This window comes from Ornithodoros turicata, chromosome 6 (genome assembly GCF_037126465.1).
Source record: "Ornithodoros turicata isolate Travis chromosome 6, ASM3712646v1, whole genome shotgun sequence".
NCBI classification, from domain to species: Eukaryota; Metazoa; Arthropoda; class Arachnida; order Ixodida; family Argasidae; genus Ornithodoros; species Ornithodoros turicata.
The window spans coordinates 24,373,894-24,518,072 of record NC_088206.1 but is presented as its reverse complement, the minus strand read 5'-3'; the positions used below and the strand labels follow the sequence as shown (position 1 = coordinate 24,518,072).

Here is a 144,179-nt window from a genome sequence, read left to right as displayed (position 1 = left end):
ACATATATACGCACAACAGTGCGCATTTATTGATGAGTTTTACCCAAAGTCGATCAGCTCTGAATCATCCACTAATTTCCACTGGCATCGTTGTTGTGGCAAAGGGTCAGCAGCGTAAGGCTAATCGATGTTCCCGTAATTCAATTGGTCGGAGCTGATGAACTCATCTTCACCGCTCAGTGACAGGAACCCGTCGACACTACGACGCTAAATTCGCTGTCAGACATTACGACGTCGCGCATGACACTTTCCAACCGCAAACAACTGTTTCGTTCTTCGGTCGCCCAATGGGAGACCTTCCACCATAAAGCCACGTGATAAAACCCATAACCATGTCACGCGTGACGTTGCATGAGAGGGAGCGAATCCAGCAGCAACTTCCGTCGTCTGCTAGTATGGCATATTTCTGTAAATTTCTCGAGAACCACTTCGTTGTTTTGGATGAAACTTTCGCGACTGTGTTTCTGTAGCACTCATGAATATAGTTTCAGCTAAGCTTCGGAATCGCCCGATCTGTACGAGACCGTCCCTTTAAAAATATATCTATCACTTTTTCCGAGATGAAATCAATTGCAATATAGCATATGCTGAAGGGCACTCCCTAGGAAGGCATTAGCAGACTCCTAAGGCCATGTCTTAATTAACTTTCAATAATTAGCTTTTTAATTCTAAAAGCTACGAAGTTGTTCCAATGAGAACATCTGATCTGTTCGGTGACCAGATACCAAAGCCGTTTTCAGAACAAAAATCCGTTTGATAGATCGTCCGCAAAAAATTCGTGAATGAACACCATTTTTTTCTTTATTTTGTTCATTGCGCATCTTCGACGACGCGTCTTTCCTTCACCCCCAATACGAGAGGATGAAAGAGCACACTATCACCTCTTGAGTCCTGGAACAAGATGAAAAGAAAACAGAGTTGAGTTTGAGTTTGATTATAGAAAAAGAAAACAGAAAATGCAGCCCAAGATACGGGCAGTTGCGATAGAGTCACTCGATACATTTGTTTTTGTTTTGTTTCAAGCTAATCTTCAACGCATGAGGCGGCACTGTTCTCTTTCACTCTCTCACGTTGGGGATGAAGGAAAGACCCGTCTTCGAAGATGCGCAATGAACAAAATAAAGAAAAAACTGGTGTTCCTTCACGATTTTTTTGCGAACGGATTTTTGTTCTGAAAACGGCTTTGGTATCTAGTGACCGAAGAGATCAGATGTTCTCATTGGAACAACTTCGTAGTTAATTATTGAAAGTTAATTAAGTAATTGCCTTAGGAGTCTGCTAATGCCCTCCTAGGGAGTGCCCTTCAGCATATGTTATATTCTAATTGATTTCATCTCGGAAAAAGTGATAGATATATTTAAAGGTACTGTAAAGCAGCACCGATCAAATGTCATTTAGTGTGGCTATTCGATAGTCCAAGCCACCAGGACAAAAACTGTGCAAGTTTCATTCCAATCGACGGTGCAGTTCATTAGAAAATTACAATTAAAGATTACGGGCAACACTGTACTAGGTATTCGAAATGAATCCGTACTTCTGACACGTACGGCGGCAACCACATTGCATGCGTATAACACTGGGCCCGACATAAGAATCCACCACAATCCACCATAAAATCCGCCCCTGCAATCCACACAACGATCCACATCTGAGGATAAACGGATAAGCGAACTGAAATGAAATACTGAGCCGTTGAAAAAAATGTGTCAGACGTTCAAGAAGCCAGACAGCGTCGGGACTTGTTTGTTCACAGAGAGAGTTTGTTCGTTCGAAAGAGGCCGCGAACAAAAGGAGCGCGCAGGCGCAGCAGAGAAGTAGGGAGAGCCCTCATCGAACAGCGGCCAGCACTGGGTTAATTCGCAAAAACAGGGGTTAACAGGTTAAACTGTTAACAGGGGTTTCAGAATGCATAGGTAAACAGGAAAACTAATAATATGGTTACTAAAATAACGAAGTTCCGATGTCATAGTGTGTAATACCAATTTTCAGTGTTGCCCGCTGTACAGGGGGTTGTTTGACACCAGGCGTCGCACCGCTCCACTACGCCGCAGAGCTACGCCGCATCTTTCATGGCAAATTAAAAATATTTATAGCGCGTTGTCGGTCGTATGGTTCCGCATATGGTATTTAGAAGCAACGAAGTCTCTAGTCATATCACCGGCATATAATGCTTGTCTACTGCTTTACAGTACCTTTAAAAAAATACGGTTATATTTATCAGGGACACCCTGTATACATATACAGGGTGTCCACGCTAAGTGTGAACAGATTTTTAAAAAAATATATATAACACTTTTTCCAAGATGAAATCAATTGCAATATAGCATATGCTAAAGGGCACTCCTTAGCAGGGCATTAGCAAAGTCCAAAGGCACTTTCATTAATTAACTTTTTAATTATAAAAGCTACAAAGTTGTCCCAATGAGAACATCTGTTCCTTTCGGTCACCTGATATCGTAGCCGTTTTCAGAACAAAAATCCGTTCGATAGATCGCCCGCAAAAAATTCGTGATGGAACGCCATTTTATTCTTTATTTTGTTCATTGCGCTTCTTAGAAGACGCGTCTTTCTTTCACCCCCAATGTGAGAGGGAGAAAGAGCACACTATCGCCTCTCGCGTCCTGGAAAAAGATTAAAAGGAAACAGAAAATGCAACCCAAGATAAGGCCAGTTCAGATAGAGTCACCCGATACATTTGTTTTTGTTTTGTTTCCGCAAGTTAAAGCTCATCTTCGACGCATGAGGCGGCCCTGTGCTCCTTCCCCCTCTCCCGTTGGGGATGAAGGAAATACGCGTCTTCTAAGAAGCGCAATGAACAAAATAAAGAAAAAAATGGCGTTCCTTCACGAATTTTTTGCGGGCGATCTATCGAACGGATTTTTGTTCTGAAAACGGCTACGATATCAGGTGACCGAAAGGAACAGATGTTCTCATTGGGACAACTTTGTAGCTTTTATAATAAAAAAGTTAATTAATGAAAGTTAATTAAGACATTGCCTTTGGACTTTGCTAATGCCCTGCTAGGGAGTGCCCTTCAGCATATGCTATATTGCAATTGTTTTCATCTTGGAAAAAGTGTTATATATATTTTTAAAAAATCTGTTCTCACTTAGCGTGGACACCCTGTATATACACATATACATACATACATATATATATATATATATATATATATTATATATATACCCACATTATAGTTGTAGGCGAACAAATGAGTCAAACAGAACAACCGCAACGTGCAGACCGCACAACGCCAAATTGCCTCTCGATCTAATCTACCGCTTACATTTGCAACATGCAGTTGCCTCCGGCTACATGACATTGCTCTCCGCGCCCCACTACGCGAAAGAGTAACGCGTTCCAAACACTTTCCCTCTCTGCGTCCGCCGATACATAACGAGGGGGGAGGAGGAAGTCCGCCAGGCATCTGCAGTGTCAGGCCCATAAGCCCACACCAGACACGAAACGCGAAGCGTTTATGTTCGCTCGGTGCACTCCAATACACATTTGCCATTCACTCCGCACGCGTTCGCACAAGTAACAGTCACGACACGTGAACGTCAGACATCGACTGAACATTGACGGCTTCGGTGGTGGTGGTGGTGGTGATGGCGAAAGGGCTTGCCGTTGTCGGCCTCACGTATGTGGGCAACGTCACGACTGACGCCCTGGGGAAATGTGCGTCCTGGGCCGACTTCTAGGGGAACTGTGCCGACATATGTCTGAAAGCGTCTGAGGAAAACCCAGGAAAAACCCCAGACAGCACAGCCGGCACCGGGATTCGAACCCGGGTATCTCCCATTGTCGGCTTCAAAACCTATTATGAAGGCTCCGAAACCTACCCGTCATCTTCAAAATCCATCGCACAGACTTTAACTTCAAAACCCATCACGCGGACTTCAACTTCAAATCCCATCACACAGACTTCAACTTCAAATCCCATCACACAGACTTCAACTTCAAATCCCATCATAGCCCTTCATTCAACTATGGCGGGCCCGCCATAATTCAACTTCAACTTCAACTTTACATCACATCATAGCCCTTCATGCAACTTCAACTTCACTTCACATCATGCCGGTAGTCACAAAACGCCGCAAGATATCGTTTGAAACAGCAGGAGTCCCCCGAAGTCCATTCACGACATGTATCATAAGAATATGTCATAGGATGTCATTATGGCAGGCGGTAGTCATAAAACACCGCAAGCTACCGTTTGAAACGGCCGTAGTTCCCCAAAGTTCATTCATGACATGTATCACGAGAACATAAGATGCCATAATGGCAGGCGGTATTAATAATATACCACAAGATACCGTCAGCAGTAGTCTCGTGAAGTCCATTCATGACATGTACCATGATAATAAGTCATAAAATGTCATAATGGCAGGCGGTAGTCATAAAACACGGCAAGATACCGTTTGAAACAGCAGTAGTCCCCCGAAGTTCTGTAGCAGCCCGCATCGCCATCGTTAAGCCGCGGCCTGCACGCTGCACGTTTTCCCACTTTCGTTTTTGGGTGGCAACCGCCACTGGAATAAACCCTCAGTTCTTTCCCGCAAATTGTGGTGTGAACACCTCGTTTACTTCGCTCCACAATTTCTGGTGACCCGGAGAAGAACACCGCTGCTATGAACCCTGCTGGCGACCAGCAACACCCTCCGCCTGGCGCAACCGCCCCCGCTGCTGCTGCGATGCCTCCCATGTCCCACGTCGCTGTTCGATTGCCGCCATTTAAGCATCGAGGACCCCACATCTGGTTCCAGCAGGTCGAAGCCCAGTTCCTGCTCGCTGGAATTACTTCCCAACTCACCAAGTACCGGCACATCGTCTCTTCCCTACCACCAGAGATAGCCATGGACGTTGCCGACTTAATAGCAAGCCCTCCACCTCAGGCGCCCTACGACCAGTTGCGCACTGCTGTTCTCCAGCGGACTATGATGTCAGAGCGGAAGTGCCTGCAGCAGCTCTTGAATGCCGAAGAACTCGGTGACCGACGACCTTCGCAGCTACTTCGCGCCATGCAGGCTCTCCTGGCGGATCGCTCAGCCTCTTTCGACGAAGCACTGCTTCGCGAGCTATTTTTGCAACGGCTACCCCCAACCGTACAGATGGTTCTCACTACAGCCGCCAGCTTGCCACTTTGTGACTTGGCCGGCCTTGCCGACAAGGTCATGGAGGTCGCTTCCCCTGCAGCAAGCATAAGCGCCGTCGGCCATAACCACCCTACTTCCTCTTCAGGCCTTCTGCAGCAGGGCACGGTGCCGCCGCTTTCACCTGCCGCCTTTGCGAGTACGAGCGACATGGCTGCCGTGAGAGCGGATATCCAACGCCTCTCCGAGACTGTCGCTGCCCTGCGCTACCCCGATAGCCGTCGCCGGTCTCCCAGAAGATCCAGCCGCTCCCGTCGTTTCCGCCACTCTCCGCGAAGACAAGACGGCCGAAGCCAGTCTCCGTTCGACGACTCCAACCCACCACCTTGTTGGTACCATGAGCGCTTCGGCGACGCCGCTCAGCGATGTACGCGCCCTTGCGGCTGGCCGGGAAACTCACCCGGGAACCGTTGATGGTGGCCGGCGTTTCCCCCCCTCAAACTGCAAGTCGCCTATTCTTCGTTGTCGACCGTTCCACCAAAACTAGGTTCCTTGTCGACACCGGGGCCGCTGTTAGCGTCTTGCCCGCATCCCTTAATGAGCGGCGTCGTGAGCCGCTGTTTCACTTGATGGCCGTTAATAACACTACCATACCTGTCTACAAAGAACAGCTCCTCAACGTTAACCTCGGTTTACGAAGAGTCTTCCCCTGGGTGTTTCTCGTCGCTAGCGTCTCTCAGCCGATACTCGGCGCGGATTTTCTTCATCACTTCGGCCTTTCTGTGAACGTTTCCCGCCACCTTCTCGTCGATGACAACACCCACCTTCACGTCCACGCCATATCTGCCGCACAACCTTGTCGCGACCTCTGCGGAACATCCCTTCCCAAACAGAACAAAACCTCCCGAGGTGTTCCTGTGGATATCCCTTCACGGAAATTCGGATCTCCCTGGGAGACAGACGTTTTTCCTACGGACGTCCCCCACATCTCCGAGTGGCCACGGTTCGGACTTCCCACATATATCCGTCGTTTGTCCTCACAGGATGTTACATGGAGATTGCACGGATCTACTTATGTACATGCACACGTTGTGTGGATATACAAACATCAGTAGAGGAGATAGACATTTAACCTCAGCTTTTGTAGAAATCAGCATTTTTCTGCATGCCATATTTTTTTAATCCCCGCCTATGCACTTTTTAATTTCTGTTGCTCCTCTTTGTTTCTCGTGCATGCCGTGACGGAGAATGCACGCAGCGTTTTAATCAGAAAAAAAATATATAGAAAAGCTCCGACAGGACCACCCAGTCCCAGAAGCTCACTTTGAAAGGCAGTGCCACTTCCTTCCAAAGAAAGAACAGATATACCATATACTGCTTGTCTTGCAAGGATCCCCATATTCCAGATACCTTCTCGGCTGTGAATCAAAATGATGGGTGAGTTGTCCAAGCTTAATTCAATTACGCACGCATACAACAACAAAGTGAGCAATTGCTCGGTGTATTAACTCGCTATCAAGACAACGTCCGTGTTTCCTACTGGTTTTGGTTAGAGACATTCAGCTGGTACATCGAAAGTCAGTCTTTCCAGTGCTACATTGCCACCCTTTTCTCTCTCTCCCGCAATAAATGATCCGTGTAACATCCCGACAGGGGCCTAACTCGGACAATTCTTGAATCAGCCGCGACCGGACATCCTGTGGATACAGATCCTGGGACGTCCATGTATGCGGCTCCCAGTGATATCCGACGGATATAGATTTCCGGAGATGGACCTTGGGATCGGTTTCGGACGTCCACAGGAGAAAGTGTTCTGTCTGGGTTCCAGCCGTTCCTGCTCCCTATGCTGCACTTCTCCGCGAGTACCGATCGCTCACGCAGTCTCCGGACTGGACGAAGCCCGTGAGCCACGAGGTTGTGCACCACATAGTGACGAACGGCCCACCAGTGTTCTCTCGACCACGCCCCTTGGCACCTGAGAAAATGAAAATTGCCAGGGCCGAGTTTCAGCACATGCTGGAGATCGGCATCGCTCGCCCTTCTTCCGCCAACTGGTCCTCGGCTCTCCATATGGTCCCCAAAAAGACCGGGGACTAGAGGCCTTGTGGTGACTATCGCGCCCTAAACCTAGTTACCATTCCTGACCGCTATCCCCTCCCGCGTCTTCAAGACTTCACCGGCAACCTCCACGGCATGAGAACCTTTTCGAAAATTGACCTTACGAAGCCTACCATCAGATACCCGTCGCCGCCGAAGACGTGCCGAAAACGGCCATTACCACCCCGTTCGGCCTTTTCGAATTCGTCCGCATGCCGTTCGGCCTTCGGAACGCCGCCCAAACATTTCAAAGGTTCATAGACACCGTTACCAGAGGCCTGCCGTTCGTCTTCGCGTACATAGACGATATCCTTGTCGCCAGTCGAGACCCTGCCGAGCACATCGAACACTCCTTTTCGAAGACTCCTTTTCTCACGGCTTGCTGCACACGGGATCATCGTCAACGTCGCGAAGTGCGAGTTCGGAGTACCATCTCTAGAGTTCCTCGGTCACACTGTCTCTGCCGAGGGCATATCTCCGCTTCCGCAGAAGATCGCCACCATCCTCGATTTTCCTCAACCTCAGTCCGTGCGCCAGCTCCGGCGTTTCTTAGGACTCGTCAACTTTTATCGGCGATTCGTCCCACACTGTGCCCACACGCTGCGCCCCCTCGAAGAAATGCTGTCCCAAGACCACGTTTCCCGCGGTCGCAAGAGCCGCAAGCGGAAGTCCCGGGACACTTCCTTTCCGCTCTCTTGGACCGACGCTGCTTCTGACGCCTTCACGTCCATCAAGTCGCTGCTGTCATCGGTAACCCTTCTGGCCCATCCCACGCCCGATGCAGCCACCGCACTTATGGTAGACGCCTCCGCAACAGCTGTCGGCGCCGTGCTGCAGCAGCACGTCGGAACAGGCTGGCGACCTCTCGCTTTCTTCTCAAAGGCCCTGAAGCCCGCGGAGACGCGGTATAGCACTTTCGGCAGGGAGCTCTTAGCCGCTTACCTCGCAGTCAAGCACTTCCGGTACTTCCTGGAAGGCCGGGATTTCACCATTCTAACTGATCATAAGCCGTTGACATACGCCCTGCGATCGGCCAGCAGCCGCTATTCTCCTCGTGAGACGCGCCACCTCGCTTTTCTAGCCGAATTTACCTCTCGCATTGAGCACGTCTCCGGATCGGAAAATGGTCCAGCAGACGCCCTGAGTCGCGTAGCCACCGTCCAGACGCTATCGTCAGAAGCTCTAGCCCGCGCCCAGCACAATGACCCCGAGCTTGAGGCCCTGCGTAGCTCGACAACATCTCTGCGTCTTGGCGACTTTTCCGTTCCCGGCACAGACCTTCTACTCTCCTGTGACACCAGCACCACTCCACCTCGTCCTTACGTGCCACCCGACCTCCGCCGCGCAGTTTTCGACTCACTACATGGCCTATCGCACCCAGGAGCGCGCCCAACACAGCGACTGATTGCTACCCGCTTTGTATGGCCGAAGATGCGCGCAGATATCCGATCTTGGGTAGCCGCCTGTTCCGCGTGTCAAAGGTCAAAGATCACGCGGCACACGTCTGCACCACTGGGACGTTTCCTGCCCCCGGACTCCCGCTTCGAACATGTCCACATTGACATAGTCGGACCCCTCCCCATCTCTGCTGGACATCGATACCTCCTAACTGCCGTCGATCGTTTTACCAGATGGCCAGAAGCGGCCCCCATGTCCGACGCCACCGCCGCCACTGTCGCCTCGACCTTCCTTTCGACCCGGGTTGCCCGTTTCGGAGCCCCAGCTGTCGTCACCACGGACCGTGGCGCCCAGTTCGAAGCGAGGCTTTTTGCCGCTTTCCTCCAACTCCTGGGCACGCGACGGATTCGCACCACATCCTACCATCCGGCCTCTAACGGTATGGTAGAACGCCTGCATCGCCAGTTAAAGGGTGCCATCATGGCCCACGAGGACACCGCCCACTGGTCATCTGTCTTGCCCGTCGTCCTCCTCGGCATCCGCGCATCCGTCAAGGCCGACCTCGGCTGCAGCGCGGCCGAACTGGTGTACGGCACTACCCTCAAGCTCCCGGCTGACTTCTTTGACGTAACAGAGGTCTCCACTCCCCCCGGAACTTACGTCGACACGCTTCGTCGCACTTTCGCAAACGTCCGTCCTGCCTCACCTCGTGTTCCCTCGCCCAGATCCTCCTTTGTCCCCCAGCAGCTGTCTTCTGCCTCGCATGTTTTCATGCGCCGTGACAGGATCCGCCGCCCGCTTGAGCAACCTTACACCGGCCCTCACCCCGTTCTCCGGCGTTCGGACAAGTTTTTTACCATCTCGGTTGATGGCAAAACAGAAACCGTGAGCCTGGACAGACTCAAGCCAGCCTTTGTGGAGCCACCCGAGCCCCCAGTAGCCCTCCCGCCTCCCTTCCCCACTCAGCCTTCTCTGAGCGCCACCAGACATGTCACTTGGGCTGACCGCTCCTCTCGGAGTCTGGGGGGGGGAGGCAGTGTAGCAGCCCGCATCGCCATCGTTAAGCCGCGGCCTGCACGCTTTCACGTTTTCCCACTTTCGTTTTTGGGTGGCAACCGCCACTGGAATAAACCCTCAGTTCTTTCCCGCAAATTGTGGTGTGAACACCTCGTTTACTTCGCTCCACAGTTCATTCATGACATGTATCATGAGAATAAGTCACAAGATGTCATGATGGCAGGCGGAAGTCAAAAACACCGTAACATACCGTTTGAAACAGCAGTAGTCCCACGAAGTTCATTCATGACATGTAACATGAGAATAAGTCATAAGATGTCATGATTGCAGGCGGTAGTCATAAAACACCACAAGATGCCGTTTGAAATGGCACTAGTCCCCGAAGTCCATTCATGACATGTATGATGAGAATAGGTCACCAGATGTCATAATGGCAGGCGGTAGTCATAAAATACCACAAGATATCATTTGAAACTGCCGTAGTGTCCCAAAAAGTCAATTCATGACATGTATCATATTAATAAGTCATAAGATGTCATGATGGCAGGCGGAAGTCAAAAACACCGTAACATACCGTTTGAAACAGCAGTAGTCCTACGAAGTTCATTCATGACATGTATCATGAGAATAAGTAATAAGATGTAATAATGGCAGGCGGTAGTAATAAAATTCCACAAGATACCGTCAGCAGTAGTCCCCTGAAGTCCATTCATGACATGTATCATGATAATAAGTCATAAAATGTCATAATGGCAGGCGGTAGTCATAAAACACCGCAAGAAACCGTTTGAAACGGCAGAAGTCCCCCAAAGTCCATTCATGACATGTATCATAATAATAAGCCACAAAATGTCATAATGGCAGGCGGTAGTCATAAAACACCGCAAGATACCGTTTGAAACAGCAGTAGACCCCCGAAGTCCATTCATGACATGTATCATGAGAATAAGTCACCAGATGTCATGATGGCAGGCGGCAGTCATAAAATAGCAGAAGATACCGTTTGAAACGGCAGTAGTCTCTCGAACTCCGTTCATGACATGTATCATGATAATATGTCATAAAATGTCATAATGGGAGGCGGTAGTCATAAAACACCACAAGACACCGTTTGAAATGGCAGTAGTCCCAGGAAGTCGGTTCACGGCATGTATCATGAGAATAAGTCATAAGATGTCATGATTGCAGGCAGGAGTATACCGTTTGAAAAGGCAGTAGTCGTCAGAAGTCTATTCTTGACATGTATCATGAGAATAAGTCATAAGATGTCAAGATGGTGGGCGGTAGTCATAAAACACTGCAAGATACCGTTTGAAGAAGCAGCAGTCCCCGAAGTCCATTCATTACAGGTATCACGAGAATAACTCATAAGGCGTCATAATGGCAGACGGCAGTCAAAAAACACCCGAAGATACCGTTTGAAACGGCAGTAGTCCCCGATGTCCATTCATGACGTGTATCACGATAATAAGTCATAAAATGTCATAATGGGAGGCGGTAGCCATAAAACACCGCAAGATACCGTTTGAAACGGCAGTAGGCCCCCTAAGTCCATGCATGACATGTATCACGATAATAAGTCCTAAGATGTCATAATAGCAGGCGGTAGTTATAAAACACCGCAAGATACCGTTTGAAACGGCAGTAGGCCCCCTAAGTCCATGCATGACATGTATCACGATAATAAGTCCTAGGATGTCATAATAGCAGGCGGTAATCATAAAACACCGCAAGATACCGTTTCAAACGGCAGTAGTCCCCGGAAGTCCATTCATAACATGTATCATGATAATAAGTCATAAAACACCACAAGACACCGTTTGAAATGGCAGTAGTCCCACGAAGTCCGTTCACGACATGTATCATGAGAATAAGTCATAAGATGTCATGATGGCAGGCAGGAGTATACCGTTTGAAAAGGCAATAGTCCCCTTAAGTCTATTCTTGACATGTATCATGAGAACAACTCACCAGACGTCATAATGTCAAGCGGTAGTGATAAAACACCGCAACATACCGTTTGAAAAGGCAATAGTCCCCAGAAGTCTATTCCTGACATGTATCATGAGAACAACTCACCAGACGTCATAATGGCAGGCGGTAGTGATAAAACACCGCAACATATCGTTTGAAAAGCCACTAGTCCCCCGTAGTCCATTCTTGACATGTATCATGAGAATAAGTCACCAGACGTCATAATGGCTGGCGTAGTCATAAAATACAACAAGATACGGTTTGAAACTGCAGGAGTCCCCCGAAGTCCATTCGTGACATGTATCATGATAATAATGTCATAAAATGTCATAGTGGCAGGCGGTAGTCATAAAACGCCACAAGATACAGTTTGAAACGGCAGTAATCCCCAGAAGTCCATTCATGACAGGTATCACGATAATAAGTCCTAAGATGTGATAATGGCAGGCGGTAGTCATAAAACACCACAAGATTCCGTTTGAAAAGGCACTAGTCCCCCGAAGTCCATTCTTGACATGTATCATGAGAATAAGTCACCAGATGTCATAATGGCAGGCGGTAGTCATAAAATATCAGAAGATACCATTTGAAACGGCTGTAGTCTCCCGAAGTCTGTTCGTGGCAGCTGTCATGAGAATAAGTCATAAAATGCCATAATGGCAGGGGGTAGTCATAAAACACCGCGAGATACCGTTTGAAAGAGCAGTAGTCCCCCGAAGTCCATTCATGACATGTATCCGTGGGCGCTGTTAAGGGGGACACGTGCCACTCCGCATCCCCCCTGGCTCAGACTTTTTTTTTTTCGTGACTTTGCCAGAACCCCTTAACGACGTTGTCAAGGCTGCACATCTCTGAAAGTTCCCGCCGTATTGCTTGTACTTTTCTTTTTCGTTTCGTCGCCCGCAAACAGCACACGACCTGTCCGTGTGCTGCAGTGTCCAAGCAATGAAAGCTCGTTGCGTTACCTTTAATTAATTGAAGAGAATATAATCCATGCTCTGCCTCCGCCTATGTGCATGCCGTAGCCAGTCTAAGCTATTGGTTCTTTCGAAGTAGGCATTCTTCCCCATTTTTTTCCTTCCTGCTCTTCATGTTCACTATTGCTTACGGTGCTTCAACGCGAGCGGTCCGTTGCTTTTAGTCTCCAAGTGCAACACATGCATACAAACCAGGATTGCTTAGATTTAATCCACATGGATTTTATCCGGTGGATTTTTTGGATTTTACCCACAGAATTTTATCCGGATTTTTCAGGGTTTTCTCCAGATGTGATGTGAAAGACAATCTGAATTCAACGTCAGCACACGGAAAACTCAAGGTTAATTTTCTTGTAGTGTTGGCTAGCTGTTTGCAAAAGCCCAGGTACGCGCACCATTAGCTTTTAACTTTTTTTTAAAATTTTGTAACTTTTTAACTTTTTCCCGCTTTCTTCTACTTCTGCCCATTCAGGAAGAGACTTTCTTTCGCTTCCTGGAGGCACTGTAACTGAAGTGCGCCGAAACACGACAGCTAATCCAAGCGTGAAGAATCCACACCATTCAACCACGCGTGCATGACTCTCCACATTTTGGGAAAACAATAGAAACTGATACAGTTTTGCTGGGACAGGCAGTTCTGTAAACAGAAACTATGAGAGGTCACACGAAATCAAGAACAGCAAAGCACAGTTGTTTTGACTCTGTGTCACATTTATAGCCTTGTACATACTGTATTCTCCAAAAGCAAACCAAAGTATCCGGGTTTTATCCAAAAACGCCCACTTGAGAGGATCTCTTTAAAAATATCCAGATTTTTTTCAACCGTGATACAAACGAAGAAGAGGAGGAGACAAATAAAAAGAGGTGGAGTCAAGCAGTGGCATTGCATTTCCTTTGTGGCTGAAGAAGAAGAAGAAGAAGCAGTGCCGAATGTGTGGAATGAGTTGGTGATGTGTGGTAGAAGAAGAAGAACAGTTAATGGTTTGTTGAAATTATTGAAATTGGGCAAAACTAGTGTCGTGTTTTCGGTGGTGCATCAAGAACATATTGCGAACCATAAGAGCGTGGAACGTAAAAGCAATAAAAGTCAGCGAAGTCCCGTTGTCATCATTTGGTGTCCCACTGCAAGCCCACTGTCTAACACATTCGGAGTTCACCGTTTTGACTTCCAAAGGGGAGCCATAGCAAAGAAATCAAGTAAGTACAGGGTGTGTGCAGAAAAACATGACCCGCATTTTGGCACATAGCTTGTTGCCTACCTAACTAACGAACTTCCGGTGGCGCACGATGGCGCATTTATGCGTGCGAAATCTGTAGAAAAATTGTGGAAGCCATACCCAGCTTAAAAAAATAAACGGAACAACGAAAACGTCGGCTTCCGTGCATCAGAATAGGGCAGAATAAGGCAACATGGTGGGCAACAGGGTGTATGTGAAAGGGCAACATGGGGACGTAGGAGAGTTGTGTTCAAGTACCGCTAGGGGAGCTATCGGTGCATAAATCGAAACGATGTCCCACATGGATGCTCATCGGCAGTGCCCCTAGCGGTGCCTGCACATAACTCTTATGAGACCGAAATACACTACCATGCAGTGTCATGACCGCCCTATTCTAATGCATGGAAGCCCATGTTTTCGCGCTTTGTTTATTTTTTTACATTGAGTATGGCTTCCAGGATTTTTTTGTAGCTTTCGCACGCATAAATACGCCGTCGTGCGCCACCGGAAGTTCCTCGGCTAAGTAGACAACGCGTTACATGTAAAAATGCGGGTCATGTTTTTCTGCACACACCCTGTACTTTGCGAGAGCATTTTCAGAAGAATTTTTTTCTATGCTTGAATCGAGAACGCTCCTTGATTAGTTTACTGAACAACAGCGGTGCTATCTGCTACAGTACTGCAGCGTATACTGGATAAATGCTGAATATTTTCATGTGAGCTTCCTAAAGTCTTCAGGATCCAAACAAATGTCCCCGAAGGAAAAAAAAAATGTCCAGAAGATTGGTCCCTAGAAGCAATGTCCTCGGGGGAGGCTGTGTCGCGAAAACCTGCCGGAAAAATAATTTCCCTGGCCCTGTACGCATCTTACGTGCCATCAAAGCTTACCGCAGAGATGCAGTTACAAAACGATGAATATAGCAGGAGCAGGCAAGCTAGATGGTGTTGAATTGATACTAACATTGCCTTGAGTTTGAGGGGGAAAACACAGGACGAACACAGGACGAGATGAACAGATAGACTCACGAACCAGCAATGAAGCTTTAATACAGAAAAGGCAAGGGAGACAGGGTAAAAAGAAAGTGTACACTCCGGCGTAGGTGAATATGAGGCGCGTAATACGAACCTCTTAACGGTCGGTGGTAGCATCAATACCTGCACAAGGGAACGTGTGTGATTGCAAAGAATGGAAAGGTATTCCAAAGCAGTACAGACTGCAAAAAGGACGATAAAAAGTAAAAATATTGGTAACAGTAACAGTAAAATATGACAGAATGATGTCAGTGTCCGGTGGTTAGATGCAGGTTTGTTTTGGTTCGATTCGGTTAGGTTAGGTCCGAGATCTTGCCCCTCCCTTAAAAATTGCCTAGCGGCGCCCCTGCATGTATCATGAGAATAAGTTATACATGTCATAATGGCAGGCGGTAGTCATAGAACACCGCAACATACCGCTTGAAACGGGTAGTCTCCCGAAGTCAATTTTTGACATGTAACATGAGAATACGTAATAAGATGTCTTAATGGCAGGCGGTATAGTTATAAAACACCGCAACCTAACGTTTGAAACGGCTGAAGTTTGAAACTGGCTGGTTTCTGACGTTTGAAATGGGAGTAGTACCCCTTCGCCATTCCTTAGATGCTTCAATGGGTAGGTCAAACAAGCCGTGGCCATACGCCTCAGAAACCAAAAAGCTTTGAATATGGGTTGCTGTGCATTATGCATTCAGTGTTCATGCAGAATATTACGTGTCACATGAAAGGGGTCGTTTGCTTCATCTCAGCCTCTCAAGAGATCTCACTCGTTTCTGCAAATTTCACCTGTACATCTCAAGGTGTCGTAATGGCCAGTTTTTTTATGTGTGACCATAATATACGTCCTTTCAACGCCTTTCTTTTTTTCTCATCAGTGAAGGCACCGACTATGAAGACGTGATTATGACGTATTAAGCACGTGACGATACCTTATTCCTCACCTTCAGTCCGTCTGCCGTTCAACAGCTGTGATAAGCGAGGCTCCTGAGGGATACGCATTACATGTAATGGGGTGGATCACTCGTCACAAGAGCGGAAGTCATTCTCCAAAGCCACCGTTTCCCAAGAGAGAGAGAGATTACATTGTGAAAAGAAAAACATGGACTGGCTACTGGTACTCAGAGGGGGGGAATAAATGTGAACAGTAAACCCTAGAGGGGGGGCAAAAGAGAAAACGACAGAGATAATACAAAAAATAAAAAAGATAACTAAATGGAGGGATCGAGAACTCAAAAGGGAAAGAAAGGACCGAGACGATATAAACTAAGGAATGGGGGCGGATTAAGTGTAAGACAACCGTCGAGGTAGAGATGAGGTCGGATGACGGGTTGGAAACGAAGATAAAGGATAGCCAGTGTTGACGGTGATAGGAATTTCTATACAATGCGAACGAGGGGGTCGATAACTTAGAAAGCAGTATGAAAGGGGCTTTGTGTCACAAGGCCTCTGATGTCAACTGGTCTGCCATTTCTGGAGCCGCAAAGCATTTCTCCCGCGCCGGTGTCTGCAGTTTGTTTCACCCATCATTGCATAGTTGCAAGTTGGTGAATGCGATACCTGTTCGCAGTCTATGGGAAGTTCGAGCATGTGATTTGCGTGACGTCTCCGATCCAAGGACGTTGGATCAACTTGGACCAGATCGTTAGAACGATATCTATCGGCAGGTCTACTTTGAGGGGGCTTTTGTGAAGGTCACGGTGGTGGTGCTGGTGAAAGTGCTCGCCGTTGGCGGCCTCACAGTACTGCACTGACGCCCTAGGGGAACGTGCGTCCTAGGCCGACTTCTAAGGGAACTGTGCCGACATATGTCTGAAAGCGTCTGACGAAAACGCAAGAAAAACGCCAGTCAGCACAGCCGGCACCGAGATTCAAACCCGGGTACCTCCCAGTCCCGACGTGACATGGCCAACACGCTAACCACTGTGCCACGCGAGCTGGTAATGTGACGGTCATGACACGCCATTGGTTGGCGCAGCAGCAAATCGGAGAGCAGACGAAAAAAAACCAGGCAGGGATCTCTCGGGGTACGATGTATCCATGGATGTATGGATGTATCGGTGTCGCCTTCGCTCGCTATGTCTATCAGCTCTGGTGCAGCGGGAGTAGAGGTGCTCGCGCCGGCCGTCGTGCACCGCGCGCGAAGCTTCAACTTTGCGACGCTCTCGATACCGTCTCCCTCGCTCGGCGCCGGACATTGGAGTACAAGTGTGTGACGCAGAGCCGCCTCTTTCCAACGATATGCGGCCCTGAACTTCCTGAATCTGAACTTCCGGCTGGCCCTTGCGCGGACTGCGGCCGGCATTTTGAATTTTTTAAAAATTTGCACATTTATTTCAAGATTTTCACGAATAAATATGGTCCAAACTCCGCTTACTATTATACTTAAGTCGATTGATTTCGACAAGCTTCCCGAAGACTCCCGAATCAAAGACTCCCGAATCACCCCGCTACCACGTCTGAGTCGCGAGTTGCACTGAACGGAATGTTCCGCGAGCGCCGGTTTTGATTGGTATTTAACGCTGCACGGCGCCGCCGCTCGGCAGCGATGCCAACATATACACTGTGGAACAACACCTTCGATGTTACTAGTTACGGAGCTATAGACATTTTCGATACGATCCAAATTACGATCCGGGTACCCGCATGCTTCGGCCTGACTTTAAAGACGTTCCACGTCAAAAGAAAAAAAAAGGAAAAGAAAAAGAAAAGCGACAGCCGTGCGGGGGTGCCAGCGCCGTCAGTGTATCAGACGCTATGGGGCGGCCACACACAGAGATCGAGAGCGAGAGTGCGTGCGCGCCGCTGCAACACGCGAACGGCGCAGTACATCGAGCGAACAAGCAGCCCAACGCGCAGTGGCTGCACGAAGACAACAGAGAGTTTTAGTACATCGAACGCAAAGGCGATAGCGTACGTAACAGATAGCGTTGGTGGTTCTGCGCACTGCGCGAAGCTCTCATTCTGTTATGGGCGTGCGGCGAACCATCAATGCTATCCCTTGCGCACGCAAAGGCGATAGCGTACGATGTACTAAAACTCTCTATTATGACCCAACAGTGAGGGAACGCAAAACGTTTGCGATGAGACGCGAAGCCGAGAAGATCCGAAAGTTGGGCAACGCGAAGCCGAGGCGAAGAGACTCCCAACGGTACGCGCATTAACCTTGTCCTCACCAAGAACATTACCACCCCGTTTCGGTGCCTCACCTTCCCAACGTACTTTACTGACCATATAAAAGGTGCGTTGTCCCTCCTTGAATAAAGCAATACATACGAAAAACAAAAAGCTATCTACATGTGCGTGCTGGAATGTTTTCGTTTCCAGCACATGCATGGGGTGGAATCCATTGAAGGGAAGTCGTGCGATGTCGTGGGTGAAGGGAAGGGTGGTCGAAATTATCCGCAGTCCTACCCTGCGGCACGTGCAACATGTCGCCACACTGCGTAGACAAACCTTACGTGTAACATCATGGCACCATTATTATTATTCCACCGGTTATAATGGTGGGCACAATATCCTTGATGCAACGCACTAAAAAGCTGTCGCTTTCACAGAATGTGTTCACAACTTTCTTGGAATGCGCTTCAAGTGTGCCTGAGAGTAACGGCCTTACATATGCCAGGGGCTCAGCAGTTGTTGAGCATACGCCAGATCGTGTTGTCTTGCCAAGCCACGTTATTCGATGGAGCATAGTAAACTGAAACCGAAACAAATATCGGTTCGATTACGGCTACGGTTCACTTCAAGAACTCTGCAAAGGGTTCGGTTCGTTCCGGTTACGGGTTTTCTCGATTTTATCGGTTACGGTTAACGAAAACCAAAGTAGGAAAGTCGGTTTATTTTCGCTGCAAGCAATTGAAAATTCTGGCATCCGATGCTGATCTGTACCGTTGGTTATGGATGTGTTAATGGCTTACAACCTTGTCTACGAAGCAGGGCACAGGCTGGTTCTCCAGTGGGTTCCAGCCCATTGCGGTGTCGAAGGAAATGGACAGGCCGACAACGCCGCAGAAGCAACTCTCTCGTCTCGGAGAGGGACGCGTATTGCGCTGCTGAGAGGAGATCGTAGTTCAGTACTTCGACGCCTCATGACTCAACTGCTTCCCGCCAATGGACCGCTGACGTTCTCCCCCGAGTTATGCTAAGCAGAGTTGATCTAGCACTCACTTTCCGCATGCCTCGACATACCTCTCGTCAAGATGCTGCATTAGTTCATCGAATGCGCCTCGATGTGGCTCTTACAGCGCAGTGGCGTTACCGCTTGAGACAAGTTTACTCTCCCCATTGCTGTCACTGCGGTGCTGTAGAAAATATAGAGCACATTCTTCTCCACTGCCCACACTACCAACCTTCCAGAACCGTACTCTCCGGATCCCTTAACGAGCTGGACACTCGCCCCTTCTCTCTCAGAAAATCGCTTGGTCCCTGGCCACATCCAGCCCACCAACGCTCTGTTGGACTATTCCTTTCGCGTCAGCGCAAATCCGCAACTTGTTTTTTCTTTTTCTTCCTTACTGTTTATCGTCTTAAGAATTAAATGGTTCAGGCAGCACGAGGTAAGCTAGGACGAGCACGGTCCTCGCGCACTTCTCTTGCTGGACGAACCAAAGGTCAGTTGACTGCTGTCTTGTTCCTCCGGTTCTGTCTTGGAACGACACGTCGCGGTTGCCGCACAATAATAACCCCAACACGCTCTGCCCTCAAAGCTCTCTTGACCTTTCTGGATACCAAGGACTTGGATCCTTATTGTGAAGGGGCTCATTATTTCATTCCCCGCATCACCACTAGCAATTGGGTAGAGTATCGCCCCTGGCGATGAAACTCCCCATTCATCATCTCACAATAAAGTTGTTGTTGCCGGTTTATTTTCAGTTCCTGCCGCGAGCATGTTTCCGTGTGACGTTTCCACGCCATTTCCACGCCATTCCACGCCGTTTCCACGTGACGGCTCTGAAGTGCATGTCGTGAAGGAAGAATGGATTTTGCAAGTTATTTTAGCAGTAGCACGCTGCAGCGGTGGTGAGGAACAATGCACTTCTAGGGCATAGAGGGGATGAGGGTTGTGACACTTTGATAGATGTGGTTCATTATATTATGCACGCATTGTACTACACTCCAGAGTACTGAGGAAAAAAGAATTAATATTCTACTTGTCGTGCTTAGTACACACACACACACACACACACACACACACATAAATGGGATAATGATGCGGTGGGTCATTCACCGCCGTTATGGCGGTACACTGCCCCATTGCGCTTGTGGAAGGGATGAGAAAGTGATGATGATGGAAAGGTGATCTTTTAGAGTTCGTTCATTAGTAGAGTGCTGGAGAGGAACTCAGCAACAACTCGTAGACCTTGCATCTGATATCAGGGGTACGACCATGGCCCGAGAATTTTGGCCAAGTCGCTGCAGAGCAGTTTCCATGAGGGCGCGCTCGCGCTCGTACTGTCCGCAGTCCAGGGGCTCAATCTTGATCTGCACATAGCGATCGTTATAGCTCTTTTTCAAAATTTGCGCGCACATTCCGTCACGCGCATTGGCCGTCAACCGGGGAGCACGAGCGTTTAGCAAGCGTTACGGGATAGCGAAAAGTTCAAAATCTAGCCCCAGGAGGATGTGATAGAGGTCACCGCGCACCCCACACATGGAACAGAGGCTGGATGCGCCGACACCGAGGAGGTGTTTGAAAGCCGATGTAAAAGCCACATCAAGTCACATGCGGTGGAAGACTTCGGTAAAGGAACGTGGCATTCGGCGGAGGAGAGTAAGGGACAATGTTGGGTCAACGGAGTAAAGCAGAGAGTGGGAGGTGATGTCATGTTGCCATTGAGAGTGCATCTTGGGGCCAGTGAGGCTTGAGACGAGGGAACGGCGATCCTCCCGAGACAAGATGATGGGGACACGCCGGGTGTACTGATGCGCGCCTGCGTCTGTTCGATCAGCATCCTCGTTTCCGCTGATGCCCACATGGCCTGGGATACACTGGAAGACGATAGAGTGGCCCCGTGCGCTTGCTTTCTTATATACTTGCAAAATTTCAATGACCACAGGGCTGAGGGAGCCGCGAAGTCCCATAGTTGCCACATACTGCAGCGCAGATCTGGAATCCGTAAAAACGACCCAGGAGCGAACGGGGCTGTCAGTAATTTTCCGCAGGGCGAAAAGAATAGCATAAAGCTCAGCGCATGTTGACGATGTTTTATGTGAGAGATGATGGCCATCTGAAATTGACTCGGAAGGAAGGCGGACGACGAACTTACCCTCGTGCTTGAGCCGTCCGTGAAGGTGGAAGTCTCATAACATGAGCTCATCATAGCTGCTGCTTCGCCACGCATGCAGCAACGTCGCCTATCTTCCATGTTAGCCCAGGCACAGACAGGAAGATGCCGGGTGCCGGAAAAGTCCAAGGAGGAGTGCTGGAGCTATGGGTGTGACGACAAAGTCAGGTATACTAGTCTTCAGTTGAGAGACACATGGGTGTACTTAGTAAGATGGCAGTGAACAAAAGAAATAGTACAGTGAACACTGTAGTAAGATACAAACCCTCGAATACGCCCGAGTAAAGCGCAGACGTCAGAGGCCTCAGAGCTCCCATTGGTAGCCGTACGCACGAGACCGCCCTCGCGCTGCCTCACTGGTGGACAACGCGCGCTATGATGTCAGAGCCGGGTGAGTTTCGGTATTCGCGGTTCCAATTTTCTAGGCTTCTGTGAATGCAGGCACACAGCAGTGCAAAGTGTTACCGTTGATATACCTGCTATAACGAATAGGGGAACATATCACAAGACATGCAGAAAGGACGTTGATTTTCACTGATGCATCCACCAATACCACAGGACCTTCTTGTGCGTTCGTCATCCTGGGCTCCAGTGTCCACCATGCTGTGCGCTTATCGCACCTGACGTCTTCTACGGCTGCAGAGCTGTACGCTGTTCTCAATGCGGTCCAGTACATTGCCAACCAAGCAACACCTGGTGACAGGTCAATCCTTTCCGATTCCAAGAGAGGACTTCAAGCATTACGCGCACCTGTGGTTTCCAGTGGCCTTGTGGTCATAGTGTACGACATCACCTTACCGTAGAATGCCGCTGTGGCAAAAGGGCACACAATCGAGCTCCAGTGGACCCCGGTCACATCAGCATTGCTGGGAATGATACTGCTGACAGAGAAGCACGTGATGCTCACCAACGCAGTCTCACGCATAAGATTTTCACTTCTGAGGATGCAAAACGTATGTTGTGCGTCGTTCAGCGTTGTTCAGTTCGGAGCCAGTGGTCGAGTTCCGCGGAGCCGACGTCGCTGCTGCGCAGAATTGACGCGAGCCTGTTTGACCGAATTCCCTCCCCTCACCCCCGGATATCCCGGCCGCTCGAAACTTTGCTTCACAGACTTCGACTCAGTGACCCATTAGCCAACGCATTTCTGTTCAGGATAGGCGCTCGACCTTCTTCGTTGTGTTCAACATATGGCGTGCGTGAAGCTTCGGAATTATTCTTCTCGAATGTGCGCGGTTTCACACTGCCCGTTCGCAACTTCAGAGATCCCTGGACCGTCTTGATAGCCGACCATTTGACGTCGTGAAAGCCCTGGGCGAATGGCCTGCGATTCATCGTTAAGGTGCACAGGGCTCACTCATCACCTTAGTAAGTCTATGTTTTATTTTTTTATGCGCTGAAGAGAGGCCAGATCTATGCGCCTTGTTTGTTTGTTTGTAAGAAAAAAATTGGGCACGTCTCTGGAAGATTGTTTGGGAAAATTTCCCACAGTCTTACACCACACCTCTCATCACTAAAAATTAAGCAAAGTTGACCAGCCTAAGCCCATTCTGTGTTAAAATCCTGGATCACCCCCCGATGGATGTGCCTCTGCGAGCTCAAGCTGCATCAACCTGGTAGCAAGGAACTCATTACACATGGCCGACATTCAGTGTAGCACTGGGCAAGGCATATTCCGATGAGTTTCACAACGACCATGCTACAGAGCTTAGTTTACAAAGTTTGACAAAGTTTAGGCTACTGTCGACGCGCTGAAATGAAGCGTACATAACCAACGATTTTCTACAATATTCCAGTATCACTTACATGATGATCTGTCGATGTCAACGTTCGTACCCCTAACATTGCGGAGCCAGATGATAACCTGATGCACGGTGTTGGGGTTATGACGCTCAACTGTCACCACACACAACACTTCGTCGACCCGGCCTCAAAATACAATTAACCGTTCACTTGAACTGCTTTTCCCCAACTCCCCCGTTGACCCCGCGGTCTTTCTCCACTTCCCTAGTTTCTCGCGTTTTTTTTATTCTTGGAATCATTGACATAAGCATATGCCGTTTACCCAGAAAATAAAGTGGCCAAAAAATAATTAACGCGCGCGCTCAACTACACTCTGCGGTTACAGCTACACTCCCGTTTGCCCATTGCCCGGCTCTCAACAAAGACCAGTGCCATAGACATACACTGCTCGTAAAAAAACTAACAAAGAAAAATTTACTTGCCCGAATTCTAAGTACCCGTGGTCCTTCTCTTTTCCCCCACACATGATGAGCTTCTGACATTCAGACTACTGTTACGGTACATGTCAAAGCCGTACTCCGGAGCAAATGGCAGGATTCAGATTTCACCTGAGTGGTGTGGACAGGCTACTTATGCTTCGTGGACCATGCTACAAAGTGCAAAAAAATTTCAGTGGCGATTTAGCGGTAAATGCGACAGAAATGCGTTAGCATTAAGCGCCTTTTCCGGTCTATACTTGACTTCCGGCTGTTCAATTACGATCTAACCCGGCTTCCGGTTGCCCACTTCCCCTCTATACTTGACTTCCGGTGTCCACTTCCGATTTAGCTCGACTTCCGGTTGTCCACTTCCAGCCTAACCTGACTTCAGGTCGTCCACCTCCGGTCTATACTTGACTTCCGGTTCGATACTTTCAATTACTATATGTAAGTCCATTTAATTAACCGTTAATTAGCCTCACTTACTTTCAATTACCCTTTAATTACCTCAGGTAACCCCAGGTTACATGAGGTACATTCGCGCGTTTTAAAGGGCTCTGTTGCCGCCCTTTCCGAATTTTGCGGCCGCCTCTATTACAATCCCAGCATAAGGGCATAGCGCAGGTCTTTCACGATATTTCTTTAGAACCATATGATACAGGGGGTTTCGTCCATTTTAAAGGGCTCTGCTGCCGCCCTTTCCGAATTTTGCGGCCGCCTCTATTACAATCCCAGCAGAAAGGCTTAGCGCAGGTCTTTCACGATATTTCTTTAGAGCCATATGATACAGGGGGTTTCGCCCTATTTAAAGGGCTCTGCTGCCGCCCTTTCCGAATTTTGCGGCCGCCTCTATTACAATCCCAGCATAAGGGCATAGCGCAGGTCTTTCACGATATTTCTTTAGAACCATATGATACAGGGGGTTTCGTCCATTTTAAAGGGCTCTGCTGCCGCCCTTTCCGAATTTTGCGGCCGCCTCTATTACAATCCCAGCAGAAAGGCTTAGCGCAGGTCTTTCACGATATTTCTTTAGAGCCATATGATACAGGGGGTTTCGCCCATTTTAAAGGGCTCTGCTGCCGCCCTTTCCGAATTTTGCGGCCGCCTCTATTACAATCCCAGCAGAAAGGCTTAGCGCAGGTCTTTCACGATATTTCTTTAGAGCCATATGATACAGGGGGTTTCGCCCATTTTAAAGGGCTCTGCTGCCGCCCTTTCCGAATTTTGCGGCCGCCTCTATTACAATCCCAGCAGAAAGGCTTAGCGCAGGTCTTTCACGATATTTCTTTAGAGCCATATGATACAGGGGGTTTCGCCCATTTTACAGGGCTCTGCTGCCGCCCTTTCCGAATTTTGCGGCCGACTCTATTACAATCCCAGCAGAAAGGCTTAGCGTAGGTCTTTCACGATATTTCTTTAGAGCCACATGATACAGGGGGTTTCGTCCATTTTAAAGGGCTCTGCTGCCGCCCTTTCCGAATTTTGCGGCCGACTCTATTACAATCCCAGCAGAAAGGCTTAGCGCAGGTCTTTCACGATATTTCTTTAGAGCCATATGATACAGGGGGTTTCGCCCATTTTAAAGGGCTCTGCTGCCGCCCTTTCCGAATTTTGCGGCCGCCTCTATTACAATCCCAGCATAAGGGCATAGCGCAGGTCTTTCACGATATTTCTTTAGAACCATATGATACAGGGGGTTTCGTCCATTTTAAAGGGCTCTGCTGCCGCCCTTTCCGAATTTTGCGGCCGCCTCTATTACAATCCCAGCAGAAAGGCTTAGCGCAGGTCTTTCACGATATTTCTTTAGAACCATATGATACAGGGGGTTTCGTCCATTTTAAAGGGCTCTGCTGCCGCCCTTTCCGAATTTTGCGGCCGACTCTATTACAATCCCAGCAGAAAGGCTTAGCGCAGGTCTTTCACGATATTTCTTTAGAACCATATGATACAGGGGGTTTCGTCCATTTTAACGGGCTCTGCTGCCGCCCTTTCCGAATTTTGCGGCCGCCTCTATTACAATCCCAGCAGAAAGGCTTAGCGCAGGTCTTTCACGATATTTCTTTAGAGCCACATGATACAGGGGGTTTCGCTCATTTTAAAGGGCTCTGCTGCCGCCCTTTCCGAATTTTGCGGCCGCCTCTATTACAATCCCAGCAGAAAGGCTTAGCGCAGGTCTTTCACGATATTTCTTTAGAGCCATATGATACAGGGGGTTTCGCCCATTTTAAAGGGCTCTGCTGCCGCCCTTTCCGAATTTTGCGGCCGCCTCTATTACAATCCCAGCAGAAAGGCTTAGCGCAGGTCTTTCACGATATTTCTTTAGAGCCATATGATACAGGGGGTTTCGCCCATTTTACAGGGCTCTGCTGCCGCCCTTTCCGAATTTTGCGGCCGCCTCTATTACAATCCCAGCAGAAAGGCTTAGCGCAGGTCTTTCACGATATTTCTTTAGAGCCATATGATACAGGGGGTTTCGCCCATTTTAAAGGGCTCTGCTGCCGCCCTTTCCGAATTTTGCGGCCGACTCTATTACAATCCCAGCAGAAAGGCTTAGCGCAGGTCTTTCACGATATTTCTTTAGAGCCACATGATACAGGGGGTTTCGTCCATTTTAAAGGGCTCTGCTGCCGCCCTTTACGAAATTTTGCGGCCGACTCTATTACAATCCCAGCAGAAAGGCTTAGCGCAGGTCTTTCACGATATTTCTTTAGAGCCACATGATACAGGGGGTTTCGCCCATTTTAAAGGGCTCTGCTGCCGCCCTTTCCGAATTTTGCGGCCGCCTCTATTACAATCCCAGCATAAGGGCATAGCGCAGGTCTTTCACGATATTTCTTTAGAACCATATGATACAGGGGGTTTCGTCCATTTTAAAGGGCTCTGCTGCCGCCCTTTCCGAATTTTGCGGCCGCCTCTATTACAATCCCAGCAGAAAGGCTTAGCGCAGGTCTTTCACGATATTTCTTTAGAGCCATATGATACAGGGGGTTTCGCCCTATTTAAAGGGCTCTGCTGCCGCCCTTTCCGAATTTTGCGGCCGCCTCTATTACAATCCCAGCATAAGGGCATAGCGCAGGTCTTTCACGATATTTCTTTAGAACCATATGATACAGGGGGTTTCGTCCATTTTAAAGGGCTCTGCTGCCGCCCTTTCCGAATTTTGCGGCCGCCTCTATTACAATCCCAGCAGAAAGGCTTAGCGCAGGTCTTTCACGATATTTCTTTAGAGCCATATGATACAGGGGGTTTCGCCCATTTTAAAGGGCTCTGCTGCCGCCCTTTCCGAATTTTGCGGCCGCCTCTATTACAATCCCAGCAGAAAGGCTTAGCGCAGGTCTTTCACGATATTTCTTTAGAGCCATATGATACAGGGGGTTTCGCCCATTTTACAGGGCTCTGCTGCCGCCCTTTCCGAATTTTGCGGCCGACTCTATTACAATCCCAGCAGAAAGGCTTAGCGCAGGTCTTTCACGATATTTCTTTAGAGCCACATGATACAGGGGGTTTCGTCCATTTTAAAGGGCTCTGCTGCCGCCCTTTCCGAATTTTGCGGCCGACTCTATTACAATCCCAGCAGAAAGGCTTAGCGCAGGTCTTTCACGATATTTCTTTAGAGCCATATGATACAGGGGGTTTCGCCCATTTTAAAGGGCTCTGCTGCCGCCCTTTCCGAATTTTGCGGCCGCCTCTATTACAATCCCAGCATAAGGGCATAGCGCAGGTCTTTCACGATATTTCTTTAGAACCATATGATACAGGGGGTTTCGTCCATTTTAAAGGGCTCTGCTGCCGCCCTTTCCGAATTTTGCGGCCGCCTCTATTACAATCCCAGCAGAAAGGCTTAGCGCAGGTCTTTCACGATATTTCTTTAGAACCATATGATACAGGGGGTTTCGTCCATTTTAAAGGGCTCTGCTGCTGCCCTTTCCGAATTTTGCGGCCGCCTCTATTACAATCCCAGCAGAAAGGCTTAGCGCAGGTCTTTCACGATATTTCTTTAGAGCCATATGATACAGGGGGTTTCGCCCATTTTAAAGGGCTGTGCTGCCGCCCTTTCCGAATTTTGCGGCCGCCTCTATTACAATCCCAGCATAAGGGCATAGCGCAGGTCTTTCACGATATTTCTTTAGAGCCATATGATACAGGGGGTTTCGTCCATTTTAAAGGGCTCTGCTGCCGCCCTTTCCGAATTTTGCGGCCGACTCTATTACAATCCCAGCAGAAAGGCTTAGCGCAGGTCTTTCACGATATTTCTTTAGAACCATATGATACAGGGGGTTTCGTCCATTTTAACGGGCTCTGCTGCCGCCCTTTCCGAATTTTGCGGCCGCCTCTATTACAATCCCAGCAGAAAGGCTTAGCGCAGGTCTTTCACGATATTTCTTTAGAGCCACATGATACAGGGGGTTTCGCTCATTTTAAAGGGCTCTGCTGCCGCCCTTTCCGAATTTTGCGGCCGCCTCTATTACAATCCCAGCAGAAAGGCTTAGCGCAGGTCTTTCACGATATTTCTTTAGAGCCATATGATACAGGGGGTTTCGCCCATTTTAAAGGGCTCTGCTGCCGCCCTTTCCGAATTTTGCGGCCGCCTCTATTACAATCCCAGCAGAAAGGCTTAGCGCAGGTCTTTCACGATATTTCTTTAGAGCCATATGATACAGGGGGTTTCGCCCATTTTACAGGGCTCTGCTGCCGCCCTTTCCGAATTTTGCGGCCGCCTCTATTACAATCCCAGCAGAAAGGCTTAGCGCAGGTCTTTCACGATATTTCTTTAGAGCCATATGATACAGGGGGTTTCGCCCATTTTAAAGGGCTCTGCTGCCGCCCTTTCCGAATTTTGCGGCCGACTCTATTACAATCCCAGCAGAAAGGCTTAGCGCAGGTCTTTCACGATATTTCTTTAGAGCCACATGATACAGGGGGTTTCGTCCATTTTAAAGGGCTCTGCTGCCGCCCTTTCCGAATTTTGCGGCCGACTCACGATATTTCTTTAGAGCCACATGATACAGGGGGTTTCGCCCATTTTAAAGGGCTCTGCTGCCGCCCTTTCCGAATTTTGCGGCCGCCTCTATTACAATCCCAGCATAAGGGCATAGCGCAGGTCTTTCACGATATTTCTTTAGAACCATATGATACAGGGGGTTTCGTCCATTTTAAAGGGCTCTGCTGCCGCCCTTTCCGAATTTTGCGGCCGCCTCTATTACAATCCCAGCAGAAAGGCTTAGCGCAGGTCTTTCACGATATTTCTTTAGAACCATATGATACAGGGGGTTTCGTCCATTTTAAAGGGCTCTGCTGCTGCCCTTTCCGAATTTTGCGGCCGCCTCTATTACAATCCCAGCAGAAAGGCTTAGCGCAGGTCTTTCACGATATTTCTTTAGAGCCATATGATACAGGGGGTTTCGCCCATTTTAAAGGGCTGTGCTGCCGCCCTTTCCGAATTTTGCGGCCGCCTCTATTACAATCCCAGCATAAGGGCATAGCGCAGGTCTTTCACGATATTTCTTTAGAGCCATATGATACAGGGGGTTTCGCCCATTTTAAAGGGCTCTGCTGCCGCCCTTTCCGAATTTTGCGGCCGACTCTATTACAATCCCAGCAGAAAGGCTTAGCGCAGGTCTTTCACGATATTTCTTTAGAACCATATGATACAGGGGGTTTCGTCCATTTTAAAGGGCTCTGCTGCCGCCCTTTCCGAATTTTGCGGCCGCCTCTATTACAATCCCAGCAGAAAGGCTTAGCGCAGGTCTTTCACGATATTTCTTTAGAGCCATATGATACAGGGGGTTTCGTCCATTTTAAAGGGCTCAGCTGCTGCCCTTTCCGAATTTTGCGGCCGACTCTATTACAATCCCAGCAGAAAGGCTTAGCGCAGGTCTTTCACGATATTTCTTTAGAACCATATGATACAGGGGGTTTCGTCCATTTTAACGGGCTCTGCTGCCGCCCTTTCCGAATTTTGCGGCCGCCTCTATTACAATCCCAGCAGAAAGGCTTAGCGCAGGTCTTTCACGATATTTCTTTAGAGCCACATGATACAGGGGGTTTCGCTCATTTTAAAGGGCTCTGCTGCCGCCCTTTCCGAATTTTGCGGCCGCCTCTATTACAATCCCAGCAGAAAGGCTTAGCGCAGGTCTTTCACGATATTTCTTTAGAGCCATATGATACAGGGGGTTTCGCCCATTTTAAAGGGCTCTGCTGCCGCCCTTTCCGAATTTTGCGGCCGCCTCTATTACAATCCCAGCAGAAAGGCTTAGCGCAGGTCTTTCACGATATTTCTTTAGAGCCATATGATACAGGGGGTTTCGCCCATTTTACAGGGCTCTGCTGCCGCCCTTTCCGAATTTTGCGGCCGACTCTATTACAATCCCAGCAGAAAGGCTTAGCGCAGGTCTTTCACGATATTTCTTTAGAGCCATATGATACAGGGGGTTTCGCCCATTTTAAAGGGCTCTGCTGCCGCCCTTTCCGAATTTTGCGGCCGACTCTATTACAATCCCAGCAGAAAGGCTTAGCGCAGGTCTTTCACGATATTTCTTTAGAGCCATATGATACAGGGGGTTTCGCCCATTTTAAAGGGCTCTGCTGCCGCCCTTTCCGAATTTTGCGGCCGACTCTATTACAATCCCAGCAGAAAGGCTTAGCGCAGGTCTTTCACGATATTTCTTTAGAGCCATATGATACAGGGGGTTTCGCCCATTTTAAAGGGCTCTGCTGCCGCCCTTTCCGAATTTTGCGGCCGACTCTATTACAATCCCAGCAGAAAGGCTTAGCGCAGGTCTTTCACGATATTTCTTTAGAGCCATATGATACAGGGGGGTTCGCCCATTTTAAAGGGCTCTGCTGCCGCCCTTTCCGAATTTTGCGGCCGACTCTATTACAATCCCAGCAGAAAGGCTTAGCGCAGGTCTTTCACGATATTTCTTTAGAGCCACATGATACAGGGGGTTTCGTCCATTTTAAAGGGCTCTGCTGCCGCCCTTTCCGAATTTTGCGGCCGACTCTATTACAATCCCAGCAGAAAGGCTTAGCGCAGGTCTTTCACGATATTTCTTTAGAGCCACATGATACAGGGGGTTTCGCCCATTTTAAAGGGCTCTGCTGCCGCCCTTTCCGAATTTTGCGGCCGCCTCTATTACAATCCCAGCATAAGGGCATAGCGCAGGTCTTTCACGATATTTCTTTAGAACCATATGATACAGGGGGTTTCGTCCATTTTAAAGGGCTCTGCTGCCGCCCTTTCCGAATTTTGCGGCCGCCTCTATTACAATCCCAGCAGAAAGGCTTAGCGCAGGTCTTTCACGATATTTCTTTAGAACCATATGATACAGGGGGTTTCGTCCATTTTAAAGGGCTCTGCTGCTGCCCTTTCCGAATTTTGCGGCCGCCTCTATTACAATCCCAGCAGAAAGGCTTAGCGCAGGTCTTTCACGATATTTCTTTAGAGCCATATGATACAGGGGGTTTCGCCCATTTTAAAGGGCTGTGCTGCCGCCCTTTCCGAATTTTGCGGCCGCCTCTATTACAATCCCAGCATAAGGGCATAGCGCAGGTCTTTCACGATATTTCTTTAGAGCCATATGATACAGGGGGTTTCGCCCATTTTAAAGGGCTCTGCTGCCGCCCTTTCCGAATTTTGCGGCCGACTCTATTACAATCCCAGCAGAAAGGCTTAGCGCAGGTCTTTCACGATATTTCTTTAGAACCATATGATACAGGGGGTTTCGTCCATTTTAAAGGGCTCTGCTGCCGCCCTTTCCGAATTTTGCGGCCGCCTCTATTACAATCCCAGCAGAAAGGCTTAGCGCAGGTCTTTCACGATATTTCTTTAGAGCCATATGATACAGGGGGTTTCGTCCATTTTAAAGGGCTCTGCTGCTGCCCTTTCCGAATTTTGCGGCCGCCTCTATTACAATCCCAGCAGAAAGGCTTAGCGCAGGTCTTTCACGATATTTCTTTAGAGCCATATGATACAGGGGGTTTCGCCCATTTTAAAGGGCTGTGCTGCCGCCCTTTCCGAATTTTGCGGCCGCCTCTATTACAATCCCAGCATAAGGGCATAGCGCAGGTCTTTCACGATATTTCTTTAGAGCCATATGATACAGGGGGTTTCGCCCATTTTAATGGGCTGTGCTGCCGCCCTTTCCGAATTTTGCGGACGACTCTATTACAATCCCAGCAGAAAGGCTTAGCGCAGGTCTTTCACGATATTTCTTTAGAACCATATGATACAGGGGGTTTCGTCCATTTTAAAGGGCTATGCTGCCGCCCTTTCCGAATTTTGCGGCCGCCTCTATTACAATCCCAGCAGAAAGGCTTAGCGCAGGTCTTTCACGATATTTCTTTAGAGCCATATGATACAGGGGGTTTCGTCCATTTTAAAGGGCTCTGCTGCTGCCCTTTCCGAATTTTGCGGCCGCCTCTATTACAATCCCAGCAGAAAGGCTTAGCGCAGGTCTTTCACGATATTTCTTTAGAGCCATATGATACAGGGGGTTTCGCCCATTTTAAAGGGCTGTGCTGCCGCCCTTTCCGAATTTTGCGGCCGCCTCTATTACAATCCCAGCATAAGGGCATAGCGCAGGTCTTTCACGATATTTCTTTAGAGCCATATGATACAGGGGGTTTCGCCCATTTTAATGGGCTGTGCTGCCGCCCTTTCCGAATTTTGCGGACGACTCTATTACAATCCCAGCAGAAAGGCTTAGCGCAGGTCTTTCACGATATTTCTTTAGAACCATATGATACAGGGGGTTTCGTCCATTTTAAAGGGCTATGCTGCCGCCCTTTCCGAATTTTGCGGCCGCCTCTATTACAATCCCAGCATAAGGGCATAGCGCAGGTCTTTCACGATATTTCTTTAGAGCCATATGATACAGGGGGTTTCGCCCATTTTAAAGGGCTGTGCTGCCGCCCTTTCCGAATTTTGCGGCCGACTCTATTACAATCCCAGCAGAACACTCTTAAACCCGTACCTTTTATTGTAACTTTTAGAAACATGTAACTTCTATATAGACGTAGATTTCGAGATTTCTTATTGGTTACACCACTGTAACGTATATTTAGAGGTTAAAAGCGACCAAAGTCATGTCTTTACAATACGAATAGAAGTTACATCTCGGAAAAAACAAAAACAGCTTGTTGTAACTTATAAATGTACCCTCTACTGCGACACTGTAACTTCTAAGCGAAATCTCCAACGATAATTTCTTTGTTTGTTTCTTATCGTTTGTTTTCCTTCTGTTTTTCAGCATAATGCCGCGTTTCAGCCTCCCATTCGAGACGACAGTTGCGAATCTACGCTGTTATTTTTTATCTGTTTCAGCGTCATTTATACGTCGACTACATGTTATCAATGCTGTATGAACACAAATTATAAGTTCGCAGTCTGGAATACTGATAGTATGTTTCTTTCTAAAGGTGGAAAACCATTGTCAATGCCGCAACCACCAAGATTTCCGATTTCGCTGCGTAGCCGAGCCTGGTCTAGGTCTATCCCAGACTTGTGCCCGTTACTCGAAAAAAGTAATTGATTACCGTTACCAATTACAGGACTTCAAATGTAATTGAGTAACGCGTAGAAAAGTAACGCGTTACTCCGGTCGTTACTCTGCATTCACGCAAATTATGCCCGTCTTTGTGTACCTCAGCAAAAAAAAAGAGAGAGAGAGAAAGAAAAGTGCAACAGTGGAACAGCTGAAATAACTCAAAAATATGTACGTCTACTGTAGTTATCGCCCGGGAAGACGTTAGGGTTGCCACCTTTCGTAGTGAAAAATACCGACTGGGGGAGAGGAGGTGGAATAGAGGGAAAGGAGGAAAGGCTCCTAGAAAAGGGAAAGTGGGTGATGGGTGGACGAGACACACACATAGAGAGGGAGAGTGCTCGCTCAAGCTAATACGAGGAAACATATGTTCCTGTGTTTGGCTGTATCATTGATGCTAGAAATAACAATGATAATTATAATAACACGTGATAATAACAATGAATAACTAAGAAAACGACTGGTGACTGCGGAACAGGGTCTGTGTTCCATATTTATTCAAGCTGTAGTGGAATGTTGAAGGGAAAATCCCGTAAAAGCCCTTATGAAAGGTCTTGAGCCACAAATACCGGCAAAAGGCTGCCGGTATCACCTTCCTACGGGCAACCGGCAGAGCGCCCAAATAACCGGCCGTGCCGGTATAATACCGGCCTGGTGGCAACCCTAGAAGACGTTGACCCGATTGTGGAAGATCGTGCGTGGAACTTCCCCATGATTCACTAAACCTCCAAAGCTACCACCAAGGGAACCACAACACTGGTGTAGGAAGAGATCAGGGAGAGAAACTCTGAAATTCCAGAACAAAGGCTGATGGCACGAAGATCTTGACTTGGGGCAGAACATCTAAAAGATGAGTTTGTCTCTGCCGGGACAGTAATCAATTACTCAGTAATCGATTACTCAGAAAAGTAATTGATTACTCGAAAAATTACTTTGACTTTAAAGTAACTGATTACTCGAAAAATTACTCAAAAAAGTAATTGATTACAAGTAACGCAATTACTAGTAACGCGTTACGCACAAGTCTGGATCCACACTGAGAGCGGTTTCCTTGAAACGCTTAACGCTCGTCGTCCGTCCGTTAACAAGTGTAATCTGTTTTAATCAGTGGTTTTCTTCGCGTTTATCATAGTATAGTCAGGAACAACCAAAAACCTAGATGTCGCTAGCAAACAAGGATATTTTCAGTGTTCTCAGGGGAAAGTGTAGTGAGTGCGAAGATTGCAAAGAATATATAACCGAAAACGAACGTCACCACCGCAGCCCTAATTCACACACTTCATACACTGGGTAAGTGTACATTTTGTGCTAGGTACGTGCGTTATTTTGATAGCAAGAGCTCTTAGCGCATGTTTGTTGTGATTATGGCAAGCGTTTTGCGGTCCTGCATATGAACGCCACTTACGCTTGCTACTTTTCTGCTCTTACTTGGTCGCCAAGTCAATACACCGGCGTGCATTTTCCGAGCTGCGGATATATGCATCGAGATATATAATTCGCAGCTTCCTACTTGTTGTATTCTTACGATATTCTAAGACTCAATCGCGGAGTGAACGCCTTCCCGCATTTATGCTGCTTTGTACCTTGTGCTTTGTACGGATTTGAATGGTTCCGTAAATGTTACTCTCATTGCAAAAACTTTTGTTCCCAGGATCCCACATGCAGGTTCACATACCGTCACCAGCGCAATGCAGTACCTCACAAACTCGTCCCAGAGCGCCTCCAACGCTGATAACGCAGTAATGTATGTCTCCTGCGTTACTGTACACTCATATTCCTCAAGGTTGTGTGCGTTTTATGTAATACTGTATTGCCATTTGCGCTCGCCTCTGCAACACGAATGTGGAATAAATTTTTTTCTGCTGCAATTCTCCATTTCGTTGGGTCTGTTCAGCTTAGCAAACATAGGTCAGTTGTTTTGACTCGCTGGCTTCCTCGCACTTTTATGCATTGCTTCTCATTTAGAAGATAGTTCTTTTTTCCACATACATGGTAAAGCGACCATGGTTTGTCCTCACATCAGAATCGCACTTGTGCACAATGTGTCACCTCTCGACAGACTTCTGTTTTTGTAATATACATATATGCAAGATCTCCTTTTCTGCTGGTTCATTTTGGTACCTTGGTGTGTTCTGTAAATGTCTGTCCATATCCCACGCACAGGGTGTTTGTTTTTATTCGCATCACACCAGCGCTCATTTGACAGGTGGGTTATGTTAATTTTCGCAAATTAACCCATCCGTAGTTACAAACATTTCCGACATTTCCTGACGCATGTGTTTGTAACTACGGATCGATTAATTAGCAAAAATTCACATAACCCACCTGCCAAATGAGCGCTACTCTGTTGTTAATAAAAATGAACATCCTGTATAAAAAGCCGCACGTTGGCGTAACCTTTACGGGCAGGTGCTGGATTGAAGGCCGTAACCTCTAATTAGTGGGTTTCCTTGTAACTTTTATAAAAGGTACTGCTCAGAGGGTACCTGGTAGCTTCTGAAATAGAGGGTAAAATATTGCGATTTTTAGCCCTTTACTAAAGGGTACCGAGTTAAGAGTGAAGGGCATAGCGTAGGTCTTTCACGATATTTCTTTACAACCATATGATACAGGGGGTTTCACCCATTTTAAAGGGCTCTGCTGCCGCCCTTTCCGAATTTTGCGGCCGCCTCTATTACAATCCCAGCAAAAGGGCATACCGCAGGTATTTCACGATATTTCTTCAGTACCTATGATACAGGGGGTTTCGTCCATTTTAAAGGGCTCCCAGCAGAAGGGCATAGCGCAGGTCTTTCACGATATTTCTTTAGAACCATATGATACAGGGGGTTTCGCCCATTTTAAAGGGCTCTGCTGCCGCCCTTTCCGAATTTTGCGGCCGCCTCTATTACAATCCCAGCAGAAGGGCAGTGTGCAGGTCTTTCACGATATTTCTTTAGAACCATATGATACAGGGGGTTTCGCCCATTTTAAAGTGCTCTGCTGCGGCCCTTTCTGAATTTTGCGGCCGCCTCTATTACAATCCCAGTAGAAGGGCGTAGCAGAAGTATCTCATAATATATCTTTTGAACCATGGTACAAGGGGCTGCGCCTGTTTTAAAGGGCTCTGCTGCCGCCATTTCCGAATTTAGTAGTCGCCTCTGTTACAATCCCAGCAGAAGAGCATCGCACGTCTTTCATAATATATCCTTAAAACCATGATACAGGGGGTTTCGCCCATTTTAAAGTAGCACAGAAGTCATTTTTAACACCCAGTTTTCTTCTTATAAAACTGTTAAGTTTGCCAGTAAGATGCACCATGCAAAGTAATTTACACCACAGAGTCATAATCATCGCAGAAACTGAATTTAAAATATGCCGCAAAAAGCGACCGTGCGCAACGGTGGTGAAGAGCAGTACCAGCCTGTGATCTGCCTGAAACCTCGCGCTGACGCTATAAGGACTCACTCGCTGATTGGCCTAGAAAAATGTTGTCTGCTACTCCGCTGTCGTCTGCTACTCGGCTGTTCGGGGTTCTGATAAAGCCTTTCTCCTTGCTCGGTAAAGCTTCGGGCGCTCCTCGTATCCCCAATTCTCCGGGAAAACTGGCAAAACAGGTTTACGGCGGCAAAGGAACAATGCGCTGACCAGCACTGATCGGCAATCCAGAACGAGTCTCCTTATGCCGTCATCGGTGACGTGCCATCATACCTCCTCATCCTCGTTATAGCTGGAGTGGCGAGTTAAGGGTGAAGGCGCGGAGCTATGTTTATGTCAGTTTTTTTCTGGGAAACAAATTGCACACATCAAAACCTTTCGCGCTATTCGGTATAATGACACACACACTTTCATCAGATGCCTTAATCTGAAATTTTTTTGGATGGCCCTCTGTACTCCTTTAAAGGACTCTCCTGCCGGCCTTTCCGAATTTGGACTCTGTCGCCTCAGTTATAATCCCAGCAGAAGGCCATAGCACAAGTCTTTCATGACATCTCTTTAGAACAATATGATACAAAGGGTTTCGCATGTTTTAAAAGGTCTCTTCTGCCGCCCTTTCGGAATTTTGCGATCGCCTCTGTTGTAATCCCAGCAGAAGGACATCCCATAAGAATTTCATAATATCTCTTTAGAACCATGATACAAACGGTTTCGCCCGTTTTAAAAGGCTCTGCTGCCGCCCTTTCCAAATTTTGCGGTCGCACTGTTACAATCCCAGCAGAAGGACGTCGCACAAGAATTTCATATCTCTTTAGAGCCATGATACAAAGGGTTTTGCCCGTCTTAAAGGGCTCTGCTGCCGCCCTTTCCGAATTTTGCGGTCGCTCTGTTGTAATCCCAGCAGAAGGACATAGCACATGTCTTTCATGACAACTCTTTAGAGCCCTGATACAAGGGGTTTTGCCCGTTTTAAAGGGCTCTGCTGCCGCCCTTCCGAAATTTTGCGGTCGCTCTGTTGTAATCCCAGCAGAAGGACATAGCACATGTCTTTCGTGACATCTCTTTAGAGCCCTGATACAAGGGGTTTTGCCCGTTTTAAAGGGCTCTGCTGCCGCCCTTTCCGAATTTTGCGGTCGCTCTGTTGTAATCCCAGCAAAAGGACATAGCACGTGTCTTTCATGACATCTCTTTAGAACCCTGATACAAGGGGTTTTGCCCGTTTTAAAGGGCTCTGCTGCCGCCCTTTCGAAATTTTGCAGTCGCTCTGTTGTAATCCCAGCAGAAGGACATAGCACATGTCTTTCATGACATCTCTTTAGAACCCTGATACAAGGGGTTTTGCCCGTTTTAAAGGGCTCTGCTGCCGCCCTTTCCGAATTTTGCGGTCGCTCTGTTGTAATCCCAGCAAAAGGACATAGCACGTGTCTTTCATGACATCTCTTTAGAACCCTGATACAAGGGGTTTTGCCCGTTTTAAAGGGCTCTGCTGCCGCCCTTTCGAAATTTTGCAGTCGCTCTGTTGTAATCCCAGCAGGAGGACATAGCACATGTCTTTCGTGACATCTCTTTAGAGCCCTGATACAAGGGGTTTTGCCCGTTTTAAAGGGCTCTGCTGCCGCCCTTTCCGAATTTTGCGGTCGCTCTGTTGTAATCCCAGCAAAAGGACATAGCACGTGTCTTTCATGACATCTCTTTAGAACCCTGATACAAGGGGTTTTGCCCGTTTTAAAGGGCTCTGCTGCCGCCCTTTCGAAATTTTGCAGTCGCTCTGTTGTAATCCCAGCAGAAGGACATAGCACATGTCTTTCATGACATCTCTTTAGAACCCTGATACAAGGGGTTTTGCCCGTTTTAAAGGGCTCTGCTGCCGCCCTTTCCGAATTTTGCGGTCGCTCTGTTGTAATCCCAGCAGAAGGACATAGCACATGTCTTTCATGACATCTCTTTAGAACCCTGATACAAGGGGTTTTGCCCGTTTTAAAGGGCTCTGCTGCCGCCCTTTCCGAATTTTGCGGTCGCTCTGTTGTAATCCCAGCAGAAGGACATAGCACAAGTCTTTCATGACATCTCTTTAGAACCCTGATACAAGGGGTTTTGCCCGTTTTAAAGGGCTCTGCTGCCGCCCTTTCCGAATTTTGCGGTCGCTCTGTTGTAATCCCAGCAGAAGGACATAGCACATGTCTTTCATGACATCTCTTTAGAACCCTGATACAAGGGGTTTTGCCCGTTTTAAAGGGCTCTGCTGCCGCCCTTTCCGAATTTTGCGGTCGCTCTGTTGTAATCCCAGCAGAAGGACATAGCACATGTCTTTCATGACATCTCTTTAGAACCCTGATACAAGGGGTTTTGCCCGTTTTAAAGGGCTCTGCTGCCGCCCTTTCCGAATTTTGCGGTCGCTCTGTTGTAATCCCAGCAGAAGGACATAGCACATGTCTTTCATGACATCTCTTTAGAACCCTGATACAAGGGGTTTTGCCCGTTTTAAAGGGCTCTGCTGCCGCCCTTTCCGAATTTTGCGGTCGCTCTGTTGTAATCCCAGCAGAAGGACATAGCACATGTCTTTCATGACATCTCTTTAGAACCCTGATACAAGGGGTTTTGCCCGTTTTAAAGGGCTCTGCTGCCGCCCTTTCCGAATTTTGCGGTCGCTCTGTTGTAATCCCAGCAGAAGGACATAGCACATGTCTTTCATGACATCTCTTTAGAACCCTGATACAAGGGGTTTTGCCCGTTTTAAAGGGCTCTGCTGCCGCCCTTTCCGAATTTTGCGGTCGCTCTGTTGTAATCCCAGCAGAAGGACATAGCACAAGTCTTTCATGACATCTCTTTAGAACCCTGATACAAGGGGTTTTGCCCGTTTTAAAGGGCTCTGCTGCCGCCCTTTCCGAATTTTGCGGTCGCTCTGTTGTAATCCCAGCAGAAGGACATAGCACATGTCTTTCATGACATCTCTTTAGAACCCTGATACAAGGGGTTTTGCCCGTTTTAAAGGGCTCTGCTGCCGCCCTTTCCGAATTTTGCGGTCGCTCTGTTGTAATCCCAGCAGAAGGACATAGCACAAGTCTTTCATGACATCTCTTTAGAACCCTGATACAAGGGGTTTTGCCCGTTTTAAAGGGCTCTGCTGCCGCCCTTTCCGAATTTTGCGGTCGCTCTGTTGTAATCCCAGCAGAAGGACATAGCACATGTCTTTCATGACATCTCTTTAGAACCCTGATACAAGGGGTTTTGCCCGTTTTAAAGGGCTCTGCTGCCGCCCTTTCCGAATTTTGCGGTCGCTCTGTTGTAATCCCAGCAGAAGGACATAGCACATGTCTTTCATGACATCTCTTTAGAACCCTGATACAAGGGGTTTTGCCCGTTTTAAAGGGCTCTGCTGCCGCCCTTTCCGAATTTTGCGGTCGCTCTGTTGTAATCCCAGCAGAAGGACATACCACATGTCTTTCATGACATCTCTTTAGAACCCTGATACAAGGGTTTTGCCCGTTTTAAAGGGCTCTGCTGCCGCCCTTTCGAAATTTTGCGGTTGCCTCTGTTACAATCCCAGCAGAAGGGCATAGCACAAGTATTTCATAATATCTCTAGAACAACGATACACGGGGTTTCGCCCGTTTTAAAGGGCTGTGCTGCCGCCCTTTCCGAATTTTGCGGTCGTAGAGACGCTCCCAGGCACAAGATAGTACAGCTAATATAAAATACAGATAAAGAATATACTTACTCATTACCAATTTCACAGCTTCCATATGGGTATAACTCAATTGCATTAAAGAGGTATCGCTTATCATCATATGGTATGAGGGCAAGCTTAGCTGTTTCCACAGTATACATGCATTGGCGCTTACTATATATGGTCCTTTGCGGATGACTTACATTTGCATTATTAAACAAAACGCCTTTAAAATATCATGATTCAATTCCTTACGAGCAATACTTTTCTTGACACCTTTTGCTCTAGCAATTTGACTATCACCATTCAATCGGATGGAATACATTTTTGCTTTCAGAGCAACCACCTCTTCAATTATCCTACCCCCTGTCTCATCCTTGAAGCGGAACAATGCCCCTTTATTTTTATTACTATAGAGTGGATGGTCAGTGGGATAGGATGAAAGATCGAGGTGTTCATCTGCAATCTTTTTAATTTCCTCTTCATTCTCTGACGTATGAAACGGACCATGATAGAATCGGTATCCGGGTACATGATGGTAATGGGGTAATTCAACTTTTCCAAAGGAGTGCAATAGACAATTCATACATTATCAACTTACTAGAATATAAAATATAAAAACCAATCTGCAATGGAAAGCTACATTTTACCTTCCTTTTCTTCGTCTCATACAACACACAATTCTCTAACAAAATTTCAAATCGAATGCAATCGTTCGAGGAGTTATATCTTTCGGACTCTTCTTTGGTGAATGCTATCTTAATTGATCTAAATCGCCTGGGGAAAGTAAACAACGACCATACAAATAGTTACAATTCATCTTATACGTCTGCTTCTTAAAGTCCATCGCAAAGTGTGTCGCTTAATGTTCATTTCAATATACGGATCAAAGACTGTACCCTCACAAAATTTAAACACTCGGAATTTTGCTCACCCACATACCCAACCTGCAATATAGACTCAGCAAACGATAACGCACAACATACTCTGTTTTAGCATTACAAGTGAAAAGTAATTTACCCTGTGCTGCAGGTTTGTAATTCAACTGGTCTTTTAGGGCTAACTGGTACTCCAACAACCAACTCTCGTTAACCTTTTGCTTCATGGGAGCTAGTGGGAAATACCTGGTCCTCTGGTGTAGCTCTGGTGGATAGATGGGGTCAAACACGTAAATGTAGCCATACTCTGCATCCTGAGGATGATTAATGAAGTCCAAGCTCGAAAATTCGGATTCAGGCACCCACTCGAATCTTCCAATGGGCAATGGCAGTGTTTGACAACTGGCATAAGGACTGTTTGCATCCCAGTATGACATGTAATTCTGTGGCTTCTCTGGGTCAAAGCTTGCACAATATTTGTTATTGGCAGTAGCGTACCTCAATCTTTGCTGGCAAATACCACCTCTAATAGAAGATTCAATTGTTCGATACATATCTTCATCCGTAAGCAGCTCGATCTCAGCCTTTGTAGACTTGAGTGCCACCTGCCAACTGAATCCAGGTAGACTGACAAAGTGCAGCACTTCCAAGCCATGTCTTCATAGAAACCTGTCCAAAATGATGCCTAACGTCTAACACGAGCAGAACATCACATTCCAAATAGATCAAAGTATAATCCTTCAGCGAATTGCAATAAAAAATTATCATGTTTCTGGAGCGAAAGCACAGTCATCATCAATGATATGGGTACCATTCAAATCATGATAAAAGGCCATCCCGAAACAACAAGTCCGCCTCAGCATTCGTCATACCATCCGAAGGCGTAGTGCACGGGAGACGCCTTTCACATCCAACCTCCTCCACAGCTGCGGAACTCTATGCCATCCTTTACTTTCTACAACACATCGCTGATTTTACACCCCCGGAATGGGCAGTCTTTACAGACTCCAAATCTGCTCTTCAAGCAATTGAAAATTCCGGCATACGAGGCCCATTCGCACCCCCTAGTCACAGATGTGTTAATGACTTACCACACTATCTACTCAGCAGGCCACAGGCTAGTTTTCCAGTGGGTTCCAGCCCATTGTGGTGTCGTGGGGAACGAGCAGGCCGACAGCGCCGCAGAAGCAGCACTCTCGTATCGGAAACTGACCAGTATTGTTCTGCTGAGAGGAGACCGCCGTTCAATTCTGCGACGCCTAGTGACACCCCTGGCTTCCCGCCAACGGACAACCGACATTCTTCCCCCCTCTATGTTGAGCAGAGTTGATCGAACGCTCGCTTTCCGCATGCCATGAAACACCTCTCGTCAAGATGCTGCATTAATCCACCGAATGCGCCTCGATGTGGCCTTTACATCTCAGTGGCGTTACTTGAGACAAGTTGACTCTCCCACCTGCTGCCACTGTGGTGCTCTTGAGGATCTGGAGCATATTCTTCTTCATTGCCCTCACTACCAACCCTCCCGAATCACACTCTCCGAGTCTCTTCGTCAGCTGGACTCTTGCCCCTTCTCCCTATCGAAATTGCTTGGTCCCTGGCCCAATCCAGCCCAGCAACGCTCTGCGCTCAAAGCTCTTCTGACATTTCTGGACACCATCGGACTTCGATAGTTATTGTGAAGGGGCTTGTTATTTTATTCCCCACATTCCCACCGCAATGGGGTAGAGTATCGCCTGTGGCGATGAAACTCCCCACTCTCCAAGGTCAAAAATAAAGTTGTTGTTGTTATCATAAAAGCCCTCCTTTGCTGGCAGGCATTCTTTATTGTAGACTTCAAATCTTTTGATCCAGGAATAAGGGTACACACCTTTCCTGGTTAAGCGTGCAAAGTCATTACCATACACTAGTAGTAAGTGAATAATACAACTTAACGAGCAACTTGACACCTTCCTCATCTCTCACCCCCCTGCCACCCCCAATTTTGCAATTTCCATCCCACCCAGTTTTTATTATTTTTATTTTCGATTTTTTCACTTAAAATCGCTCATACACGCATAAGAATGCGATAATAGAGCGTAGAATATAATTTTCAATTAATAAATTCAATTACTATTCATTCCAACGAGAGAGAGAGAGAGGAGGAAAATATCAAATTATCGTTAAGTTGTATTTTTCTATAAGGAGACACAAGAAAAGAAGCGCACTGTGGTGTCGCCGAGTCCCGAAGAATGAGCCGTGCTCGAGCGTCCGTGCTCCCAACTCAATGCTTTATTCTTTCTCCTCCTCATCCATCTCATATCACAACATTCCCCCCTTCCAAAAAAAAACCACCAGAAAAAGTCAGTTAATAATGAAAACGATTCGGTCCACACTTCTTCCTGGTAGATCGCCGTAACTGTCTTGGTGTGTGGGATTGGGCGTGGGCCTTCCGTTTTCCTCGCTGTGGTGCATGTCGCTGCTGATCAGGTGCTTGTGTTCGTGGTGCCGATGTGCCAGATGTCTGCGGTTGTTCGTTGTGCTGGCTCTAAGACGGGTCCAGATGTTGCCACAGGGAGCTCATGTGTGGGTCCACTCCTACCGTTGGTTTGTTTGCATTTCGGATGTGCTTATCAGAGCTGTCAACTTGTCTGGCGAGGATTAACTTCGAGGCGTTCCACACCTTGTTGCCTTGGAGAAGATATGAGTGCTTCCCGCACTGTTTCAGTATCTTGACCGGCTTCGAGTACGTTGGTTCTGCTTTGAAACGTGGCTTAATTCGAATGCGTACGAGGTCACCAGGACGAAAAGTAGTGGTTTTTGCTCGACGTCTTTCGTCTGTGATCCTCTTCATATACTGTTGTTTCTGCTCCACGTGTTCTCTTAACGCTTGTAATGTTTCTGTTGGATCTTGACGAGTCCGAATTCCAACAATGTCTAGCCTCGTACGTGGCTGTCTTCCATGTAGTAGCTTCGCTGGAGACTGACCAGTGGTGCTATGGGGAATAGTTCTGAACACGCCGAGGTACTCTGTAACAGCCGTGCGCAGGGGTCTCCGCTCCAAAGATGCCAGTTGGACATACTGTTTGAACGTGCGGTTGAACCGTTCCACTAATCCGTTCCCTTGCGGGTAGTACAAAGAGGAGCAGAGATGTTTAATTCCTCGCTCTTTCAGAAAGTTCTCAAATTCACTTGACTTGAACTGTGACCCGTTATCAGAGACTATTTCTTGTGGATATCTCTCTCTGCTGAATACTTGCTGTAGAAAGGTGATAACAGTGGCTGACGTGACAGAAGCGGAGAAGAATACTTCTGGCCACTTACTGTAATAGTCCACGAGTGTTACCGCAAATCTGCAATCTGGTGATGCCTTCTCGAATGGCCCTGTGATGTCTATTGCAAGCTTCTCCCACGGCATACTTGGAAATGGTACGGGAGTTAGCGGTTGGGTTCGCGGTTTGGCAGTTTTATCCGCGGCTTGGCAGATTCCACAACTGCGTACCACACGTTCCACTTGCGCATCCATGCGAGGCCACCAAAAGATGTCTCGTAATCTTTGTTTTGTTTTCACTATGCCTGGATGAGACTCATGAGCATTTTGTACTATCGCTTCGGTAAGTGCTGTTGGTACGACTATTCGGTCTTCCCGGAGAAGTATGTCTTCAATGCAGGACAGTTCTTCTCTTACGTGGAAGTACGGAATATCTTGTTCTTCCAAGCACTGCTTAGACGGTCAACCGTCTGCGACGTACTTCTTGATTCTTTGAAGCGTTGAGTCCTCTGTTACCTTCTCCTGCAGTATTTCTCGACTGATGGGACCTGTCACAGCTGATACAATTTCTTCCTCGAACTGTGTAGGAGTCTCGTCGTTCATCGGAAGGCGAGATAATGCATCCGCAACAACATTTTCCGTGCCTTTGTAGTACTGAACTTTGAAGTCATAGGCCAGTAATCTTGCACACCACCGTGAAATACGTAGCGGGCGGTGACCAGACCCTTGTGAAGATAAAAGCGTCACGAGTGCTTGATGATCAGTTCGAAGAACGAAATGTGGCCCCCATAAGTACACGTGCCAGCGCTCACAAGCCCATAAACAGGCTAAGGCCTCACGCTCACCTGCGGAGTACTTCTTTTCATGTGGGGCCAGTGTTCTTGATGCAAAAGCAACGGTTCGCAATTTACCGTCCTTTTTCTGTTGCATCACAGCTCCTACTCCAATGGATGATGCATCCGTTGTCACTATGACGTCCAAGGTAGGGTCGAAAGGTTGCAGGATGTTCTCTGTGGCCAGCAGAGTTTTTAGTTCCCGAAACGCATTATCAGCTTCGTGGTGCCAGGCAAACTGTTCTTCTTTTCGAAGCATCTTGCGAAGCGGTTCTACAACGTCAGCATAATGTGGTATGAATCGTGAGTAATACCCTGCCATGCCTAAAAAGGAACGTAATGCTGCTACATCTGTTGGTGCGGGTGCGTCCAAGATGGCTTGTACCTTGTTTTCTTGGGGACTGATCCCACGACCACTGACCTTGTGCCCGAGAAATGTGATTTCTTTCTGAGCGAAAATGCATTTGTTATTGAGTTTCAGCCCTGTATTAGCAATGCGCCGTAGTGCTTCACGAAGATTTCTTTCATGTTCCGCTTCGTTTCGTCCGTAAATGATTACGTCATCAATGTATACCATTACCCCATTGCAGCCACGTAGAACCTTGGTCATCATTCGTTGGAAAGCTGCTGGAGCTGACGACAGTCCAAAGCATACCCGTTTAAAACGGTATAGTCCTTCATGTGTGATGAATGTGGTAGTCTCCCTGCTTTGCTCGTCCAACTGAAGTTGATGATATGCCGACGCCAAGTCCAGCTTTGAAAATACTGTGGCTTCAGATAAAGAGTTCAGCATCTCTTCTATATGTGGTAGACAAAAAACATCCATGATAATTGCCTTGTTGACTTCACGCAAATCCACACAAAGCCTGATGCTTCCATTTGACTTTCGGACAACCACGACCGGTGAAATCCATTCTGAAGCTGTAACAGGCTCAATGATGTCGTTATCCTGGAGGCGTCGAAGTTCCTCAGAGACTTGTTGACGGAGAGTGAGAGGTAATCTTCTTAGCTTTGCTGCAACCGGCTTTACTTCGGGACGTATTTTCACTTTGTGAGTGAAACCTTTGGCCATTCCAATATCTTCCGAGAATAAGTCTGTAAATTCATTCCTGAGGTTTGGCGGTAGTGCAGTTGCATACGTAGAAACTGCAAAACATTTCAGTTCTGCTCCGTCCAACCGAAGCTTTAGCTTGCTAATAGCGTCCGTGCCTAGTAACGTTGTCCCTTGGGGTACGATGTGAAAGTTTATCTTTGAAGATACATTCTTGTACACGACATCTGCCTCAAAGCATCCTATTACTGGTATGGGACTCCCTGAGTAGTTCCGTAGGGTCACGTTGGAATTATGTAGAGGAAATTTGTCCCGGAACTTGGAACGGAATATGTCAGACGACATGAGTGATGCCGATGACCCTGTGTCCAGAAGGAACTTCAATGTCTCCTGCTCTACTGCAACTTCAACAAAAATTCCTTTGGAGCCTTGGCTGGTATGTTCAACTTGCAGTATACTTTCGACTTCTTCGCTGTCAATTTCTTGAATCGGTACGGATTTGCTTCTGCAGACTGATTTGAAATGCCCAACTTTCCCGCAGTTGTAACACTTCTGCCCAGTTGCCTTGCACGTCTTACTATTTGCTAAGTGGTCTGCAGATCCGCAACGGTAACATCTTGTAGTAGATGATGTCCTTGTTCTTTGCCCGTCGCGCTTCCCTTTTTGTATCCTCTTGGGACGACCTCGAAGCAGCATTACTTGTTCATCCTCCTTAGGAAGAAATTCACGAGCTGCCTTCGCTCCTTCTTCGAAATGGGTTGCAATGAACTGTAATCTTCCCAATGTAAGCTTCATCCCTTCGCTTAACAAGCGTTCACGTAGTGCATGCGATGACGTTCCCTCGATGAACTGGTCTCTTACAGCTTCGTCGGCCGCCAGGTCGAATCCACATGTTGCTGCAAGCCCATGTAGCTCCGAAATGTACTCCAAGTAGGATTCTGTAGGCCTCTGCTTCCGACTTCTGAAGCGGTGACGTTCGACCATCACGTTCACTTTCGTGCCGAATCGCTGCTCGAGGATACTAAGTGCTTGATCATATACGTTATCCGTCGAAGGTACTGTAACATCTTCGGATGGCGGTGGTGCGTCCCCACCTTCTACGGCCTGCGCTCCACTTGGTGTTGCAGCAACCTGTCTCAGCTCAGCTGATTTTTGTAGTAGCGTGAAGAGCCTTTGACCTTCGATTCCCAAGTTGTGAACTAATATGGCCTTCTTACGTGCTGCGGAGAAGGCGTCAGCACCAGCTGCGGCCATGTAGTTCGAAAATAGGCCTACCCACCGTGTCCATGGAAGAGGCGGTGTTCCCGGTACGTCGAGGAATGGAGGCGGCGGTGCGACCACAAAATTCATTGTAGAGCGAAGCGTAGTAATGGCTTAGCGTAGAAATGGATTACATTGCCAATCCGTGATGAAATTCAGGTTTTCCAATCGTCGCCAAAATGTGGTGTCGCCGAGTCCCGAAGAATGAGCCGTTCTCGAGCGTCCGTGCTCCCAACTCAATGCTTTATTCTTTCTCCTCCTCATCCATCTCATATCACAACACGCACATACGCATAAATACACTTTCTATACAACTTAACGAGCAACTTGACACCTTCCTGCTCTCTCACCTCCCTGTTACCCCCAATTTTGCAATTTCCACCCCCACCCAATTTTTATTTTTTTGTTATTTTCGATTTTTCCGCTTAAAATCGCTGATACACGCATAAGAATGCGATAATAGAGCGTAGAATATAATTTTCAATTAATAAATTCAATTACTATTCATTCGAGCGAGAGAGAGAGGAGGAAAATATCAAATTATCGTTAAGTTGTATTTTTCTATAATGAGACACATGAAAAGAAGCGCACATACGCATAAATACACATTCTAAACTCATTTAATAATTCAAGTCATTACTATACATATTCAATTCATTAATGTGTCAGTCCAGGTTCGGTAACAACATCAGCCCATGGGCGCCGCCATTTGCAAAGCGTCACACCAGGCAGGTCGGAAAGCATCACGTCAGGTGGCAGCACAGCTGTCATCATGGGGACTTCCGTGGAATGCAGAAAAAACAAAACAAAAAAGTGCTAACGAGGGGAAAACACGCGCGAAAACAGGCACATACACACACAAGATTTTCACCATCGCGAACATGTGCGGGCATGCACCGACGACAATAGCAACAAGGGCATTGCGAACATGTTTGGGCATGCACGGACATGCATAACAACAACAACAAGGGGAAGGCTTCCTGCTAATCGCAACAAGGTAAGTCGCAAAACATACACTACTCCAACACATGCTGTCAAGTAATCGCAGTTTGGGGGTAGGTAAACGCGACAACAAAAGAGGTATGAAAACGACAACTCACCGGCACCGAAGTATTTCCACACACATCACTCAGTCAAAAACAGTCTTCGTCCTAAAGTCGCTCGTCACGAAATCCGTGGCGAGGAGAGCACCAACAGCATGGCCACCACTCAGAGATCCACCCAAAGCAATGAAGCGTCCGTTGATTTCTCCGCCAGGACATCAGGAGCTCTGCACTGTCATTGGTCGTGACGTCATCCGTTCCAAAGGTCGTCCAGACAGGAGAGCTTCGCAAATCCCCCACTGTTATTCATTAAATACATTAAACAATTATGACGTCATTCTTTATGGAAATCTTTCATTAAAACAAAATCCAGACGGGTACGCACCTACGCGACAACCGCTGCCCTAGCTTCCCCTGCGAGAATGAAGCACTAGTCCACCAGACACCGCGCTGTTTGACGTCATCATTTCCTCCCATTGTCTGAGGCTGCTCCTGTGAGCACCCAACCACCGCCCCAACGGTCAACGTTTCAAAGTTCGCTCTTGCTATCAGGACTGAAGAATGCGCGCCAGACAGGATTGCTTCATGCTCCCAAGTATTAATCGAATTTACATCGCCATATTATTTTCTTTACTGCGCTATTACTGATTTTCATTCTTACATTAATGATTACAAAAACTACTACTACTACTACAAAAAAATGTCCTTGCTCCTGTTATTGAAGATCATATGATATTACTCTAATTTTTAACAGTCATAAATTATATTCACTCATTAAGGCAAACACCATCCATGCGCAAAGGCTGAGAAAAAAATAATAACTGAGCCTTGCAATTAAGCACTATTTCCTCGAAGACTTACTAAATGACTGAATAAACATATCAAAAAGCGCTTTTTCTACTTTCAATCATTAAGAACCTGTTATGTCTTTATTGACATCTAGCACAACTGTCCTGGACCAATGTCCGAAACCGAATGCCTCGAATGTCAGTCCGCTCCGCGTGAGCTACCCTCATCTTCCTTCCTCTCGTTCTTCTCCACCTTGCATCGACACAACACTCCCCCTCTGAAAAGTGGCCTTATGGTCGGAAGCGATCCGGTGGTTTCCGTGTCCTTTCCGAACGCCTAAGGGTGGCGTTTGTTTGGGTAGGTAACCCTGAGTTGACAGGCTGTTGTCCAACTTCGGATGCAGCTAGTCTAGACGCGTTGCGCACTGTCCCATCTGCCAAGACAAACGTGCTGAGTCCCACTTTCTCTTGTATGGCGATGGGCGGACCATACGCCCGGGATCCTTTCGGACGGTGACCGGGTAGATGGACGCGTACATAGTCTCCCGGCTGGAACTTAGGGGTCCTCACCCGGTGGCGTTCGTCGAAATAAGCTTTAGTCTTTTCCTGATACTTCTTGATACGCTCACGTAGCGAAGCCATTTCCCTCTGAATATCTTTGTCCAGGTTCGGGAATCCGGCTACGTCGAGTTTTGATTTCATGCGCCTCTGATGCAGCAGTTCTGATGGCGATAACCCCGTTGCTGCGTGAGGCGTAGCCCTGTAGATCCCCAGGAACGCCTTCACATCTTGCGACACAATCCTCCCAGTGAGTGAAATCGTTTGGAGGAAGCCCTTCAGAACTCTATTGAAGCGTTCGACCTGTCCGTTTGCTTCAGGATGGTATATTGCCGACTGTCGGTGCAGTATACCCCTCTCGGCAAGAAAGTTCTTGAACTGTAGAGCTTCGAATTGAGGCCCGTGGTCCGAAACCAAAATTTCAGGGTATCCCTCACGAACGAAGATGTCCATTAAAAACTCAAGGATAACTTCTGTGGTGACATGCGAAAAAAACGCTACCTCCGGCCACTTGCTAAAATAATCCACAGCTGTGATAGCGAAACGGCAGCGTGCTGGAAGGTTGGCGAATGGACCTACGATATCTATCCCCAACTGCTTCCACGGACCGCAAGGGAAAGGTACCGGCTGTAGAGGTGCTTTGTGCGTCACCGCAGTCTTGTCCGCTTCACGACATATGTAACAGTCTCGTACATAAGTCTCAATTTCAGCGTCCATACGAGGCCACCAATAACGCTCACGTATACGTTGCTTCGTCCGGACGATTCCCGAATGTGACTCATGAGCGATGTCGACAATTCGTTTCCTCAGCGAGGAAGGAGGGATTATACTTGACCCTCTGAGTACGATACCTCCCACCGAAGTGATCTCGTCGCGAAGTTTGAGATATGGAGAAAGTTGCTCTTGCTGCTGCTTGTCCAGTTGAGGGTCATGTTCCAAGCAACTTAAAACCTGACGGAGCACGACGTCATCGTCCATAGCCTGCAGCAGCTCCTGCATGGTGATGCAGGATAGCGCCTGCTGAACATAGCACACTAACTCATCTTCATCTCCGGTTGTAGCCAGCTTGTGAGGTAGGGGAAGACGTGACAGGGCGTCGGCGACGAAGTTATGCTCTCCTTTCTTGTATACGATGGTGTAATTGTACTGAAGGAGACGTGCAGCCCATCTTGCAATACGCATTGGTTGCCGTCCAGTACCTTGGGTTGACAAAAGCGTGACCAAGGCTTGATGGTCGGTGCAAAGTGTAAATTTGCGTCCAAAAAGTAATACGTGCCACTTCTCGCACGCCCACAAGCATGCCAAAGCTTCCTTCTCCCCAGTTGAGTACCGGTATTCTGTCGCTGTCATAGCCCTTGAGGCGAAGCAGACGGTACGTAGACCGTCAGGATGCGCCTGCTGCAGTACAGCTCCCAGACTGAAATTTGATGCATCTGCCGTGACAATTGTAGGAAGCGAAGCATCGAAGAGAGCCAGCGGTACGCACTCTTGGATGAGAGATTTGACTTTGTTGAATGCGGTTTCTTGCTCTTCAGTCCATAGAAATCGTGTCTCCTTGCGAAGCAGTCGCCGAAGCGGCTTCACCACCGTGGCGAAGTGGGGTACGAATTTGAGGTAGTACGAAGCAAGGCCAAGAAATGAGCGCAAGGATACGACATCCTGCGGAGATGGCGCATCACGAATGGCTTCCAACGTATCCTGCAGCGGACTCAACCCATCCGGCGATAAAGAATGTCCCAGAAACTGTAACTCGCGGGTGGCAAAGACACATTTCTTCTTGTTCAACCTCAGTCCAGCGGCCTCCAGTGCGAAGAGGACTCTATCTAATCTAAGGTTGTGCTCCTCCATTGTAGCACCGTATACCAAGATATCATCAAGGTAGTGCATAACACCTTTTAGACCCTTTAGGACCATCGCCAACATCTTCTGAAATGCAGCAGCCGCTGATGCCAACCCAAAGCATACACGCTTGTAGCGAAAGAGGCCCTCGTGAGTAATGAACGCCGTTAAATTTCGACTTTCTTCTGCAAGCTCCATCTGATGATAGGCGGAAGAGAGGTCCAGTTTTGAAAAGTACGAAGCGCCAGCAAGGTGATGAAAGATGTCCTCCATGTGAGGCAAGGGGTGGCTATCAATGACGATGGCTGTATTGGGCTTTCTGAGGTCCACGCATAGTCTTAGCTCTCCAGTCTTCTTCCAGACAGCTACAATTGGGGACACCCATTCAGAGGCATCTATGCGCTCTATAATGTCCGACTGCTCCAGCTTCTGCAGTTCCTCCGAGACTTTTTGACGAACCTCCAACGGAAGGCGGCGAAGTTTTTGCTGTACTGGTTCGACCGATGTCCTCATCGTTACTTTGTGTCTGTAACCCTTCGCCAGTCCCAGTTCCTCGGAGAAAAGAGTAGGGTATTTCGCCAGGCACGGAGGTACCTGTGCTGCGGGTGTCGCCGACACTTTCCGGCAAAGCTGCTGAGCAGGTACAATGGCGATGTCCAAGGCGCGCATACTGTAGCAGAGAATATCCCTTCCGTGGAGATGATTGCTTTAGAGTAGTCTCTAAGTACGACTCCTGACTTGTGAAGAGGCCGATGAGAAAACTTCTCATGGTAGACGTTAGAAGGTAAAAGGGAGACCGCTGAGCCTGTGTCGACCAGGAGACGTAAGGGCACGCCCGCAGCTTGTATTTCACAGAAAATTGGCTTTGTGGTGGACGTCGATGTTGTATAGACGTCTACGTCCACCTCCTTGACCAAGGTTGCTTGTGCCGAGGACTTCTGTCGGCACACTGACTCAAAGTGTCCTTTTCTCTTACATGACCGGCAAGTTTTGTTCCTAGCAGGACAACTGGGACTGTTTGCCAAGTGCTTCGTCGACCCACATCTATAGCATGCATTCGACGTTTTCTTCTCATGGCGAGCTACAGCTGAGACGGTAGCGTGGTGTTGCTGAGTAGCCAGGAGAGCTGATTCTGTTTGCGCTTGCTCCACTTGCTTTGCAATTGCCAGAGCAGTGTCCAAGGTCAGGTCGGGTTCTAGTAGAAGGCGATCCCTGACAGCCTGACTCGATGTCTTTTCCACCAACTGGTCACAAATCATGTCTTCAGCCATGGCCTCGAACTTGCAGTTTGCACTAAGGGTTCGCAGCGCCGTAATAAACTCATCAATCGATTCACCTGGATGTTGCGCTCTTGCACGAAACCGGTATCGTTCGACCGTTCGATTTAGGGCTGGCAAGTAGAAGCGTTGTAGGCTCTGCACCGCGGCAGCATACACGTCTTCCGTCTCATCAACGGTCGAGGAAACTGCCGTAGCAGGTAAAGTACGGAATACCCGTTGTCCCTCCACTCCAAGACAGTTCAGTAAAATGCACTTCTTACGTGTAGATGCATATCCCGTTCCACCGCAGGCTTCCATGTAAGTCGTGAAGAGTTGTATCCACTCCTCCCAGGGAATGGCCGGTTTGCCAGGGGAAGGCAGAAATACTGGTGGGGGATGCAGGTTCATTGTAGTCGACTGCGCCAATCTGTTATGTCTTTATTGACATCTAGCACAACTTAATCTGTTATGTCTTTATTGACATCTAGCACAACTGTCCTGGACCAATGTCCGAAACCGAATGCCTCGAATGTCAGTCCGCTCCGCGTGAGCTACCCTCATCTTCCTTCCTCTCGTTCTTCTCCACCTTGCATCGACACAACAGAACCATATCAACATTTTTTGTACAACAATTCGAGAAAGTAATCATCTCTCTCTTCATGGACGCTTCTGTCTAAAATAACTGTCCCTATTGAAGATGAGAAAATAATAAGCGAGCCTGGACCACTCAAAGTGATCAATAGGCTTACTCAATGCGCGAAAATCATATTTTCTTTCTGATTTTGCTCCTTAAAAGTAGCGCACTATCGACAAAGCGCGATCTCAGTTGTCTCGCGACGTAAACCCCCAATTATTATTATTATAATCCATAAAGCGCGCCAAGTTTTCCTCAACCCCCACTTCTGCTTGCTACATGATGTGTCATGCAGTGACGCAGGGCAAGAATGAATCAATTTAGCATACGAAATGCATTTTCACCATTCCATTTTGCAGCTTGCTTCCATGAGCAGACACGCAACCCTCCCTTTTTGTTCACGTTCGCTATGAACTTTAAATATTATTACTTGAAATGCAACAAATTGCAGCAGATTCGTCTCACAGAGACGGAAATTTGCATTGAACGCTCAGATACCCGATTTTCTGCGCTACGACTGCAAAATTAAGCACCATCATCAACACATACGTCATATAGCGTGTCATGCCTTATGAAGCAAAGTGCCTACTGCCAACCATGACAGAACACATACACAAACACACACTCCAGTTTCTACTGTCCGAAAATTATTGAACCACGTAATAGTACGCACCCTGAGCTTTACCAGGAAATCTAAACTTGAACAGAGCTACAAGCCCGACAAAAGCTAACACTGACAAACAACAACTGAAAAGCAACAATTAAAACACACACCCATTCGTTTCTGCTGTCTGAATTCGCGCTAAATGCGTGAGCGATTCCAAGAGCAAGCACCCGTTTGAAGAAAGCATAACAAATGCAGCTCAACACACCCCTCGCCACAATAGCCGGGTGGGAGGCGGCACGAACGACTTCTCTTTCTGATTTTGCTTTTGAAACACGGTTAACTAGCCCCCCCCCCCCCCCCCCCCCCCAATTAAGCGCTCCAAGTTTTTCTTACTTCTCATTCCTTCCTGCGACTTCCGCGTTCTGTCATGCAATGAAGCATGGCAAGAATTAGTAACTTTAGCATACGAAAGTCATTTTCACCATTCCATTTCGGAATTTGCTTCCATGAGCATGCACACAACCGTTCGTTTTTTGTTCACATTGGCTATGAAAATCCAATAATCATACCTACTTCCAACAAATTGCAGTGAAATCCAGATTCGATTCACGGAGACGATAATTTCTACCCTCTGCGTTAAGCGCCCAGATACCCGTATTGCTGCTGGAATTGTAATAGCTATGACTGCAAAACTTAAGCACGCTTCATCAACATAACAGTTATAATGCGTGTCATGCTTTATCGAGCAAAGGGCATACACAATAATCGTGAAGCATGACAAGATACACGCTAACAAACAACAACAACTAACAGACAGACACATTTCTCCTCTCAGAAAATTATTAATCAGCATAATACGACATACTCTGAATTTTACCGATAAAACTAAGCTTGAACACAGCTACAAGCACGACAAACGCGCAATCTATCAACAATAACTGACTGTTAACTAACAAACACATCATTTAATTCTACGCTAGAGGCATGAGCGATTCGAGAAGAACAAAGCACATTGCTTTAAGAAAGCCTAACAGATGTAGTTTTAATACGGCCCTCGCTGCGATAACAGCCTGCAAGGCTCATAAAAGTGCTTATAAAGTGCTTGTTTTGGGCGCGCTAATTTACCAGGATCCGCACCGATTTTATGAGCCTTGCAGGCCGCTATCGCAGCGAGGGCCGTATTAAAACTACATCTGTTAGGCTTTCTTAAAGCAATGTGCTTTGTTCTTCTCGAATCGCTCATGCCTTTAGCGTAGAATTAAATGGTGTGTTTGTTAGTTAACCGTCAGTTATTGTTGATAGATTGCGCGTTTGTCGTGCTTGTAGCTGTGTTCAAGCTTAAGGCGCAGATATAGTCCGACGTAACTGTGCTGCGCGTACGCGCGCTGCACAGTTGCGCTACGCCGGGGGAAATCACACCCTCTATAGTCTGGTGGCTAGCGCGGCCGGCGGCATTCAACGCGCTAGGACGTCGTCCGCGCCGCGCAGAATAGAACATGTTCTGTTTTTCGCCAACCACGCTCGCGCAGTCAGATTAGCGCAGTCGCAGTCGCGCTGCTGCAGTCACAGCGACTTTGCGCATGCGCAACGGTCGCAGGCCACTGCTAACGCGCGTCTGACTATAAACGCATATTTCCCGGATCGCTTTGCTTGGCGTGTCTGACTTCGGCTGTCGCTGACGGCGACGCCAAAAACGTTGGACTATATCTGCGCCTTAGTTTTATCGGTAAAATTCAGAGTATGTCGTATTATGCTGATTAATAATTTTCTGAGAGGAGAAATGTGTTTGTCTGTTAGTTGTTGTTGTTTGTTAGCGTGTATCTTGTCATACTTCACGATTATTGTGTATGCCCTTTGCTCGATAAAGCATGACATGCATTATAACTGTTATGTTGATGAAGCGTGCTTGAGCTTTGCAGTCATAGCTATTACAATTCCAGCAGCAATACGGGTATCTGGGCGCTTAACGCAGAGGGTAGAAATTATCGTCTCCGTGAATCGAATCTGGATTTCACTGCAATTTGTTGGAAGTAGGTATGATTATTGGATTTTCATAGCCAATGTGAACAAAAAACGGACGGTTGTGTGCATGCTCATGGAAGCAACAACAACAACATATATATTCTGATGATGAAGTGGGGAGGTTTTCCACTCTAGGAGTGGAACGCTACCCCATAGCTAGGGGTCTAATATGAGTGGTGACAATGATGAGTGATGACGATGAGAGATGACGGGAATGATCGAAGTGGCGATGACGATGCTGGACGTGATCGTGGTGGTGGGAGTGTCCGAGGGCGCTGCTGGGGTCATAGTGAGTCCTTTAGGCCTGTCGCCTCAAAGAAGTCAACCACGTGACGTAATGCCGCCCTGGAGTCGGCCGCGGTGTCCCAAGGGCCGAGGATGGTCGACAAGTTGAAGGGGCGGCAGCCAAGGGTGGCAAGCTGCGACTGCAGTGTACGCCTCTCGTTGACATAGGTCCGGCAGCGGAGGAGTATGTGCTCAACGTTGGCAAGTACGCCACACTCGTTGCACATAGGGCTAGCCTCACAGCCTAGCTGGTATCGATAGGACGGAGTGAAGGCCACATTCAGACGTAGCCTGTGGATGAGTGACTTCAGAGGACGAGGAAGCTTTGCAGGCAGTCGGTACGACAGCGTTGGGTCTACATTCCCCAAAGAGGACATAGTTGGAATGTCGTGTTGCCACTGTAGGGTAGACCAGGAATCGGACAAATGCCTGAGGAGGGATCTTCTGTCTCCTCTCGAGAGTATAATGGGCATAGAAGGTCGTTGTTCGTGTGCAGCGGCAGCGGCAGCGTCGGCCTCGTGGTTCCCAGTTATTCCGCAATGCCCTGGAACCCACTGAAAGGCAACGTAGTGGGAGCGATCTTGTAGGGACTTCAGGGCGCACAGGATGTCTATCACCACTGAGGCAAGGGAACCGCGGATGCCCATGTTTTTAATGCACAGGAGAGCTGCTTTGGAGTCTGTGTAAATTACCCAGTGCCGCGGTTCACAGTCTTCCGCATATGTCAAAAATAACAAGATAGCATAAAGTTCAGCGGATGTCGATGAGGTACGGTGAGATAGACGACACCCACGTGTAACAGACTGGGATGGAATGGCAAAGGCTGAAGATGAAGTGTCCCTGGTCGACGATCCATCCGTGTATACAGCGGTACTGTTGCGGTATTGAGCCTCGACGAAGCCAAGGGTAAGTTGCCTAAGAATAAAGTCAGGATAGTTCTTTTTGTTGTTCTTGAGACCGGGGATGGAGACAGTGACAGACGGCGATGGCAACGTCCATGGAGGCACTTTGGGTGCCGTCTGGTCGACTATGAATTTGGGGATATGAGGTCTGAATGATGTCACAGCAGCATGAACCGTCGCGTTCCGTCTAGCGTGAAGCTTGCGAATCAGAGTGTGACGGTTATGATGGGCACGTAGACGCAGATAGTGGCGTGCAGTTTCCCGAGTACGGAGAACCCCAATGGGGATGTCCCTGGCCATGGAAGCAAATTCCGAAATGGAATGGTGAAAATGACTTTCGTATGCTAAAGTTACTAATTCTTGCCATGCTTCATTGCATGACAGGACGCGGAAGTCGCAGGAAGGAATGAGAAGTAAGAAAAACTTGGAGCGCTTAATTGGGGGGGGGGGGGGGGGCTAGTTAACCGTGTTTCAAAAGCAAAATCAGAAAGAGAAGTCGTTTTTTTTGTGAATCGTGCCGCCTCCCACCCGGCTATTGTGGCGAGGGGTGTGTTGAGCTGCATTTGTTATGCTTTCTTCAAACGGGTGCTTGCTATTGGAATCGCTCACGCATTTAGCGCGAATTCAGACAGCAGAAACGAATGGGTGTGTGTTTTAATTGTTGTTTTTCAGTTGTTGTTTGTCAGTGTTAGCTTTTGTCGGGCTTGTAGCTCTGTTCAAGTTTAGATTTCCTGGTAAAGCTCAGGGTGCGTACTATTACGCGGTTCAATAATTTTCGGACAGTAGAAACTGGAGTGTGTGTTTGTGTACGTGTTCTGTCATGGTTGGCAGTAGGCACTTTGCTTCATAAGGCATGACACGCTATATGACTTATGTGTTGATGATGGTGCTTAATTTTGCAGTCGTAGCGCAGAAAATCGGGTATCTGAGCGTTCAATGCAAATTTCCGTCTCTGTGAGACGAATCTGCTGCAATTTGTTGCATTTCAAGTAATAATATTTAAAGTTCATAGCAGGGTGTCGAACCGCAAAAAATACGGGTTCGGTTCGGGCTCGGGTTCGCGTTTCTTGGATTTCGTTCCGGTTCAGTTACGGTTCGGCCACGCCAAAAATCGAACCGGTTCATAAACCGGTTCGTAGCCCCGAACCGGTTCGCGAACCGGTTCAACGCTTCCATTTTATATCTCCCATAAAACTGCTTTTATCAAGAAATACGTGGCTAATAGCTTACTGCTGTTGTCTGCATTGACGTTTTTAGTGGTCAGGTACTCCCTTTAGCGAGAGAAAGGAGAAATGGATAAACACTTGCACATAGCGTCCACGCTGATGAAGTGCTGTAGTCCTGCTACTTTCTGTTCCTAAACCCAGGGTGTCGAACCGAACCCGAACCCGAACCGAAAACCGTACCCGAACCGTTATTTTTGCCGGAACCGAACCCGAACCCGAACCGCAATTTTCATGACGCTGTTGAACCCGAACCGGAGCAGAACCGGAAAAAATAATAGAGGTAACCGGTTCGCAACAAAACGGTTCGGACATAAAAGAAATCAGCATAAGAGTTCAAGTGCCTCTCAATCCCTGAACGAGGACACATTGGTGTCCTCGTTGGACATTGGGACGAATCATGGATTTCGCAAATTTTCAGCTAGCAGTCAAACGAGGACGTATAGTAAGTATGCGTTCAGAGTCTTTTTTAACACGTTGAAACGCAGTTGCCCTTGTGAGCGCAGCGGCTAGCGCCCCACGCACGCGCTGCGGCGTCTGCTCTTCACAGAGGAGGCGCCACGCGGACGAATGAAGCAGGAATGGAGTAGGCCAGTTGTGTAGCTCTATAGGACGAATATGTGATTAAGCAAGCGCCCAACATTTCCCTTTACACGTGAGCACCAAAAATTAAACAAGTCAGAAACATGAGAAGTGGAGAAGGAGCGTACGCAGAACGGTGCCTGTTTGATTGGTCGTGGTTTGAACAGTAAATGTGGTTCTGCTTACTGGCAGTGCAGTCGTGTCGTGACACATTGCGTTTGCGTTGTGGATTAACTGGTACACGGCTGTGAGCTCGGACAGAGCAAGGCTGGCAGACTTATTTTCCCCATGCTTCAGTACGGTTTCAGATCGATTCACGCTGCGAATGCAGTGTGCCGGCAGGTACCGTCGTCTATGTAAAATGCTGTCAGGGATGGGCAGTATTTAAATACATTGTAATTAAAATACTATTTAAAATATAAATACATGTATTTATAATTATATTTAAATACCAACTTTTGGGTACTTATTCTTGTAAATAATTTATAAATACTCCTATATACAGAATGTACTGACTCATATTCGAAAATTGCCCTGCATTTGACCTTTCGGGAAGACGGCCGAGTTTCGTGCGCAGTTATGCCGTGTTTGCGCCAGCATGCGCATGCGACAACCATTCTAGATGACGATTTTTCACTGCTGTTGCGGATAACGGTCGCGACTACCCAATTACCTTGTTGTACGAAGCATCCTAGTCAAATTTAGTACAAGCCTTTGTTCATCGGCACCTGTGGAGATGCTGTTCTCCTTTGCGAATCTGATTGTCCGGCCGAACAGAAGACGCCTAAAAGATGCAGTCTTCGAGAAATTTCTAATGTTAAAATCGCCATGAGAATCTAACAAATAAATGTTATTGTTACTTGCTGATTTGTTGTTATAATCATCATTATTTCTGTAATTCCAGATGCCATCCAGACGCCATCTTACAGCATTTATGGTACTAGTAGTTACAGTATTTAAATACTGTATTAATATTTTGTATTTAAACACTCACATTGAAAATTATTTATGAAGAGTATTTAAATACCCCTTTCAACAAAGTATTTTGTATTTATATTTAAATTAAAAAAATGTATTTATGCCCATCCGTGAATGCTGTCCATCTTATTATGCTTCATTTAAGTGTATCTTGCTGGCACTGTGCGTGTGAAAAAGAGGTTTAGGAACAGAAAGTAGCAGGACTACAGCACTTCATCAGCGTGGACGCTATGTGCAAGTGTTCATCCATTTTTCCTTTCTCTCGCTAAAGGGAGTACCTGACCACTAAAAACGTCAATGCAGACAACAGCAGTAAGCTATTAGCCACGCATTTCTTGATAAAAGCAGTTTTATGGGAGATATAAAATGGAAGCGTTGAACCGGTTCGCGAACCCGTTCGGGGCTGCGAACCGGTTTGTGAACCGATTCGATTTTTGGCGTGGCCGAACCGGAACTGAACTGATAATAATTGGGTGTTTACGTCGCGAGACAACTGAGATCATGAGCGACGCCACAGCGGTCGGTCTGTGGATTGCTTTTGCCCACCTGAGGGTTCTTTAACGTGCAATGAAAGCTCATTACACGGCACCCCGTATTTAACGTCCCTCGCGGAAGACGGCGTGTCTAAGCAACTTGTACCCGGAACTGAACTGGAACGAAATCCAAGAAACGCGAACCCGAACCCGAACCGAACCCGTATTTTTTGCGGTTCGACACCCTGCCTAAACCTCTTTTTCACACGCACAGTGCCAGCAAGATACACTTAAATGAAGCTTAATAAGATGGACAGCATTCACGGATGGGCATAAATACATTTTTTTATTTAAATATAAATACAAAATACTTTGTTGAAAGGGGTATTTAAATACTCTTCATAAATAATTTTCAATGTGAGTGTTTAAATACAAAATATTAATACAGTATTTAAATACTGTAACTACTAGTACCATAAATGCTGTAAGATGGCGTCTGGATGGCATCTGGAATTACAGAAATAATGATGATTATAACAACAAATCAGCAAGTAACAATAACATTTATTTGTTAGATTATCATGGCGATTTTAACATTAGAAATTTCTCGAAGACTGCATCTTTTAGGCGTCTTCTGTTCGGCCGGACAATCAGATTCGCAAAGGAGAACAGCATCTCCACAGGTGCCGATGAACAAAGGCTTGTACTAAATTTGACTAGGATGCTTCGTACAACAAGGTAATTGGGTAGTCGCGACCGTTATCCGCAACAGCAGTGAAAAATCGTCATCTAGAATGGTTGTCGCATGCGCATGCTGGCGCAAACACGGCATAACTGCGCACGAAACTCGGCCGTCTTCCCGAAAGGTCAAATGCAGGGCAATTTTCGAATATGAGTCAGTACATTCTGTATATAGGAGTATTTATAAATTATTTACAAGAATAAGTACCCAAAAGTTGGTATTTAAATATAATTATAAATACATGTATTTATATTTTAAATAGTATTTTAATTACAATGTATTTAAATACTGCCCATCCCTGACAGCATTTTACATAGACGACGGTACCTGCCGGCACACTGCATTCGCAGCGTGAATCGATCTGAAACCGTACTGAAGCATGGGGAAAATAAGTCTGCCAGCCTTGCTCTGTCCGAGCTCACAGCCGTGTACCAGTTAATCCACAACGCAAACGCAATGTGTCACGACACGACTGCACTGCCAGTAAGCAGAACCACATTTACTGTTCAAACCACGACCAATCAAACAGGCACCGTTCTGCGTACGCTCCTTCTCCACTTCTCATGTTTCTGACTTGTTTAATTTTTGGTGCTCACGTGTAAAGGGAAATGTTGGGCGCTTGCTTAATCACATATTCGTCCTATAGAGCTACACAACTGGCCTACTCCATTTCTGCTTCATTCGTCCGCGTGGCGCCTCCTCTGTGAAGAGCAGACGCCGCAGCGCGTGCGTGGGGCGCTAGCCGCGGCGCTCACAAGGGCAACTGCGTTTCAACGTGTTAAAAAAGACTCTGAAAGCATACTTACTATACGTCCTCGTTTGACTGCTAGCTGAAAATTTGCGAAATCCATGATTCGTCCCAATGTCCAACGAGGACACCAATGTGTCCTCGTTCAGGGGTTGAGAGGCACTTGAACTCTTATGCTGATTTCTTTTATGTCCGAACCGTTTTGTTGCGAACCGGTTACCTCTATTATTTTTTCCGGTTCTGCTCCGGCTCGGGTTCAACAGTGTCATGAAAATTGCGGTTCGGGTTCGGTTCCGGCAAAAATAACGGTTCAGGTACGGTTTTCGGTTCGGGTTCGGGTTCGGTTCGACACCCTGGTTCATAGCGAACGTGAACAAAAAAGGGAGGGTTGCGTGTCTGCTCATGGAAGCAAGCTGCAAAACGGAATGGTGAAAATGCATTTCATATGCTAAATTGATTCATTCTTGCCCTGTGTCACTGCATGACACATCATGTAGCAAGCAGAAGTGGGGGTTGAGGAAAACCTGGCGCGCTTTATGGATAATAATAATAATAATTGGGGGTTTACGTCGCGAGACAACTGAGATCGCGCTTTGTGGATAGTGCGCTACTTTTAAAGAGCAAAATCAGAAAGAAAATATGATTTTCGCGCATTGAGTAAGCCTATTGATCACTTTGAGTGGTCCAGGCTCGCCTTATTATTTTCTCATCTTCAATAGGGACAGTTATTTTAGACAGAAGCAACAGCGTCGATGAAGAGAGAGATGATTAGTTTCTTGAATTGTTGTAAAAAAATGTTGATATGGTTCTTAATGATTGAAAGTAGAAAAAGCGCTTTTTGATATGTTTATTTAGTCATTTAGTAAGTCTTCGAGGAAATAGTGCTTAATTGCAAGGCTCAGTTATTTTTTTTTCTCAGCCTTTGCGCATGGATGGTGTTTCCCTTAATGAGTGAATATAATTTATGACTGTTAAAAATTCGAGTAATTTCACATGATCTTCAATAACAGGAGCAAGGACATTTTTTTGTAGTAGTAGTAGTTTTTGTAATCTTTAATGTAAGAATGAAAATCAGTAATAGCCCGGAAATGAAAATAATATGGCGATGTAAATTCGATTAATACCTGGGAGCATGAAGCAATCCTGTCTGGCGCGCATTCTTCAGTCCTGATAGCAAGAGCGAACTTTGAAACGTTGACCGTTGGGGCGGTGGTTGGGTGCTCACAGGAGCAGCCTCAGACAATGGGAGGAAATGATGACGTCAAACAGCGCGGTGTCTGGTGGACTAGTGCTTCATTCTCGCAGGGGAAGCTAGGGCAGCGGTTGTGGTGTAGGTGCGTACCCGTCTGGATTTTGCTTTAATGCAAGATTTCCATAAACAATGACGTCATAATTGTTTAATGTATTTAATGAATAACAGTGGGGGATTTGCGAAGCTCTCCTGTCTGGACGACCTTTGGAACGGATGACGTCACGACCAATGACAGTGCAGAGCTCTTGATGTCCCGGCGGAGAAATCAACGGACGCTTCATTGCCTCGGGTGGATCTCTGAGTGGTGGTCATGCTGTTGGTGCTTTCCTCGCCACGGATTTCGTGACGAGCGACTTTAGGACGAAGACTGTTTTTGACTGAGTGATGTGTGTGGAAATACTTCGGTGCCGGTGAGTTGTCATTTTTATACCTCTTTTGTTGTCGCGTTTACCTACCCCCCAACTGCGATTACTTGACAGCGTGTGTTGGTGTAGTGTATGTTTTGCGATTTACCTTGTTGCGATTAGCAGAAAGCCTTCCCCTTGTTGTTGTTGTTATGCATGTCCGTGCATGCCCAAACATGTTCGCAATGCCCTTGTTGCTATTGTCGTCGGTGCATGCCCGCACATGTTCGCGATGGTGAAAATCTTGTGTGTGTATGCGCCTGTTTTCGCGCGTGTTTTCCCCTCGTTAGCACTTTTTTGTTTTGTTTTTTCTGCATTCCACGGAAGTCCCCATGATGACAGCTGTGCTGCCACCTGACGTGATGCTTTCCGACCTGCATGGTGTGACGCTTTGCAAATGGCGGCGCCCATGGGCTGATGCTGTTACCGAACCTGGACTGACACATTAATGAATTGAATATGTATAGTAATGACTTGAATTATTAAATGAGTTTAGAATGTGTATTTATGCGTATGTGCGCTTCTTTTCATGTGTCTCATTATGGAAAAATACAACTTAACGATAATTTGATATCTTCCTCCTTTCTCTCTCTCGTTGGAATGAATCGTAATTGAATTTATTAATTGAAAATTATATCTACGCTCTATTATCGCATCCTTATGTGTGTATGAGCGATTTTAAGTGAAAAAATCGAAAATAAAAAAATGAAAATTGGGTGGAGGTGGAAATTGCAAAATTGGGGGTTGCAGGGGGGGGGGGGGGGTGAGAGACGAAGAAGGTGTCAAGTAGCTCGTTCAGTTGTATTATTCTCTTACTACTTACACTGGCTGTAGGCACTTAAATGCTTCATTCCCTTCCGACACTTTCAAACTATCCCCCAAGCAAGAAAGGGAACTGTTAAGGCAACTGTTGTGTTGGGTCCCTGAATATGAGATTGCAATATTCAAAATTCCAAATCCGCTCTGAACTCGTTGCGACGAGCTTGGGTAGACGTTTCCAATTCAATGCACTGAAGCAATGCAACAATGAGCTGGTGTCATACTGAAGGTTATGAATGAGCACTGGAATTTTACCATGATTGCTGCAACTGATGTTACATTCGTTACGAATGGTCGCCAAAAAGTTGCTGACACTGCTTTCATGACTATGATCATGATGTCGGACCGTTTTCCTGTCATCACTAAATAATACACCACAGTACTCACAATGCGTTGCCGCATTATATGTACGAGTTTCTTTGGCTGTGAGCTTAATGGGAGCAGGGCAACGACTGATATCAACCACCTTGTTATGTAAACGTAACAGGCAGTCGACACACCTGGAAGCGGCGTCGGGGCCTAAATATTTTTAATTTGCAAGTATTTTCGAATCGTATGTTCTGATTAGAATACAGCAGAAGGAGCTCATAACATACTTTTGCACGGCACTTTTCACGTTCGTGTCAGGATCGAGGACAGACTCTGTATCGAGTTCAACAATATAGTGAAATGCAAACATGTGGCTGAACCTGTCAAATTTTCCCCCAATAGCAATGGGGTAGCATTCCGCTCAATGAGCGGAAGTCATCCCCATATCATCGTCATCATGTATTTCTCTCTCTCTCTGTCAAATTTTAGAACATTCTTCCCAGGCTCTGGGAACTCCAACAAAAGCTCCTCAAAATTTCTGCACACTCTCCTATGCGACACTAAGTTTTCCTGTGTTGTAAAATCCCTCGTACCTTTTTCACAAAAAAATCTTTCTTCCAAAACAATGTATTGAAATTATTTCTCCCGAAGAAGTGATTATCAAATTCCAATAATTATACCTTATCGACAAATAGGGGAAGCGGAACACGAGAAGTGTGGATACCTCCATCCTGATATGAGTACACATACACTTCAATTTTGTTCTGTTCTTCAAATTCTGCAATCACATTCCAGTCCCTTACGTATGGGATTAAAGTAACCACCCACGGACTCGTCTGCACTGAGGTTCCAATGTAAGATGAATGAATTAGTTTTATAATTCTGATAACATAGCTCAACGCTTCTATCATTCAGTTGAGATAGGAATATGACACCGGACCATTGGGACACCATCTGACTCTAGCCAAGGGATTCGATTCGAGATCCACCAGATACTTGCAATATGTTTTCCAATCATTCGCGTGTGTTTTTTGAGGATGCAATAGAGCTAAAGTATTAAATTTGAAACACTCATCGCTGGGGCATTTTACATTTGTGAGTGTTCTCGTTCTTTTTTTTTTTCCAATTCGGTAGGAATTACAGTGTCACAACCAATGTTCTTTTTTTTGAATACTGCTTGCATTCAATTCGATTTTGGACATGTCCCGATAGAGGTAACCGCTACCTTCCCCCTGATAATTTTCTAGGTTGCGCTAACTCGCTAATCATTTCATTTAGGGCAACCATTATATCCGAGTGACTATGAATTTCACGCGACACGGCACTTAAAAAAAGTGGCTGGTCATCGAGTCGCCAACTTGCTTCACCATCAATACTTTCACTTTCACATAAAATTTGAATGGTATGGGGTGTTGTTGTAATATGGAAACTATATCGTGTTGGTAATGCATCAGGTGTTCGAACGGATCCTCGACAAAGTCGTCATACGGTGATGCCCACAGGACGTAACGTCCAAGGTACCTTTCAAAGGCCGCAGCGGTTTCAAAGAACGGCAAATATGGTACACTAATGCCAGCATGAGCCACCGAAACATGTTCCGATTGTTCACAACAGGCTCTGGGGATAAAGTATCAAAATTTTGCACGGCATCTGCTGGCATATTAGCATAAAAAACTCCATCCATCAAAACCTGACCAAATTCCAACCCCCACTGTTCATCAAACGAAACAGGATCTATTTCGTTTGGATTGTTCCCAAATAACACAGAAACGTCCTGCGATCGTCCCCAGGATGTCAACCCCGGACGACGATGACATCCTCAGGAAGTTATCAACTGGTCCTCCCAGTGTTACCTGTTAAAGTGGGACTCCCGGTCATATCACCTGCACATCCTCATGGTGTCAACCTGGAACACTCGCAGGACCTTGTGAGGACGACTTCACCTGCACCTCATTTTTCTGCGTATAATTTATACGAAACCAGACGCAGTCCTGATAACTTCTCTTTTTTCCATACATCTTGATTAACTTCCGCGATACAATCTCACTGTTTGTTTCTAGTACAATTCATAACAGACAACGAGCGCAGCGGTTTAGAGAGAAAGCAGAGATAAATATAAAAGACGAAAAAAAATCTTGTCAGGGGCACGAAGTCCGAGAAACTCACTCCGAAAGGTACTAGAATTCCCTTCCGAAGCCAAAACAGACACTGTTTATTGCTGAAACGCGATCCTCCGTACATTCGAGAGTCCTGCTCGCCTGTGACGCAAAACGAAGGGTGAGCTATCCATGTTTCTTTCGATTATGCAAAGAAATAATACTCAAAGTGAGGAATTGATTGAAGTATTAGATCCACATCAGTGCGAAGTTTATGTTTCTTACTCCTTTTGGTTTGAGACGTTCAGGTAGGAGTTTTGAAAGTCAAAAGCAGTTCGAGAGAATCGAGCGTTTCCCTCCCTTCCACGAGTAATGCGCTCCATTTTTCATAGACAGTCATCCTTTTTAGATGCAGAGAATTTTACCCTGGACCACCCTTTATTTCAGAAAAATGTCAATCAGATCCCAGGATCGGCCCAAAAAGAAAACAAATGTGTTTAGAAAGTCTGAACAGGTAAACTAAACAAAGTAATATTTCTCGTCCCGCTAGCTACCCACAAGGACGGGCACAGGACGTACCTGAATGACTCTTCACGGACCGTCCGAGAGTGTTATACCCAGGACGTCCTGAGGATAACCTCGAAGGACGAGGACACGATGACAGTGTGGGGACGTCCTGAGGACCGCGTGTGTTCTTTGGGTTAGCTTCCTCCTCCATACGACGAACTACATCGTCAATAGAATCATACCCACAAATTCTACAGCAAGGCAATAGAATAGACATCCCAAAAATTAAAAAAAGAATAATAAGCAAGAAGCAAACTTACTCTTCAAAGATTGGCAACGAGTCGAAGGACTTGAACAGAAGACAGCACACCAAAACAATTTTTGACAAATGAAACAAGCACTGCAACCAGGGCAACAGAACTTGGTGAGAAAAACCACCCAACTACGGCTGCTATTTTATAGTAAGTGGGCGGACCCGAAAACCGTACATAGAAAGCTGTTAACCAATAGCCTACTAAAGAAAACATAGCCAATAGGAAACTGTTCGCATCCTTTCCATTGTATTCTCCCCCAAGTCAACGGTGGAAACAGACAAGTACGTGCTATTATCTCTCCCTGGAGGACTGTGAGTTTACAGCTTTTCTTATCTCCTTCCACTTACTTTAAAGAGATTTTTGTTTTAGATTACAGTGCCTCCTGACAGGCGGTTTGCCCATTGTCCAAACATTAAAGACACCACCCATAAGTTTCTTTATACAAAATGGTGACCATCTGAGACGATGTCGTTGCTGGGGACTGATTTCAACGAAATCATCAGGCTGGCTAGACCATAATATCAGGCCATATCTCAGATGCCACCCCAGCTCAGATTGAGGATGAACTCGGCTGAGAGACTTCATTTGACTATACAGTGGTTGATGTACAAGGACCTGATGAAATTAAACTCAGACCTGAATTGCAACGGACCAGAGAGCGACTTCACACTCATCTTGCAAAGTTTACCTTATCAAATCGGAACAAGACGCGGACAACTAAGGAAAAGATTACAAAAGCTTGGCGCTGTGAAATGTGACCTGTTAAGACGCTATCGTGATGGTGAACAGATTTCACCGACCATTATAAATGCCGGTTTGAGAAGACCAATGCTTCGGAATTATTACGTTCAACATTCGCTTTACATCGTCCAGCGAAAGGAAGACGGCTCTCGCAAGATATTGGGTCTGGAGGACTATCTTCAAAGAGCTTGTACATTGAAGAAATAATATGAGACAATTTTTTAAACGAGGTATTCCTCTTCAGTCATTTTTGTTACCTTGAGATCGTTGTGTACAAGGTTATTGTCAAATAATGACATAATGCTTTTGAGTGAGTAATTCTTACAAAGACGAGAAGCAAATACGGAAACAAAGAGGCCGCAGTGGGAGCTGTAGAGACTGTGCATACACTTGTCACAATATTCATCAATAGGTAGATCTAGCAGCTCTTCTTCAATTTGTGGTAGATCAAAGCTGTCCACATACATGAAAGTGGCGAAACTCTGTCGGTAGTATAGGTTCCTTGATGCATTCTCACGGTTTGAGGATCCATTAAAAACAACAATTCAAGATCTGGAACATCCATGATTTAATCCAAGTGAACTGCAAGGTCAGCATTGACTGTCAATATCTTGGGGCTCTCACTTATAAGTATAACCGACACTGCATGAGGCAATAGCTTCGCAAATTTAAGTTCAGTTCTACAGTTTCCCTTACGTATGGGATTAAAGTAACCACCCACGGACTCGTCTGCACTGAGATTCCAATGTAAGATGAATGAATTAGTTTTATAATTCTGATAACATAGCTCAACGCTTCTATCATTCAGTTGAGATAGGAATTCATAAAAGCTTCCTCTGCATAGATCATTGCCCCAACGCTAGAATGAACACCTGGAACCGCTTTGACAGTGACAAAGCAATACCCCAATATATATTTTAACGCAAGAGCAGCAAAATAAAATACGCGCAGTACTAATCAACACAAGCAGTCAACCACAGCCGTCGAATAGGTTAGATCCCACTTCGCCTATTCCCACTTCGCCTAATCCAGATTATCGGATTAGAGAGGCAGGAGGGGTGACAGGCGTTAGGCGAAATGGGACTGCCGTGCAATCTCATTAGGCGAAACGGGACTGTCGGCAAGTGGGCGTTACTTACACGCCCCGCCTCGATGATGACGTCTGCAAGAAATGAATGCGCTCGTCCGACAACAACCTTACGCCGTCCGAAACAAGGACCCTTTACATTTGCAAATGAAGGTGTGTGCGATGGGGGGCGGACAATTCCTCACCGATCATTTGCTCACCAATCCAGAGCTGAGACCGCACATTTGCTGCAATTTGATGTTTCCCGGGTCCCACCAGTCAACCCTCCTCCTCCTCAAGCCACAACAAGGTATGTTCTCCTGTGAGAAACTACAACTCTATTATACTGTGCCACCAGCCAGCAAACACGACACCTACGGTAACTTACGAAAAAAAAAAAAAAGAAAAGAAATAGGCACATATAAAACTTGGTGAGCATTGGTCCGCCTTGAGCGTTCGCACAAATGTCCGGTGAGCAAATGTCCTGGATCCGTGCGCGATACCACTGATCCTGGATGCTGGACATGGAAATGGATCAGCTACTACTCACAGGTCTTTCGTGCGGCTCAGAGGATTTGACTTTGAATGAAAAAAGAAAAAAGGGGGAGGGCAGATTTTTGCTCAGTTGAAAGAAAAGAAGGGTACGCCGCAGTGTTGTACGTAACGCCGTTACAGTAATCGATACTCTATTTCGGTACCGGAGTGCAGATCGCGCTATTTTGCTTGATAAAATATATATGCTTGAATAAAACCAACAAGGTTTTAAAGCTTTGTGAAGATGCGAAAGTGACTTTTGGCAGCATGACAGGGGACCGCCTTCTTTCCTCACGTGACACGGATCAGTAGGCGAGGTGGGACTGTCTGCAGCATACATTAGGCCAAATGGGACCCCCTGCAGTTCGAAGTCGGTGAACCTGCTATGGAATTGCGAGATAATCCGCTAAAAAGCATTAGGCGAAATGGGAAGACACGGTCGAAAAGGCTATGCAACAACAGGTTTCGTCTTGTCTGGTTAATCCTGTTCATTCCCCGTCCACCAAGCACAGCAGAACAGCTCACTCACACAAGCCCATCAACCGACATTTTCATCAGAGAACAATAAATCGCAGAAGCGCACGGGCGAGCTGGTACCGAGTACTTCCGGCAGATATTCTCGTCCCCAGGAGAACACACTCAGGGAGGGAACTACATTAGACGCGGATGCAGAGAGCTTTGGCTGCTCATCTTGTCGACCAATCACAGAGCATTTATTTCGAGGGTTTGATTTCGCTGGATTGACAGTACAAAGTTGATGTTTACGACTTTATCCTTCCATCGTGGATATGTGCACGATTGATTTTGACGTGTTTATTTGGAGGGTTTTATTGTTATAGGATTGATTTTTCAATGTTTAATTTTAGATGGTGTATTTCAGCGGACTCCCTCGTATGAGAGTTGTTTTCGATCTCGGTCAATTGTTAGTGTTACTGAACTTACATTGAAATGCTCAAAATTAAATGGATTCAATTTTAAGTCGCCCTGATAGGCATCGGTTCGTGTCATAACCATTGAGATTCGATCTGGAATGTGATCGGTGTATAGATTGTCAAAAATTCCATCCACTGAGCCAGCAGTTAGTGTCTTAATCTTGCTCTCTAAACCTCGCATAGTATAGCATGCTGGATGTTTCTTTAACGTAGACTGGTGGTCAAGTTACTGACTTTGACTTTACGTAATGACAATACTGCGTTCGATATCTTGATTTGGTGTTGGTGTGTTTCTCCAGGACCAGTCAATAAGTGATGCATGTCGCTAGCATGCACAACAGATACCCTAACATCAAATCCCGGTAATAATAGCTTAATATGATCTGTCAAATCTGTATTAATATGCATGACAAGTTTAAATAGTTTGCCACCCCTTGTTCTAGAAATGAGTTCTTTAGCAACTCTCGAATTTGGATCATTTGCAGCATATTCACCTAAATCATAGATATACAAACCACGATCATCTACTGTTGTCTGAAGATGTGCGTTTGTGTGGAGCAAAGTGTCCAGCATACATTGATAGGATTTCAGACAATTTGATGATACCAATCGCTTATTGATATATACATTAATATATTTAAACATTGCAGCTCCCAAATTATTCACGGGGAATACAACACCATCGACTACACCATCCGCTCTTCTTGTATATGGATCACTCCCATCACTTCTCAATATCTGCATAGTTAGTTTAATGTACATACTACACTGTTAAAACAGAACTTCACCACATAGCACGCTCCTAACCAACCATCATACCCAATGATATCATTTTGTGTTATGATTTGTTCAAAACAGCGGGGAGGCGCCTATCTGGGACAAGATAATCTGTCCCAGATAGGCGCCTCCTCTCATTTTCAACAAATCAATGCACAGAATGATATCATTCTGAATGATGGTTGGCTAGGAGCGTGCTATGTGGTGAAGCTCTGTTTTAACAGTGTAGAAACATCAAGACAGAGATCTGAGAGGTTGCTTCTATTCCATTCAATCGTAGATTCGCCACTGGTAATTGTCGATATAGGATAGAGCAACTGATCCTCGCATGTCGATTCTATAGAAATTCGGGTGGGCGGGATTTGAAAAAGCTCACATTCTCCAGGCAGAAAAATGTGCGACGGTAAGCGCACGGGCAGCCTTCCGCCCACGCGCGGAAAAAATTCGCGAACGAAGTCGGCCCAGACGCGATGGTGTCGCGGCCCTGGTGGCAATGTTGGGACACGTCCCTATACTACTGGCACCAATGCGATAAACAGTAATTTGAAATTACATTGCTCCGCTGTGCTTCAGGCAGAAGTTAAATAAAATTCATAAAATCGTGTGCGTAACCACTCCTTTAAACTGCAGTATGCCGATCGTTGTACCGCTGGCACCAAAGCGGTAAACAGTAACTCAAATTACATTGCTCCACTATGCTTCTGGCAGAAGTTAAATAGAATTCCTAAAAGCGTGTGCACTGCCCCCTTAACCTGCAACCGGTGGTACCAGTGGCACTAAAGCGGTAAACAGTAACTCAAATTACATTGCTCCGCTCGTATTCTGGCAGAAGTTACACACAATGCCTGAATGGGTGTGCAATGCCCTTTAAACTGCAATATGCTGATGGTTGTATTACTGGCACCAAAGCGGTAAACAGTAATTCAAATCACGTTGCTCCGATGTGCTCCTGGCAGAAGTTAAATAAAATCCCTAAATCTGTGTGCAACGCCCCTTTAAAATTGCAAAGAATAATTCAAATTACATTGCTCCGCTATGAAGGGAAGTGCCTCAGGGAAGCCGCTGATATCATTGCTCCGCTATGGTTCCTTACAATTAAACAAAGTTGCTAAAATCGCGTGCACCCCTTCTTTAAAGTGCCGCGTACCGGTGGCGGTGTTACTGTCACACGCCTCAAAGGCCTCATGCCCCTCGAGGCATCATTGGTGAGTGGCCTCATAGCAGGCCCACACCCTTCAAAGGCCTCATGTGAGTACACTCATGGAAGGCCTCATAAGGGGCAGGGCCTCGTGAATGCACTCATGGTAGGCCTTATGAGGGCCAAGGCCTCATGAGTGCACTCACCGTAAAGGCCCGTTCCGACATACAGCGCTTTGCGCCACAGCGCTGCAAAACAGCGCTGTATTTCCACTGTGGGGTTCGTACTTGCAGCGCTTGTCTGTACTTGGTGATCTCACGTGATCGGCGATCACGTGCAGTCACGGCGACAAGAAGCGGGGGGGGGGGGGGGAAAGGCAGCCCCGTCACGTGAACGCGGCGCCGCGTTCTCATTGGTTCAGGGAGCCTATCGCCGGGAGACAGCGATGGGAAAGTTCACCGAAGCTCAACTTCGCCAAGCGCTGTTTTCCATCGAGTCGCAACCGGGAGAGGAGGGAAAAACAGCGCTGTTTTCAGTGCTCTGGAGCAAAGCGCTGTATGTCGGAACGGGACTTAAGCCTCATAAGGGCAGGGCATTATGAGTGCACCCACGGTAGGCGTCATGAGGGGCAAGGCCTCATGAGTGCACTCACGATAGGCCTCATCGCTAGCTTCCCTTCACTCCCCCTCACCTCATGGGTGTGAGGGTGAAGATGAAGACACTCATGAAGCCCCTCATGAGTGAGTTCGCCCAGCTATGGTGTCAGACGCTGTGTGGACGGCGACAAAATACAAGTGTAAGAAAGAAAAAAGAAGGAGCGCGCCTCTATATTGGGCGGAAGCTGCGACGTCGCAGACTGGCAGCTGAGGGAAGCAGCTTTTCTTGTTTTGATTCCGTGTTAGCGCCGCGAAGTAACTGTGGTTATGAGCGGTGTACAGACTTAGACAGATGGAGGGAGGACAACAGTCCTGTAGGGTAGGAGTGGGAAACATGCTCCTCTAAAGGATCAACGATGTGACATTTAACGTGGCTCGAAACCCTGTCTCATTCGTCAAGCTGTCCATCAGGAGTCATGCAAAATAGGTGGAGCAGTCATCCGTCCGGAACGTTGTCCGGCATTGTGGTGTCTGCAGACCTGCGTGGCACCAGGTATGCTAGGGAGCAGCCGTAAGCTCTCACTGCCATGGGCGTTCTTAGGACTTGGGGGGGGGGGGGAAGTGCTTCCAGGAGGGGCCAAGCGTGCAACGCCCCCTACCACCTCTTTTTCTGGAGGCGGACTGTGCAGGTGTTCAGAGGTTCCTATTATGATATCTGAGAATAATCATTGCGAATTATGACGAAACAGCCCACTATTTTCACAAGCGACCTTCGAGCTCCAGGGGGGCCACGGCCGCCCTCTCGGTCTGTGCCCCACCCCCCACACCTCCCATCAAAAATTCGTCTGCTGGCAACTGCTAACGCGCGTCGGCCGCGCGTACATGCTTCGTCACGTGTCATCATGGTCATGAGCGCTGCCAAACACGAAAAACTTATGGAGGGGCATTTCACTGCTCTTACAAGTAATTCACTCGACTTCATGAAACCGTCACTGGTAAACCCTTCATTTCCAGACGTCATGGTCATGACGTGTACTACCAGCACACGCTATATCCACCAATGGCTCCGTTCACTATACCGCACCAAAAGTTCGTTCCACCAATGTAGTTCCCAAATTGGAGTATTGCTCCGTCGTCCGGAACAGTGTCGGGTGTGTTTTATCATCTTGCATTGAGAAAGTCCAACGTCGTTTTATCAGAATTTACTAAGATAGGTAACTGGGGATGCGTTAGTTTTATGACTGTAAAACAATTCTTAATAACTGCAGAATTAATACTTTGGATAGCGGGCGTAAAGTCCGTGACCTGTTATATAATTGTGTTCATGGGAATATTGACTGCGAATACCTTGTTGAATGCGTTTGTTTTCATGCTCCTTCGAGACGTTTTAGAAGTTTTCGTGTTTTGAATGTAATAGATTGTTGTTTTTCAAGCCCCACGACTTGTATCCAACGAGCTTATGATGACGTCAATTTAGATCTGGACATCTTCTACTGTTGTGCAATGACCTTTACCTCTAGGGTACGAAATATGTTATAGTTTTATATCTTGCACCATATTAATAAGGCATGTGCTGTTTGTGGGCAAGTTAATAAAGAAATCAAAAGTACCACCTGCGCCTACTACGTTCCAAGCCTCAACATATCCTATAGCAAAGGGAATCTCTGCCGTGCTCAATATCCTCCACGAATGCTGTCCTCCCGCAGCCCTGTAACAGCCGTTCCATTACCGGAAACAGTTACGGAAACGTAACCGAAACGAAATTAAAAGCTGGTATCAGAAACGGATAACGGAAACGATAATATAGCAGTAATGAAAATGGAAACGGTAACGAAAGTACGTCCGTTATCCTTCCCTGTGCAGAACTCCTTGCAATGCTATATATGCAGCCGCTGCCATCCAAGTGAGGGCCGTCAACAGGGCAACTTCCTCACTGACTCCAACAGCGCTATTCAAAAAGTTACGGACTCTGCATGTGACAAGATCCTGGCATACTGCGTCAGAAGACTGTGTGCTCAACTATCATCGTGTGGCGTTGAGACTTCTCTGCAGTGGATCCCCTCGCATCAGCTCCCATATTGAGATCAGTGGCAACGAACATGCTGACTGTCTGACGTCTGAAGCCCAGGTCTGTGAATACCCGATGATAGTGACCGACACATATGCTACTCCGCATGACAGACTAACTCCATGCAGAGCACCCCGAAACCCGTGATATTATGGTAAGCCGTGGGTCCGAACTACCAATGACAGGGATGGCCACGGACACTCCATTCAAAGAGCGATCTGTCGGAGGGGCCTTTGGCACAATGCTCCCTCCCGGTGCAAACACTGCTGGCTGCGGGGTACTCGCCCCCTTTCATGTACAAAGGTCGGGCAGGATGCATGGAGTTCAGTGCAAATAAAGCAATAATTTTAACGGGATTTGCACATTCACTCGCCTAAAGTGCACTACTCTTAGGATATCCCTTGAAACGTTCATGGGCAGAACTATCAGAGGGGGCCTGCCCATCCCCTTGGGAAAGTTCGAGGGAGGAGGATAAGTACCCGCGCATGCGCATGCGCCTATGCTCCAAGCAACGATCCACAAATTCCACATGCTCCGAACCGGGTCAGCGCTTGCTAACTCGTTGTTTCTCAAAATTGGCGCCGTGGATGGTGCGAATTGCTGGCACTGCCATCAGCCTGAAGCCATTGAGCACAACCTAAAGGACTGCTGCGCGTACGAACACAGCAAGGGACAGCTCGCCTGGACAAAGGACAGCGCGCGTGACTTAGGGTTCGAATCTCGGTGCCGGCTGTGCTGTTTGGGGTTTTTCCTGGAGTTTCCTCAGACTCTTTCAGACATATGTCGGCACAGTTCCCTTAGAAGTCGCACAGGACGCACATTCCCCCAGGGCGTTAGTCGTGACGTTGCCTCCGTGAAGCCAACAACGGCGAGCCACACCACCAGCGAAGGGGCGCGCCAAAAATGTATTGCAGACTGCAAGAACGATACTCTGTAGGCCATTTTACATCCCAACGGCACCCTGTCCGCGAGACACATGAGGGCCTAGGATTTAGGGCGCTTTCTTCGCGTAAAAAATGCCTTGGAGGTCTCAGGCACAGACCTATAAATACCCCGGACCATCTTGATTTTCTAATCGAAAGATGGAAAGACCACCGATCCTACCTACTTGACGCCCTCATCTGTCACCATCACTTTCAGCCACAGTCGTGACGATGCCCACAGCTGTGAGGCCAACAACGGCGAACTGTTGCCACCACCACCATGAAGACAAATCTTTTGCGGAGACCAACGAGAGAGCGCTCCGCATTGTGGCGCTGCAAGACAGTCGATATATTATGCTGTGTGGAGGGCGCCCTTGAATATGTACGGGGGCGGGGCACTAAAAGGATTTAAGGATTATATATATATATATATATATATGTGTGTGTGTGTGTGTGTGTGTAATTGGGGTTTACGTCGCGAGACAACTGAGATCATGAGCGACGCCTCAGCGGTCGGTCTGTGGATTGCACACCTGAGGGTTCTTTAACGTGCGATGAAATCTCATCACACGGCACCCCGTATTCAACGTTCCTCGCGGATGACGGCGTGCCTAGGCAAGTTGTACCTTTTGCCACCAAGGGCCTGCGTCCTCGACCGGGTTCGAACCCGCGTTCTCGGGATCAGAAGGCGAAGACTCTATCAACTGAGCCACCGAGGCCTGTGATTTAAGGAGATGCAGTCATATGGCATTGGGAGTCGTCGGCAGGGAGCCTTGGCGTTGTTGGGAAAGGTAAAATATACCTTCCGTGATGTTGTAACCTTATGTTTGCCTCTGTGTTCCTTCACCGGCGGGACGTGTTGGGCGGGCAGCTTTCCTGGGTCGTGGGGATATTTCCCACAAGCTACTTCGCGGAAAGAAGCCACATGTGACTGCAGCTAACACAAACGGAAATATGACGATGCTCCCGTAAAAGGGGTAAGAGCTCGAGTGTTCCCATGGGATCTGATAGACGTGACATGCCCACGAAGGGTTCTTGGTCGTTGTAAGACATTGCCTCGTGTCTACTGCAACTTTGTTCGTCTTTTGAGAATCAATTCCCAAAGCTCCGAACGATATCTCTCGAAGAGGAGAAGGAAGTTTACTTTGGGAACGTCCCATTCTGTTTCCACCATGTGCGGGGAAGGAAAGTATTGCTTTAACTCAAGTAGCAAACCAGTGGGAGTCCAGCGTAATGATTTTCCTGGAGACTCAAGTATCCGTGTGCATCGATCAAAATGCTGCTCTAATACAAAATTCTAAATTCTATATATTTCATACTCAGGGGTATATTCGGGGATTTTCTTGGCACCCTCCCAACAACCCTATCACACCCAAAGATCTTACAACACCCCATCCCCAACATGTCAAAAAATCCAATAAAGCTAGAAAGGACAAATCCCTATACCCCTCTACTGTCCCTCAAAACTCGAGAAGGAAATGGGGGTTAAATGCTCGCTGTATTCATTTTGAACTTCCAGTAGTATTTCCTTCATCCTTTTTTCGGTTATCATCTCCTCGTATTTGGTTCTTGACGTAGTGCAACGGACAATTATCACATTTTTTTAACAACGAACTGTTTTTCTTCTTTAACTTTTATCGATATCTCCGCAAAAGAAGTGGACAGAATGGCAATTTTTATGCGAAAATTCTAGCGCAACAAATATGTCCTCCCACGTGAAGTCTATGGCTTTCCGCGCTCATTACTTTTTTTTTTTCTCCTCCTTTTTGTGCCCTCAATGCCTGGGGGACACACATGTATAGAGCGTGTCGGTTGTGTTCAAACGTAGTGGGGAACGAGAGGGATTCAGGCATTCAGCGCGTGTGTGTTGCGTATGCATGCTCTTTTCCTTGCCCTCGCGTTTTTAAAATGCGCCGTGCTTCCCCGGCTACATATGTACAGTCGAGCCCAAAGAAATACGCTTGGCGAGATGATACAGACTTCTGCTTTTGCGTGTTGTCTTCTTTGCTGATTCTGATCTTACACAAATGTAAAGCAGATTGTAATCAAACGACATGTTGACTGTCACGCCGGTGATGTGAGTATTTACTTTTGTTTTGACAAACTTTGGTTGACTGTCACTAATTCATGACACAAGTGCTGTCCAAGTTCCGTCCGAACGTTCTTGCAACACCCGTGTGTTTCATTGTTCACATAAACCCCGATCGTGATCCGGACATTTCGGTGCAGGACATTTCGGAGCACGGACGTTTCGGTGAACCGACATTTCGGAGAACGGACACTTCGGTGCGCGTTCTTTTCGACGGCGCAAAGCGAAAAGAAAAATTACAGCAGACTATTTTTGCCGTTCCTTATTTACCATACATTCAGAATTTAGCGAGTTTTCACTGATGCCTTTCACTGATGCATGCGTTTATTACAGAAATGTTATGGCACAACGCCTATGTTACTCTGTTCTTCCGTGCACTTATCTAATTGAAAAAGCGCTTCGGATGCAAGGGACCTCGGTTTGACCAGCGTAACTCCAGGGTAGAAAATGATTCATGCATCTAGCAATGTGCAGTCCTTTATTCTCCTGGCGTGCACAGTGCGTACGTCACAGACCTGAAAAACAACTCCACAGGAAAATATTTCCGTGTATAACGTCTATGTTTTATTTATTTTTTTAAGTTTAAGCCGGAGTAAACGCTTTTTACAGTAGGTATTCTCCCTTCTATTGGAGTATTTTTTGACGTTTTTGTTCCGCACCTTTGTACTTCCTTAACCTTGTAATAAATTCTTTCTACAGGGTGTTTCAAAAAACGTGTCATTCGGACTTTATAAAAAAACGGGGCGACGGAAAAATACGGGGTAAAGGGCACTTGTGTGGCAACTGAATTTGCCATCTTGCAAAACTATTTTCATTTGATTTTAATTAAAATAAATTGAATTTCTTTAATTGAACTCCAAAATTTCTTAAGTCAACCTAACGTTTTTTTTACAGAATTTGAGAGCCCGTAGCGAACTTAGTCAGATCCACCAAGAAATCCGCTCGATATTGCAAATGGAACTGCCCAAAAAAAGTCCCGAAGTTGAGGCTTCAGAGTTTCGGGTATTCAACAGCGCACCAAATCAGTCGGAAAAATGCGCGGAGGGCAGGACATGCCCCTGCCCCCATGAAGCTACAACAGTTTATCGCCGGACCGGCGTGCAGCACAAGACGCGCAGATAACAAGGCAGGTGACATTCCACCATACGTTGATAAGCGGCAAACAAAAATGATTCCGCCTCTTTTTTCCCGCCCTGTGTTTTTTCGACCTTCTATATTTCATGGGGGCAGGAGCATGTCCTCCTCTCCACGAATCTTTGCGTCTGATTTTGTGCGCTGTTGAATACCCGAAACTCTGAAGCCTCAACTTCGGGACTTTTTTTGGGCAGTTCCATTTGCAATATCGAGCGGATTTCTTAGTGGATCTGACTAAGTTCGCTACGGGCTCACTAATTCTGTAAAAAAAACGTTAGGTTGACTTGGGAAATTTTGGAGTTCAATTAAAATTCAATTCAATTGAAATTCAATTTATTTTAATTAAAATCAAATGAAAATGTTTTTTCAAGGTGGCAAATTCAGTTGCGACACAAATGCCGTTTACCCCGTATTTTTCCGTCGCCCAGTTCTTTTATAAAGTCTGAATGACACGTTTTTTGAAACACCCTGTATACGGAAAGAACTGCAAGCTGAGTCGTCCATCCGTGTCGTTGCTAAACGACAGATCTTCAAATTATCGCGTGTCCGTGTGAGTATGTTCATCAGGTACACTCTTAAAAATGAACTTCACCGCATAGCACGTTCCTAGCCAACCATCATCTCGAATGATATCGTTATCTGCCCTGATTTGTTGAAAACGGGAGGCGTACGCCATTTTTGTGACAATTATGAACCGCATAAGTGTCACAGAAAAGGCGTACGCCTACCACTTTGAACAAATCAGGGCACATAGCGATATCATTCGAGATAATGGTTGGCTAAGAGCGTGCTATGCGGTGAAGTTCATTTTTAAGAGTGTATATCAGCGAAAAATCTCCAGAAAGAGACGCTCTCTCGTAAGTGCATACGTGGTCTTTTAAAAGCGAAGCGAAATGAAGTGACACAAAAGGCAACTGAGTGTTGTATGGAGCATGCACTTAAACTGTGTCACACAATATGCCACGTTCATTTTGCGTAAATGTCTTTGCCGTAATATTTCTTTTCGCTTTTCGCTGCCGAAAAGAACGCGCACCGAAATGTCTGTGCATCGAAACGTCCGCACCAAAATGTCCTAGACTCACATCGATCCCATCAGGTGTGTATGCATAGATTCCGTGTCTTCCCATTTCGCCTATTCTCATTTCGCCTAATGCTTTTTAGCGGATTATCTCGCAATTCCTTAGCAGGTTCACCGACTTCGAACCGCAGGGGGTCCCATTTGGCCTAATGCATGCAGACAGTCCCACACTCTTAGAAATGAACTTCACCACATAGCACGCTCCTAGCCAACCATCATCCCGGATGACAACGTTCTCGCCCCATATTTGTTGAAAACGGGAGGAGGAGCCTATTTTGTGCCGTGCATAATGGCACAAAATAGGCTCCTCCTCCCGTTTTCAACAAATCTAGAGCGAGAACGTTGTCATTCGGGGTGATGGTTGGCTAGGAGCGTGCTATGTGGTGAAGTTCATTTTTAAGAGTGCACTTCACCTACTGATCCGTGTCACGTGAGGAAAGAAGGCGGTCCTCTGTCATGCTGCCAAAAGTCACTTTCGCATCTTCACAAAACTTTAAAACCTTGTTGGTTTTATTCAAGCATATATATTTTATCAAGCAAAATATCGCGATCTGCACTCCGGTACCGAAATATACTCTTAAAAATGAACTTCACCTCATAGCACGCTCTTAGCCAACCATAATCTGGAATGATATCGTTATCTGCCCTGATTTGTTGAAAACCGGAGGCGTACGCCTTTTTTGTGACAATTATGAACAGCATACGTGTCACAAAAAAGGCGTACGCCTCCCGTTTCCAACAAATCAGAGCAGATAATGATATCATTCGAGATTATGGTTGTGTAGAGGACGATGGTCTTCCTCCACATGGGTCCTGACCGGCGATGATGGAATGTCCCAGCGGGCAGATGGACGTGGCCTCACACTAGGACGGTGCCGGTAGAACTGCTGTGCCAGCGCCGTAGCGCGTGGCAGCAGAGGCACGTCGTCATCGTCGTCACCGGGCCGCCTGTTCATGTTCGCCCTCGCCGCTTGGCCCCGGAGAAGCTGAAAGTGGCCAGAGCAGAGTTCGAGCACATGCTCGACCTCGGCATCGTCCAACCATCCTCCAGTAACTGGTCTTCAGCTCTCCACATGGTCCCCAAGAAGACCGGGGATTGGCAGCCATGTGGAGACTACAGAGCCCTGAACCGTGTCACGGTGCCGGATCGGTACCCCATTCCTCATGTGCAAGATTTCACCGCTCATCTGCACGGCGCCAGACTCTTCTCGAAGGTCGACCTGGTACGTGCGTACCATCAGATACCGGTCGCGCCCGCGGATGTCGGCAAAACAGCAATCACCACGCCGTTCGGATTGTTTGAGTTTCTGCGGATGCCGTTTGGCCTGCGAAACGCGGCACAAACTTTCCAGCGGTTCATCGACTCAGTCATCAGGGGCCTACCGTTTGTGTTTGCATACATCGACGATCTACTCATCGCAAGTTCTACGCCGCAGGAGCATGTCGAACATCTCCGTGCCCTTTTCGCCCGGCTCAACGACTTTGGCATCGTAATCAACGCCGCTAAGTCCGAATTCGGCGTAGAGCGGCTCGAATTCCTTGGCCACCTTATCACGAGCGCCGGTATCACCCCCCTACCAACCAAGGTTCAAGCCATCCGAGACTTTCCCCAACCGCCTTCGGCACGCAAGCTCCGGGAATTTCTCGGCCTTGTCAACTTTTATCGTCGGTTCATACCCGGCTGCGCATCAACTCTTCAGCCTTTAGAAGCATTACTCGCCTCAGCCAAGAGTCGCTCTGCCACCCTCGACTGGCCGCAGTCCGCCATCGACGCATTTGACAAGGTTAAGCTCGCCTTGGCGAACGCCACTCTTCTGGCGCATCCGGTACCCGACGCGCCCACTGTCCTCATGGTGGATGCTTCCGCCTCAGCCGTCGGCGCTGTCCTGCAGCAGCAAGTTTCGAACCAATGGCAGCCTCTGTCTTTCTTTTCGCGCAAGCTCAAGGACAGGGAGGTGCGCTATAGCACGTTTTCACGTGAACTTCTCGCAGTCTTCCTAGCCGTGAAACACTTTCGCCATTTTCTCGAGGGTCGGCCCTTCATCATCTACACCGATCACAAGCCGCTAACCTACGCCTTCGTGTCATCCGGCACCAACTACACCCCTCGAGAAATCCGCCAACTTTCATTCATTTCTGAATTCTCCACTGACATCCGATACATCAGCGGCACGGACAATACTGTAGCGGATACCCTCAGTCGTATCAGCGCCTTGTCACGCGACCGGCGTCTTGTCTCCGACAACCGTTTCTCCCTCGAAGGGTTGGCCAATCACCAGGCTGTAGACGAAGAATTGGCCACGCTCCGCGCGGATACCAATTCGACGCTCCATTTTGAGGACCTCCTGCTTCCTGGAGCCACATCGACTATCGTTTGTGACACCTCTCTTGGCAACCCTCGGCCTTTCGTCCCGGTCACTCTCCGCCGGCAAGTTTTCGCCACCCTCCACGCGTTATTTCATCCGGGCATACGGGCAACGCAGAAGTTGATCGCCTCGCGATACGTCTGGCCTCGCATGCACGCCCAGATCAAGCAGTGGACACGTTCCTGCTTGCACTGCCAACGGGCGAAAATACACCGCCACACTTCGGCACCTGTCGCAAGTTTCCTTCCGCCAGATCAGCGTTTTGACAAGGTACACGTCGACATCGTGGGCCCTTTACCGCCTTCGCAAGGGCACCGCTACCTGCTTACTGTCATTGACAGATTCACGAGATGGCCCGAGGCCGCACCTATTCCCGACATCACCGCCAGCACTCTCGCCGCTGCTTTCGTATCGACGTGGGTGTCCCGTTTCGGGGTCCCTTCCACCATGACTACCGACCGGGGACGGCAATTTGAATCGTCCATCTTTGCCGCCCTCACTGCGCTCATTGGCACCCACCGCACTCGCACCGCCGCCTACCACCCCGCGTCTAACGGCCTGGTGGAGCGGTTTCATCGTCACCTTAAAGCCGCCTTGCGAGCCCACTCCAACTCTTCAGCCTGGACTGAAGCCTTACCAGTTATCCTTCTCGGCCTGCGGTCGGTTTTCAAGTCCGACTTGGGCTGCACTACCGCGCAGCTAGTGTACGGCACGACCCTTCGCCTTCCTGGCGAGTTCTTCGCGCCTGCGTCCGCCACCACCGTTCCCGACCCCACAGACTATGTTTCTCGGCTGCGAGCCGTTTTCGCCGACCTGCGTCCGACGCCCCCGCGTCGCACCTCTGGCGCTAGGGTCTACGTTCATCGGGACCTGCTCACGTGCACGCACGTTTTTGTGCGTGTCGACGCCGTACGCAAGCCCCTTCAACCGCCCTACAACGGACCCTACCCCGTCATCAGCCGTACACCGAAGCACTTCATGCTCCGCATCAACGGGAAGGACGACCAAGTTTCTATTGATCGGCTCAAGCCGGCTTACACGGAAGCCTGCTCGCAGCTAGGCTACACCGTTTGTCAGCCCCAAGCGTCCGCAAGTCCCTGCCCTACAGCCTCCGTCCGCCAGCTTCCGCCACGTGTCCTGGGCGCCAGTACTCTGCACGCACCATTCATGGACTTCGCCCATTCACTGGAGGGGGGCAACTGTAGCGGTTCCAGCGCCATCGCCATACAGCGCCATCGCTATTCTCTCGCGCATAGCCGTTTCCGGCACGATCTCCTCTCGAATAAATCACTTTCTTGAATATCACGCAACATGAAGGTTGTCCCGCCTGTTTCCTTCAGTTGGCTAAGAGCGTGCTATGAGGTGAAGTTCATTTTTAAGAGTGTAGAGTCTCGATTACTGTAACGGCGTTACGTATACAACACTGCGGCGTACCCTTCTTTTCTTTCAACTGAGCAAAAATCTGCCCTCCCCCGTTTTTCTTTTTTCATTCAAAGTCAAATCCTCTGAGCCACACGAAAGACCTGTGAGTAGTAGCTGATCCATTTCCGTGTCCAGCATCCAGGTATCGCGCACGGATCCAGGACATTTGCTCACCGGACATTTGTGCGAACGCTCAAGGCGGACCAATGTTCACCAAGTTTTATATGTGCCTATTTCTTTTCTTTTCTTTTTTTCGTAAGTTACCGTAGGTGTCGTGTTTGGTGGGTGGTGGCACAGTATAATAGAGTGGTAGTTTCTCACAGGAGAACATACCTTGTTGTGGCTTGAGGAGGAGGAGGAGGGTTGACTGGTGGGACCCGGGAAACATCAAATTGCCGCAAATGTGCGGTCTCAGCTCTGGATTGGTGAGCAAATGATCGGTGAGGAATTGTCCGCCCCCCATCGCACACACCTTCATTTGCAAATGTAAAGGGTCCTTGTTTCGGACGACGTAAGGTTGTTGTCGGACGAGTGCATTCATTTCTTGCAGACGTAACCATAGATGGTTACATCCCATTCCCCGTGTCCATTGCCCATGTTTTCACAGTTTCTAGGGGAAAGTTACTTAGGGTTCCTGGTTTGCGGTATTTACCGAAAACCACCTATGCCGTACGTCGGTAAATTTATTGCGCGCTCGGTGAAAATATATGTACATACAGTAATAATAACCGGATGGGCACTTCAAATTAGTTGATTTTATTTCATGTCGCTTCGTGTTGAACTGGATGGAACCGGACAGATGAGATGTGCCCACTCCCGAAAAAATACCCCCTCCCCTTTCTAGTCATGCACTCGCAATGTCCCATTCTAGCGGATCGCCAGCTAGGATCCACTTTCGGCAGTTGGTACTGTTGCGAAAGACTGTAATTAAAGCTTGGCGTCCGCTGCATCCATAGGAAACGACAGTTTCGTTTCTAGTCAATTTTCACCGAGTGTCTTCACGATTACAATATTAACGCCGAAAACAACCGATTCAGGCTGAGTGAAATAAGTATAAGTACCTATTTCTCACACAGACTGTTTCTCAAATATTAAAAACCGGAAACCCTACTACAGTTTTGTTTATATTTGAGTTTATACCATTTTAACTTTACTTTAAGACTTTAAGCCCTATTTTAAAGCGATAGCTCTATAGGGCAAACCCCCAGGGCCGTCCGTGGTTTTATGGGGCCACGTGACGTCGCCGCGACCACGTGATCGCCACACAACAACAACAAACCAAAATCACAAACTATTAAGACTTTCAATACAAATTTAACAACATTTCAGAAAGAGTGTCACGAAAAATTTAGCGGCCGGGTTTTTAAAATGATAACGATAAAATAAAACGATGAATGATAACTGTAATTGTATCCGAGCTACATTTTTATTCAGTAACTTTACCTCTAGCTTTCTTTCGTCTTCTTCTTTTTTTTTAGTAGCTTTCAAAGGCCGAAGTCACTAGCAGCACATCGGCACATGCCAACAAACGCGTGGGTCAACGAGCTCCCGCGCTTCGAAAACTACCGATCGGGTCGCATTTCTGTCTCGCGCACTGGGCAGATGCCTACAGCGCCGTGGAGGGTTGGGGAGAATGAAGAGGCTCACTTTGGTGTCACGTGATACAGCTCTCTGCACGTGACCCGAAGTTGGTTACTTACTCCACCTCGGGGGTTGATTTAGGACTTGCCGGTGAAGGCTGCAAATCACGTGATACGTTTTCTCTCTCTTCTTCCTCCTCAGTTGAGGAGCTCCATGGAGAGATGATGATGGCGAGCGAAATGTTTTTGTCCCGGCAGTGATGGCGACTGCTACTGAATGGCTGCCTCTCTGAGCAGCGGCCCTGCAGCATGGATTTCGTGGTGCTCAAGGCAAGTGAACTTACTTTACAAACTATCGCCTCCTCCCACTCTTTGTGCTCGTCGTTTTCGACCGTTGAGGGGTGCGCCTGTTCAAAAGTTTCGCACGTGAATGTGTGGCTGGGTGGATCCCACAACAATGGCAAACAGCTGTTTGTTGTAGATCAGTGAACTCGAGCATGTACGCGAGCCAGTTACGCACTTGAAATCGGAGCTTGAGATTTAGCGCCGGTAAACGGTGATATGCACTGCAGTACATCGTCGATTGGAACATTGCCAACGGGTTCGATCAATTCATCTCGGGGGGGCTGCTGTCAACGAAGCGGCATATTTGCTATCTTGGACGCGCATCGCCTAAATTCGCCGATTGTATTTTGTGCTACTGGTTCACGGCGTAGGGCGTACAAAGGGGAGGGGAATTTGAAAAAATAGCCGGGACGGTTCGTCTCCGAATGGGGATCCTTTCTTTTATTTTTCTGCCTGTTCTCCCTTTTTTTTCTCTCTCTCTGTCTCTCTTTTCGTCGTGCAGTACAAGGCGATTTCACGCGCTAAGATATATTTAACGTGCGCAACGTGCGTTGTAAACTTTGTCGCGGGCCCATTGCATCATATGTGATGCACATGCGGGTAATACAACGCAGGCGAAGCGAAGTTCCAGCGAGAAGTGACTTTTCCTCCGTTAGGAGTATATCCTAAATAAAAAAAATATGTAAAGATTGTAGAAATGAGTAAAAACGTAGAAATAAATCCCTTTAGTAGAGGGTGTGATGTGATTCACTTGCGTGATTGTCGCCTAGATGAGCTTGTCCCGTCCACCAGATGGATACGCGATAATTAAAAACAAAACGGTACTAGTCGTGGGAAAGAAGAAAATTGTTGGTGTAAAATGTGTCACACACATTTTTGTCACACACAGTTGTGTTACGGGTGACAGGACGGCTCAAAGACGGCACACCAAAGACAGCCATAGAATTTACGCCTTCTTTTCTATTTCTTCTTCTTTTTGGGGGGTGCGGGAAGGGAGATGCGACATAATATTTGTTATTTTGCCGCCCGGGCAAAAACTATATGGTCAACCGCCTCGTGAGCGGCAGTCCCGAGCGTTCTTTGTTTTCCACCACATGGCAATACGTAAATATTTATGTACTTTTCTACTTGTATGTCTGCTTTCTTATCGAGCACTCAATATCCCAGCTGCGGAGAACCTATTTAGGGCGCCCGGTATATCCGGAAGATTTAGGGTAAACTCTGTTCCCGCTACGGCTGAACCAAGAAAAAGTTGTAAACGCCACAGCGCCTGCAATGGACTGCCTTCTGAGCCCGGTATACCAGGTCGTATAAAAGGGTCACGTCGGAATTGATTATGTAAATCGCCGAAGCGAACCGTACGAAATGGACAAGAGTAAATCCACCGCCGAAATTAACAAATACGAGCGAACCAATTAATTTATATTTGTTCACTTCGCCGGGGAACGTGCGCTAACGGGCGGCATTATAAGGGCGTCCCACACCTGCGGAAATTGCGATTCCCCCAAAAGCCACCACCTGTCCAGTCTGGGTACAGGAAACACAGTTTTGATGCATGCACGAATCCAGTTGTCATTACAGGGTACCGTAATTTCCAGCCTACAATACGCCACGGGTTGGAGCGCCCCAGGAGGCCTGCGTTGTGCCCGTGTGGCGACCAACCCATTACAAATAGCCAGAGCACCATGTTTGCTTTTGTTAAGCGTCCTTATCGTCAACCGCAATTTGGAAAGCTTCGAGAAATAGACGTCGGGCAGAAAAATGCTTTGAGGATTATCTCGACGACTGGCTTTGTTAGCGTCACAGTTTATAAAAATTACGAAAAGAACCTGATCACATGACACGACCTCTATCCTCCTGATTTGAGGAGGGAGGGAACGAATTGTTAGAGGCATGTTTGAGGATTTCTTGTGGTGATGATAAGCAGAGATAAGGTTTTCCCAATGTCCATGCAGTGTAAATCCAACGCTGGATGATTTCATGCAGAGTCAGGCAGGGTGGTCCGGTCGCCCCATCAGATTTTCTTCCGTTCCAATATATATTGAAGCCTAGCGCTTAGGAAGTACATTGGCGGAGGAAATGGCTGAAAATAGCTTGTAGTTGTTTTTGAAAAAATAATCTTCAAGAGTGGCTATTTCGAGCAATGCGCTTCGTCACAATTTTCAGGCCTCGTATCTTCGTAACCATTACGGCTATGGAGTTCATTTTTTTCACACTTATTGCCTATGCACTGCTGTACTGTTTGATCTATCTTTGAGGTTCTAGGTTCTGCGGGTGTCTAGATAAAAAATCACGAAATCGCATCCTTTGCAAAAAAAAAACATCGCACTTTTTCGGCGCGCAACTGCTTTTATTTAAATACGAGAAAGTTAAGATGAGTGACATCGTTCAGTTACTCTTCAAACGCTGTTTCCATTCATATAAAACACGTTGTTGGAAAATCTCGGACGTACTTCCTAACGCGCGTTTAGTGAGGGGCGGCAAGGCAAAAACGAGCAATTTCGGTAGCGTATTTTCCATATTCGCCTACTCGTGACGTGGTTCATATTCCTCATACATGTTATTCATAACAAGTTCACACAGCGTAGCGAAAAAAAAACTCACTTCAGAAGTGGCTGGAGTTCATTTTCGGGCATTCCGCGCACCCCTGCCGTGGTTGGTTCGTGACGGGCGCAGCGAGGGCTTCGTGGCTTCATATTATATTTGAGATAGTCAAGTTCTGTTTTATAAGGTTTATTACGAAAGAAAGTTCAAATATCAATACACAATGACAGGAGATACGCTCCGTAGGTCGGCACGAACGTTGGTCATACACGCAAATCACAAATTGAAAGCACGTACAGTCCTTGATTGATGACAAACAGAAAAGGGGACCAAGTGGTAGGCTACTTTCCTCCATGCAATCCTGGAAGTTTTTGCCGTTTACACTTCACGAACGCCATTACCTGTTCACCCTGCTTTCCCGCACATGTGAGGACTGTATTCGAGGAACGAGCTCGAGGTATTGTAATTTTGAGTAAGTTGGTCCTAAGGAAGGGTCTAGAACAGCTGTCCGAGTCTTCTTCTTCTTCCGAGTCAAGCCTGATTTTAGTCACGAGCGTCGTCGTCAGTTTCTTTCTTACAGTATTACCATTCTCGTTTTTTGGTTGTACGAAAGTTTGTGATCCCTTGCGCCACCAGATGAAGCATCTGAATGTTGGGCAGCTTCGCATTTCTAATTACCGTACTTGCCGTACATCTCAGGTTGTGCAGTGTGGCATTGTGCTTAACTACGCCACCGACACATCCACTCTTCCCCGTGTCCCGTTTGCAGGAAACACCCACTTTGCTACTATGTAAGGTAGTTTTTGCTTCGTAGTTCTTACCACTGCCGTATACTTATCACCGTAGTCCGCACAGAACACACGGTTTGTGCTATGAGCTCTGTTCATTGTACGCCCTTATAAAGGAGCACTGAGATTTTTGTGTTCTCACACACATCAGCGAGTGCTCTGCATAGATGAAGTGGCATGAAGACAGCAGAGACGCCTTCTCATCTTATGTCGACTGACTCGGAAAGCGGATTGTGTTTCACTGCTTTATGACACATTATCTCAGCCGTTGTGCAGGAAAAGCGCAGATTTTTAATTCGCACCTTGTGTGTGACTTTCGTCAAATTATGGCTTCATGAAACGCTACCGCTGCTTCGACACCGCGCCATACAAGTTGCTGTGATGGGGTTACTTTTCAACGGAACCTCAGCCACTTCTACAGTGTTTTTTTTTCTCTACTCTATGTGAGCTTGTCATAAACAACATGTGTGAGGAATATGAACCACGTCACGAGTGGGCGACTATGGAAAATACGCTACTGAAGTTGCGCGTTTTTGCCTTGCCTCCCTTCGCTAAACGTGGGTCAGGAAGTATGTCCGACAATTCCCAACAACGAGTTCTGTATGAATGGAAAGAGCGTTCAAAGACGAACAGAACGATGTCACTCATGTTAGTCTTGTGGCGTTTGCAGAAAAGCAGTATAACGTGCCGAAAGGGTGCGATTTTTTGCAAATCAGGCGACTTTGCGATTTTTTATTTCGACACCCGCAAAACCTAGAACCTCAGCGATAGAGCAAACAGTACAGCAGCGCATAGGCAATAAGTGTCATAGTCTGAAAATTGTGACAAAGCGCACTGCTCGAAATGGTCATTCTGGAAGATTATGCTTTAAAAAAACAAATAGATATAAGCAAACAAACAATAAGATATTTTCAGCTATTTCCTCCACCAATGTACTTCATAAGCACTAGGCTTCAATATATACTGAAACGGAAAAAAAAAATCTGAGAGGTCGACCGGACCACCCTGCTCGACCCTGCCTGAAATCACCCCGCTGCCTTTTACTTTCTCCAATAAAGATAACGCGGCATAAGTATTATTCCCCAAAACTCGAATAATTAGCGCATATAAGGTATATGTCGTAAAAGCACTGTTCAGGAAGGTGATTTGTATCAGAAAGTCCATATTAGAAATGGGAGAAATTTTGGGGAATGCGGCACATGTGATCCTGCAGGTAACTTCCATACGAATGAATTTCGATGACATTAGAAGATGTCTGAACAGATGTATAAAGTGAGTGTGTTACGATCGAAGGAAGGTATCGATTGCGTTGTTGAGCAGTAATCACTCACCAGAGTCTGCACATTAATCCTGCGGCAAGATATCCCAAATCAAGGGACAGTTGCGTGCAAGTAAAAAAGCACACCGTCAAGCAAGAAAGAACACCGCCAACGGGTGAAATGTATTACCTCTTTGAACCACGCGTGGCTCGAGGGCAAGTTCACATGCTCGAGTGCTGCCATTACAGTGGCGGCCACCGAAAGGACCATCACTAGCTCGTCTAGCTATGCCTTCGGGTGTCATTCTGTGCATTTTAGTCAAGAGGAACCATTTTATGTCATAAATCTTTCAGCCATTGTTGCGTCGGTCAGCTTTGTTTACATATAAAATTGTCAAAACACGAGAAACCACGTCAAGATGAACTCGCTGGCGTTTTCATTTTCCGCGCCGGGCTGCAATGTTCATCAACCAGTCATAAATCGCCGTCAGCTGACGAGTGAGAGAGCGCCGGTGGGAGTGGATGTTTATGCGATAGCTTTGACGTGTATGAAGTCGTCTCCCCAAATGTGTCGCGAACAGTGAAGCATCTGTCTTGATGGCAAGGTGATGTAAAGCAGCAACAGAACGCGGACCAATGTCAAGTTTCAGTGCGGCACTGGAGAAATCCTGTGAGCATTCCGTGGGGAAGAAAGAAGAATGGCCAGAAAAAAGATTATGTCGCGAGAGGCTGCTTGCAGCTATATGGCGGAGGCATTGCTGACCGAAACGACACCGGGAAAGCCTTGTGATCGACTTTAGGAAGATCTGTGATTGTGCCGTTCCAGTGTAGACAAGCGTACGACATAAAAAAAAAGGGGGGGGAGGGGAGAAGGAGCCATTTTCGGGGCATTTCTTACTGCCCGTGAATGCCGACAAGGTACTGCGTGGCTCTTACGTGCGACAGCGTCAGCATTTTGCAGAGGGAAAGATGTCAGACTCACCGAGGAAACATGTCACAGGGTTGCCACAATAATCAGCCGTTAGCAACTCACCGCGGCCGCTTGTGGCAAGATCGCCATCTTGTTCCGGTCCCATATAAAATACTGTCATTGATTGAATATCACGTTTCATGGCAAAAAATGCCATGAAGGAACCAGAGAGAAAGCAAGAAAATATGTGGACGTGAGTGAAAAGCGAGTTAAAAGTAACTTGGAGCTTTACCCAAGTTACTTTGGCGAAGTTACCTGAAAAAGGAACGAGTTCCCCTGAAAGTTACCATGGCGCAAAAGTACCGAGTTAAGTTACAAGTTACCAAAAAAAGGAACTTAGTTACAGTAACGAGTTACCTCGAACTCTGCTCGACACAACCGCCTTAGCATTTTGAGGCCGTGTGACCTTATTTATGTTCCGTTTTGGCGCTGGCCGACATATCGTCCTCAGAGCAAAAATCGTTAGATTCTACTCTGATGCGGCGCTATTTTGCTCGTGTAAATTACAGTGTTATTCTTGCTCGACGTAATACTTATTCCTGCGAATTCTCGGTGCATTATATCGGCTGAGTGAATCGTAGCACCGACGTCGTTATCGCTTCGTTGTGAATGGCGGTCAGCAAGAGACCACATTCGCAAGCCTGCGAGTTGGACTGCAAGGATATCACACGCGTAGATGTAACGCACGGAAACAGCAGTCGCCTCTTTTTACAAACGGTTCGGTCTTTGACCATGGGCGCCGCCATTTTTATGTTCACACGTATACTACATGATGACGTTATTTGCAATGACGTGAGACCGGGACCTGTGCAGAATGCATAGTTTCATCTGTGACGTATTTTCTATGGATGGACATGCGGTCTAATAACGTTGAGGGCACCCCTGTGGAAACCTTGCACCCCCATCTGGACAGTTTTCGTCACTCGGAGAAGGGACAAGGAGCTGACTAGGGTCACTGAATAGCTTCGCTCAGGGTATTGCATTCGTTTTCCCCGGCACTATGCCGATAACCGTCTGGCAACATTGATAGTGCCGCTCTCCCATTGGATAAAATCTGCACCTCGGCGGCATTTTCTTGACATGCCAGTGGAACCGCACACTCTTCAAAATGAACTTCACCGCATAACACGCTCTTAGCCAACTATCATCCATAGTGACATCGTTCTCGCTCCTGATTTGTTGAAAACAGGAGGCGTACGCCTTTTTTGTACCAATTATATACTGCATAAGCGGTACAAAAAAAGGGTACGCGTCCCGTTTTCAAGAAATCAGGGGAGAGATCGATGTCATTCGGGATGATGGTTGGCTGGGAGCGTGCTATGCGGTGAAGCTCATTTTTAAGAGTATACACTCTTAAAAATCAACTTCACCGCATAGCACGCTCCTAGCCAACCATCGTCTCGAATGATATCGTTATCTGCCTTTATTTGTTGAAAACGGGAGGCGTACGCCTTTTTTGTGACAATTATGAACAGCATAATTGTCACAAAAAAGGCGTACGCCTCCTGTTTTCAACAAATCAGGGCAGATAACGATATCATTCGGGATGATGGTTGGCTAGGAGCGTGCTATGCGGTGAATTTCATTTTTAAGAGTGTAGTTTCTTTCCGCTCAGGCAAAACGACCGTATGCATGCGGCAAACCTACACTGTTAAAACAGAACTTCACCACATAGCACGCTCATAGCCAACCATCATTCCGAATAATATCATTCTGTGTCCTGAGGATAACCGGTCACAACGCTCACAAAATATCGGCTATGAGGCTATGACCAGTCCAGTGTGACCAGGATATACTCGCAAAATATGAGAAACAGTGCCGGATTTGTAGGAGCCACCTTCGCAAAGCCCGTCTTTTATCGATGATCTTGAAATAAGTTCATTTGTATTTTTGACAACACACACGCACATACATTGGATGATGATGAGGTGGGCGATTCATCGCTGTTGATGAGACACGGATGCGGGGATGATGGTGGGGGTACAGCACCAAACCGGTGGTCCGCAAGGAGGCGAAGACCTTGCATCTGGTGGGCAGCGTTCGACCACGTTCCGAGGATCTTCGCGAGGTTGAACGGCCATTTGTCAGTACGTTGCATAGAAACTTGCATCAGTGCACACTCGTGGTGATATTGCCCACAAGCCAGGATGACGTGGCAGAGGTCGCCGTGCACTCCACAAGTGGGGTTGCCAAAGGAGACGAGGTGGAGCCGAGACGGTGTGTCGAGGCAGGTGTGAATGCAGCGTTGAGCCTCACGCCTCATGCGGTGGAAGAGTACAGTAAAGGGGCACGGTAGTCACGGAGGACAACAGCGAGGTAATCAATGAACCAAATACTGTAAAAGTGGTAAATTTCGCGCTCTTTATATTTCGCGAATTTGTGTAGGAGCGCGTTTCGGGAATATTTCGCAGCAGCATATCGAGGAGGAGGAACCGAGAGGTCTGCCTGCCTGATTAGGCGGCATGTTTCTCGGGAAGGGAAAGGTGGTGGAGAGGAGGAGAGGGTGAAGTGGAAGACCGAGCGGAAGGATAGCTGCGTCCATGGGCCGACTTCAGGGGAACTGTGCCGGCATACGCCTATTACACATCTGAGGGAAACCCAGGAAAAACCCCAGACGGCACAGCCGGCCCGCGGATTCGAACCGCGGACCTCCCAGTCTCCAAGCGCACGCGTTACGGGGAATGTTTCGCGGAACCTTAATTTCACGAATTCGTGTGGAAGCGGACGGAAGCGGAAATCGCGTGATCGGGGAGATCGTAGGATCATGACACTGCCGACAGCAAACGACGAGAATTAGCGGGCCTCTATACATGCCTAGAGGCATTGGTACATGCCGGCTTACCGTGAACTCAAATCTCGTAACAACGACATACGTGCTGGTTATCTGGAAGCAGGTATCTGCAATGCCAAGTGATACACTATGCGAATAAACTACTGATGTCAAAGTGGTGTTTCAATTATAGAAATGTTTGACAAGAACAAAGTGTGAGAATAAAGGTCGTCAAGTAAGTCTATTTGTCTTTATGGAGCTCATGTCGTCGCTAATTCCAGTGCCCATACTTTTTCATCCCCAGTACCTATATTTCGCGGAACCTTAATTTCGCAAAACAACCTCGATCGCGAAATTCGCGAAAATTAAGTCCTCACGAAAATTTCTACGTTTACAGTACTGTACATGCATTGCGGTTTATTGTGCACATCAATAGATGATACGTTACACAGTAATACGGGTAGGTCATAGAGAAGTCTAAATTCTGTGAGGACCTGACCTTCCTCCATCCATATGAGGCTCCACCAGGTACAGTACTGGTGATGAAGATCCCGGGCAGCACAGCCGACGGTACCGACGTCGTTCGCAGAAACGCGGGCCAATCTTCTTTGACTGGGGCTTCAGCTGGCCTTGCAACACCGTTTTCCCGACGTAAAATTGATATAGGCGAGATACTGGTTGTGGGTATTGGGAGGTGGGTACTTGGACTTTGAGAAACTGGTTAAATGGGACTAGAAAGCAATATACAAGTTTCGTGAACTATTTCTTTAACGTTTTACCGTTAAGAAATAGTTTGCGGAACTTATATCGCTTTCTAATCCCATTTTTAACGCACTTCTCAAAGCTAAAGTGATATTGGATGACAGCTGTGGAAAAAATAAACCGGAACACAGAAATGCAACACAATACGACTTTATTCCTTCATATTCCAAATCGATTTAAATTCTTCTATTCTGTCGTTTGTGTTCGTTGCTTCTTGCTTCCTCTTCCGGGATCATGCATGTCCTCCGTCACGGCCCGGAACGATTATTAAAAGCCGCCCAATGCTCCCATCGATTTCTTCCTCGGTCACTGCTGTGCAGTGCTTCAGCAAAGCATCGGTATGCGTAAGAGAAAAAGATCACTAGACGACGCCATAGTACCAGTAGTGTGAGGTGACCTGTAGAACGCACAGTACTAAAATATTACTGCAGTTCTATTTTCTCCGCTTGATTATATTCATAAGATGATCACTTAGGGAAGAAATGTTCAAACCACATTTCACACAGACTGTAAATATTTTGAAAACTTAACTTTGCATTAAATCGGCTCGTGCCAGCTAACTGTGATTTGTAAGAGCAAAGCGTCTCACAAAGTCACAACAACAACTCGAGGTATACTCTCGAGGTATATAAGCGTCTTGACCAGCTGTCGTTTGCGCAGCCGCTATGCCTTACACCATCCCATATTCGCTTCCTCGCAGACAGAGCAATAATGTGTCCACTTTGACATTTTATGATATAGGAAAATATATACTGCACATTATACTGCAAATTATATAGCGCCGATGCACGTTACATTACACACACTGAGCACATTCTCGTGCACTGTTCTATAGATATACATCTCAAAGGGCTACCATGAAATCTGCTCTCGACCGACTGGACAACCGCAACATTGACCTCGTAAAAGTGCTGAGTCCTTGGCCACCTGACAAGAGGGATGCTGCCTTGTCAGCGCTTGTCACATTTATTCGAAGCAGTCGTTGGAGTCAGTCTATATTAGGACCGTGTGATTCATTGTACGCTACGTTAACCGATGATTTGGCCTTTGGCCCATATTTGTCGTGAAAGGGGGAGAATTTTCTTTTTCTTTTTCTTTTTTTTAATTTTTTGGGGGGAGGGTCTGTATATGGGAATCGCCGAATTTGTCGTGTGACGAATTCAATCTCTCCCTATTATTATTATTTTTTTTTTCGTTAACATCAACATCACATTACATTGCAAGGTAGATGGAGACTGAGAGACCATGCAAGTTGGCCGAAGAAGACGGGTGACCGCATCGAAAGCAGAAATTCTATTACATGGATCAAACTTTGGCCATATTGCCCACTGTATGCAAGCACTTTGCTTTGTACTGAAAACTTATCCAGGTAATAATCGGGCAGTTGCCTTCGCGTTCGAGATACCCAACTTAGGGTCTCAAATGCATAAAGCAAGCCTGTTCTTCGTTGAAAATAAGATTGTTCAGTAGTTGACGATGCGCTTCATGATACCCATGATACGTGCTCCTCGCTAAGACATTAAATATGCAGTGGTATGTTCTCTACATTAAGCAGGCATGCTGTACAAGATCAAGGAACAACAACAACATATATTGTGTGATGATGAAGTGGGGAGGTTTTCCACTCTAGGAGTGGAACGCTACCCCATAGCTAGGGGTCTAATATGAGTGGTGACAATGATGAGTGATGACGATGAGAGATGACGGGAATGATCGAAGTGGCGATGACGATGCTGGACGTGATCGTGATGGTGGGAATGTCCGAGGGCGCTGCTGGGGTCATAATGGATCCTTTAGGCCTGTCGCCTCAAAGAAGTTGTAGCAGCAGCGTCATAATCATCACCAGCACCGCCATCGGTTACGCGCAGCACTGCGCGTGACCCGAGCTTTCGTTTTCGGTTCATCGCCATTAACCGTCATTAAACCCATCAACCTCAGTAGAGCCTGGTCGCCTCATTTCTCGCTCTACAACTGGTGACCCGGACGTGATGTCTTAGCGTTCCACCATCATGAACGGTGACCAGCACTCCACCAGCTCTTCGCCTCCCAGCCGGCCACCGCCACTTCCACCGCTTGAGGCTTCTGTGGCACCGCTCCGCCTGCCGCCTTTCTCCATCTCCGACCCTCAGCTGTGGTTTGCGCAGGCGGAGGTTCTCTTCGATGGACGCCGCGTCACTTCTCAAGCCTCAAGGTTTGGCTACGCCATCGCAAACCTTCCTCCCGAAGCTGCGGCGGAAGTCCGCGACCTAATCATCCACCCCCACCCCGAGTTACCCTACGACACCTTAAGGGACGAGTTAATCCGCCGCACCTCCCCTCCACCGGTGGACGTTGCAATCAATGCCATCAGCACGTCGCTCCAGCAACTCCAGACTACGGTGGCGGCCCTGGTGATCCGGGTGGACGCCATTCCCCCGCAGCGACCACGTTCCCCTCGGCGCCCGTTTTGCCGTCGCTGCTCGCCATCCCGTCAACGGTCTCCTTCGCCCTCTCAGAACCACTTCTGCTGGTATCATCGAAAATTCGGCGATGCCGCAAGGAACTGCCAGGCCCCTTGCTCGTGGCCGGGAAACGCTCCCCCCAACCATTAACGGCTGGCATGGCTGGGGGCGACAACAGCCGGCTCTTCCGGATCACGGACCGCGTGTCCGGCTGTCGCTTCCTGGTGGACACCGGGGCTGACGTGAGCGTCGTTCCACCAACCCCCGCAGAAAAACGACACCGACAACCAGACTTGGCTTTGCAGGCCGTCAACAAGTCCACCATCTCAACTTACGGTCAACGCTCCGTCACCCTTGACCTCGGCCTGCGCAGAGTATTTCGTTGGGTTTTTACCATCGCCGACCTCCCCTTCGCAATCCTTGGCGCCGACTTCCTCCACCATTTCGACCTTCTTGTGGATATTAGACGCCAGCGCCTCGTCGACAACACTACTTCTTTGCACGTTTATGGAGCTCCAGCGCATATAGCCGCCATTAGTCCCACCATACGGCTACCGTTGCCCACTGCTTTCGCCGACATTGTCACGGAGTTCCCCGCTGTCCTGCGCCAATCTCACGCCTCTTGCCCACCTCGCCACAGCGTCACTCACCACATCGTGACACGGGGCCCCCCTGTCTTCGCTCGCCCCAGACGGCTGGCTCCGGAGCGCCTCGTCATTGCCAAGAGGGAATTCGAGCACATGCTCGAACTGGGGATCATTCGGCCTTCCTCCAGCCCGTGGTCTTCCGCTCTCCACATGGTGCCCAAAGCAACACCTGGTGATTGGCGCCCATGTGGGGACTACCGTGCACTCAACATCGTCACGGTACCGGACAGATACCCCCTTCCCCATATTCAGGACTTCACCGCGAATCTTGACGGAGCGACCATCTTCTCCAAGATAGACCTCATCAAAGCCTATCACCAAATTCCCGTCCATCCCCCTGACATCCCGAAGACTGCTATAACCACCCCTTTTGGCCTCTTTGAATACGTGCGGATGCCCTTTGGCCTGCGTAATGCTGCGCAGACATTCCAACGATTCATCAACGAAGTGCTCCGCGGCCTGGACTTCGCATTCGCATACATGGATGACATCCTCGTCGCAAGTCCATCTCCGGAGGCTCATCGCGCCCATCTGCGCGCCCTGTTCTCGCGCCTGGAGGACTACGGAGTCTCCATCAATGCCGCGAAGTGCGAGTTTGGCGTTACCACCCTTACCTTCCTGGGACACACCATCACCCCGCAAGGCATCCGGCCACTCGCATCCAAGGTCCAGGCCATCCGAGACTTTCCTGCCCCCACTTCTCGCAAAGGACTTCGTTCATTCCTCGGCCTCGTGACTTTCTACCGACGTTTTGTGCCTCGCTGTGCTGCCTTGCTCCAGCCTCTCTACGCAGCTCTCGGCGCTGACCATCCGAAAGAGGCCCGTGCTGCCCCTCTGGAGTGGACACCGGCAGCAGAACGCGCGTTCGAAGAGGTCAAGCAGGCCCTGGCAGATGCTGTGCTGCTCCACCATCCCCGTCCTGACGCCGAGACAGCGTTGTTCGTCGACGCCTCCACTGCTGCTGTCGGCGCAGTCTTGCAGCAGCGTCAGGATGGCAACTGGAAACCTCTCGGTTTCTTTTCCCAGCGCCTCTCGCCAGCCGAAACACGCTACAGCACCTTCGGGCGTGAGCTCCTCGCCGCCTACCTGGCATGCAGGCACTACCGCCATTTTCTCGAGGGCCGCCCGTTTGTGCTGTACACCGACCACAAGCCTCTCATGTTCGCCCTGCGATCGGCCTCCCTCAACCACTCGCCTCGTGAAACCCGCCACATGTGCTACCTCTTGGAGTTCACGACCGATGTGCGACACGTCGCAGGCGACGACAATGCCGCTGCCGACGCACTCTCGCGGCCGGACGTCAATGCTCTCCATCCGCCCCCCGCGGTCGATTTGGACGGCATCGCCCAGGCGCAACAGGCAGATGAAGAGCTCGCCGCCCTTCGTTCATCCCCCGCCTCATCCACCACTTTTCGGGAGATATCGCTCCCCGGTTCGACGGCAAGTCTATGGTGCGACACCTCTACTGGTACCCCGCGCCCTTTCGTTCCCCTGGCCTTCCGCCGGCATGTTTTCAACGCCCTCCACTCGCTGTCCCACCCTGGCGTACGCGGCACGCAAAAGATCGTCGCAGAGCGCTACATATGGCCTCGCATGAATGCCGATGTCCGTGACTGGGCGCGGGCCTGCCTAGCCTGCCAGCGGTCCAAAATCTACCGCCACACCATCTCGCCTCCATCGCGGTTCCTTCCGCCAGATGCACGTTTCGACCAGGTCCACATCGACTTGGTCGGCCCGCTTCCTCTGGCTAAAGGCTACCGCTACCTGCTCTCGTGCATCGACCGCTTTACCCGCTGGCCGGAGGTAACGCCGATTCCTGACATCACGGCAGAGACGGTGGCCCACGCATTCCTCTTCTCCTGGGTTTCCCGATTCGGCGTCCCGTCCACTGTAACCACGGACAGAGGACGCCAGTTTGAATCGGCCCTCTTCGGTCACCTGTGCAGCGCCCTCGGAACCCATCACATCCGAACCACGGCCTACCATCCGGCTGCCAACGGCCTGGTCGAGCGCCTTCATCGGCAGCTCAAGGCTTCCCTCCGCGCCACTGACCACGGCGACACAACCTGGCCCGAGCGTCTACCCTTCGTCCTGCTTGGCCTTCGCGCCGCGATCCGCCAGGATGACTGCAGCGCGGCCCACATGGTCTACGGCTGCCCGCTCCGCCTTCCCGGAGCATTCTTCACCCCATCGGCCCCGCTCGTGCACGACCCTTCCTCCTACATCGACCGTCTCCGCCAGCTCTTCCGGGACCTCAAGCCCACGCCTACCCGCTCCGCTCCCGCAACACGCGTGTTCGTGAGCCCCGACCTTAATCAAGCCACCCACGTCTTCGTCCGCCGGGACTCTGTGCGTTCCAGCTTGCAGCCTCCCTATGACGGCCCCTACAAGGTCATCTCGCGAGCCGCGAAGTTTTTTCGCCTCGATCTTCCGCGAGGACCTGACACTGTGGCCATCGACAGGCTCAAGCCCGCATTCCTGGAGTCTGCACCTCTGGTATCGCCCGACCCGCCCTCCCTACGTCCGTGCTCAGCTCCTGTCTCCAGCATTCCTCCCCCTCCACGTCGAGTGCATTGGGCGCCGCAGCTAGTACACTACGGGCCGCCCACCGCCTCGGGTCCGGCTCCTGCACTCCTTGGCCTCGGCGCCCGACCTTTCCGCCAACCTCGGCCCTCCTCGCCAGCTTTGTCATCCGCCACGGGGGGGAGCCCTGTAGCAGCAGCGTCATAATCATCACCAGCACCGCCATCGGTTACGCGCAGCACTGCGCGTGACCCGAGCTTTCGTTTTCGGTTCATCGCCATTAACCGTCATTAAACCCATCAACCTCAGTAGAGCCTGGTCGCCTCATTTCTCGCTCTACAAAGTCAACCACGTGACGTAAGGCCGCCCTGGGGTCGGCCGCGATGTCCCAAGGGCCGAGGATGGTCGACAAGTTGAAGGGGCGGCAGCCAAGGGTGGCAAGCTGTGACTGCAGTGTACACCTCTCGTTGACATAGGTCCGGCAGCGGAGGAGTATGTGCTCAACATTGGCAAGTACGCCACACTCGTTGCACATAGGGCTAGCCTCACAGCCCAGCTGGTATCGATAGGACGGAGTGAAGGCCACATTCAGACGTAGCCTGTGGATGAGTGACTTCAGAGGACGAGGAAGCTTTGCAGGCAGCCGGTATGACAGCGTTGGGTCTACATTTCCCAAAGAGGACATAGTTGGAATGTCGTGTTGCCACTGTAAGGTAGACCAGGAATCGGACAAATGCCTGAGGAGGGTCTCCTGTCTCCTCTCGAGAGTATAATGGGCATAGAAGGTCGTTGTTGGTGTGCAGCGGCAGCGTCGGCCTCGTGGTTCCCAGTTATTCCGCAATGCCCTGGAACCCACTGAAAGGCAACGTAGTGGGAGCGATCTTGTAGGGACTTCAGGGCGCACAGGATGTCTATCATCACTGAGGCAAGGGAACCGCGGATGCCCATGTTTTTACTGCACAGGAGAGCTGCTTTGGAGTCTGTGTAAATTACCCAGTGCCGCGGTTCACAGTCTTCCGCATATGTCAAGAATAACAAGATAGCATAAAGTTCAGCGGATGTCGATGAGGTACGGTGAGATAGACGACACCCACGTGTAACAGACTCTGATGGAATGGCAAAGGCTGAAGATGAAGTGTCCCTGGTCGACGATCCATCCGTGTATACAGCGGTACTGTTGCGGTATTGAGCCTCGATGAAGTCAAGGGTAAGTTGCCTAAGAATAAAATCAGGATAGTTCTTTTCGTTGTTCTTGAGGCCGGGGATGGAGACAGTGACAGGCGGCGATGGCAACGTCCATGGAGGCACTTTGGGTGCCGTCTGGTCGACTATGAATTTGGGGATATGAGGTCTGAATGATGTCACAGCAGCATGAACCGTCGCGTTCCGCCTAGCGTCAAGCTTGCGAATCAGAGTGTGACGGTTATGATCAACATCAAGGAGTCGCGTACGTACCCTCGGGTTTTCCAAGATTCACAACGGAGATGCCAGACGGACGGACGCCGCGCAGGAAGAGGCACACGCTGGGGGTAACCGAAAAGAGTCGGAGTCTAATGTTGATCCCGCCGCCATCGGTTAAACACCGGTAATACATCGGTGGCGGGTACTACGTTCTCGCGATACAGGGTGTTTCAGTTAAATCCCCGGGCTAAATAATTCGCGGACGGGTGCACCAATCGAAGAACTCTCTTTTTTGCAAATATCTGTCCGATACCACCTACAAGCTGCGCACCGCGTGAATGAGTGGGAGGCGCTCATTATTTGAATAAAAATTCAAATGAGTTTCGTGAAAACGTAACTTCTAAAGCAGGGCGCCGTCGACATTAAAATGGGTACTAACCCTTTTGGGACCTTCAGTGGACACCTTTTAGAGAAAAATCTGCCACCGAAGCGGGTCATTTGTTGCAGTAATGAATTGGTTTCGGTTTACGTATTTTTGTCGCGGACATAATTCATCGGTGTAATTCATTGGTGTAAGGACGTAATTCATTGATGGATAAGTGAGTGAAAGAGCGTCCTTTTGCGCTTCACCGCGACCAGCCGCGACAAAATCATGTAAACCGAAACCAATTAATTACTGCAACAAATGACCAGCTTCTGTGGCAGATTTTTGTCTATAAAAGGTGTCCTCTGAAGTTCCCAAAAGGAGTATAGTAATCATTTTAATGCCGACAGCGCCTTGCTTTAGAAGTTATGCTTTTTCACGAAACTTATTCGAATTTTTATTTAAATAATGAGCGCTTCCCACTCATTCACACGGTGCGCATTGTATGCGGTATCAGATAGATACTTGTAAAAAAGAAAGTTCTTCGATTGGTGCACCCGTTCGCGAATTATTTAGCCCAGGGATTTAACTGAAACACCCAGTATATTCGTAGGGCGCTGTGCGGGATCGCGTCGGTAACCGGTATCCAGTATAGAAACCCGCAGCTGCCCTGTCGCCCCAAGGGGTAGGGTTCCCGATGTTCGCCCCACCGGCTGTGCTGCACGGGATGGGCTCCTACAACGCTGTGTCCCGGGACCCCCAGAGCTGTTGGATTCCTACCGTTGTAAATCTGGCGCCGACGGCAAGAAGACCTTGTTTACGGTTCATGTACCAAGATCTGGGAGGCCAATGAAGACTACGCCACACCAACGATGCTTGCGGTGGTCACGATGGAAGACGTGCGAAAACGGAAAGCTACTGACGAAATCTCGAAGGATGAGCGAAAGAACATGAAGAACTTTCAGAAACGGAGCACAACTCATTTGTAGTGACGAAAATCGGTTCTGCCTTTCCGGCGATCAAGAAAACCAATATGCGTGACGATTTACGCAACAACAACAGGTGATGATGATGTTCTTGGGACGTTTCGCCACTGAAGCGGCACCCTATCCCATTGATTGAGGAGGAGAAGATGGCGAAGAATTACATCCCTTGGAATGTTACGTCAGCTACTGGTGTCGGACGACCTAAAATTGTGGTAGCGATGATGAACACGGCAAGGCAGTGTGTCGGACCGGAACTGAACCGCTATTTTAGCCCGAGCCGGAATCGACCCGAACCACTATTTTTCTGCCATCTCGGAACTGAACCGGAACCGAAACTAATGCTGTTCCGAACCGGTTCAGCAAACGGTTCGATTTTCTTGTTCTTTTTTGCGAGGCGCTTGGACAAGGATGATATGAAAAGTGTGAGGAGGACACCATATTCGAGGGCTAAAACTGACTCGCGTGCTCCAAATGGTATTGAAAATTCAGTCTACACGCGAGTGCGGTACATGATGCTCGTAATCCTTTTGGTCATGCGCTTTGTGTTTGGGTCAGCTGTAGGTCGTGTTTCTAACTTCGTTGTATCAAACTTATTCTCGTTTCTTCGCGACCTTGATGCGCCTACTGTAGGCCTATGGCTAGCAGCACCACAAGATGTGGGCACTACACTAATAAAAGATGCACTTGCCAATGTTAACGTCAGATCAGGCAGGTAGGTCCCATAGGCTTCCTAGATGTTCATTATATTTAATATGTAGAAGCTCATTGGTATACGATAATAAACAGCGGTAAAACGAAAGGGATAAAATCTGGCCCTAAATTCGAGCGTTTCACTTTTCCTGTTTCTGCACGCGCATGTCTCCTGAGTTTTAAAATATATTCTTGCGATGTTTTTTTTTTCTTTTTGTGTGTGTGTGTGCCCGTGCAGGCAGACCAAGCGCGAAATTTGGCGCGCAGGTGCAACGCACAGTGATATAACACATGACGAACGTGCTCTAGCGCACAATTTTGTTCTAACTTCTACGTGCCATTTCTTTGGCTGTATAGATGTTCCTTGCTGCTATGCTTGGCATGAATTTACTCAGATTTCAAAGCTCTTTCATTTGGTATTTCGTGCATGCACCGTCTGCAGATATCTGCTGAAACAAACTATAGGTTTGTTGTCATTACAAAAAAAAAAAAAAAAGAAAAAAAAAACAACACTCAAACATAACTTCACCGCATTGCACGCTGTGCGCCAACCATTGCCGCGAATGATAGGGTTATCGCTTTTGATTCGAGGAGAGAGGGAGGCGTACGCCTTTTTGTGTCAATTACCATATAGCCAAATTGCCACAAAAAGGCGTACGCCCCTCTCTCTCCTCGAATCGGACGTGGCAATGGTTGGCGCACAGCGTGCTATGCGGTGAAGCTCTGTTTTTAGAGTGGAGGATTTTGCGCGACCGTTTCTCGACAACGTCCCTTTTGGTTTCATTTATATTTTGCCGGGACATGGCCCGATGTTAGACTTGTACTTTGCTGCAAAAATAAATAAATAAATAAAACTGCTCCGCGTGCGTGTCGAAACTGGGCTGGCGGTACCACGCACTCTAAAAACAGAGCATCACCGCATAGCACGCTCTGCGCCAACCGTTGCCGCGAATGATGGGGTTGTCGCTTCTGATTCGAGGACAGAGGGGGGCGTACGCCTTTTTGTGGCAACTGGAATGTACCCGGGTTCGAATCCCGGTGCTGGCTGTGCTGTCTGCGGTTTTTCCTGGGTTTTCCTCGGACGCTTTAAGATATATGTGGACACAGTTCCCTTAGAAGCCGGCCCAGGACGCACATTCCCCCTTAGCGTTAGTCGTGACGTTGCCCACCTCTGTGAGGCCGACAACGGCTCTGTTTTTAGTGTGGGATGTCGGCCGTCTCTCGATGTGCAACAACAAGGAAAATGGAAACTCTGTGTGACCAGAAGTGGTAGTTTATGTACATGTACTTACGAGGCGCGGAAGCAGTATTTCGTACACTCTTAAAAATGAACTTCACCGCATAGCACGCTCCTAGCCAACCATCGTCTCGAATGATATCATTGCCTCTCCTGATTTGTTGAAAACGGGAGGCGTACGCCTTTTTGTGACACTTATGCGGTTCATAATTGTCACAAAAACGGCGTACGCCTCCCGTTTTCAACAAATCAGGGCAGATAACGTTATCATTCGAGATGATGGTTGGCTAGGAGCGTGCTATGCGGTGAAGTTCATTTTTAAGAGTGTAATGGCAGTGATAACTGATTTCAGTCCGTTTCTAAGAAGACGTCACCCGTGTGTATTAGCTGTCCGCTGTCCAGGCCATGAAAGATTCTCGCACTTTCCGATGTCTTTGCTTTGCCACACACATGTTAACCTTGTATGATAGGTTAGGTTAGGTTAGGTTAAGCATATATAGGAATAGGCAGCAAAGTAACGATCTAACCCATATGTCCTCGCAAAATATAAATGAAATCAAAAGGGGCCTCGTGAAACGCGTAAAATCCTCGTTTTTTTCTTCGAAAGATACCCAACTTCTTGCTTGTTTGAGCAAGCATATGCAGACAGTACACGTACGATAGATATACTGAATGAAAGAGCATTGAAATCTGAGTAAATTGACATCTTGCTACATAGCAAGGAAGGACATACAGCTATAGAAATGACGCGTTGAAGTTGAAACAAAATTGCGAGCTTTGGCCAAAATTTCAAAAACTCAATCATAAATTTCGCAAGAATATATTTTAAAACTCAGGAGACATGCGAGTGCAAAAACAGCAAACGTGAAACAATCTAATCCTTTGCTGGATTTTCTAGATTTTTATTTTTTATTTTTTGCACAAAAACTATTCGTTAGAATTAATTCGTTTTACCGCTGTTTATCATCATGTACGATGAGCTCGTAACCATAGTAGGTAGCTATGGCTACCTGTTATGGTTATGACTAAAAAGTAATGAAAATCCAGGAGGTCGATGGGCCCTCCCTGCCGTCTTGACGTGAAATCAACATTTTCTTCCGCGTGCCGTCGACAACGTAAGCGCGTGCGTGCTCGCGTTGTCATCAACTCATCGTACATATCCGAAATAAATCGATGCTCGATGTCAATTAATAATTGATGCCAAAACGCTGGTTCGCGGGAAAGCTTGCACCATGTTCCGTACACTCCCACGGATTACCAGAGAATGATGGCACAACTTTTTTCTGCAGTGCGTTATGAACCTGAATAAACCGGTTCGAACCGTTATTTCTGCGCTCCGGAACTGAACCGGAACTGAACGAAAATTCCTTAACCTGGACCGAAGCCGTACTTTTTTTTATTCGACACCCTGCGGCGAAGTACATCTTGCACATCAACGGGGGTGCATTCTATCAGCGAAAAAATAAATAAATAATGAAAAATTGAGCCTTGTCTCGTGCTGTTCGTTTTTGTGTTTTGTCTTTTCCATCTCCCAAGCCCAGGGACATATTGCCAACGTCAAGTATACACCAGCTCGCTTGCATTTTACATCTATGTTCAAAGAAACCTAATCCAGTCGAATATTTCGTTTTTCAAGATGACCATGCCATCGTGTCATACACTCTTAAAAGAGAACTTCACCGCATAGCACGATCCTAGCCAACCGTAATCCCGAATTTATATCGTTCCCTCCCCTGATTTTTGAAGGGGGCGCCACGGCTGAAGGTGGCACAAGATGTGGAATTATGTAATGTCGGCCCTGTTCCCAGCTCAATGGTGACCGCAAAGTTAGTGTACGGGACAGCAATCAGTCTTCACGCAGAGTTCTACTGTTGAGCAGCACAGACTGCCGAGCACACTCCGTTCATGCATTACCTCTCCCGTCTTCAAGAGGCCCCTTCTCCAGCCTCTACTTCCTTCTCCCACCCACTTACCGCGGAACCGCCCCTCATATATCAGTCGTGGTTTGTCATCGTCATCGCAAGTCTTCCCTGAGACCAACGCACTCCGCAAGTCACGGCAATTCCGCCTTACACGAGACCTCACACCTCGTCATCACTCGGACACCGAAGACCATACGAATCAATGGGCGCGACGAAAAGGTGCCCCGACCGTCTCAGACCTGCAAACATTCTCCTCGATCCTGACGTTTCCGTTATAGTCCCCCCTAAGAGTCCCTCGTTGTCGCTGCATCGTGGAGACACCCGCTCTGTTTTGGGACTGGAGTAGCGGTACGAAAGATTAACAAAACTCTCAAAATTCTAAGTTCTATTCGAGCAGACAAAAAAAAAAAATTCTTTTCTTTTCCTTTTTTTTTTTTTCTGTTAGATCTGGAGTAGCTCGTACCCCGCGGTAAGCGCTGTCCCGTCTCCATATTTTGTCTCCTATTTTGTCCGGGAGGCGTACGCCTTTTTTGTGACACTTATGCTGTTCATAATTATCACAAAAAAGGCGTACGCCTCCCGTTTTCAACTAATCAGGGCAGATAACGATATCACTTGAGATGATGGTTGGCTAGGAGCGTGCTATGCGGTGAAGTTCATTTCACAGCCGGCACCGGGATTCGAATCTGGGAGGTAGCCGGGTTCGAATCCCGGTGTCGGCTGTGCTGTCTGGGGTTTTTCCTGGGTTTTCCTCAGACGCTTTCAGACATATGTCGGCACAGTTCCCTTAGAAGTCGGCCCAGGGCGCACATCCCCCAGGGCGTCAGTCGTGACGTTGCCCACCTCTGTGAGGCCGACAACGGCGAGCCCTTCCACCACCACCACCATCATTTCTAAGAGTGTACCACCATCACCATTACCATCATCCGAAAAAGTTAGCCGTGGTTCGGCTGCATTGCGTATGCGCGTCTTTTTCCTGAATCCGGAAGCTTTTTTTTTTTCGTCTTATGGCTCGAGAAGCTGCCATGCGTTGGTGTTTCTGTTTTCGGACAATGCAAGTATCTTTAGCTAGTGGGCTTGTTTGGGTTTGTGCTCCAGATGAAAACGCTGGGAAATACCCGTTACGGCTATGGCTAATGTATTATTTTATACCACCGTGTGTTTAGATTTTCCCCTGTGGTGTCCCAAAAGATACCTGCCCTGATTCAAAAGAGATTAGGCGAACCTGAACCTGATCCTGGACCTGTGGCGCAACGACGAACGCCTTCTAAACTTTTCTATGCTTCCTGTACGTTCATAGCGTTCGATTTCAAACCCACGTTTATTAATTATATTTAGTATCAATAACAATTAGTATCAATAACAATATTTTTTTTAGTTTTGTCTAAAAGGTCATGTCTGCGAACCTTTGCGAATCATGCGGAGAATTTGACATGACTTAAAACATGTCGAAGCAAGGCGAAACGGGCATCGTGTCCGTCCTCGTTTGTTTCCCGTGACATGAAACAGGCACGAAGAAATTCGGAAGTTGGTCGAACCGCGCTAACCAACGGGTTCTACTGCGAACTTCGGGTTCGCGAAAAGTTTCACTAGACTGGAGGAGGGCGACGACTATCTAGCAGCTTGCGACAGCAACGAGATTCGTTCAGTCTCTCTTTATTGCACGCGAGAGGAATTGTGGCTTAACGTCGAGTTGGCCCAGGTGGTCTATAATTGTGTCTAGCTTCATTAGCTTTGTTTTTCTTTAATTGGTGCAAAAATTGGTAGCACATGCGGAGGGCTGTAAATGGGGCTGCGTAAAAAGGGCCGATAATGTTATTTTTACCACGTTTAAGGTTGAGAGCTCTTAATATCGCGGCTCAGGAAAGCTCCTTCCATCGACTGCCTGTCTGCGACACCATCTCATCCGCCGAACTGGTCGCCTTGCACCCGCGCTGTAGAAGACGACTCTCGCCAGCCAATAAAGGTGCTCGGCTGAGCTGACGTCACAACACACCAGAGGGAGCTGGGAGATTCTCGTAAACTACTACTCTCGGAAAATGCGTGCTTTCCAAATGAAATGTTTTGAGTAACACTTCCTGAAGGTAGTACGTTCATGTCACGCGGTAGAAAAATGTCTATGTTATGGTTAGGATTACGCGTTTTTGGTTTTAACCGAAAAACGCACGCAGGTAATTTTTTTCATCACTCACCGAAAAAACACCGAATACAAATGAATCTCCGAGGAACGATTAGGGCGAGGACGTTCTCGATGTTGCGGGTGGTAAACCCCAAAGAGTGTGCAGCGATGTCAGACAAGAACCTCGGCAAGTATCTGCGTTTATTACAATAAGTTTAAAGGTACTGTAAAGCAGTAGACAAGCAGGATATGCCGGTGATGTGACTAGAGACTTTGTTGCGTCTAAATACCATATGCGGAACCATACGACCGACAACGCGCTATAAATATTTTTAATTTGCCATGAAAGATGCGGCGTAGTGGAGCTGTGCGACGCCTGGTGTCAAACAACCCCTGTACAGCGGGCAACACTGAAAATTGGTATTACACACTATTACATCGGAACTTCCTTATTTTAGTAACCATATTATTAGTTTTCCTGTTTACCTATGCATTCTGAAACCCCTGTTAACAGTGTTTTTTGCGAAGTATCCCAGCGCTGGCCGCTGTTCGATGGAGGCTCTCCCTACTTCTCTGCTGCGCCTGCGCATTCCTTCTGTTCGCGGCCTCTTTCGAACGAACAAACTCTCTCTGTGAACCTCTGTGAACAAACAAGTCTCGAAGCTGTCTGGCTTCTTGCACGTCTGACACATTTTTTTCAACGGCTCAGCATTTCATTTCAGTTCGCTTATCCGTTTATCCTCAGATGTGGATCGTTGTGTGGATTGCAGGAGCGGATTTTATCGTGGATTGTGGTGGATTGTTATGTCGGGCCCAGTGTTATACGCATGCAATGTGGTTGCCGCCGTATGTGTCAGGAGTACGGATTCATTTCGAATACCTTGTACAGTGTTGCCCGTAACCTTAAATTGTAATTTTCTAATTAATTGCACCGTCGATTGGAATGAAACTTGCGCAGTTTTTATCCTGGTGGCTCGGACTATCGAATAGCCACACTAAATGACATTTGATCAGTGCTGCTTTACAGTACCTTTAAATGAACTCTACTTCCACGATTTAGGTACCACCACTTGGCTGTGGAGCAATAAAGGGGTTCCTTTTGTGATATGTCACAGGGGCTAATTTTGTATCGGTTTTTGGTTTTAAGGCATGCGCTAAGACGCACAGTTTGGAAATTACTTTGCGATTTATATTCGCCGATGAGTGCAAGGTATAAACTATGTACACGCCAGAAACATAACCGAAAAACTACGATTTTAGTGAAAATAAATAAACAGCGAGAAACATACGCAGGAGTCCGCCCTAAAACAAAAACCGGAAGCGCGGAACCCTAGTTATGGTATGTTCGAGGTGCGCTCTACGCCTCTTTCAACAAATGTGCAAGACAATATCAGAAAACTGGTACTGTGGACCAGAGTCTCGGAAATGCATTTATTGGAGACTGCGTTGTAATATTTCGCTGTTCCTGATGCTCATTGGTGTGGCCACGTGGAAAGCTTAGAAACAAACGAAATAAGTTTTTAAAAAAGCGTGTAGCCAAAAATGTAGTGAATCTACATTGCAGTATGCAGGGTGTTTCATTACCTTCTGGAAACTTTTGCCCCCATTGAGGAAGGCTTTTGTCAATTTTTAATTTGGCCGAGTTTTGTCTTTGAAAATTGCCAATAAAAAGATTAGTGAAAGTACCGATTTAGTCCCACCTGCTTGGTTGTCGCATAAAAGCACGCGCGGAAGGTGCTGCAAGAGGAGAAAGTGTTCCCGCCTCTTGTTTTACCTTTCTTTCCCCCGCTTTGACGTTGATGCTGGTTAGGGCCGTCTTATCACACAGAAAACAAAACCACCGTCTTATCACAAGAAAGCAAAACAAACGAAGTCGGGGACACTTCCTCCTCTTGCCGCAGATGTCGCGCGCGCTTTTATTTATTTATTTATTTATTTATTGACAATAAAATAGGCGAGGTTAAAGCAGCACTTTTACCTTTTTTTTTTCGACTATTTCTGTTGCTATACTGTGCATAGTGTTTGTTGTGTCTGTGATTATTCGTGGAGGACTTCATATTCCAGTAAAAAAAAGGTGATGTTGGCTAGGCAGTTTTCAAAGTTCGATTAAAAAAAATCAATTTCCCTCAATTAAAAATTGTCCAAAGCCTTCCTAAACGGTGCACTCTAAAAACAGAGCTCCAAAGCATAGCCCGCTCTGCGCCAACCATTGCCGCGAATGATAGGGTTGTCGCTTCCGATTCGAGGACAGAGGGGGGCGTACGCCTTTTGTGTCAATTTGGATATATGGTAATTTACTCAAAAGGCCGTAGCCTCCATCTCTCTTCGAAAATCGATAACCCTATCGTTCGTGGCCATGGTTGGCGCAGAGCGTGCTGTGCGGTGAAGTTCTGCTTTTAGACACTTTCAGACGTATGTCGGCACAGTTCCCTTAGAAGTCGGCCCAGGACGCATATTCCTCAAGGGCGTCAGTCGTGACGTTGCCCATGTGGGTACCTAGCAGATAATAAGGAACATAAGTTCGTGCTGTGCACCTGCCAGGTGACAACTGGCCGGTGCGTTTATTTCGTCGTCGTCATCATGATGGCGTCCACAGAGGGCGCTACAGGGCTCCCCCCGCCAGAGCCGTATATTAAAAGGGAGTCTGGCCATTAATAGGTCATGCCTATACCCGAAGCTCCACACACTTTTTCAGCTTTCCGACCAATGAAGTCTTGAAATATGGGGCGCTATCAATCAACCTGTCCTCACTATTTGCCCCCCCCCCCCATCTAACATGGACAGCGCCATTTTGGGTGGCAAGTGGATTGAATGGGATTGAAATGGATACCTTTCACAATCTGCAAAAGTAGTGGATTGCTGGTGCAAATTTTATGAGCGCGACCTAGGGAGCGTAAGGCACGTCGGGAATTGTCGTCTGCTTCCGTCGTTGTACCGCTGCCGGCAGAACCACCTGCTGGGACACATTGTTGTCGGTATGATTTTTAAACAAATCTACATGAATAGTTGGAATATATGAGACAACAATGTTTATATCCATGAAATTCAGCTATTAAATATAAGATTGTGCAGCACAGCGCCGTTTTTGTTATGAATTCGTTGTGATCGCCGTGTTCACTAGGCCTAACACCGGCGACAAAACGTATTATTTTCAGTTAGATACCGATGGATGAGCATAAGTTGAAACTGATTCCCGAGAAATTTATATTAGGATGTACATTTGCAGCGTAACATCAGGTTAGTCCGTGAAATTGTTTTGTCACGAAATCCCCGCTTCACTCTGTTTGTTTTCGTCGCCGTCTTGGGTGGCAGTATGGTGTCATGGCGACCCCCTTGGTAAAAAGCAAACCAATCAGAGGAGCGAAACTGTGATTGACAGGTCGAGCCTCTTTTTGTGACTCCTCCCAATGGCCAGACTCGGCCATACGGCTATTTCCTCCCACTAGAGCGTCGTCCGGCTGGAGACGGTCGGAAGAAAGGGACCATGTCACAGTCCTTCGGGCTGTGTGGGCTGTGGGCTTGAGTGTGGCTGAAGGGACGGGAAAGTTCAAGTAGGTGTTAGGGGGGATGACGGAGGAGACGTACGCTGACTTCACGCGATCCAGGGCTACCGTATCGTGTTTGCCACTGAGGTCGACGACGACGGTCTTGGGAGTGCTGGAGAGCACAGGGTACGGTCCGGAGTAGTGTGGCGTAAGGGGTGGCTTGGCGCGGTCGGTTCTGATGAACACGTGCGACGCGTGGTCCTGGCTGACGAAAACGATGCGCCGCGTCGGCATTCGCGGCGAAACCGGGGTGATGGAGCGGAACAAGTCATGAAGCTTGTCGATGTACGCGCTGTGGGATGGATGGGGCTCGGCGGGGCTGGGTGTGAGAAAATCACCTGGGAGCCGGATCGGGGAGCCGTACACCAACTCTGCTGAACTTCAGCTAAGGTCTTCCTTGACGGAGGATCTGATGCCCAGCAGTGCGAAGGGAAGGTGTTGGCTCCAGTGCGCGGGGTTAGCGTGAGCATGAGTGCCACCTTCAGCTGCCGGTGTAGTCGCTCGACTAGCCCATTCGCCGCGGGGTGATAGGCAGTCGTGTGGATATGGAGAGTTCCGAGCAGCTGCGTAAGGGCCGTGAACAGAGAGCATTGAAACTGCCGTTCGCGGTCGGTGGTCACGATGGAGGGGCATCCGAACCGCGCGATCCATGATGCGACAAAAGCTTCAGCGACTGATGGAGCGCTGATGTCGGTCAGCGGGACTGCTTCGGGCCACCGCGTAAATCGATCGACACAGGTTAGAATGTACCTGTAACCTTGAGATGGTTGCAGGGGACCGACGATGTCCACATGCACATGATCGAATCGGGTGCGAGGTGGCAGGAACGGTTGAAGTGGAGTTCGAGTGTGGCGGCCGACCTTCGCGCGCTGACAAGGGATGCAGGTCTTCACCCAGCGCTGAACATCCTTGTTCATGCGCGGCCAGGCGTAACGTTGTGTCAGGAGCTTTTGGGTCGCGCGCACGCCAGCATGGGAAAGGCCGTGGGTCGAGTCGAAGATGGGCCGGCGCAACGTGACGGGAATGAACGGTCGATGCCTGTGCTGGTATCGCAAATGACAGTCGTCGGTGTGGCCGGGATGGGGACTTCGCGCAGCACCAGTGAAGTCTCTTGCGTGGCTAGCAGTTGTTGCAGTTCGGAGTCGTCAGGTTGCGCCGCTGCGATGTCCTCGAGACCGACGGTGCATGGCGCAGAAATGGAATCGATGCGAGAGAGGGCGTCCGCGGCACTGTTGTCCACACCGTGCACATGATGTATGTCTGTCGTAAATTCCGAAATGTACGCCAGGTGCCGGACTTCGCGGGCGAGGTAGTCGGTGCGGTACGAAATACGAATGCAAGGGGCTTATGATCGGTTGAAATGCGCGGCCTTCTAGGAAGTACTGGAAATGGCGGACTGCTGTGTAGATGGTCAAAAGCTCGCGACCAAAGGCACTGTAGCGAGTTTGCGCGTCGTTTAGTCGGTACGAAAGAACGCCAAAGGGTACCAGGCGTCGTCGATATGCTGCTGCAAAACTGCGCCCACAGCAGTGCTAGACGCATCTACCATGAGACGGCTTGGGGCGTCGTGCCGGGGGTGGACTAGCATAACGGCGTCCGCTAGGGCCTGCTTGATATCTGCAAAGGCGGCGTCAGCGAACTGCGACCAAGGGACGCTTGACGATGGCTCGGGTTGTTGCGGAGCATGTCCGTGAGTGGCTGAAATGATTGCGGCACATCTAGCAATGAACCGACGGTGAAAGTTCACCAAGCCAAGAAATCGACATAGTTGACGGATCGTCGTTGGCTTGGGGAAATCGGTGATGGCCTTCACTTTATCCGCAAGAGGATGGATTCCGTCGGAGGACACTTGATGCATGAGGAACGCGAGCTTGGAGACTCCAAAAGTGCACTTGTTGGCATTAACCACTAAGCCGTACTCCTGGAGACAGCTGAAAAGCTGCTGGAGGTGCTTCTCATGTTGTTCTTCGGTGGGGCTGAAGACGAAACATTTGAGCGGCGTTTCTTAGTCCGAAAGGCATTCGCACATACCAACAATCCAAAGGGCGTTGTAATTGCTGTCTTGGGTATGTCTTCAGGCTCGACCGGGATTTGGTGGTAAGCCTTTACTAGATCTATCTTTGAAAACGTAGTGGCACCGGCAAGGCGTTCCACGAAGTCGTGAAGGTATGGCAGCGGGTATCTGTCGGGGATTGTTCTTGCATTAAGAGCGCGGTAATCCCCGCAGGGCCGCCAGTCGATGGGCTCCTTTTTGGGCACCATATGCAGTGGCGAAGCCCAGCTGATAGATGACGGACGGATGATGCCCAGGTCCAAGATATGTTCAAACTCACGACGAGCAATGGAAAGGCGTTCGCCAGATAGTCGTCGAAAGGTCGCCGTGATGGGAGGGCCTGAGGTCTCAATGCGGTGCGTAACATGATGCGAGGCTGGCGCCGAAAGATTGCAGGGCTTGAGCATCTCGGGAAAGGAAGCTAAGACGTTCTCGGTAGCGCGAACCGGGAATAAATGCACATATGCCGGTTGGGTTGATCGTCGAGATGCCAGCTCCAGTGGTTAATTTGGTGATGTTGTCTTTCAACTTTCGTTGCCTAATGCTGACATCGAGATGAAAATTATGTAAAAAGTCGGCTCCAATGATGGCCCGGTCGACTTCTGCCACAACGAAGAGCCAACGAAACGTCCTGCGCAAGCCGATGTCCAAAGTTAGTGAACGCAGTCCATATGTGCGTATCGTAGATCGATTTGTTCGCAGCTTGAAGAGGGGGTGTGAGACATCGACGAATCTTCCGATCGGAAGGCGTCGCCGGTATAGCGCTCACTTGTGCCCCTGTATCAATAAGGAAACGCTGCTTCGCGATACGATCCTGTACATGCAGAAGGCGGGCAGGACGTATAGGCCGTGGTCGGTTGCCGCCATTATCGACCGGCCTGAGGGTTTTCCTGCCAGTCGCAGGGCGACTCGCAGCGCGTTGATCGGTGGCGAAAACGACGGTGGTACCAGCAGTACCGAGGGCTTCCTGGAGTATGCTGTGACGCTTGCGTTGGGCTCGAGGCGCGTCGACGACTCGCAGACCGGTTTCTTGATTGATCTCGGTCTCGGGACCGGCGGTTCAACGCTGTGCGCAAGTCGGCCATCTGCGATGACATCCTAGACATCTCGTCAGTCAGGCGGGCCACTGCCGCTGCAAGTCCGACGTCGAGGGGGGTTCTGGAACCGCGAGCGAACGGACGGGGGCAAGGCTTGCGGAAGCATAATCTGTAATTCGATCAGCAAGTTCGGCGAGTCGATCCATCGACACGTCGTAATTGCCAGCAAGGATCATCCTGACCTCGTGCGGAAGCCTGTTCAGGAATAATTCGCGTATTATCGGTGCATGGTCGTCTGCGGAGTGTCCAAGCAGTTGCTTCATCCGGTGGAGAAGCTGCGACGGTCTCCTAGCTCCTCGGATGTTAGGAGCTGCTGGGTCCTGGCAGCGCTCCGATATCTCAGTACGAGATAGGATGGCGGAGTTCAGGGTGTCGTAAGCTTTATCTGCCTGCACCGTGGAGAGTACGTCGTCGATGTCGTCGACCAGGTCAGGAGGAATCAAGGGGAGTACCTCACAGTATTTAGTCATTTGACTTTGGATCCGGCGGGCGTGGAAGAGTGCCTCAACTTGATAGAACCAAGTTTTGGGGTTTTTGATCCAAAAAGGCGGACTTGCTGGACGGTTTGTAGGACCGCTGGGCCTGACGATACGTCGGAGGCTTCGCCCTGACCGCTTAGGCCGCTGTGTCCCGGCGATGTCCATGCGTCGGGTCACCAAGTTTGTGGGCACCTAGCAGATAATAAGGAACATCTTCTTCTTCTTCTTCTTCCACCACTAGGAACAGTGGCAACTGGCCGGCGCGTTTATTGCGTCGTCGTCGTCATTCATGATGGCGTCCACAGAGGGCGCTACACCCACCTCTGTGAGGCCGACAGCGGCGAGCCCTTTCACCAATACCACCACCACCTCTGCTTTTAGAGTGTCGCAAAAGTTTCCAGAAGGTATAATTGCCGAACGACCCACAATCTTCCGGCCGAGTACATCGCCAGTTAGAATTTTTTATCACTTTAGGTGAAACACCCTGTATGACGGACAAAAATGGTTACAAAAGTAGCTTCAACTGCCGCTCAGAAAATGTAGTTGGGACAGACTTTTATTTCCAGAAATAGTGAGTATAGTTACAATGAAACTACAAAAGAAGTACGTATAGTTGTTGCCCTTTGCTGTACAATCTAATCTCAGATAGGACATATTCCACAAGAAGCGGTCCTAGCATTGCGACGCTACTGTGGCTACGAGGGGCGCACAATTATGTACAGCTGTAATATGTGTCAAGACGAATATTAACCCCAGTTTACGACCACCCCGTCAACTCACTCATCTGAGGTACCTTTGACCGATCTATGTGGAGAGGCCGACGTCGTTGCTGGGCTGCTGGCTTGCTGAGCTCAATATCGCGAGTTATACAGCAATGTGGGGGACGTGAACATTCCTTCCAACCAGAACCGTGTGTCGAAGGTTTCTGGCGCATGTTAATGAACCCCAGGTTCTTTAATTCTAGAACCCCACGTCGAAATTATCCGCAGACCTACCCCGCATCATGTAGCCACACAAGTGTGTGTGGACTCACCTTACGTGTAAATCTGTTCCCTATTAGTAGGGTTCCGCGTTTTCGGTTTTTATTTTTGGGCGGGTTCGGCGTATGTTTTTCGGTGTTTATTGATTTTAACGAAATCGGCGTTTTTCGATGTTTTCCCTGGCGTACACATGGCTTACAGTTATCGGCGACCCGACAGTTATCGGCGACCAGAAATTACAGTGTAATTTCCGCACGACGCTCATTCAACGTATCGTTGTTCGCTGCGGTGGCGTTTTACGGCTAACGAAAAAGTAAACGGACATTTTTCGCAACCATCGTATTTATGTATGGTTTCCTGAATCTGCATCAACAACTTGCTGGGCATGTGCAGAAATTTGTCTCTGTCATCGTTCCTGGAATGTCCATCTGTATTCGGTATTTTTCTATTAAAGCTGAAAACGCGGAATCCTACTATTAGGTAATATACCGGGTGTTTCAGTTAAATCCCCGGGCTAAATAATTCGCGAAACGGTGCACCAATCGAATAACTTTCTTTTTTACAAGTATCTGTCCAATACCGCCTACAAGATGCGCACCGCGTGAATGACAGGGAGGCGTTCATTATTTAAATAAAAATTCAAATGTGTTTCGTGAAAAAAGTTAACTTCTAAAGCAGGGCGCCGTCGGCATTAAAATGGGTACTACCCCTTCTGGGACCTTCAGTAGATACCTTTTAGAGAAAAATGTGCAACCGAAGCGGGTCATTAGTTGCAGTAATTAATTGGTTTCGGTTTACATATTTTTGTCGCGGCTGGTCGCAGTGAAGCGCAAAAGGACGCTCTTTCACTCCCATGTCCACCAATGAATTACGTCCTTTTGCGCTTCGCCGCGACCAGCCGCGACAAAAATACGTAAACCGAAACCAATTAATTACTGCAACAAATGACCCGCTTCGGTGGCAGATTTTTCTCTAAACGGTGTCCACTGAATGTCCCAAAAGGGGTAGTACCCATTTTAAGGCCGACGGCGCCCTGCTTTAGAAGTTAACTTTTTTGACGAAACTCATTTGAATTTTTATTTAAATAATGACGCCTCCCGCTCATTCACGCAGTGCGCAGCTTGTAGGCGGTATTGGACAGATACTTGTAAAAACGAAAGTTATTCGATTGGTGCACCGGTTCGCGAATTATTTAGCCCGGGGATTTAACTGAAACACCCGGTATAGAAGCCTACAAAAGCGCACCTCACCTCGCTGTGAAAGCCCCCTTGCGTGAGAACGGTGCCGTAATTCGGTGGAAATAGCTTTGAACCCTTCGTTTCTGTATATCCGATCGATGACGTACAACCAGTAAAAAAAGAAGAAGAAAAATAGGTAAAAATAAGAGGGAGTCGAGACACATGATTGGATGTCTCGTTCTGGAATTACCCTGATTTGTTAACACGATTGCGGGAAGCAGTTGCGTCACCATCACCTTGTTAACACGATTGTAATAACGGCAGTCTCGCGATGTAAAGCCGCGATTTATCCTCACCAATAAAGGTAGCGGATGGCGAAAACGAAGTGTAGTGGGTGGGCATAGGTAGACAGACTATGGAAGCTTCGAGACATTCTCGGTAGACATAGAAATCAGCCACCTAAATAAAGTAAGAATCGTCTATCAAATTTAGCGGCCATTTAATCGTACCAATCTCATCTTTACATTTATTGTACTTTCCGTTTCTATATTCACGGCCCATAGTGAGGTATTTACAGTTCGAAGTAACACTTCAAGACTTCACATAACAGGGTTACGAGGAGGACATATATAGTATCCAATGAACGAGAAACAAGAAATAGCAAGAAAGGAAATAGCGGCTGTTTCAATTTAGCTAACTTGATACTCTGGGTTCAGGAAGACACTGCCATCCCTTTCTAATATATGCGAAAAGAAGAAGGAAGAAGAAAAAAAAAAGACAAAGACAATTGCGTCGCGGGTGTACACCAGTTTTAGTTGACACTGCCCTGTCATTAAGATATTGCATCTGTCCTGCTCTTGCTGAGTGAAGTAAGGTGATCCGACCCACATCTAGCTCGCGAAGAAGAGCCCGCATTTCTGTTTGCCGTGCCACCTGCTGTTTGGTCCGGGATTAACTTTGCTATCCAGCCACAGAGATAGAGAGAAAGGAAATTCTTTTTCCCTTAGTCTCGCCGCCCTCCCGCAGAGGCAGCTGGTGGTAGGCTAATAATCGTACGATCCACGTTCGTTGTGGTTTACCCATCCAAAACTTGCGTCCAATGTGTTTCGCTGGCATGGAGTCCATGCTTGTTTTTCTATCATGTCATATCATACTTGTTTGTCTCCAGCGCTGAGATGGAGAAACGATTTCCTGGGAGACATGATATAGCACTAAAGAAACATCGTTGTTAGGCTTTGAGAATTAATGGAAATCGGAGGCTGACCCGCGAGTTTGCATTGCTGCTAGCGGCGAGTATAGTGCTGTAAACATGTCCACTGTCACTGTGATAGGTATTTATTTTCCCCGAGAGAAATATTTTTACTTCTGAGCAGTTTGACTCTCGTGTTGTCGAATTTGCTACGTCGAATAGCCAATACGAAATGTTCGACCAATGTTCAATGCTTTCGTACCGTTGACTTACTAGATGACTACAAGATGAGCTCATCTTCGTTTATACATTTAACCCGCTCACTGATCGAATTTCCTCTGCTGTATCAAAGTCTACAAATGAGGACAGTTGTAAAACTCCGCCTCATTGCTTTTGCACTAATATCGAATGTCTTCACGTCCTTTTTTTAAATATATTTCGAGGATTTAAAAATTCAATGAAGCAAGACTGGAGCGAACAGGTGAGGCTGCCTCATCGGTTCGCTCCAGTCTTGCTCCATTGAATTTTTATTCTATTAAAGACTGGACGACGGAACAAGTCGCAATGCTATAATGTTCACGCTAGTGTTAATGTTAACCATTAATGTTATAGTGTCGTGTATATGCTGACTAGAGTTACTAAATGATAAATAAATAGCTATCTAATTAATTAACTAAATACGTAGTGACAATAATGTTGACGGCTGCAGCACCGAAAAATCACAGTGCGAGAACTTTCTATACGAATTCTTGAAGATCATAGACACCATACGACACTTGAGCCGCTTCCCCAAAGTACAGCGCATTGTTTCTGTATGTCGAGCGCAAGCGAGTCTACGTAAAGTATGATGCACCTCGGAGTCCGAGCCGAGAAAATTATCGGTCTCTTCCACCCGCCAGTGTTGGCTTTAGCCTCTTGGTTGGCTTCACAAATGACGCGAGGAATGACGGTGACTTCTGCATCGAATTTTCCAAACTGTACCTCCCCGCACGTCCCTCTTCGCATCCTTTGCAAAGGGGTGAGGCGGATAGGCTCACCCAAATGGACTACATTGCGTCATTGTATGTTACTAATTATATTAGATTAGATATAGATTAGTATTTAAAGAGATTGAAACCTATAAATAATTTATTTGACTAAAGAACAAGATTTCGGACGGAGTTCGTCCTTCATCAGGTGCGATACATTGAGCACTTGGCAGAGATATTTATACTAATGTGCGTAAGAGAAAGGGGGACACAGAAGATGGTGAGGAGGAAATACAAATTCTTATTATAGAGAGGACTGATACCGGGAAAAAAAAAATACAAAAGAAGGCGATGTACTGTAGGAGTGTTACCGGAGACAAAAACCGTTGACAGATCTCGGATGAACGAACACTATTCGTTCACCTGAGATCTCTCAACGGTTTTTGTCTCCTCTTATGCACATTAGTATAAATATCTCTACCAAGCGCTCAATGTATCGCACCTGATGAAGGACGGACTCCGTCCGAAAGCTTGTTCTTTAGTCAAATAAATTATTTAAATGTTTCAATCTCTTTAAATACTTATCTCATTCACTTGCGAGACTTTTCCCATTTTTGCCTGTTAGTTTCCTTTAGATATAGATTAGGAAGAAAAAAAAAGCGGGGTGTAAAGGTTGGAACTTTGTATGTTACCAAAGCTATACGTACAAACAGCCACAACGCAGTTCTGTGTTGCAATCCGACTATACTGCCACGTTGTGCTACTCAGTGCTCGTTATTTTAAATCGCGAATAAAGAAAAACGATTTGACGTACAGTTGTCAGTGGATAACAATTATCGTATAAGCCGGCATATCGGCCATCCCTCATCTTACAAATTGTAAAGAAAAGGAACAATTGAGCGACAAATGAGAGGGGGGGAAATATGCGACAAAAATGACATGGAAAGAACACAGGACAAACGACGAGCACGCAAGATAAGCAGGAGAGAGAGAGAGAAAAAACGCTCCTCCTCGACATTTCGAGCGCAGAATTCCCTTTGGGGACTTTTAATTTCCTTATTTAATTAACTAAATCTTATCCATTAAATGAATAATATAATATAAAATAATCAATTCAATGAAATGTTACCAAGGCAAATTTTAATAAGTAAACTCTAAGTAAGACATAAAATTAAATTCAATAAAAACATTGTACTTTAATTTATCCCCACCAGCGGAGGGTGTGGCATACTGCATTCCCCATGATCGCATAACATGACCGCCTTCCACGCCGAGACTGGGAAGTGACGTGGGTTCGAATCCCCGCACCGGCTGTGCTGTCTGAGGTTTCCCCTGGGCCTTACGGCAGACTTCCCAGACGAATGTCGGCACAGTTCCCTCGAAGTCGACCCAGGACCCATACTAACTCCCCCCGTCACCCCACTCCTTCCTGCTGTCCTCTCTCCATCTGTCCACGTCTGTACGCCGCTCATAGCCACAGTTGCTTCGCGGCGCTAACACCGCGTTTTTAAAGAAATTACCCTACATCAGACGTAAGTTCTACGTCAAAAGTTCAAAGTGGCAGCCACTGCTTTGTCGCGAGACTCGGAGCTTTTTTCTCTCTTTCTCTCTCTCTCTAACGACCAGTGAAGAAGGGCGATTCTTTCGAGCGATCTACATTCTTGAGCTCAGTTTCTGTCCCATTCGACATTCTCGTGCACTCCACTTTATAAAACCACGCATATGTGCAGGTGAACGGGCTAGATGTGTCGACTGCCTCCCACGATGAAGCCGTGGCAGCCTTCATGTCTGCCCGAGAACCCATCTTAGTAGAGGTCCTGCGACGGCCTCCCCCTCGACACCCTGCCCAGGCAGATGCTTTCTGTCAGACGGATGAACCGCTTGTGGAGGACGACACCCTGGATGTAGAGGTAAGTGAGGAAGCGACAGGTGGGATGCGGTTAATGATGTACTTTCCTTTCAGGAGGTGCGTCTCTTGCGTCAAGGTAACGGGGGAAAGCTAGGAGTTACGCTCTACTACACGGACACTCAGGTGTACGTCGGAGAGGTAAGGAGGATGCACCTGTTGTGGATGATTTTGGTTGGACACAATTTCGTCGCAGGTGGATCCGCACGGGATCGCAGCCGGAAGGTTACGCGAAGGTGACGAAATCCTGCAGGTGAACGGCGTCGAAGTTTACAGCCGTGAGCAGGCGGTGGCGCTGTTCTCGGAGCGCCGGCCCGACGTCACTGTACTAGTCGCGAGAGCTCCAGTACAGGTAATGTTATAGGAAGGAGCACTACCTCCAAAGTGTTTACATTAAAGCCAGAGTCAGCTTCTTGCCACACAAAATCCGCATCCGCATTGCATTCGTGTCCGATCCCTGTGATACGTCCCCGAAGAGAAATGACAGGATGATGCGTTATAGGATGTAACCGTCGAGACAGTGATGGGGCAAAGTATATCAAAATTGTTCTTGAAGTAAAGTACCAAGTGCCTAGCACATGTTGTACTTTAAGTACAGTACAAGGTACCATACTACTAAGGCACTTAGAGTAACAGAGCCCTTTGCAAAGTACTTTAAAGTACTCATCAAGTATATGTTGACATAGTACTTTGTACTAGAGATGGGACGAATCCAGAATTTCCCTAATCCGAATCCAAGGAAGGTTCTGCGAATCCACGAATCATACGAATCGTCTCTTTAGAAAGAGTTTAAAAAACCAGAGGAAAAACCACTTCTACTGAAAAGTGTTTTGAAGCAGAATTTGATATCTTTGTTTAATGGCAAACAAATTAAATAAATAGTTCACTTTCAGGGGAAGACATACCCATATGCTTCTTCCTAGCTAAGTGTAATTTATTTAACGTGTTGTTCATCGACTACAGTTAATACAATGAATTCTTCTGTTCGTCTGAATTCTTTTCATAAAACTAAGAAACAATCAAAAACAAAACTGTGTTACCTTTAAACTTGTAAAGTCGGAGCTTTATGCTGTGGTCGGCGCGCCCCGGCGGCCAATCAGGCCTTTCGGCGAACTCCGGAGGCAACAAACAAACGTGGTTGGTGGATTCGCTGTTTTGGACATGGGATTGGGATTTCTGAATTTCCAATCCCTGCCTAGGGTTCGAGGATTCGGTTGGCCCATCCCAACTTTGTATATATTACAAATTAAGATCGTATCGCTCGACGTTTCAACGCTTCGTATAGTGATAAAACGTGAGGTAATTATGTTTCGACTATTATCTTTAGAAAGCTTTTACACTCTTAAAAATGAACTTCACCGCATAGCATGCTCCTAGCAAATCATCATCCAGAATGATATGGTTATCTGCCCTGATTTGTTGAAAACGGGAGGCGTACGCCATTTTTGTGACACTTATGCTGTTCATAATTGTCACAAAAAAGGCGTACGCCTCCCGTTTTCAACAAATCAGGGCAGATAACCATATCATTCTGGATGATGATTGGCTAGGAGCGTGCTATGCGGTGAAGTTCATTTTTAAGAGTGTAGCTGGCATTTTTGCCAAGTGCTAGCTAGAAAATAGCTAGCGACCAGCTAGCAAACGTTACGTTTCAACTGCATCTTAAAAATAGAAGACGGGGTTTAGCCAACCCCAAACTTTGCAGTAGCCATTTGTTTCAAGTTTTGTTGGACTTTTTTTTTGCGAGCTTTATGATCACGTAGAAAGAGAATTAAAAATCGAGCAAAATCCCCCATGCATTTTCAATGGCCTATCCTCACACAAACACCGCCGTTTTTTCTTGTGTCTGCTTCACATTCACGTCACCCCACACAAGCGGCGCTGCCTACAGCGGTGTGACATGCCCGTGCTGACATTATGCACTATAAACATTATTTACATTACATCATTTACATGCTAAACATAGGTAAACATTGCTTTCAGCACGGTGTGTCGGAGATTTCCGGCGCACGTAAAAAAAAAACCCAGGTGGTCCAAATTATCCGCAGTCCCACCCTGCGGCACGTGCAACATGTCGCCACACTGCGCAGACAAACCTTACGTGGAACATCACGGTATTATTACCATTATTCACTGTAGTCCTCTTCTTCTGTATGTTGGGGCCGCCTGTATGTGGTGAAATCAAAATGACGCGCACATAGGAGAAAATGGCGGCTTTTGAGCGAGATAGGCCATGGAAAATGCATAGAGTGAGATTTTGCCCGATTTTTTATTTTTATTCTACATGTCCGTAACGCTCGCAAAATATCCAGACGAAATTTCAGACAAATGTCCTACCATGACTGTGAAGTAAGACCCGAGACGAGGAGTTCAGACAAATTCTCGTTTCAAGTTTCAAATTTTCAATTTCAAAATTCAAATTTCCAGCTTGTCAGCGCCATTTCACTTCTGTCAAATGTCTACCAGTCAGCAAAGTTTGGGATTGGGTAAACCCCGTCTTCTATCTTTGTGATGGGATCGAAATGTGTAACGTTTGCTAGACTAGCTCTGTACATCCGGTTTTCACCGTTGGGTTATGCGGTCAAGCGGACATCCTGTCCGAACGCGTATGTAGCTGCTGGACGAATAATTACCTAAAATCCATTACCTTATTAATTAATGTTTTCGGGGAAATGCGGGATATATATAGCTGCGAATTGGGGCCAGTCTTTATGTAAATTCACCCTCTTTTTTTTTTTTTTTCGAAGATCCTGAAACTAGTACGTACTCTGAGAGATAAACTGCTAAATTGTGCTCAGTACTTCATACCTTCATACCCCTTATACTTACTTCATACACACTTCGTACCTCAATAATTATTTGTTGGTTATCCGAATCCGCAAATATTTTGCGCGTGTCTGCTCACATCCGCGAGTAACACAGGGCTCTGCTTTATGTTAGTGGGTCTGTCGAGAACAAAGTTGGAAGATATTGAGGAGTTGAATTGTCATTTCGTTGACACGAAATCGTTCGGGAATGTATTTTGGAATGTGGGTGGGAATGTGGGTGAAGCCCGCTAAATGGCATCTTCATATTTTTATTTTTCGATCAATCAATCGGTATCTGTAGGAAAAAGAGGGACTGCGTCGGTTTCCCGAAGAAGAAGCATTGGCTCGGCGAATGGAACGCGTCTCCCTCAAGGCGGACCTCCGAACAGACAGTGCCTACCACACAGGAACCTCATCCGCAGTGGACGATGAGAAGGTAAACCCGCGCGGAAATCTGTCGTTTTTCGTTTGGAAATTCGTTGTTGTGTGCTTCGTAAGTGGTTTCTATGGCGTTTTACGGGTCGGGGAAAAGATATTTTAGGCAAATTTATTTTATGGACGTTTCACAAACTCTCTGTTACTGTAGAATCGCGGTGATACGAATCTCGTGGAGTCGCGGTAAATGTTGGGATCGTCCAAAATGGAAGACGACCCAGATGACGAAAGTGAATAAAATGCGTACGCGCTATTTGATAAGTTTAAGATAAGATGACGTTTTTACTGTGCAGTAACTAGTCTTCGTTAGCGTGAACAATGTTTTCGCTGCAGCGAGCGGGGCTTCTGCGGGTATGGAAATCACCCGGGTGCCTTCCCTGTGGTGTTAACGGGTGCGGTGTGTGTTTTATTTCTCTTTAATGCGAGAATGTATGCCAATATACACGTACACTTTGTGTGGTTTCTTTTTTAAGCCCAAAAGAAAGCCTGCGAAAAAAAGAAAAAAAAAAGAACGAAACACCACGTATGAACACGCAGTGCCCTGTGATTGCGGCGTTCTCCAACATGCTCTGATTTGTTGTTCTGAAAGGAGAAAGTGCGCGTTGTCTGTGGAACCCTATCGTGAACAGCGATACACGGATGCGGGTTTGTTTTTAGGCGGAAAATAAAAAGAAAAGAAGAACACAGGGCAACCTCGGTCGGTGTTTCTCTTTCGGTGTTTCTCAAGACAAGCTGCAACTTTCCAATTGACATCTTAATCCAATATTTTAGAAGTTAGGTAATTAGTCTGATCTAATTAATTAATTAGGCACAATGCAAAAAAAAAAAAAACTAGCGGCTACGATGGGCGACTGTTAGCAACATTCAGTGTGAAGGGATTGTTTAGGATTTTTCGAAGTGGGGGCCCTGCCGTGGACGGCATCCCTCTACACTACATAAGGTCAACTGAAACTCTGTCAACTGTAACGACAGAAATTGAGGGGGGTCAGGACAACCGGATCGCCCCCAGATCGGCCTCTCATTTGGGACACCCTGTATGGTGGTGGTCACGAGAAATTACCTGTCGCTACACGCCAACGCCACGTAGACTGAATCATTCGCTACATTGACATAGAGTCATTCACATAGTCATTCGCTGCGGACAATTCGAAGGAGAGGCGCCTGCGGCTACGACCACCGAGGGCATGGCTGGGATTGGCGGGGCTCCGAATGAAAACGTCACATCGATTAGCGTTCAGGTGGCGTTGGTGGAGCTCGTGATACGCCGCAGAACGTGGAGGGGGGCCCTGCATTTTAGCCGTCACTGGCAGCTGCTCATCGTTTCTTTCATCACTGTTACGATTGGCGCTGTCTGAGACCTCCATTCGGAACTTGACGACCATCGTTAGTCCGCAAGTCACAAGATCGTCGTCCGCAAACCGATTGGGACTATTGCCTTGCGTCGCGTCAATATCGCATATGTAAGGTTCCGGGTTCTCGAGGGGGGGGGGGGGGTTCATCTTTGGAGGGGGAGGGGGATTTGCAGTTTATATTTTTACTCGCAAGAAAAGAAAACGTGCCTTGGAACGCTGGCTTGCAAACAATGAAATCTGTGTCACGATCACTTGGCGACGTGATCATCTCGAAATCAGCACTCTAAAAACTGAACTTCACCGCATAGCACGCTCTGCGCCAACCATTGCCACAAATAATAGGTTTATCGCTTGTGATTTGAAGAGAGAGGGGGCGTACGCCTTTTTGTGTCAATCTGGATAATTGACACAAAAAGGCGTACGCCTCCCGCTCTCCTCGAATCAGCAGCGATAAGCCTATCATTCCTGACAATGGTTGGCGCAGAGCGTGCTATGCAGGGAAGTTCAGTGTTTAGAGTGTGGATATTCCTTGACATAGTCGCGAGGTCGCTTACGTCCGATCTATACACTCTTAAAAATGATCCTCACCGCATAGCACGCTCCTAGCCAACCATAATCTCGAATGATATCGTTAATTGTCTGTCCTGATTTGTTGAAAACGGGAGGCGTACGCTTTTTTGTGACTATTATGAACCGCGTAAGTGTCATAAAAAAAGGCGAACGCCTCCCGTTTTCAACAAATCAGGACAGACAACGATATCATTCGAGATTGGCTAGGAGCGTGATATGCGGTGAAGTTCATTTTTCAGAATGTACTGTCTCCGTTGCGACAACTCTGTTCTTTCAGACAGATTGTATTTGTAGCTAACATTTCCTTGAGTATGAGGAGCAAACAGGATGGCAAGAACTCAACTTTTTGAGTTCTCTGTCGTCCAAGGAGGAGGGTGGGCATATGATTCACTGAAAAAGGGGAAGGAAGACCCTACACGCTAAAAACTGAACTACACTACTTCAGACTGCTGCACTGTGGATTTGGATTCAAGACAACCACCCTTCGTTACGGGGGATGTTGGTTAACCCGCGTCCTTGAGTATGAGGAGCAAACAGGATGGCAAGAACTCAACTTTTTGAGTTCTCTGTCGTCCAAGGAGGAGGGTGGGCATATGATTCACTGAAAAAGGGGAAAGAAGACCCTACACTCTAAAAACTGAACTACACTACTTCAGACTGCTGCACTGTGGATTTGGATTCAAGACAACCACCCTTCGTTACGGGGGATGTTGGTTAACCCGCGTCCTTGAGTATGAGGAGCAAACAGGATGGCAAGAACTCAACTTTTTGAGTTCTCTGTCGTCCAAGGAGGAGGGTGGGCATATGATTCACTGAAAAAGGGGAAAGAAGACCCTACACTCTAAAAACTGAACTACACTACTTCAGACTGCTGCACTGTGGATTTGGATTCAAGACAACCACCCTTCGTTACGGGGGATGTTGGTTAACCCGCGATGCGAACCAATCTCGACACAAAAGGAAACGAACTCCGTCAAGCAGTGATCAAGGCACGACTTTTCTTGCTCAGTTCTCGGTTATTGGAACCTTCAAAATCAGAGTTTTTCGGACAAGATGATGATGATGATGATGATGATATGAAAAAAAGCACAAATCTGCATCGCTTTAATTTTTTGTAATGTTTTCCGAAACTTTCCCGTTGAACGTTCACGATTTCCCCTCCCTCTCCTTTTCTGCATCGGATGCGGAGAGTGCGGAGAGGCATCGGACAGGTCTCTTCAAACGACCCCCCCCCCCCGATAATCGTTTGCGGAGACCAATGAGAGGGCGCTCCGTGTTGCCGGCCTTCCGGAGAAGGAGAAGGAGAGGAAAAGTGTAAATGTTCTTTCGCTCATAAGCCATAAAGGACTCAACGAACGATTGCAGTTCCTTTTGTGTTAGAGTCAAGGTAACAGCACCTTTTATTTCGCCAGGAAAAATTTTTGCACCTTGGTGCTCCTTTAATAAATATTTTCCTAGCAGGGAAACGAGACCGCGAACAAGTTTTAACGTGAAAAGTTTATATCTTAGCCTTAAAGTGTTACGTTACCAGCACGCGTCACAAAGTCACGCGACCGTTGAACGCACCCACGCACATAAAGAGACAATGATGAGGTGGGGCTGATGCCGCAAAAATACAATGTGTCGGTTATAATTAGTACAAACGAATACATTCTTTGTTGTATGTGACGAACGCACTTTTGTAGGCCAAAGTTTCCTTGGACTCATGGTCCACTTTCTTTTTTTCTTCCGCAGAAGAGCTGCGAGTCATGCCGACGTAGGATACCAAAGACCGTGAGTGCCCCCACAATGTACACGACGCCAGCCAACTTGCAAGAGACTATGACGTTGCAACAAGAGCTGCTGCTGCAAGGCCAAACAGAAAGCGGTTGGAAGGTGAAGAGACGGCCGGACGGTACGCGCTACGTGAGCCGTGCAGCCAGAAGCAAGTTGCTCAAGGTGCGCCAGGAACAGATTGTCCAAGAGAGAGCAGGAATCACTACGGACGAAGACAACCAGTCAGAGCTGAAGACAGGCAGGTATTGGCCCAAGGAAGAACGCAAGAAGCATCTCGAAAGAGCTAAGGAGCGCAAAAAGAAAGAGATGATGTTACGCTTCAAGATGGCTGTCCTCAATGAAGGAAGCGGAAAGGGATTGCTCTCTGTCACAACTGTTTGAATCTCTCTTTTGTCCATATATGTGTACATAGGATACAGCAATAAACTTCCACTGTCCTACATCATGCTCGACTTTTGGTACAGGCTTGACTTGAAAACAGAAACGGACCCCAGATAAAGCCCCACTCAGCACAGCTAAAAGGTATTTCTGCATTGCGGTTGAAAGCGATGAACTAGCTGCTGTGCATATGCAGCTCTGCTCTTATTCGAAGTCACACCCGAAACCCACTGAGTACCACAGCTATGTCTCCATGCAGATCCCGCAAGCATTAAGGTTCCTCCATAAAAATAGATGGTCGAAAAAAAGAAAAAAAAGGCGTTATTTTGGGGCAAACCGGAATGGAACGAAAGCCCTTTTCTTCCTTTTTCATACTTTTTTCTTTTACCTGGACAAATTTCGTTTCGTTCTTGCGTAGAAGACAAATTCTGAAGACCGACTTCGACACTACGTCCTGCCACTCCAGGATCTGGATTTCGGTTCCTGCTTCCGTCGATTTTCATCCGCTCTGGTGTCTCCAATCTCGGTCCACGGCCCGAGTCACAATGCTAGCGAAGACTGAGCGGCGGACCTACGTTCCCTTAGTGGGTGCTCGCCGGTCCCGGGACTTCGGCTACCGCCCTTTTCGGTCCGTCTCGTCGCTCATTGTCATCGAGTGCCCCCCGCCTAGGTCACTCGCCGCCAACATTGTCTTTCCCGGGCTTATCATCAGTTGCCAGGACGTCAGCGTTGGAGTAAGGCGACATTGGCGACGAATCCTCGGGTCGAAGATGGGTCCCCAGCGTCAAGGCGCCGCCGTCATCGATCTCTCACCAGACCTCCATCCGGGCTCCCACTTCGGTCTCGTCGATGACCCCTCGCTGGGTCCGACACTTCACTCCAATGCCAAAACTACCCAGCACCGTCCTCCTCTTGACATCACCATGGGCTTATATAGCCTCCCTCGCGCTGTGTCACTGTCAAGCGCAGTCACGCGTGACAACCCAATTAAAAAACACATGTGCACCAAACATTGCTTTCCCAGAATCCCCTAATTGCCACAGCTTCGGTACATATCGAGTGATGCTCCTTTCTGCAAAACTGCACTTCTTGAGAGAAACAATACTGTCCAACAACACGCTAATGTCACCATCAAGTTAGTTTGCAGAGGGGCAGTGTTACGACGGGCAAATTCCCATAATGGAACGCGTCTCCCTCAAGGCGGACCTCCGAACAGACAGTGCCTACCACACAGGAACCTCATCCGCAGTGGACGATGAGAAGGTAAACCCGCGCGGAAATCTGTCGTTTTTCGTTTGGAAATTCGTTGTTGTGTGCTTCGTAAGTGGTTTCTATGGCGTTTTACGGGTCGGGGAAAAGATATTTTAGGCAAATTTATTTTATGGACGTTTCACAAACTCTCTGTTACTGTAGAATCGCGGTGATACGAATCTCGTGGAGTCGCGGTAAATGTTGGGATCGTCCAAAATGGAAGACGACCCAGATGACGAAAGTGAATAAAATGCGTACGCGCTATTTGATAAGTTTAAGATAAGAAGACGTTTTTACTGTGCAGTAACTAGTCTTCGTTAGCGTGAACAATGTTTTCGCTGCAGCGAGCGGGGCTTCTGCGGGTATGGAAATCACCCGGGTGCCTTCCCTGTGGTGTTAACGGGTGCGGTGTGTGTTTTATTTCTCTTTAATGCGATAATGTATGCCAATATACACGTACACTTTGTGTGGTTTCTTTTTTAAGCCCAAAAGAAAGCCTGCGAAAAAAAGAAAAAAAAAAGAACGAAACACCACGTATGAACACGCAGTGCCCTGTGATTGCGGCGTTCTCCAACATGCTCTGATTTGTTGTTCTGAAAGGAGAAAGTGCGCGTTGTCTGTGGAACCCTATCGTGAACAGCGATACACGGATGCGGGTTTGTTTTTAGGCGGAAAATAAAAAGAAAAGAAGAACACAGGGCAACCTCGGTCGGTGTTTCTCTTTCGGTGTTTCTCAAGACAAGCTGCAACTTTCCAATTGACATCTTAATCCAATATTTTAGAAGTTAGGTAATTAGTCTGATCTAATTAATTAATTAGGCACAATGCAAAAAAAAAAAAACTAGCGGCTACGATGGGCGACTGTTAGCAACATTCAGTGTGAAGGGATTGTTTAGGATTTTTCGAAGTGGGGGCCCTGCCGTGGACGGCATCCCTCTACACTACATAAGGTCAACTGAAACTCTGTCAACTGTAACGACAGAAATTGAGGGGGGTCAGGACAACCGGATCGCCCCCAGATCGGCCTCTCATTTGGGACACCCTGTATGGTGGTGGTCACGAGAAATTACCTGTCGCTACACGCCAACGCCACGTAGACTGAATCATTCGCTACATTGACATAGAGTCATTCACATAGTCATTCGCTGCGGACAATTCGAAGGAGAGGCGCCTGCGGCTACGACCACCGAGGGCATGGCTGGGATTGGCGGGGCTCCGAATGAAAACGTCACATCGATTAGCGTTCAGGTGGCGTTGGTGGAGCTCGTGATACGCCGCAGAACGTGGAGGGGGGCCCTGCATTTTAGCCGTCACTGGCAGCTGCTCATCGTTTCTTTCATCACTGTTACGATTGGCGCTGTCTGAGACCTCCATTCGGAACTTGACGACCATCGTTAGTCCGCAAGTCACAAGATCGTCGTCCGCAAACCGATTGGGACTATTGCCTTGCGTCGCGTCAATATCGCATATGTAAGGTTCCGGGTTCTCGAGGGGGGGGGGGGGTTCATCTTTGGAGGGGGAGGGGGATTTGCAGTTTATATTTTTACTCGCAAGAAAAGAAAACGTGCCTTGGAACGCTGGCTTGCAAACAATGAAATCTGTGTCACGATCACTTGGCGACGTGATCATCTCGAAATCAGCACTCTAAAAACTGAACTTCACCGCATAGCACGCTCTGCGCCAACCATTGCCACAAATAATAGGTTTATCGCTTGTGATTTGAAGAGAGAGGGGGCGTACGCCTTTTTGTGTCAATCTGGATAATTGACACAAAAAGGCGTACGCCTCCCGCTCTCCTCGAATCAGCAGCGATAAGCCTATCATTCCTGACAATGGTTGGCGCAGAGCGTGCTATGCAGGGAAGTTCAGTGTTTAGAGTGTGGATATTCCTTGACATAGTCGCGAGGTCGCTTACGTCCGATCTATACACTCTTAAAAATGATCCTCACCGCATAGCACGCTCCTAGCCAACCATAATCTCGAATGATATCGTTAATTGTCTGTCCTGATTTGTTGAAAACGGGAGGCGTACGCTTTTTTGTGACTATTATGAACCGCGTAAGTGTCATAAAAAAAGGCGAACGCCTCCCGTTTTCAACAAATCAGGACAGACAACGATATCATTCGAGATTGGCTAGGAGCGTGATATGCGGTGAAGTTCATTTTTCAGAATGTACTGTCTCCGTTGCGACAACTCTGTTCTTTCAGACAGATTGTATTTGTAGCTAACATTTCCTTGAGTATGAGGAGCAAACAGGATGGCAAGAACTCAACTTTTTGAGTTCTCTGTCGTCCAAGGAGGAGGGTGGGCATATGATTCACTGAAAAAGGGGAAGGAAGACCCTACACGCTAAAAACTGAACTACACTACTTCAGACTGCTGCACTGTGGATTTGGATTCAAGACAACCACCCTTCGTTACGGGGGATGTTGGTTAACCCGCGTCCTTGAGTATGAGGAGCAAACAGGATGGCAAGAACTCAACTTTTTGAGTTCTCTGTCGTCCAAGGAGGAGGGTGGGCATATGATTCACTGAAAAAGGGGAAAGAAGACCCTACACTCTAAAAACTGAACTACACTACTTCAGACTGCTGCACTGTGGATTTGGATTCAAGACAACCACCCTTCGTTACGGGGGATGTTGGTTAACCCGCGTCCTTGAGTATGAGGAGCAAACAGGATGGCAAGAACTCAACTTTTTGAGTTCTCTGTCGTCCAAGGAGGAGGGTGGGCATATGATTCACTGAAAAAGGGGAAGGAAGACCCTACACGCTAAAAACTGAACTACACTACTTCAGACTGCTGCACTGTGGATTTGGATTCAAGACAACCACCCTTCGTTACGGGGGATGTTGGTTAACCCGCGATGCGAACCAATCTCGACACAAAAGGAAACGAACTCCGTCAAGCAGTGATCAAGGCACGACTTTTCTTGCTCAGTTCTCGGTTATTGGAACCTTCAAAATCAGAGTTTTTCGGACAAGATGATGATGATGATGATGATGATATGAAAAAAAGCACAAATCTGCATCGCTTTAATTTTTTGTAATGTTTTCCGAAACTTTCCCGTTGAACGTTCACGATTTCCCCTCCCTCTCCTTTTCTGCATCGGATGCGGAGAGTGCGGAGAGGCATCGGACAGGTCTCTTCAAACGACCCCCCCCCCCCCCCCCGATAATCGTTTGCGGAGACCAATGAGAGGGCGCTCCGTGTTGCCGGCCTTCCGGAGAAGGAGAAGGAGAGGAAAAGTGTAAATGTTCTTTCGCTCATAAGCCATAAAGGACTCAACGAACGATTGCAGTTCCTTTTGTGTTAGAGTCAAGGTAACAGCACCTTTTATTTCGCCAGGAAAAATTTTTGCACCTTGGTGCTCCTTTAATAAATATTTTCCTAGCAGGGAAACGAGACCGCGAACAAGTTTTAACGTGAAAAGTTTATATCTTAGCCTTAAAGTGTTACGTTACCAGCACGCGTCACAAAGTCACGCGACCGTTGAACGCACCCACGCACATAAAGAGACAATGATGAGGTGGGGCTGATGCCGCAAAAATACAATGTGTCGGTTATAATTAGTACAAACGAATACATTCTTTGTTGTATGTGACGAACGCACTTTTGTAGGCCAAAGTTTCCTTGGACTCATGGTCCACTTTCTTTTTTTCTTCCGCAGAAGAGCTGCGAGTCATGCCGACGTAGGATACCAAAGACCGTGAGTGCCCCCACAATGTACACGACGCCAGCCAACTTGCAAGAGACTATGACGTTGCAACAAGAGCTGCTGCTGCAAGGCCAAACAGAAAGCGGTTGGAAGGTGAAGAGACGGCCGGACGGTACGCGCTACGTGAGCCGTGCAGCCAGAAGCAAGTTGCTCAAGGTGCGCCAGGAACAGATTGTCCAAGAGAGAGCAGGAATCACTACGGACGAAGACAACCAGTCAGAGCTGAAGACAGGCAGGTATTGGCCCAAGGAAGAACGCAAGAAGCATCTCGAAAGAGCTAAGGAGCGCAAAAAGAAAGAGATGATGTTACGCTTCAAGATGGCTGTCCTCAATGAAGGAAGCGGAAAGGGATTGCTCTCTGTCACAACTGTTTGAATCTCTCTTTTGTCCATATATGTGTACATAGGATACAGCAATAAACTTCCACTGTCCTACATCATGCTCGACTTTTGGTACAGGCTTGACTTGAAAACAGAAACGGACCCCAGATAAAGCCCCACTCAGCACAGCTAAAAGGTATTTCTGCATTGCGGTTGAAAGCGATGAACTAGCTGCTGTGCATATGCAGCTCTGCTCTTATTCGAAGTCACACCCGAAACCCACTGAGTACCACAGCTATGTCTCCATGCAGATCCCGCAAGCATTAAGGTTCCTCCATAAAAATAGATGGTCGAAAAAAAGAAAAAAAAAGGCGTTATTTTGGGGCAAACCGGAATGGAACGAAAGCCCTTTTCTTCCTTTTTCATACTTTTTTCTTTTACCTGGACAAATTTCGTTTCGTTCTTGCGTAGAAGACAAATTCTGAAGACCGACTTCGACACTACGTCCTGCCACTCCAGGATCTGGATTTCGGTTCCTGCTTCCGTCGATTTTCATCCGCTCTGGTGTCTCCAATCTCGGTCCACGGCCCGAGTCACAATGCTAGCGAAGACTGAGCGGCGGACCTACGTTCCCTTAGTGGGTGCTCGCCGGTCCCGGGACTTCGGCTACCGCCCTTTTCGGTCCGTCTCGTCGCTCATTGTCATCGAGTGCCCCCCGCCTAGGTCACTCGCCGCCAACATTGTCTTTCCCGGGCTTATCATCAGTTGCCAGGACGTCAGCGTTGGAGTAAGGCGACATTGGCGACGAATCCTCGGGTCGAAGATGGGTCCCCAGCGTCAAGGCGCCGCCGTCATCGATCTCTCACCAGACCTCCATCCGGGCTCCCACTTCGGTCTCGTCGATGACCCCTCGCTGGGTCCGACACTTCACTCCAATGCCAAAACTACCCAGCACCGTCCTCCTCTTGACATCACCATGGGCTTATATAGCCTCCCTCGCGCTGTGTCACTGTCAAGCGCAGTCACGCGTGACAACCCAATTAAAAAACACATGTGCACCAAACATTGCTTTCCCAGAATCCCCTAATTGCCACAGCTTCGGTACATATCGAGTGATGCTCCTTTCTGCAAAACTGCACTTCTTGAGAGAAACAATACTGTCCAACAACACGCTAATGTCACCATCAAGTTAGTTTGCAGAGGGGCAGTGTTACGACGGGCAAATTCCCATTATGGGCGCCCTTTGCACCGCACCTCGTTTCTGCACAAACAGACGTACGTTTACCCACGACTATCACATGAACAGAAAATAAAAACAAAGACAACCGGAGTTCGACTTAGAGATGCGGGGCCAGAAAAAAAAGAAAAAGGAAAACTGAGAAATTAAAAAAGTTGGCACGGAGGTTCCATCGACCCCTGGATTTTCATTACTATTCTTTTTATATATTTAGAAGCTCATCGTATACTATGGCGGCAAACAGCGGTAAAGCGAATGGTTTCTACCGGATTGTCTTTGAAAAAAAAGAAGAAGAAGAAGAACGCGAAAATCTGGCCCTGAATTCGATTTGCCGTTTTTGCACGCGGATATCCCCGGAGTTTTAAAAGATATGCTTGCGAATTTTTGTAATGCTTTAGTATAGACCCAGGCCAGCAGGCCAAGCGCAAATTTTAGCGCGCAGCTACAACGCTCTGTGATATAAAAAATGGATAACATGCTCCAGCGCGCAATCTTGTTCCAACTTCAACGCAGCATTTCTCTGGCTGTAGATGTCGCTCGTTGTTATGCTTGGCACTTGGTATCAATTTAATTAGAATTTAGTTATCTTTCATTTGGTATATGACTCGTGTGTGTACTTTCTGTAGGTGTCTTCTGAAACAAGCAAGAAATTTTGTATCTTTCGAAAAAGCGAGGATTTTGCGCGACCGTTTCTCGAAAAGGCACCTTTTTATTTCATTTATATACCAGGACATGGCCCGATGTTAGACCTTTACTACCTTCACTTTGCTACAAAAAAGAAAAAAAAAAAGAAATCTGCTTTCAGTGGTGCACACTGGGCGCGTCATAACCACGGTCATCACATTGCCAGGGCCGGCGATAGCGGTAGGCGAGTAAGGCGACCGCCTTAGGCCCCGCGCACGAAGCCCTCAACCAGGGATTACTTTTAAAAAAAAATATCAAGTATGCACTTAATCGCACGCGCGATCTTCGACTAAAACAGAAAATGTTATAATTTCTTATATTTTCATTACTGCTGGCGTGAAACAGGCCCCGCGATGTGCGTTTGCCTCAGGCCCCGCACACCCCTAGCACCGGCCCTATAGCATATATACCATATATACGGCCATATACCGGCAGCTATAGCGACGGGTGTGCGAGAGAGGCAGCCGCCCCCGGCGCCGAGAGCGCCGGTCGAGGCGCTGGTCGAGGTCGCTGGGCGCTGGTCGAGGGCGCCGAACGCCAGGCTCTGGCAAGTTGGTTGGGCAGTATAAAGCGGGAATGAAGATAATTTCAGTTCACGATCTCGCCAATGCAAATAAGCGTTTTCTTTTCTTTGTTTACAGGGTTTCTGACGGCAGCGGGATTTGCCCTGCCCTGGGCGCAAACTCGCCTCGCGACGGCTCCGCCTATACTCCACGTGCGTGTTGAAACGAGGCGGTTTATTTATTTATTTATTTATTTACCCTCAGGGCCGTGAGGCAATACAGAAGGGAGTGGATTAATAATTTGTAAAAAGATGTTAATGCAACCAGCATACAAAACATTTTCAAATTAGGTCCACATGAACAAAGTTCACTTACTGCACAGATTGCACAGATACGTACGTATATGTAAAAAAAAATGAGAAAAAAGCAGTGATGTCCACTAACTACTTCAACAGTAGTTTAACTAGTAGTTTAACTACTTTTCACTATTATATTTATTCACTATAACTATATATATCACTATAACTATTAACGTTGTCCATCAACACCAATCCCATTCTGTAGTGTTCTTGGACACCAAAATATGAATCACAAGCAGTGATAAAAGTGAAGATTTAGTACACATGCACGGCACAATTGCTCTGCACCTCCGTTCTCATCAAACAAGTAGCTCAAGGTAAAAGTCGGAAGCACAATCGTGCCGTAAAGCTTGCGGTAAAATCGGAAGTAGTACGCCTACAGTAACCTAACCACTGTAGTTAACTACTCCACTACATTCCTGCAAGTAGTCGATAACCAGTGGCGTCGGAACTATTTTTCCACTGGGGGAGCGAGAAAAGGTGCTACCGTAAACATCATCGTCATCATCATGACTTATTTTCCTTGAGGGCTCATGCTGGCGTTGTACAGGGTTGCTACATAAACTGTAAACGTGCTCCCAGCAAACGACATGTGCATATTTGTACAGTAGATCTAAAATAACATTGCAGAAGTGTTGTAATTAAATAGCGCTTGGTGGTGGGCTAGTTGGTATGAGTTCAGTGCGTCCGCCTTTTTTTACTTCTGCGCAGTGCCTAGACCTCATGGCAAGTAATGTGTAAGGAACTTCGGGCACTTGTCCCCGGGAATCGTCGCGGTATGTACTTGTATGGGGACTGGAAGCGAATATCGTCTGATCCGCAAGCCTTCTGCGAATAAACGAGACTTTTCTGGGGCGGTCTGGAGCTCAGCAAGAATGTGTCCCTTTGACTGGGTGTCACGCTGTCGTTATCACTCCAGGGCGGCTCAATAAGAAAAGCCGGATAAATTACAACAGCGGGTAATTTTGGACACCGGTACGGTGGAAAGTGAGGAGCCAGCAACCAGGTTAACAGATATAATATTTTACTATGACAGGTGAACATATACATACGTAATATGAAGACAACACGCAAGCTGCGATACATATCTCTTACCAGAGGTGTGGCTTTCTCCGATGTCTATGGCGTTTGATAATCCTGTAACGCTGCTGCAGGCGAGGCCTTGATGGCGCTCCCTCGACGTTGCCACTGCCGACACATGAAGACAACACCAGTGCGACGTTTCGTCTCAGTCCATCGCACTTGTCGTACTACAGGTCTTACACGCCAACTCGAAGTGGGCACCCTGGCCACAACCGAATGAAATCTGTGGCTGCGCCTCGCAAACCGCCATTATAACAACCCTCTGTCTTCAACCGGGCGGTTTCTTGGCATCCTTATTTCCCCCAGATGGCTGGTGTCTTGCGTGCCTTTCGCTATTCCCGTTTGCGCCTCTGTCCCCCCACCCCACCCCGTGGATTGAGTCTAGTAATGCTCGCGCCTACCGGTACACACTTTCTGACTGATTTATTGCACTTGGCACCAGAAACCTTGCCATGGTCAACTCCAGAACCCAGTGAACCGGACATCATTCGTATGTAGCTCTTCTCAAACGGTCTCCGCACACAGTGACAGTGGTAGGCTCTCTGTTTATTCCTCTCTAAATTTATGGCCGCCGAAAGAACACGGGCCATTCCGTTAGACCGCAGAACATCACGACACTGGGCTGACACTGAGGGAGCCGTGCTCCCCCATTCGTAAATGAGGGGGAGCCGTCGCTCCCCTTGCTCCCCCTGTTCCGGCGCCCCTGTCGATAACTACTTTTTAACTACAATCAGGTAGTTTAACTACATGTAGTTAACTACTGGCCATCACTGGAAAAAAGTGACAGCAGAAATGTACAACATATAATGAAAATTGGCTATACAGTGAAATAATCGCTTAGACACTTCTTAACCCTTTCGGCCCTGGCGTCGTCAAAATCGGACAGGTCAGAAAAAGTGCTCGTGCGGCTCGGAAACAAAATCGAAACCATTGGAAACGCCATAGAACTGTATGTTGGGCATCCCACGCGTCGACGGCATGAATTTTCTTTCGTTAGTCGCGTGCCGAGACGAAGACGAAGAGCTAAAAATGGCGGAGGTGGGTCGTGGTCATGAACGCGGAGAGGGTGAACTTTGTCATGTTATTGTGGGTTTCTCTACAGGGTGACGACGTTTATCTTTTTCTATGACATAAAGTGAGACCTACGAAACATCAATGCGTTGAGAAACTGATCGGTGCGCGCTTGCCTTTTGTATTCCGGGGTGTTAACTTGGGCGATTTTGACACCATCAGGGCTCAGTGGTTGTGCAAATAGGGCGCGTATGTCAATGGTTCATGCAGCACTTGTCACATAACTTGCGATCATCTCCTGCATTTTGGTACTTTCTCATGATTTTCAAATAGTGGCCTTTCAGACCATCACTCTGGGGGGAAAGGGGGCTCTTTCTCGAAGGACGTACATGACGGGGTCGGGGGGGGGGGGGGGGTACGGACATGCCTGGATGCTGGGTTAGGTCGGGGACGAGGCGAGCTAAGGTAAAGCAACGAAGGCAGCGAAAAGAGCACAGAAGTGTATGAGAGCACGCATAGTGAACTATCGTGATAATGAGAAGAAATGTGCGCTAGTATCACATCTCTTCTCAGCTGACAGCTTGACCAGGTGACAGCTTGCAACGATCTACAAGAGTGACGCACCATATTGATGCATTTCTTTTCGGAGTGCATACCAAAAAGCGTGTTGCTCATGGAATAAATTATTCAATGTTCGGGCCAAGTTTTTTGCAAGACCCTCACGCTCGGGATTCTGGATACACAGCACCCTGCTGTCTGTTTTGGGAAGAATACATTACTCAATGTCGGTGGAGCAAGCATGCCAAATGCTATGCAAGACCTATATTACCCAGTTGTCGTAAGTGAGTATAAGTGCAGCATAGAAAGCGTCGATAAAAATCCTAATCGTTGTAGATAAACCCTACGAAAACGATGCAGTCAAGTAAACCCTACGAAAATCTTTGGTTTCGTACCAATGGGGGGGGGGGGGGGGGGGGGTCCTCAAATATGTATCACGTGAAGTCTGTTTAGACTTCATATATTCATGCTGCTTGCATTCGAATACTTTCGTCATTGAACGCGCGGTCAGTCAGTCCTACCATACACTAGACTCGCAGCCTTTGTCTCCCATATGCCCCCCAGTCGACAACCATTGAGCCCTGAGCCCTGGTGTCCTGCTTTGATGACACGTAGCCATTTTACGAAATAACTATGAACTGAATATTTTCACAAACAAACAGTAAATTTTAAAAAATCTGGCTCAAAATAAATAATTCCAGGGCCGGAAGGGTTAAATTGTTTGACGTCGGTAATGGAGGTGATGGTACCGGGAAGGCGGTTCCACTCCAGCGATGTACGAGGAAGAAATGAATCGTGAAATGATCCATGACGAAAACCCGAGACTGGGAAAAAGACGAAAAACAGACGACACAACACAAAGTCTCAAACACAGCTAAAGTTTAATGGACAACCGCACACTTTTAACACATCAGGTGGGGGAGGAGGGACAGTGCAAAAGGCTCGCCAAAGCAGGGCCGAAGGTCACAGACGCTTTGCTGACACAGTTCCCAGCCCCCAAAATTGACAACGTTTCTCTCAAAAGCCTCCGACTGAGGTCGGACTCCCTGGCCTTGACAAAGGTCTCTTCCCATGTGGGAGAACAATTAAAGCAAACTTTGAGATGCTTTGCCAATTCCGACGACTGGTCCTCATTTTTTACCTTCGAAGCGTGCTCCCGGAGCCTGTCATTCAAGCAACGTTTCGTTTGGCCGATATAGTTGTCCATTAAACTTTAGCTGTGTTTGAGACTTTGTGTTGTGTCGTCTGTTTTTCGTCTTTTTCCCAGTCTCGGGTTTTCGTCATGGATCTTAGCCACCAGCTCGCTTGCTTTTTAACCATTTTATCTGTGAAATGATCTCGTCGAGCATGAAGGAATGCCGGGTTGCTGTCTGTCGATGTCTTACGACAAAGAAATGGGCAACTCTGTGTGACCAAAATGGTAGTTTATGTCTATGTATTTACGAGGCTGCGAAAGTGGAAGCAGTATTTCGTTTGGCCGTGGTAACGGATTTCACTCAGTTTCTAAGAAACCACTGTTCGCGCTATGAAAGTTTCTCGATCTCCACTTTCCAATGTCTTTGCTTTGCCACACATGCGAACCTACTATGCCAGGTTGATGCGGTACATTTACGGATTCTTTTTTTCTTTTGAATTCGAAAAGAAGGCACTTTGTGAGCGCATAGATGGAGTAAATGGACACGCTCCAGTCGCCGTGACATGTACCTTCCAGGAGGTCGACGGGACCTTCCTGCCTGATCTGACGTGAAATCGGCCAGCTTTTCCTTTAGTTTTTTTCCTCGGCGTCTGAAAAATTGCCCAAAATTTGAAATCCTGAAAATAAAAGAAGTAAAAACAGTATGAAAAAAAAAAATATAAAGTTCTGGCAAAATATAAGCGAGTCCAAAATTGCCTGTTTAGTCGTTCGGGAGAACTACAGGGTGTGCGCAGAAAAACGTAACCCGCATTTTTACATGTAACTCGTTGCCTACTTACCCGAGGAACGTCCGGTGGCGTATGATGGCGTATTTATGCGTGCGAAAGCTACGAAAAAATCCTGGAAGCCATACTCAGCGCAAAAAAAAAAAAAAAAAAATAATAAACAGAGCGCGAAAACATCGGCTTCCATGCATTAGAATAGGGCGGTCATTACAGTGCATGGTCTTGCATGGCTGTCTCAGGAGAGTTATGTGGTTATGTGCGCTAGGGGCACTACCGATGAGCATCCATGTGGGACATCGTTTCGATTTCTGCACCGATAGCTCCCCTAGCGGTACCTGAACACAACTCTCATGCGTCCGCCACGTTGCCATATTCTGATGCACGGAGGCCGACATTTTCGTTGCTCTGTTTATTTTTTAAGCTGAATATGGCTTCCACGATTTTTCTGCAGATTTCGCACACGTAAATGCGCCATCGTGCGCCACCGGAAGTTCGTTAGGTAGACAACAAGCCAGGAGTTGGTCTCTTACAGTCCTAATACATCTTGCGTTTTTGAGTTAGACCGAAGAAAAGCTATTCCACTTTTTATTGATACGGTGAACACTCGTATTCCTATAAATCTTAGCCACTGAACAATGAAATGTTAGTGTTTATCTCCAGTGTTTGTACGTATGTGTAAACAGAGTTGTGTCCCCGCGCATGAGAGGAGTGATGAAACCACGTGACGAAGCATATATGTTCACCCGCAGGGCAACAATAAGGGGGTCATGAAAGAACTGATGTTCTGAGGCTGGAACAACATAGAAGGGACAAATACATACATTCAGTGACCTTCATCTTTCATCGTTAATAAACGGGTGCTCGGTCCCAAACAGGAAAGGTGACGTGGTGGTATATTGCCGTTGTCGTCCTCACAGAGGTGGGCAACGTCAAGACTAATGCTCCGTGGGATTGTGCGTCCTATAGGCCGACTTATAAGGGAACTGTGTCGACGTATGTCTGACAGCGTCCGAGGAAA

At 47.5% G+C, this 144,179-nt stretch overlaps 4 protein-coding genes across 4 annotated transcripts; 2 read left to right on the top strand and 2 right to left on the bottom strand.

The window, feature by feature from the left end:
* Positions 1-43,342: 43,342 nt before the first annotated feature.
* Positions 43,343-44,212, bottom strand: LOC135398369 (uncharacterized protein K02A2.6-like). The gene has a single exon (XM_064629782.1). It carries the CDS (start codon positions 44,210-44,212, stop codon positions 43,343-43,345), a length of 870 nt encoding a protein of 289 aa, XP_064485852.1.
* A 5,119-nt stretch (positions 44,213-49,331) lies between these two features.
* Positions 49,332-51,950, bottom strand: LOC135398368 (uncharacterized protein K02A2.6-like). The gene has a single exon (XM_064629781.1). The coding sequence runs from the start codon at positions 51,948-51,950 to the stop codon at positions 49,332-49,334; it is 2,619 nt and encodes an 872-aa protein (XP_064485851.1).
* A 34,272-nt stretch (positions 51,951-86,222) lies between these two features.
* LOC135397746 (PDZ domain-containing RING finger protein 4-like) lies at positions 86,223-130,591 on the top strand. Its single transcript, XM_064629341.1, has 6 exons — positions 86,223-86,367; positions 123,024-123,203; positions 123,257-123,340; positions 123,396-123,551; positions 126,308-126,442; positions 130,098-130,591. The coding sequence occupies exons 1-6, from the start codon at positions 86,347-86,349 to the stop codon at positions 130,518-130,520; spliced, it is 999 nt and encodes a 332-aa protein (XP_064485411.1). The 5' UTR covers positions 86,223-86,346; the 3' UTR covers positions 130,521-130,591.
* A 1,105-nt stretch (positions 130,592-131,696) lies between these two features.
* On the top strand, positions 131,697-135,932 carry LOC135398367 (PDZ domain-containing RING finger protein 4-like). Its single transcript, XM_064629780.1, has 2 exons — positions 131,697-131,780; positions 135,439-135,932. Exons 1-2 carry the CDS (start codon positions 131,697-131,699, stop codon positions 135,859-135,861), a joined length of 507 nt encoding a protein of 168 aa, XP_064485850.1. The 3' UTR covers positions 135,862-135,932.
* Positions 135,933-144,179: the final 8,247 nt, after the last annotated feature.

Bases quoted from the DNA above. Each gene is read 5' to 3' on its own strand.
- LOC135398369 (XM_064629782.1), bottom strand. From the start codon at position 44,212: ATGCCGTGGGAGAAGCTTGCAATAGACATCACAGGGCCATTCGAGAAG.
- LOC135398368 (XM_064629781.1), bottom strand. From the start codon at position 51,950: ATGAGGACATCGGTCGAACCAGTACAGCAAAAACTTCGCCGCCTTCCG.
- LOC135397746 (XM_064629341.1), top strand. From the start codon at position 86,347: ATGGATTTCGTGGTGCTCAAG. The intron at 123,341-123,395 runs GTAAGGAGGATG...ATTTCGTCGCAG, and splicing joins CTCAGGTGTACGTCGGAGAG to GTGGATCCGCACGGGATCGC. The intron at 126,443-130,097 runs GTAAACCCGCGC...TTTCTTCCGCAG, and splicing joins CCGCAGTGGACGATGAGAAG to AAGAGCTGCGAGTCATGCCG.
- LOC135398367 (XM_064629780.1), top strand. From the start codon at position 131,697: ATGGAACGCGTCTCCCTCAAGGCGGACCTCCGAACAGACAGTGCCTAC. The intron at 131,781-135,438 runs GTAAACCCGCGC...TTTCTTCCGCAG, and splicing joins CCGCAGTGGACGATGAGAAG to AAGAGCTGCGAGTCATGCCG.